We start from the raw sequence: 121,896 nt of genomic DNA, 5'->3' as shown, positions 1-121,896 counted from the left end.
TTTTTATAGGAGCAATGAGCTACATTTAAAAACATTAACATTGCCCATCTTGATGTAAAGATAAGGGCAACAGCAACAGATCTACTGGCTGGAAGGTGAAAGCAACCCTGCCTCAGTGGGCTCCTTGAGATTCAACACAGTGGTGGGGTTAGTAATGTTTTAAGTGTCTAGCTTTGTACTGTATTACATCTAATAATTTATTAAAAAAAAGAAACAGTTGGAAAGAAACAAGAAGTCACAATGCCCAACTACCTATTTAGGTGCTTATATACCTCCCTTACTATAGTATTCACTGTCTGAGGCGTGGGTGAAGGGCAGCAATGCTGGCAAGGTAACTTTTTAGTAGCTGGGATCCAAGAATGTAGGATTTGAAACCTATTTTTTGCTAGCAAAGCCAAGAAATCACAATGTAAGGACCACTAAGCTCACACTCTTTAAATATATAAACATAAAATTATGAGAATAAAGGATGAACTGTCGGCTGCTACTGGTGAATTTTGTGATTTATTATTCTATGTCAAAAGTACATTATTAAATGTACTGCTGCTAGTAAGGACAAACAGGATCTTCTAAAATTTGGAGTTGCCAATTTGTAGGCAGTGTTGAAATGCAGTCATGCATCATCCTTTGTGATCTTTTCTCTATAAGAAAACATCTTTATTTTAATTTTAAATAGAACTTAAACTTCTATGTTCCTTGGAACATACTGCCCTTTGTATGTACATCCTGGAACCGATGTCTTATTGGGAGGGGAAAGTAAAGCCCTATTAAGTTATGTGGCCTTGGGGTTTGCTGAGAAAAGCAATATTAAATGTGTTGTTAATTTAAAAATGTAATTATCTCAAGGTCATGTACTGGCATACAATATAAAATATATATTCTGCAAAAACAGAAGCAACTTAAGTCAATGTTCACATCTCCTGGCAATGTATATTGGCCAAAAGGGAAGATGGTGAAGTTACAGCAGCAATCACTTTGGTCCTCACTCCTCCCAGGCTGCTTTTACTACTGAGCAACAACTGGTTGTCAGGAACAACAGAATGTCTGCCTGTGTTGGAAGAACTGTCTTTTAATTTATCCCATAGATTTTGTGTGCATGAGGAAAGGACATTAAATAATGCTTTTGTATGTTCTAAATCAAGAGCTGGCGCAGACTAACAAGACTGCAAAGAGTCTGTTATGCTGATGTTGACTGTTCTGTGTATGTCAGGTGGGTGGGTGGAGTAGTTCAATGGCCTTGTTGCTGCTTACAGCTGTCAGTCAGCAATAGCAAGTAGTCTGGATCTCCATGTGGTCAGGGAGAAATCCAAAGCCAGGATAGACAGTGGTAGCTACAGAAGCTATCTGTGTGCATCAGATCAGATGTTGCATAGTCCAACACTGCTGGTGGGAATTCTCTTTCTGAGGGGGTTGGATGCTGGCTCTTACCAACCCTAAAACCAATTGTCCATTAAGGAGCTCTCGGGGAAAGCTTTCCCTTTCAAAATAAAGTCAGACAACAGAGTCCCTCACATGTTAAGAGAAAGTAGGAGCTACCATAGCAGACTGATGATTTTGATAGAAAATAAATGCCACTGATAGAGAATGTGCGTGCTTGTATTTGCATGTCTTTCTCTATCTACCTTAGGTACTTGTATAGCTCCCATTACCATAGTCTTTGAATACCTCACAATGCTTACAGAGACAAGGTGGGTATTTTTTATTAGACCAATTTCTGTTGATAGCTGTTTTGTGTTTCCTACATGATTTCTAGGTAAATTTCCTGCTTTTTTTCTTCCAGTGGCCAGGTGCATGTGATGATTTCTTGTCTGAGACGGCCCATTCTGGAGTACCTAAGGTGCAGTAAATGGTTCTTCAGTTTTTCACTCGCCTTGTCTCTCTAATATCCTGGGACTAACACAGCTCCCCACCACGGCATATCACAGTCCTTAATGTATTACTGTAATCCTCACAACACACCTCTGAGGCAGGGAAGCACTGCTATATCCATTTTACACAGAGGAAAGCAGGGGTGCTTGAACAATTTGTATAGAGGGGGTGTAACAACCACTGAACCAAACTGTAAACCCTGTATATGATGGAAACTCCGTCAAGCCAGGGGGTGCAGCACATATGGGGGGAACCCAGACACAGCCAGATAAGTGACTTGCAGCAGCTCTAGGTTTGTGACAGGGCAGGGTATCAAATCCAGGTCTGGCGAGTCCCTAACCTAGACCATCCTTCCTGTCATTTAGTTTTATTACCTGAGTGATAGTGAGTAACACCCAGAGAACCGATTGCACGCAATAAATTGAATGCCTTGCAGTGATAATTGCCAAATGACTACAGGGCAGCAGTCCAAGGAAAGCCCGCCTAGGAATCAGTGCAATGTGCATGCACACAGAGCTGAAAACAAACTCCTGCAGCCAGGCGAGTCCCGTTGCCGCAAAACCCTGGAGCAAACTCCAAAGCTGCTTCTCTGCTCATTTTGTAGTAAACAAAACCTGCTGCCTGCTCCGGCTGGAGGCACCGCACCACCGAGCCAGGCTCACGCGAACACTCTCCCCTCAGTGACTTACCAGCAGCCACACACACGAAACCCCTCATGGAAAATTGGCCTCTGCATAATGCGACGGGCAAATCGTTTCCTGAGCGGCGTGGGGCGCCCATTGGCTCGGGCGGGCCTGTCAATCACAAGGCGCAGGACGGGGGAGGAGGCGGGCCCCGCCGCGGCTGCGGGGCGGGCGGGAGTTCCAGTAAGTCAGCGCCGGGCCGCCGCTGAGTCGCTGCTGTCACGGCCGCGTCCCGAACACTCAACAGGCAGCTGCGCGACCACGGGGAGCGAGCCAGGCTGCAGCCGCCCTGAGCCCTGCGGACCCCACGGGCGCGCTGGCGGGTGCTCCGGCCGGGCAGCGCCGTCCCTCCCTGGGAGCCTTGATGAAGTGGCGGAGCTAAGTGTCCTTCTCCCTCCCCCGTCTCCGGGCTCCTGCCCCGGGGCTCCCGCCCCCCCCTCCGCTCTCCCCGGGAGCGCTGCGCTCCCTCCAGCCCCGCTCCGCTCCTTCCTGCGGGCTCTCTGCCGGCAGCCTCCCCGGCTGCCCAGCGGGCTCCCCTGACTTCCCCCGAGCCGGCCCTTCCCCGGAGCCCGTCCCCTCCCCGCCACCACCATGGCTGAAGCGCCCCAGCTCGTGGACATCGACCCCGATTTCGAGCCGCTGCCCCGGCCCCGCTCCTGCACCTGGCCCCTGCCCAGACCGGAGTTCAACCCGTCCAGCTCGGCCACCTCCAGCCCAGCGCCGTCCTGCGGGGGGCAGCCCGACGGGGCCGCCTCTGCCTCGGCGGTCAGCGTCGATTTCATCGGCAACCTGAGCCTGCTGGAGGAGAGCGAGGACTTCGAGCCGCCGCCGCTGCCCCCGGCCGCCGCGGGTGCAGCAGAAGGGGCCGCTCCCGGGGGCGGCTGCCTCTGCGGGGACTTCCAGTGCCAGGAGGCCGGCTGCCTCCACCAGCAGCAACAGCCCGGGCCGCCGCTCCAGCCGCAGCAGCAGCACCCGCCGGTGTCTGCCCTGTCCGCGGGTCCCATCCCCGGCCAGCCCCGCAAGAGCAGCTCGGCTCGCCGCAACGCCTGGGGCAACCTGTCCTACGCCGACCTGATCACCAAGGCCATCGAGAGCGCCCCGGAGAAGCGGCTCACCTTGTCCCAGATCTACGAGTGGATGGTCAAGAGCGTCCCCTACTTCAAGGATAAGGGCGACAGCAACAGCTCGGCCGGCTGGAAGGTGAGGCGGTGGGGCGTGGGGAGAGCTGGCCGGCCCGGGACCCCGGCAGGAGCGGGGAGACTTGCCTCTTCCCACCTCGCTTCTTTCAGGGGAGGCAGGAAGCTCCTTCCAGGGCGCACACCCGGCCCCTCGCTAGCGGGCTGCGCCCCGGGCTTAGGATGCACCGGGAACTGCGGACTCAGCATTGCAACCCCCTAGTGATCGGGGAGCTGGAGGGGAAGCAGGGCGGTTGCAGAGCGCTGCAAATTCTGCTCCCTCGCCCCCGTAAGTGAAGTGCACGAAGTTAGAGGCTGACGTAGTGATTTGCAGGCTGCCCCCTGCCCTCGCTGGCTGTTCACTGACGCTGGGGTGGCCGGAGCTTACGCAGGTTGGCTTGGTTTGCAGTGTGGCTGAATACTTCTAAAAAGTGTGTCCTCCTCTCTCCCCCGAGAGAGTTAAGGTTAGAGGCCGGAGGACGTGGCTTAAGGGGGAGATGCAAGGTTTACACTGTAACAGGTTGCATGTGCATGCGGCTGTCCCCGGGGGCGAGGGGGTTCCTCGCACTTTCCCCGGTGCCTAAAAGGGCAGCCGAAGTTGCTTGTGCCGGGTTTGTAACTTAGCAGCCAGCCGGCTGTGGAGACTCGCTGTGTCATTTCCCTTTGCAGAGTTGGGACGAACTTAAAGTGACAGAGATTCAAGGGCTAGCCGAGAGCTAGAGAAGTGCAGTGTTAGGGTGCAACGTGCTGGGGGCGACAGGGCAGCAGACGCTAGCTCATTTTGCCTGTACTGTGCCCGGTGTGGAGCTAAAGTTCAAGCCTGTCAATGTGTGCAATGCATTTAAAGGGCCGGTGCCTCCTGCTTCAGATCTAATCCGAAGACACATGGCAGCGCCTTTAACCCGCTGTGTGAGACCTTCCCCTGTCAGTAAGTAGGGCAGTACAGAGTCCTTTCCAACACAGACTTTAATTGCAGTTAATCTTATTGAGGGAATTTGCCATTTTTTTTTAAAGGTAGTTTAGCTAGAGCTAGTAGTGTGCGAGTGCCATTTCAGGTCTAAGATGTAAAATCACCTTTTCATCCCATTGTTCATTATGTGCTCAGGCATTAGATATATGCTTCACAGAAGCAAATAGACCAGTCCTTGCCCCAAGGAATTTACAATCTAAATTCAGACATGACCCAGTGAATGGGGGAGGGGGTCATAAACTAAAATGGGGGAAGAAGCATAGGCATGACAAGGGTTATAGTAACACTGCATGTTTACCCAGTGAGCTGTGTGTTCATTGTAATGGCTTTGTTAATTAAAAAAACCTGTAAACTAAATTTAACCGGACTCTGTTTCCCTCAGAATGAAGTCTGCCTGTCTAGAAGTAGCAGACAGCTAGGTGACCTGTTGATCATAGGATTTGCTACTCTGCTTTTGTACAAACTGGAATGGGGTAGCAAGCACACACTAGCCCTGCATCAAGCCCTGATTCCAGCTTCAGGGTGGGGGTGACAATAATAAATAGGCAAGAGTTCTGGTCTTTGAGACTTCTAAGGCTGTTCAACAGTGGACATGTTATCTTTAGCAAGTGGCTTGACCTCTCTAATGTAGCAGGTTGTCTAGCCATCATTAGAGCTAATGGCTGACTTTTAATCAGTTACTACTTTTCTAAAACTGGCTATTTGAATTGGATTACAAAGTGCCACTTGTTTGAATACACTGATTATTAATGCACTGCCTTTTCCTATAGTCTTTATTGGGGACAATATTTAAACAGTTAACATCTTTGAGGTAAATGAACCTTTGGTTTGATGCTGTATAAAGTATGCTTTGTGTACTTATTTTCATAACAGAGGTATATAGGGTTTTGTCACTACCTACCAGATTATTTTGAGAAGAGGTCTTCTGTTTTTTTACATCTGTAAAGGGAGAAAAATCCTCCACACAGTCAATTACATCATAGTAATTAATTTGATACCTCCACAGTATTTTACAAGTTTTAGTGTTTTCTACTGACAGGTTCATAATATAGTTTCAGTCAATATTAGTTAAACTTTGCAAAGTTTTATCAGTTTTTCCAAATACATTTTACTTGGGTTTCTAGATTAGATAATAATTAAGGCTTTTTAAATATTGGGGTAGTTGTCCATCCAAACAGTGTCTTTTAATTTTTTTCCCCTCTACCTCGGGATATGGTATTACGAAAGGTACATTTTTGTTTTGTTTTGTTTTGTTTTGATAGGTGGATAACATCCTACAGTGTTCTTCTAGTATAAAGTTACAAAAACAAAAGGACAACACTTAGCTAAATTTACTGGTAGAAGCTAAGAAACCTAAAGGATGATGTATGTGAAGAAATTTGAATGATAACCATTTCACTTCTGTTAAACTTCAATATTAGATCTGGCAAAGCTGTAAATGAGAGAGACCAGCATTTAAAAATGAGATCTTTCAGGTGGCTGTGTTGTCTGTTGGTACAGATTGAGATTGTCAAGTGCATTTTCAGTTTGAGTAAAGGAGTATTTCAAAAACTAGGAAGTCTAAGAAGAATGTCACTGACTAATTACTTTGTATTCTATTACTTATCTTTTGGTGGTGCATTGTTTTAACAAGCCAAACATAGTTTCAGCTCTCAGATTCAAGACTTTCCTATTCCCAACATTTGTTTATAGACCAAAAAATTGCTACTGTTACTTTCGTTGGATGTGGAATGTTTGGGTGTTTTTTGGGCTGTCATAGTACCCTAATTTATCAACTTCAATTTTTCATAAAATTTATCGTTTAACACAGTTAACTCTTTAAGTATGGCTTTTTAAATGTTTATTGTACTGTCTCCTGGGGCATAAGTCACCATGATTCTTTTTTTCTCCTCTTTGTGCATATTTTTGACAGGGTGGTAGGAAAGTTGTTAAACACCTATACACCCAGTCATTCCTAATTTCTTGCTTTGGTAGTAGGTGGAAGTTTTTTTTTGTTTTGTTTTTTTTTTTACATCCCCCACTCCACTTCAGGGTTAGTTATCTACCTCCCCTTGAAATGAAAACCCTGATGCAATCTTAACCATTGTCTTCCTACTGCTCCACCATAATATGTTCTAAGAAATTCTGCTTTTAACCAGTTTTATGGCTGAGTTGACTGAGGCACAAGGAGTTCAAGTCACTTGCCTCATTTAACATGATGAATCAATGGCTCAGCTTGAATAAGGGTCTGTTTGGCTCAGGATCTGTTGTTTTAGTACTGTATTGTAATCAGTGGACTTCTTTAGGTGTAATTAAAACATTCTAAATTTCAGTCAGTTATGGGCCCTGAAAAAGGAGTGTTACTTGGAAGGTTGAATGTAGATTAGAGAGGGTAAACTTTTACTAACAGAATTTGTAATGGGTCTTGGGTCAATTTCTTTATGGCCTGCAATACACAGTGGTATAGCTGTCTCTTTCTCACTTGGATTGCATGTCTTATTTGGGTAAAATGTCTCGGAAAAAACTTTCCATATTGTTGTAATTAGAGTTTAGGTTTATAATTGTAAAAGCACCTAATTTAGTGAGCTGTCAAATTACACACCTTGTTTTGAGAAGAAATTCAGAATGAAATGTTTAAACAAGATCTAATTTCCAGTGCCTTCAACCTTAGTTATGATATTCTGCATTGGTAACAGATTATTTAGGTGACTGAATATGTCTCCTCAGTTTCAAGTGTTTGTGATTCTATAACTACCAAATTGTAATTTCAATTGTTAAACTGCATTTTTCACTAAAAGAATTTATCTACGTCAACTTTCAGGTATATTTCTTGATTGTTAAAACTTCATCTCCATACTGTGAATAAAAGGAATGTGAAAGTCAAAGACCATATAATTTTACATTACACAGAAATTGTCCTTAAGTACATTCTTAAGTAATGTTTACTAAAGTAGGTAAAATTGATCTCCGTTATACATGTGCGTAGTCTGCTCTAGAGTTCCTGAGAATTTCTAGTCTGAAATGTAAACTCTGCCAACCCCCCTCAAAAAACCAATGCCCACATGCTCATCAACTCTTCTGAATGAATCATGCAACAAAGGGAGATCCTAAACATTCTTTACCAAACCCTTTTGTACTATTGAATGCTAACAAGCACTGTTGATAACCATATTTGCTTAAAAAGAATTGCAGAAAGACCAAGATCTGTTGTAGTGATAACAAGAAAGTTACTGAGTGTGTTGTACCATAAATCTTCGTACTTCTTCACTATTCCAGTCAAAACAATCTCTTACTCAAGTTATGCGGATAAGGGTAGAATGTGGTTAAAAAAATGGAGTCTGTTGTGGTGGCAGTAGACTTACCTCTGAGGGAAATAACTGTGGGTAACTTTTTTCTTTTTTCCTTTGTTTTACTTCAGAAAAGTTGTGAGATTAATTATAAAGAACATCTATCACATCCCCTCTTTCAGCACTTGCTGCTCTTTGTCTTTTATTCAGTCTTTGAAAATGGAATAAAGCCAAAAGTTGACCCTACCAACATTCTGATATCCTCAGAGTAATTCTTTAGACAGAATGCTCTGTTGAAACAGAAAATACTACTAACTTTTTTTGGCTTTCGCTGTAAATTGGGTATATTCTTTAAGTCTTGTGGAGATTAAGATTGCATCACTGGTTACACCTTCTTGACTTCTGGCTTAGTGAAGGCTTGATCACCTAGATTTACCTGTTGTCCTGGCTATAGGAATGAGACTGGATGTTAGCAAGTTGCAGAAGTATGAGTGGAAGTATGCCTGATAGGGTGAGCCCAAAGCATATGCTGAGTTGAATGTCTTTGTCCATAAGAATTGTTGTAGTGGTCATGACTAACTCATAATTGAATAAGGGTCTGTACAAAGATGATTCTAGGGTGTGATATTCAAAAGCCACATAACATGATCTTAAATAATTCAGAAGCCTTTTGCAAATAGAATACAGAGCACTTTACAAAAATTTGAAAAACCTTACTTTGGTATCTGAATACCTGAAATAACAAAAATACATTCCATGCTGAAGTATTTAAAATAAGTTTTATCGAACAGGTAGGGTTTTTTTTTAATATGGAAGGTGATAGGATACTAGTTGATGGACACTGAATTTACTCTGCAGAATTGCTATATGCTCAATCAGTCATGATACAAGAAGTGTAGGTATCTACCTTTGTGCCTTTGCAATAGAAGTTGATACTTTCCTAACTGATTCATGGACTGATAACATCATACATTGCGCTATATCTTTAACTTTCAGTTAGAGGGACTCTGCCAACTTAAAACACATTTGTTCTGATGTCAGAATAAATCTTTCAGAGCCATAAATGTCTGTCCACTGCCACCTCATTTCATACAAGCCACTAAATAGCTCTCAGTAGTAACTTTCAGTTGCTATCTTTAATAGGCAAGATTCAAACTAATGACTCCAGTGAGAGGCTCTGTATAGAAGAGTGCCTGCATTCTTATTTATGTTCTGAGATACTATGATCAGGTAAATAAAGCCAGTTTTGGGAATCAGTACTTGTGGCAAATAGCATACTTGTTTTAAAGGGCTGTGTATGTATCTCAGATGCACAGGTTAGTTTAATGTAATATTAAAATGATTCTGGCAACTTGAAAGCTAGCTAGTTTGGTTTTAAAAAAAAATTGACTTCACGTCTGGGGTCTCCTTGCCAACTTCTGTGGCTTTATAAACTCATTTTCCTATTCTGTTTCAGACAACAGAAGACAACGGTATTTTTAAAGGCCCACACAAATGGGCACGAAACTATGTTGGGGCAACAGTGAAATTAATGGACAGAAAATGCTGTCAAATGCACATAAAAGATCTTTTCCATCTTTTAGTTACACCTGTTGTAACAGTAGTAGATTTAAAAAACCCTCACTTCTGTATGATTTAAAAAAAAAAATTATCGGGCCCCTGTAGGTTGCACAATTAAAGTAGCAGGAAGTCAGGAAATGTGAAAATTAAAAATTAAGACAGTAACGTTAATTTGATCATACTACAAATTCTATATATTTAAATTATACCCTTATGCCATAAATAAGAATGTTTTTTGATCAATCATATACCTTAATATTACAAACCAAGACTGGAACATAGTATTTATGTCCAAGATAGCATGAGTTAATGTTTCCAATTAAATCTTGAATGAGAACCTAAAATGTGCAGAATACACTGTATGCAATTTTGTTGCATTCCACAGTAAGATTACAATTTCTCTTCTTGATAAAGCAGGTGGTTTTTGGTGTGGATTTTCCAGTGTGTTTTTCATTAATGCTTATAATCTTCCTTATACAAACTGTTAATGCAGCAGCAGCCCATGTTTCTGTGCAAGTCCCCTCCTAAGGCTGGGAAGTTTGAACATGCATTTCATATCCTAAAGAGGAACATTTCATTAGAATCTATTAAAATTCAGAGATGCATATTGAGCATGCTCTTAAGTGATTTTTTTTTTTAAAAAAGTGCTTTGACATTTTTATTTATTTCCTAATTTACTACTTGTCTCCTCCCCATCCCCAAGCCCAAGTACTCTGTGGTAAGATGGACCTAGGTTTTGTGGTAAAAGCCCTGGTTTCTGTCACCCTCTCATGGTGAAATAAAATTAGGCAATCTTTGTGTTAGCTATTGTGGTGGTTGCTGTTATAGTACATTCAGTTTGGTTATGTCGTTTTCTGATATATTTTTTTTATGTGCTCCAGATTTTTGTATTAACTGCATTGTAGAAGTTGTCAGTGGAGCTGGAGATTTTGGTAGCCGTAGCTTTTGGCACACGGGATGGTGTAAGAGGCAATCTGAGACACTGGGATAAAGCTTCTATTTGGATGTTTCTGAAAAAATAATCCACAGTAAAATAATTGGCAGTGTTTTCTAGATTTGAGTCAACACTATTGAGATAAATTGGGCAGTTCACGCCTCTATGAACTATTGTTTCAGGCTGCTGCAGATTCAAGATGACACCACGAATGCTAGACACCCTTTTTAAAATGAATGCTTTGAGAGCATAATTGCTGACAAATTCCATGGCAATGGAATTGCAGAATACACAGAACACTGGTTATGACCATGCTGAGCTTCAGTCTTCAGCCACCTTTTTGTTTTGGAAAAAATGTGAAAACAGGGAGTTCTAATGGAAGTGATTTTGTAACTCTGAGTATAGCAGGTACTGACCCTGCCAGCTAACTCATGCAAAGACATACCAAATATTTCTGGTAAATACACTTTTCAGTTTTTTAAAAAGAAATTATATATAATAGAGACTCTGAGCTGATGATAGGCATCTGTTTGAAGTCAGGAGGAAACCTCAGGTTAAGTTATACATGCAGCAGTTAACTGTGACTTTCTTAGCATTTGCTAGTTTACAATAGAGTATTGATGAGTTGTGTAGAATTTTTATTTGTGAATTAAAATGCAAGGCAGTTGAATTTGATGTGGTATTGTAAGAATTCAGCCCTTTACCACACTAGCTCCAACTTATTAAATCTAAAATGCACAAGGGAACAATCATGTATGTATTGGAGAACTGCATTTGTGCTTCTGCATATAGAATTTCACTAGCTTGGACTGTATTTAAATATTGTTTACTGCACTTTACCTACTGCAGAGAATATATTTGCTGAGTTTATTCATGTGTTTTCATCCAGCAGAGTTGCTGTGTAGCTGTCTTTCAGCCTTGTAATGTGCAACTATCATATGTTAGCTCTGGGGCAGTGTAACATGACTGCTGTAGCACTAGCTTTCAATTAGGTCACAAATAAGGATATAGTGAATGAAATCAAATGTTATGATTGCACTGGAGACTGCCTCAGATTTTTGATTTCACTAGTCTTGGTGTCCTATTTTAGTTCTGTATATGAATATTGAAGAAACTACATGTCATGAAGTTGCTTAAGTTCAGAGAGATGCTTAAGGGATGGGTTTATTTGCTCCATTTGAAACACTGTTGCAATAGTTGCTAAAGATTTTGAGGTACTTTACCATTTGTAGATACATCAGGTGACGAGGCTCAGTTTGAAAAGTGTTTGCTGAAAATCTACTGGAACTGTGTGCATCGCTGGGTGGAGTGGAGTAGTCCTAGAATTTTGATGTGCAGAGGAAAACAACTAAGGTTTATTGCTGAATAATGTAGGATGAAAAACTGAGATTAAACAGAGGTAATGAGAAGACCTGGCTATGTTTCAATACTCCTTAAACTTGTGCTGGTTCTGGACTTGCAGTTTACAAAGAGAATAGCTAAGTGGTGGTTGGGGTGTCCTATCTGTGCTGCTTCCTATTGAGAAGGTCTCCTTATTCTAAGCCCAAGGCTGGTCATATTTAGGGCTGAAACGTCTCTGAAATAGTTGTTCTTGGCCTAGAAATTAATTTTTGGGCAAGCTAGAAAATCCATTCAACTGTTTGGTTTGCAACAGCACAGAGTAATGTTCTCAGTGCTTATTGTGGCTGTCTTGTTCTCACATAATTCAAGCAGTTTAAGCTCCAGATTTCACATGCATGTACTGAATATAGTATATTGTGCACGTGCAGTACATTCTCCTTACAAGAGTACTTATCCAGACTTATATTTTGAGCACCCCAAAATCTGCCTTATGAGCTAAAGTTGGCCCCTTTCCTGCAGAGTATTGAAACTACATTATATCCGTGCACTTTAATACATAGAAGCATTTGCTTAAGTGATTAGATATTGAAATACATGAAGACTGTATATTATTCAGAAGTCCTCCCGTATTAGACCTTCCCAATCCTGGCACTGAAATGTAAAAGGACTGTGTAAATCCCACTGTCACTTCCCTTTTTTTTTCTCTTTTGAAAGGTATTAAAAGGTAAAAAGAACTCTGTTAATGCAGTGCAAAAAACTGAGATTTTAATTGCCCACCAAAAAAAAAAAAAGGGGGGGGGGATTGAAAGCTGTTGTTCCCACAACAACCAGAGCTCTGTCATAATGGATGAAGAAAGCATTGGGGAAATCAGATATACAGTAATGAAATATTTATATGTGCAAGCAGCCATTTTATTCTCCATGGAAACTATAACTTTGCACAAAGTTAGAACTTTTATTTAAGGGGGCCAGATGGCGCAGTGCAGCTACTTTGCTTCACATAGCCTAAAGTAACTGGTGTGGGGAGGATCACTCCAATGTAAAGCTGATCCTCTGCTGACATAGGCAATGTTCGGCTCTGATGGCACTCCCTCTCCCTGTTGCCCCATTGTGTCTAATATAGAAGCATGTATGGGGGAAGCTGGTATGCCTGAAAAGCAGTTATACCCTGTTTTTTCCCAGCCGTGTTTTCTGCCCCATGCAGCTGGTCTAAATTTGATCAGTTCTTCAGTCCTTATGTTGCACTAACCCAGCACAGAGGCTCTTTTAGAGAGCGGCAGCTGGATCAGGGAAGAGCGACATAATCTTTAAGCAACCTTTTCATCCTTCCCACCTTGTACTCTACTGATCAGCTGGACTGCTGGATCTGGCCTAGTCTCTGTTTTAACATCACATTCATATAGATTTTATAAACTACATAGAATTTGTCTTTTTTTTCTTTTCACTTTATAATTAATTCAGCAGGATTTTATTATTTAGCCTGCCTTACTGCTAGACCACTTGTGACAGTCCTTATTTAACATCTTGTAAAGTAACTTTTCCCGTGGTCGTACATGCTGGGTTTTGTGAGTGTCTTAGGAGTGCTGAGGTGCAAGCATTGGTTATTTAAAGGAGTAGTTAAAATACAGATTACATCGACTTTTCAAATAAGTAATAGAACTACATAGGTCCAATCAGATTTTGGGGATTACCACTGACAGTGCTAATTTGTGATTCGGTATTACAACAAAAGTTAGGAAATTCTTTAATTCTTTCAGGTTTGACTCCAGAAATTATCACGTGGGTGGAGTTTCACTTACCTATCACCATTTAAACTAGGCAGTTAGATAAGACTGAAGCAACTTGTTCTAAATGTGGTGACTTGTTAGACTGCATTTATTGTGCAAATGAGCTTACATCCTGCAAGATCAGCAGAAACGTTTAAGGTTTACTTAAAGGGAAGTGGATTAAATTAGGTGACTTTAATTACTATGAGTTGCATACCTATCAGTAATGAGATTAAGGTATTGGATTTGTTACCCACTACGCTATAGAAGGCTCTCTTTCTATGCTCATAAAGTGAATAAGATAACTGCAAGTGGTGATTGAGCTAAAGCCACCCCAAATTTCATTTGCAAGTTGGCAAAGTGTTGCTGCTCCTGGAGTATGTTTAGCATGGCTTTTGAGCTGTGCTCCAGCTCTGCTCCAGCTCCAGGCAAAAAACTGCAGCTCCGCGCTCCACCTCCAGGCTCTGCTCCAAAGCCCTGATCTTTCGAATCAGACATCACTTCTCTGCTAGTCCAGAAGGCAAATTTTGGCCTATTTTAAACAGCTGAAGGGAGAAAGAGAACACTTACGATCTGAAAACATACTATCAAGGGACCTGATTCAGCTATGATTTGCACCAGTGTTACTCCATTGATTTGAATGGTGCTACTTCAGAGTAAAACTGGAGTAAAGCAGTAATGAATCAGGGCTGAAGAGTCCTAGTTTGTCTACAGTGGGTGCAATTTGTATATGCCAGATTAAATCAATCCCTTAAATAAAGTGTGTTCTTTGCAAACTCAATTAATGAATATATTAAAATTTCTCTTGTGCTTGGGACCCAGTTTCACTACTCTTAGAGGGGTTGCTTTAGGATCATTGTGTTATGGAATTACTGTAGTTCTAGGTCTCTATTAAATTAGTGCTTTTAATTTCCAGTCAAGGTATCTGATTTTTGGGTTAAGAGGAACTTTTAATTCTTTTTTTAAAATCAATAGCTGCAAGAAGGAACTTTTTCTTTCTTCTCTGAAGTATCAACAGAGCTTGACTGCTACAGGTCTAACATTACTCACTCTGATTTGTTGAGTGTAGTCCGGAGCAACCATCAATAATTCCCCCTTGAATCATTGTCAAATTCAAACCTTGGAAGAAGGAAAAACAGCTGGTAGATGCTTGTGGCAGGGTGAACCTAAATCTTTTCACTCTAAGGAGACTTGAGATTGGCCATCAAAATATTAGTTAATTGAATAGCAACAGGCCAGTTCACCAATTCCTTTTCATTAAGAGTTTGAATTTTATGAGCTAATAGCCCTTCTACGTCAGGATTTCACGCTGGCTGGAGTCTTCTTAAAGACTTACTTTTAGTTCTTAGACTAGCTTGCAAATTTTTCGTACTCTGGCAGTTCGTGTATCTGGCACTGATATACCGTAGGTAACAGGAAGGAATAAGACTTCCTGTTATGTATTACAGGGAGTATGTTAATCATCTAGTGATAAATATACACCAGTTAAGAGTAATTAAAGTAGAATATTTATGGTGGCTAGTCTTAAAAATATTGTGCTTTTGGTTGATCCCTGTTTGTTCTTCCAGTAAAGCATTTTGGCTTTTTCTGATTGAACCAGCAAGGAAAGTAAATAGTTGCAGTAAAATGGAAGAGTCATGATAAAGAAGCAATTCAGAAAGAGAATTCTTGGTTAGGTTCCTTAAGGTGAAATCTCTAGTTGGTTGGCAGTCCTGATAACAGAATTCTTTTTTTAAAAATAAATAAATCTGGCTTGGTGTTGGTGCATGCATTTTATGCTAATGAACATGAAGGATTAATCTGCTAGAGACAGGTATGGTACAGGTACTGGGTTCTCTGCACAGCTCAGTCTCCAACTATTTCAAATTGCCTCATCTCTGTTAATCTAGACCTGGGCCTTTTGAACCAAGATTGCCTTGTGCCAAAATGGAGGCTTTAGCTAGACCAGGGGTGGGCAAACTTTTTGGCCTGAGGGCCACATTGGGGTTCTGAAACTGTATGGAGGGCCAGGTAGGGAAGGTTGTGCCTCCCCAAAGAGCCTGGCACCTCCCCCCCCATCTGCCCCCTTCTATGTCCTGTCATCTGACTGCCCCCCTCAGAACTCCCCTGTTCCTTGTCCCCTGACCACCACCTCCCGGGACCCCCTGCCCCTAACCGCCCCCCGGGACTCCACCCCCATCCAACTCTCTGACAGGCCCCCTGGGACTCCCATGCCTATCCAACCCCCCCGTTCCCCATCCCCTGACCGCCCCCCTAGAACCTTTGCCCCATCCAACTGCTCCCTGTCCCCTGACTGCCCCCCAGAACCCCCTGCCCCTTATCTAACCCTCCCCATTCCCCGCCTCCTTACCATGCCGCTCAGAGCAGCAGGACTGGCAGTCGCGCTGCCCGGCTGGAGCCAGCCACACCACCGCGCTGCCCAACAGGAGCGCGCAGCCCTGCTGCCCAGAACGCTGGCGGCATGGCGAGCTGAGGCTGCGGGGGAGGAGGGACGGCGGGGAGAGGCTGGGGGGCAGCCTCCCCGCATGGTACCGTGGGCCATAGTTTGCCCACCTCTGGGCTAGACCAATGTCCAGGAAAGTTTAGGGTGAGAGCACAAATTAGTTTTAACCTAATCAAATTGAACTTGATCTTTTGATTCAAACTTGATTTGAACCTAGATCTTAGGAGTTCACAGGGAAGGGGGAAACCCCCCCTCTTTTTCTGAAAGGGGATGGGGGACCCAAAATGTAATTAGATGCCTAATTAGAGGCCACTTTGCTTTCTTTTGATCCATTAGGATGGCTTTGTGAAGCCATCCTAATCAAGGTCATAGATGTATAAATGTTATTTCAGAGGACATGGCTATGGCTGCACCGCTGTAAGCTCTCTAGTGTAGCTGCTCTAAACAGATGGGAGCGAGCTGTCCCCTCGGCTTAAATACTCCAGCCCCTGCAAGCAGCAGTAGCTATGTCGTTGGGAGAAGCACTGTCCACACCAACACTTAAGTTGGCAAAAGTTATGTCACTCAGGGGGTGGCTAATTCACACCCTTGAGGACATAACTTATGTTGACTTAAGTTGTTGCGTAGCCAAAGCCAGCGTTATAATAAATTACTACTTTTCAAATAAACATCATCTGACTCTGCAAAAACTGTGTGTCCTCCTTTATCACTTGCATGCTAAAATGAACAGCTTTTGAGCCCTAGTTTGAAATTAAAAACCTAAACATTCACCCACCTCCTCCCCCCATCCCCACCACTCCTTTTTCCTTGAACACGTATATCCACATTTAACACTACAATAGACTTGTCCTCAAATTTCTACCACCAGGGAATCTGTGCTACAAGAACTGAACAGTTCTCTTCCAAAATTAAGGGTATTCATAAACTGACCCTCTGGGAGGAGTTTTTTAGTCTGAGGCAAAGTGTCTTGGCAGTTTAGTCATTTGTCGAAAGAAAATGTCCTGAGGTGTGGCAATTACTACTATGAGAATAAAACAAAGAAAAAAGTATTGCATATAGATATCGTTTCAGTTGAACGCACTGTGCGTTAGCCCATCAGATCAGTATGTGAATGTTCAACATTCCACTCAACTTGTAACTTAATTTGTAACTTCCTACATTGTATTGTATTTCTCTGGAAGACATCCCACAGCCACTGACTCTTCCCCTTTGTGGTCAGGAAAACACAACTTTATTGCTGCTTTCATTCGGGCAAGTAAGTAGGTTTGATGGGGAAGGTGTTTATTAAAGTTACACAATGCAGACAGTCAACTTTTTCACTTCTTCTAATTTTGAAACTTCACTTTAACGTACCAGCTGTCAAGGTTCCTTCCCCACTCTGAACTCTAGGGTACAGATGAGGGGACCTGCATGAAAACCCCCCAAGCTTATTTTTACCAGCTTAGGTTAAAACTTTCCCAAGGTACAAACTATTTTACTTTTTGTCCCTGGATTTTATTGCTGCCACCACCAAGCGTCAAACAAATATAATAGGGAAAGAGCCCACTTGGAAACGTCTTTTCCCCCCCACAAAATCCCCCCAAGCCCTACACCCCCTTTCCTGGGGAAGGCTTGATTAAAAATCCTCACCAATTTGCATAGGTGAACACAGACCCAAACCCTTGGATCTTAAGAACAATGAAAAAGCAATCAGGTTCTTAAAAGAAGAATTTTAATTGAAGAAAAAGTAAAAGAATCACCTCTGTAAAATCAGGATGGTAAATACCTTACAGGGTAATCAGATTCAAAACATAGAGAATCCCTCTAGGCAAAACCTTAAGTTGCAAAAAGACACAGAAACAGGAATGTACATTCCATTCAGCACAACTTATTTTATCAGCCATTTAAACAAAACAGAATCTAACACATATCTAACTAGATTGCTTACTGACTTTTTACAGGAGTTCTGACCTGCATTCCTGCTCTGGTCCCGGCAAAAGCAACACACAGACAGAGAGAACCCTTTGTGTGTCCCCCCCAGCTTTGAAAGTATCTTGTCTCCTCATTGGTCATTTTGGTCTGGTGCCAGCGAGGTTATCTTTAGCTTCTTAACCCTTTACAGGTGAAAGGGTTTTTCCTCTGACCAGGAGGGATTTAAAGGTGGTTAGCCTTCCCTTTATATTTATGACACCAGCAATGGAGATATTGCTGGTTGGAAATATTGTATCTCCATATTATCTTGTCAGAATATCGATATTTTATTGTCAAGCAATGGAGAATACTACTTGGGTATCTGAATAGAAATCTGTTAAGGATGTTCAAGCTAGATCTTTTTCTGTGGGTAACTGGTCCATGGTCAATCCTGAGGATTTAAGAGAATAAAATCCCTAACTGAATTCTGACTTGTAAATACTAGCATCAGTGCCACTAATAGTGAGCTGGGACATGCCTTCCATCCCTTTCATGCCTCATGGTGAATTATAGAATAGGAATAATAGCTAAGGGTATGTGGGGGTGGCTCATGTATCCCTTAGTAAAACAGCGGCAAGGCAACTTCTTAATCTTCTCTTGCAGTTTAGAGATGACCTGTATAATGTAGCTGTACAGTATCTCAAATACTTTTTTTCATGTTTTTACTTTTGGAGGTTTATAGTTAGCAACTGAGGCTGTAAAAAGACTGAAGGCTGTTCTTGCCCATGCACCACAGAGTCATTAGAAACTGAGGCTTAGCTGTAACCATCCAAAATTGGCTGGGTCTTAGTTGGTGTCGCACTTTGACTTTTTGCCTAACTTATAGTATTTACTAATTTTTGGTGCAACACTGTGCAATATTTTGGTTGTCCCTGTTCTTTGCTCCTGTCAATATTAATCCTGGCAATAGGAGTAAATGAAAGCTGGTGTCTTCATATTTGCTGGGTGTTTGAGATTAAAAGAACAACTGAACTGCTTTTCAGAAGGCAGCACATATGAAAACATCTTCTACAGTGCAAAATATTGTTTCCCGGCCACATTATGGCTGAATGTGACCAGCAGACTGCACTGTGATCATCTTTTTAACAGGATCTCCAAAATGGCATGCTCCCAACTTCAAGGCCCTTCATATTAAAGTGCCTAAAGAAGTAAATTAACTTACATTTTGTGGGTCTGGTCTGGTCCTTGGCTACATCTATCCAACCCCATTAAAACTAGTGGGGTTACAAAAGTATAACTGAGTGCAGAATTTAGCCTAGTAGTCTTCAAACCAGTGGTCTCCAACCTTTTTATGCACAAGATCACTTTTTGAATTTAAGTGCAACCCAGGATCTGCCCCGCTTCTTCCCCGAGGCCCTGCCCCGCTCACTCCATTCCCACTCCCTCTTTCGTTCACTCCTCACTCACTTTCACTGGGTTGGGGTTTGGGAGGGGGTGTGGGCTCTAGGCTGAGGCCAAGGGGTTTGGAGTGTGGAAGGGGGATCCTGGCTGAGCCTAGGGCAGGGGGTTGGGTGCAGGAGGTGGTGCCAGCTCTGGGAGAGAGTTTGGGTGCAGGAGGGGGCTCTGCGCTGGGGCAGAGTGTTGGGATACAGGAGTGGGTATGGGGTGCTGGCTCCACAAGGGGGTTCAGGGCTGGGGCAGGGGGTTCAGGGAGCAGGAGGAGCCTCGCGGTACTGGCTCTGGGAGGGGGTTCAGGGCAGGGGGTTTAAGGTGCAGGAGGGAGTACCGAGTGCTGGCTCCAGGAGGGCGCTGGAGGTCTGGGCGCTGGAGGCAAGAAGGGTGCGGGCTCCCACTGGGTGGCTCCCGGTCGGCGGCGCAGCAGGGCTAAGGCAGGCTCCCTGCCTGCTCCGTCCCCACACCACTCTCAGAAGCAGCCATCACACCTCTATGGCCCCTGGCAGGGGACACACACATGTGGCTCTGTGCACTGCCCCTGTCTGCGGGCACCGCCCCCACGGTTCCCATTGGCCACAGTTCCCCATCCCTGGCCAATGGGAGCTGCGGGGTTGGTGCTTGCAGGCAGGAGCAGTGCACAGAGACCCCTGCCTCTCCTCCCTTGGGCATGCTGGCCACTTCCGGGAGGGGCATGGGGCCAGGGCAGGCAGGGAGTCTGCCTTAGCCTTACTGCGCCGCCAGACTTTTAGCAGTGCAGGGGTGAATGCCCATCATAACATACCCATATAGTAGAGTGTTTAAAGCCGTGGTCACCAACCAGGAGATCACGATCGAAAGGCAGAGGCTCCGGGATCAACCAGTCGATCGCGATCTGCCAGGTGGTGACTACTGCTTTTAAACACTTTGCTATATGAGTAAGTTATGGTGAGAATTCACCCTGGAGTCCCCTGGTGTAGAAACACAATTGGGTCTGTGCCTCAGTTTCCCCTAGTTGGCTTTCAGAAAGCTCAGTGAGGCTTGTATACAGTGAACAATACCCCTTCATGGGGTCTAGTTTATTTAATCAACTGCCAAACATATGTAAACAAGCCTTCTCCTTCTGCTGTAAGTCCCCAGGCTTCTCAGCTGCCTGGATCTTTGCTGTCTCTCTCATGCTGACTCCTGGTGTTTCCCAGGCCTCCCTTCCTGGGGAGTTGTGTAGACTGTCTCCTCTTGAGCTTTCTCTCTCTGTGTTCTGAGGCTATTCCTCTCTCTGGAAGCCTCTGCTCTCTAGGTAGATGTCCCTGGGTGTAGTTTTCTACCCAGTTTGCCTGAGAAGCTCTCTCCCTGGGAGCTTCCTCTGTGTTCTGGGGTCCTGCCTGAGTCCTCAGAACCCTTTAGGGCCCTGGGTGTTCCTTAACTAACTGCTGCTCAGCCATGTAGCCAGTTAACTGTGCACAGGTGGATCTGGATTGGCTGGTTCTCCTTAGAAGAGACTTAGCTGGGGGCCAGCCCTAGTGACAGAGTACTAATCAGTGACTGCTACAGAAGAAGGTAATGCCATCTGGGTAGTATTTCTCATAGGCAATGAGTAATGACTGCATTGTAGTTTATGAAAGTTCTGGGTAACACATTACATTTTTTGACTATAGTTACTCTTGTGCATCCATCCCAATTTTTGCTTAATTTTCTTCTGGATACTACGAATACCCAGAGCTGTACTGAAAATTATGTGAAGTAAAGCTAAGACTTCAATCAATCAAATAAAGCCCTTCAAAAAAACCTCAGTTTTTAAAATATTTCTGTCTTGGAGAAACATTCTCCATTTAGAGTTTTAACAGAATGTTAGATATTGGGGTAATTTTAAGGGTTAATTGCTTTTTTGATGATAAATTTAAGACTGAGATTGTTCTATTGAGATTCACATGTAATTGGGCCTACGTTATCTCTTCTGCTAGCACGTTAAAATGAAACATAGCTTATATTTTAAAACAAGTATTTTTCAGTGTTGATTCTTCTGGACTGGGATTTTAAATTTCCTTAACCCTTTTGGTGGTTGCATTCAGTTTAGTATGCCAAAAGGATAAACAGAAGTCTGTGTAGGTTTGTTCTAACTTAGAACTTTTTTTAACCTGTTTGGGAAAACCACCTCTGAAGTGAGTTCTGTATATTTATTCTAATATGCTAATACATGCAGTTGTTTAAATATTGATTATCATTTTATCTGCCGTACCTTTCCCCAAAGCCAGTAAATTGCACATTTTCTTCAGAATGCCTCTCTCTTATGCAAAGTACTTACGACTTTTCAATTTTAATTGCCAGTTCATTCTTTCTCACAGCTACACATCGTATCATGACATGTTACCTCATACCTTTTATGCTGTTTGGAGGAGGTAGATATCCAGGCACAGAATGTTTTAATGAACAGCCAGTCTAGCAGTGCTGCAGATGCTATTCATGGCTGGAAGAGCTAAGTTTGACACAGTCTGTGGAACCAAAATTGCAAGTTGAAGTTAGTGAATGTCTTGGAAAGTATGGATTCATAACCTGGAGGAGTCGGAAGGGATTTTCCTTCTCTCTGGATGTTCTAGTAATTGTTCTTTGTGACAACACTAGCAGTTTTCTCAGCGAAAACTGCATATAATATCAGTCCTTTAAATACTTTTTAAAATTACTGGCTAAGCGAATTTTTATGTAATATTTTAAACTTTTCCCCCTCACTTTCATGTTCTCAAAGCTCTAATTTCCTTATAAATAGACTTAACTGAATGTTTTTCTTTATACATATGTGAAAATACTAATAAAGGTCACTTAATGTTTTATTGACATTTTGAACTTTTAATAGAGATTTAGCTACACACTGTTTGTTGTACCTCAAAACCATATTTAAAAACTATCATTTAATACCTCACTCTAAACACCAGCGCATACTAGTGGAGTGTACAGCCATATACAGAGTGCATACTTGGGCTGGAAAAACCCAAAAAATTAATTCTGTCAAAGCTTATAAAACTCTGCCAGCTGTGTTTTCTTCTCCCAATCAAACAGGACTATTTTAATTACCAAGAATGAAAAGCTAAGATTTTGTCCATTTGTAAAAGTTGTGCTACAGATAAAACTGACACATGGGGAAAGTTCTACTTCCTGTAGCTGATGATGAATTTATGCCCTGAAGCAAATGGATTATTAACACTTGTAATTTTATTTTAACTAGTGTAACAGCAGATGCTGCTATTCATAAAAATATCAAATTGCTCTTTAATTACAAACAATTTGCCTCAAATTATCCTGCAGCCCTGGGTTCCACAGGTTAATTTCATATTCTGTAAAACATTACATTTTTTGTTTTGTATTCGTGATATTTTAGTTTTGAGTGCCTTGCATGCTGGTTTTAGGTAAATGGGAGCAAATGACTTGCTGTTCTGTTCAAAGGGCTGAAACAGAGGAGTCAGACAACTCAAATTTAATTAGACCATTAAAATTAATTTGTGCTCCTTCAAGAAAATGACTGTAGGGATACGGGATTTATCATGGAAGTGAAATTAAGCATATTTTGTGAAACTGTTCCTTTTTTTTTTTTTTTTCAAAATTTGTTATGAATAAATCTTGAAACTGAAAAAATTTCACGGTCTTAGCAGCAATGTGGTGGTGGTGTAACGACCTGTAAGTGAAACAACCTGTGAATGACTTTTGAAACCTTCTCAGTGAAATGCATGTTTTTTAAAAATAAAGACAGAGTGAAAGTTCTTTAAATTTTCATTTGTAATCTAAACTGAAATATAGGTAAGGAATTTTAGAAAAATATATTTAAATAATTTGTGGGGCTTGGCATTTTTTGTTTAATGTTAAATTTATCCCAAATTATGGACAGAGAACTACATTCTTCATATTAGTGTCCACAGATCTGTTACAATGGGTACTTCAGCCTGTTTGTAGCTGGGGGCAGAAGCAGACCTGTTTTGTCCCACCAGCTGAAGGTCCTTCCATATTTTTTCCGCCCCCTTATCCCCGCAGTAGTAGGCAACTTAGCCAGACCTCCTTGCTCAGAGTAGTTTTGAGGGAAATTCCAAACTTCACTTCACATTTTTAGATTAAGAGTTTCGTTCAATAATATGATTGATTCCCAGCCAGGGACATCATCTCCTCAGCTCCACTTCTTCTTCTGAGGCATTTCTAGGGGCTGGTGCCCCTGCATTCTTCTGGGAGTGAGCAAGCTAGGCTGAGAAAGGCCAGAGGCAAAAAGAAGGGTCTGTGTATTTTGCTCTCCACCCCATGACTCATTTTTTGGGGTGGGGGGTAGGGAGGCTCAGCTGGCAGGTTGCAGTTTCCCCCTCATAGTAGATTTGAGTTATCCTGGCTGTGGAAGTTCTCAGCTGGATGGAACTTCAGGATGTGGGGCATTCCACTGCTGCTGGTGCCTGACCGATCTGATTCTGCTTTCATCCTGCAAACAGGCTGTAGTACCCATGGTGAATTTTATTACTCAAATAATGGAACTTTATTACTCAAAGAATGGAAGTTTTCACATAAATAGGAATACATTTTCCTAATGTTCAATGATTGGGAACTCCTTTTCCAACACGTACAAAGTTTGCATTAGTGTTGTTCAACTAGGATAGTAGTGCTAAGGGAAGTAGACAACTTCTTGGCCACTTAAGATTCCCCCTTGTATTATTAGCCCAGTTAAAGAGCATCACTGTAAAGCTGATGGAATTCATTTGTGCATGAGTACAGCTAGATTTTGAAAATCTTCTTTCTGACCTTAGAAAGCCACAAAAGGAGGAAAACAGGCAGCCTTGTTTGTCACTGTACAGTGAGCTAGTGTTTGAGCCACTGTCCTCTTCCACACAGAATGTGTAAGACCTGCTATAATGTTTTTCTTCTGCTGATTCAACTAACAGAGCAGTTTCTTTTACTTCACTAACTTTCGTATTTGAAAATCATTCAACCTGTTCAGCATGCCTCTTGCTGTGGTGAGAGAGGCTCTTGGTTAAGAGGGGATGGGAATGAAAATAGACATGAAGTCCTGGGTGTTTTATAAATTAAACTTACAGCCATTCAGGAAATAGTGAAGAACAATCAAACTTCTGTACAAAATAACAGTGCCACTTTCAGGTCTGTAGTCCAGAGCTTGCAGGACTAACAGTTATGTCTATACAACTCCTGGAGGACTGTCTGCACAATCTGATAACTTTTAGATTAAGCAATTCATACTTTAAAATGATCATAACCTCAAAACTGATACAATTCTCAGATTAATTTCGTATCTCCATTACCAGACTAATGGAGCAAAAAACCCAAACCACTAAAATTTATGCTCTGTCACAGAATTGCAAAATGCTTATGTCGTCACATGTGCATGCTTTGTATGGACATTAACCACCAGGCATTTGTCTGAATCCAGAGATTGTCATGACAGCTGTCAGTTGCAACTTTTCCTGCTCTCAGAACAGATGTGAGGAATGTACTTAACTGTAAATTATTTGGTGCTAGTTAGGAAGCCTAAAGGCTGAATATTTTAAGTATTAGAACAAAAGAACTAAGAGTGCAGTCTTCTGGTAATCTGAAAATATTTTACTGGCGAAAATCCCTCCCCCCCTCACTTGGAGGTGTGGCTTTTAAAAATGAAAGCTAACATTTTTTTTTTTCTTGGCAAATGAAGTGGAGGAACTGAGAAATGATTTTGAAATCTGTTGAGCTAAACAGTGACTGGCATGTTGTAGCATATATAGACAAGCAGAACATAAGGTATATGATGTTGGGGGCTTTTTGGTTACTTTTGGCTAAGTAAAACCCTACGCTGTGTCATTGTAAGCAAGAAAGTAACATTTTCTTGTAAAGAAGAACAGTGTGTCAGGAGGAACATTTTGAAAACATCTAATTTGTTACATAATGGAAGATAGTTTTGGAAAAGAAACTGTTAGAGTACAGCCTATAGGATTTCCCACTATTTTTTTAAACAAGACAGCCTTTACTGACAACCATAAAAGCTTCAATAGTATGTTTTAAATGCATTTGAGATTGAAAGAACCAAGTGTCAAACAGTGTGAGTATTAAACTTCCAAATTAAAAAGTAATCTAATATTATACAATTTTTGTTAAGCACATGTCTGTGCTGTAAGTATTCCAGTACTAATTATTTTAAAATAAATATACATACTACCATTTTGTATTCCGTCTGGGCCAGGGGTGAAAGTAACTTAACAGATTTACCGGTACGCAGGGGAGTCAGGGTCCTGGGCAAGGTGTATGTGTTGTGCGGGGAAGGGGGCGGCTCTGGGCCCCTAGAAGGGGCAGGCCCTTGGGCAGAAGGGGTGCGGCTGGGGCCAGACTTCCCCAGCTAGCCCTTCAGCGCAGTCTGGCCTACCCCGCCCGGGTCTCTGCTGGTGATTTAAAGAGCTTGGGGCTCCAGCCACCCCTGCAGCTACCATGGCAGCAGCTGGAGCCCAGGCCCTTTAAATTGCTGCCGGAGCCCTGGGGTAGCAGCAACGGCCAGGGGCTCCAGTGGCAATTTAAAGGGCCAAGGGCTCCAGCCGCTGCCAGGATCCCCGGGCCCTTTTAAATCGCTGGGTTCCAAGGCAGCTGCCCCTTTTGCCCCCCCCCACACACAATCGGTTGGTCAGCTGTGTACCAGCAGCCACTTCCTTACTTTCGCCTCTCATCTGGGGCAGAAATAGATTTAGAACTCAAAACCAACTGGAGAGCAGCAAGCTTTTGTTTTAAAAGTTAAATAAGACTTGCCATCTGTAGTGTTGCAATATGTCTGCTTATATTTGTGCCAGCCAGCATTAAAAATCTGTAAAATGGGGGACAGACTAAAACATAAATACACGTCTTGACTCTGAAATATAGTGTAGTACGGGAGATTTGAAGGATGGAGCAGAAAATGCTAAATGTTTGGCTAAAAAATGAATTGGCATGTATCTGTACTGGGCTTGCAAATTCTCATACTCAAAATTTCTCTCCATTATGAACACTGGCTATTTTTCCTTCACTTTCTGTTGATCTTTCTTTGATTTTGACTCCTTTAAAGTGTGGTTCTAGTGTGACAGGTGTTTTTAAAGTGGCGCTGGAATTCCTTGATTACAGTCTACGCCTTCCACATAAAATTTTACTCATTTTAGAAATAAAATAATCTCTTCATGAACCAGAAGCCAGAAATGAATGCAGCTCACTTTCCTATAGCAAAGTAGTAATGCTATAGCTTACAGGAGTAAGAAGTAGTGAGAACTTGTTTGTTTTGTTGGAGCAGTACATTTCTATGATGAAGAATAAACAAAAGGAGCAGATCTGAGTGAGGTACCATTTTTACATAGTCATTCTAATGTTCTACAGAATTTGTGTATTGATTCTCATTTCAACAGAATGAGAATTTTTTGTATTTGGATAGCTTTTCTATATCCGTGTCATGCTTTAATATTGTCACTTATTTTGGCTTGTATGTAGTGTATGAATAGTGACTTAGTGTATGAATAGGTGATACTTTGGATGTCTCAAACGACCTCTGTGTGCTTTACAAAAATTAGTTTATCCTGAACACCCCTCTGAGTTAGAAGTACTCCTATCCCCATTTTACAGATAGGGGAACTGAGGCATGGAGGTTAAGTAAGTCTCCCAAGGTCATAAGGAGTTTGTGGTAGAGCCAGGACTAGAACTCAAAAAAAATCCTGTCTTTACTACAAGATCATTTTTCCTTCTGAATGGATGCTTTAGAGTTAATAGGTTGCCATGGTTTAACAGGGGTAGATAGAGAACACAAGAACTGTTCATTTTTTTTTCAGCTAAAAGACAGCAGGTGATAGAAACCAAAACATAGTGATTTGCCAACAAGCTGTGGCACAGGTAGGTGGGTGGGTGGATTGGTTTTGTATGTGAGAGAGAGAGAAAAAAGCAGCCCTACAGCAATTGTGGCTCTCTGTCTTGATCACTGTGACCCAAAAGATCTTGTGGTTTCGACAGTCATGATAAATTTGAGCTCTTATTAAACAATGCTTAAAGAACTGAAGAAACTTTATTCAAGTAATTGAAAATAATGCCTTTTTGCAGCTTTATAAATGTCAGTTTAGAAGCTGCTGTTTGCCAAGAGGAGCTGCAGAACTTCAAAAGAAAAGCAGGAGAATATATCTTACACTTGCATCTATATTTTGAATACAGTATTGTACATTGTTCTTAAATACCTTATTTAATGGTTATGGAGTGAGTACATGCCTCTCTCCTGCATGCAAAGTTGATCGTAGTCTGAATGGAAGGCTTGTTCTATACTACCGACTTTTGCTGATGTAGCTTTGTTGGCTAGAGGTGTGAAAAAAGTCACATCCCTAACTGATGTAGGTGAGTGTTGTGTAATGTTACAAACTGCTGACTGTCAGAATTTTCACTTTGCTGATACTGAGCATGCTCAGTAACATCTGTTGAAGCTGCTGCCCTGATTCGGTTCTTCATGGGGATAGCAATATGCTCCCTGCTGCTCACAGGAGTTGCAGGGGTCAAACTGAATGCACAGGAGGCTCAAAGAGTGGAGACAGGGGAAAGAGGAGGAAGGGGCCAAATCAGGGATGGGTGGGGTAGGAGCTGGGATTGAGAATGGGGTTGAAGCTCTGCCAGATAGCAGCAGAGGGGAAATCCCTGGGATGGGGAGGAGCAGAGGGGGTAACAGTTACCCCAGATGGGATGCACCATCTTTAGTCCCTGCAAAAATGGGGTGTTGGGGGGCAGAGAGACTTTTCCCCCCTTGAGGGATGGTTCATCTCATCATGTGCTTCCCAGGGCTGCGATCTTAAAGGCACAATTCATCCCAATATTTGGACAAGTCAACAAACCATTATTAGTTTGTGTCTGTATAAAGCCTCATTGCACTTCACAGATTTGTCTTATCTGCTGTTCTGATTTCCTGAAGGGTACTTTTTCTTGCGAGCCACTGTAAATGGAGTGTCACTCCATTTAATTATTTACTTTTTAAAATGTTATTTTTAATACTCTTAGCACTTCATTTATCTTCGTTAACAATGTGGAGGTTGATGTCATTATGCTATTGATATTTTTTATAGCAATAATCACTGAAAATATTCGTGGTCGCTGGTAGCATCAGCAATCACATTTCAGCCTTTCTAGTGTACTGACATTGGTATTTAATTTTAAATTTTTGCTTTTTCATTTTTCTTTTAATGCACAAGTTTATTCTTTGGGATCATATGACATCAAGACTGACTGACTTTCCTGGGTTGATGGCGAAAATACCTCAGTTTCTTATAATCCACCAGCGGGGATTGCCTCTGTCAACTGTTGTTTTGCCTCTCTATCTGGCACCCTCATCCTTTTTCACGTCACCACTTGTGTGTAGAACTTGGCTCCCAAATAGTCACTACAGGCCAGATTTTTAAAGGTTGAAAGCATCAAGATGATTTTGAAAAATCCCCCCAGTCACCTACATTCCTTTTAAAAATCTGGCCCTTAGGGTACTATAGTATCTTGTATAAAATCTTTCTCAAAGGTAAAGATTGACAACCACAAATATTCAAAGATTGTGAGCTATGAACCTAAAAGTAATGAAATTAAAACAAATAAATAAATACAGTTCTTTTAATTTGCCATTTTGTTTTTGAGTCTTTAGGGCACACTAACTTCATACTTTTTGTTACCTCTCCCAAAGAATCCATATACTTGAAACGGTTGTACATTCCTTTACCATTCAGTTCTATTCTGGACTTCTAGTAACATTATTTCCCCATACCTTTGTAATTGAAAATATATTAACCATCCTTATTTCTACAAGTAATTCTCCATCCTACAAATACTGAAGTGCAGAGTTTATTCTTCTGTTGCTTCAGATGTTGCATACATAAATGTTTTTTCCTACGGAGTTGTTTATATTTCTATTTGAATATTTTAATTTAATAGCCTTTTATATATGTTATGTATTTTGTTAATGACAGTTTTCAGTCATGTTCTTCATTCTGACAAGCTTACTGTTCTGTACTACCAAAATCAAGGTTCTTTTTTTTTTTTAAAGAAGAATTATCCTGTTACTCCTTTGCATTAGTTGCCTTTTGGAGACGCTAAAGTGCCTTGTCTCCTTTGTGTTTTTACAGGGCTAATGCATATAAAGTGATGGCACTTTTGTCCCATTAGAATTAATCAATTGAGCCATGTTTTTGATGCTTAAACTGTAAAGATACTTCTTTGATCACAGCATCTACCTGTTTGCTAACCACATTTGATATAAACCTTATCTTGTACTAAGTATGTGCTCCCCGGAAAAATTTAACTTATAAACACAGCATTTGTTGTGTGTGTTCCTTTCTTACATTATGAGGGTAATATTAATGAGTCTATTATTGCAATATCCATAAAGGTGTGATGACACAGTATGATAGGCTGCAACAAAAAATATTTTCAACTTGAAACATTGTGTTGTTGTGTCTCAGACACCTCACCTGACCCAGAAACATCCATAAATATGGTGTGTTAGTTACTAGACATGATCGGTCTTTGTTTCTGAAGCTGCATAGGATATTTCCACTGTAGGCCAGCACTTCGCAGGTCGCTCTGTTTCCTCACCTAATCAAAGCTCAAGAGGGGGAAATGGTATAAATATATCTGCTGTAGACAGCCCTGTGACATCAGTGGCTGATCATCACAAGAACATGCACAATGGCTGGAAGGCACTTTGAGAAGTCATCAAGTCCAGTCCCCTGGGCTGAGGCGGGACCAACTAACCCCCTAGACTATCTCTGACATGTATTTATTTAACCTGTTCTTAAAAACCTCCAATGATGGGGATTCCACAACCTCCGTTGGAAGCATATTCCAAAGACTAACTACCCTTATAGTTAGTTTTTTTTCCCCTAATCTCTAACCTAAATATTCCTTACTGCAGATTAAGCCCATTACTTCTTGTCCTACCTTCTGTGAAAATGGAGAACAACTGATCACTGTCCTCTTCATAACAGCCCTTAACATGTTGGAAGATAGCTCAGGGGAGACCTGTTAACCATCTTTTCTCAAGACTAAACAGCCAGTTTTTTTAATCTTTCCTCATAGGTCAAGTTTTCTAAACTGTTAATCATTTTTGTTGCTATCCTCTGGACTCCTGTTAATGCACCGCAGAGTGGTATTAGCTTTTTTCACAGTTGGATCATGTTGTTAATTCTTATTCCAAGCTGTGATCCACTATAACCCCCAGATCTACTTCATTACTACTGCCTAAACAATTATTCCCATTTTGTAGTTATGCAGAGGAAAGGAAATCCTTTGCACTTGTCTCTATTGAATTTCATCTCGTTGAATTCAGACCAATCCTCCAATTTGTCAAGGTCATTTGAATTCTAGTCGTGCCCTCCAAAGTGCTTGTAATCCCTCCCAGCTTGGTGTGGTCTGCAGATTTTTATAAGCGCACACTCTATTCTGTTATACAAGTCATTAATGAAAATATTGACTAGTAGTGGACCCAGGACTGAGCTGTGCAGGACCCCACTAGAAATACCCTCCCAGTTTGTCAGTGAACCAGGTTTTACTATAGGTGGTGTTCAGGACATTCTGGTAGTAAATGGTGATGGGAGTACCCCCCGAACCACCAGAACTTATTACCACCTGCATCACGAGGTGGGGAAAGGTGAGAGCTATCAAATTGTGACAGGCATACCCCTGTTAATCACAATTTGCTACTCCTGGACCAGAGGGGATTGGGAAAGGCAGAGGCAGCTAATTATGACAGAGCAGCAAAAACACCTAGATGTTAGGTTTCAGATGTTAGTAATTACTACTGGTAGAAAATTGTAATGGTAGCAGTTTGTAATGTTACACTTGCTGCATCTCCAGTAGGGTGCTTTGCTGACAGTTACACTAGCAAAGACTCGGTAGCGTAGACAAGCCCTTAGCGATTTCTCAGTGAGGATTATAAATGTAATGTCATGTGATGTGACATTTATACAAGTCAAAGATATTAGAGATGGCAGTTCAGTGCTGGATTGTTGGCTATTGTACACTTACGTTTAGGACAGTGTATTTAAAGTATGCAGAGTTATGGAGTTTACATTCAGCCTGGAGTTTACTTTCCTTTGACCTTTCATATTATTGCTGGTATTTATGCAGTACCTCTTTTCACTATGCTAAATATTTTCACTCCCTCCTTGGTATATGCGCACTTCATATACATTTCAACTTAAAATGTTTGGTATGCACCGTAGAAGTGCATTAAGTCTGACAAATAAAAGATGTCCCCACCTCAAGCAAGGAACTTACATTCAGATTTTGAGACCGGGTACATGAGTGATGTATGGACAGACATGTAGGGGAATTGAGGGCTGTAGAAATAAGATGAGGTTGTTGAAAATATTGATGCTTTCATATAAACTGCGGGACTGTTCTTTGTAGACACTGGCCCCAACCCTGAGCTGTCACTTCAGCGAGTTGTGTTTTACTTACTCTCTATTTAATCTTTATTCATATCAGTCCCTTCAGCCCCTTGCTTGCTTGCTTGTTTTTCTCTGAACTTCCTCAAACTTGTCTTGGTGAGAAAGTGTCCAGGACTAAATTTGGTATTCCAGCTGCAGTCACACTAGGGCAGCGTGAAGTGGGATGAATACCTCTAGGATGTGATGCCCCAAAATATGTAGCCTAAAATTCCATTGGCCCTTCTTTTATAGGGCCACATCCTATTGCAAACTGATATATTTGCTTATCACATCGCACTTGTCATTGTTGCTCTCTGTTTCCCTCTCCACCTTCCCCACCTCAAACAGATTTTTTTTTCCCCCGCTCATTTTTCCCCAAAGATGAATGTCTCTTCATTTTCTGCCCACATTTCTAATCTCTGTCTCGTGGTGGTGGTATATCTGACATTCTCAGAACTTCTCCCAGTTAAGCATCCTCTGTATGTTTCATTAGTGGGCTATTTATTCTGTCACTAATGGAAACCGGACTTAACAGATGCTTACTGTACACTACTAAATGCCTCTGCCTCTCCTTTTGAGAACTTCCAGTTTACCAACCAACTTGCAAAATTCTGTCCACTCAATAGAGACAAGCCTCTTTTAGGATTCTCCTATTGCCTTCCATACTAGTGAATTGTAATCCATCCTCCAGGGTGGAAACATTTAAATAATGATTTAAATAATCAAGTGGAAAGTCTCAAATTTTAAATAATTGATTTAGTCACCTTTTCGATTTGCACTTTGGTAATTTTCTACAGAAAGCTGCATTTTCATTAACTGTTATAACCATTAAAACACATTGATTTACAACTAAATGGAGCCTTTACACTAGATTTGGTGTATTTTTGCTGGCTAGGAGGATACACTACAACTATATATTTTCATTGAAGCAAGTATGTGGCTTAATATTTTCAGATTTTTAAGTGTACATTTTTACTATGTTAAAAATGGTGAATGACATATTGCTTATATAATATATTTAATTTTTTGCTCAGGATTTGTCAAGCTGCATTTAATTTAATTAAACATACAAAACAGCATATACATTTTTTGTTTATTAAATAAAACAAACCCCTAATACATATGTGACCTATTGTGCCACATTTATAAAGCTTGATCTGAAAAGTTAGTATGTGGGGGAAAACCTCTTTCATTATACAGAAAAGCAGACTTTAACTTGGTTTTTGATAGCTCATGGATTCAGCGTAATTATTTCTTGTTTAAATGTTTTAAGAGATTATAATAGTTTAGGCCACAAAATATTTTGTATTAAATTCAGATTTCATTTTAAGCAGGTTTATTTTTAAAAAGAGAAAAAATAAAATAAAATAAAATCCAGTTTAAACAAAAAAAATCTTATTTCCTCAAAAAAAAAATCCCCTCATCAGACTTCATTGACTAGATTTTAAAAACTCATCATTATTTAATTTCTCTAAAGCTAATACTTTTTATGTGCAATGTGCGATTTATGTTCAATGATTGGGGTTGGGAAAGCTGAGGAGAAGCAACTGTCTATTCTATTAGCTATTGAAATAAAATATTACATGATCCTTTTTATTTAGCTCCACACACAGATTATTCTCCAGAAAAATTTTAAATACAGTCTGAGATAAAGCCAACACATAGTTGTATCTTCTCATGAATGCTGTATTTTCACAATGGAATAAAAGCAACTTTAGTATGTGTATTGTAGGTGAAAAAACAAAACAAAAACAGTTTTAGATTGGAAGTAGTTGTACCATAGGAAAAGTATAGATTGTCTATTTAAAAAAATTCGTGATATGGAGGGGAGGGTGGTTAAGAACCTAAGAACAACCATACTGGATCAGACCAATGGTCCATTTAGCTCAGTATCTTGTCTCTCACAGTGACTTGTACCAGAGCGTCAGTGGGAGTGTACAAAACAGGGCAGTTGGAATGATATACCCCATTCTTCCCCTTCCAGCCTCTGGCAATCAGAGGTTTAGGGTTGCCCTGAACATAGGGTTGCATCCCTACCCATCTTTGGCTAATAGCTATTGGTGGACCTGTCCTCCATGAACATATCTATTTCTTTTTAGAATTCAGTTATGCTTTTGGGCATCACAACATCCCATGGCAATGAGTTTCATAAGTTAACTTTGTGTTGAGTGAAAAAGTACTTCCTCATGTTTGTATTAAACATGCTGTCTGTCAATTTCGTCAGGTAACCCCTGGTGGTTGTATTGTGCGAAAGGGTAAATAACTCTTCTATTCACTGTTTCCGCACTATTCATGATTTTATAGAACTCTGCGTATCATCCCTTAGTTGTCTCTTTTCTAAGCTAAACAGCTCTAATCTTTTTAGTTTCTCCTCATATGGGAAGCTGTTCCATACCCTTGGTCATCATTGTTGTCCTCCTCTGAATCTTGTCCAGTTCCCCTATATTGTTTTTGAGATGGGGTGACCAGCACTGGACACAGTATTCAATGTTTGGGTACAAAATAGTTATATAGTGACATTATATTTTTCATCTTATTTTCTATCCCTTTCCTAACATTCTGTTAGCCTTTTTGACTGCTGCTATGCATTGAACTGAAGTTTATAGAGAAATGTCCACAGTGACTCCAAGATCTATCTTGAGTGGTAACTAATTGAGTGGTAGCTAATTTAGAACCCCTCGTTATATATGTGTAGTTGGGATTATTTTTTCCAATGTATATTGCTTTGCACTTTTCAAAGTTGAATTTCATCTGCCATTTTGTTTCCCAGTCACCCAGTTTTGTTAGATTCCCCCTGTAGCTCTTCGTGGTCAGCTTTGGACATCAGTATCTTGAATAATTTTGTCATCTGTAAACTTTGCCACTTCACTGCTTACTTCCTTTTCCAGACAAATAGGTTGAACAGCACAAGTCTCCATACAGATCTTTCGGTGACCCAACTGTTTACCACTCTCCATTGTAAAAACTGGCCATTTATTTCTACTCTTCAGTTTCCTATCTTTTAACCAGTTATTGATCAATGAATTACTGATCTTATCCCATGACTGCTTACTTTGCTTAAGACCTTTTGGTGTCAAAAGCTTTCTGAAAATCTAAGTACACTGTATCAGCTGGATCACCCTTATTCACAGGCTTGTTTACCCCCTCAAATAATTATAATAGATTGGTGAGGCATGACTTCCCTTTACAAAAGCCATGTTGGCTCTTCCCCAACAAATCATGTTTATGTATGTATCTGATAATTTTGTTGTTTACTATAATTTCTAGCAGTTTGCCTGGTACTGATGTTAGGCTCACTGGCCTGTAATTGCCTGGATTGCTTCTGGAGCCCTTTTTAAAATTTGGTATTACATTACGTACAGTCCTGTCATCTGGTACAGAGGCTTGTTGCAGTGATAGGTTAAATACTACAGTTAAGTAGTTCTACAGTTTCATATTTGAGTTCCTTCAGAACTCTGGGGTGAATCCCATCTGGTCCTGGTGACTTATTACTCTTAAATTTTATCAATTTGTTCTAAAAAAACCAACAACCGTCTTCTTGCTTTTGTCATTAAAGCATAGGATAGAACCTCAGAAATCTGAATTCAGCTCACGGCTAAGTCGCTGATTTCCTATGTGACCTTAGGCAAATGAACTAATCTCTGTGCCTTAGTTCCTTGCCTGTAAAATGATGATGCTTACTTTCTCCTGTCCTTTGTCTGTCTTGTCTATTTAGACTGTAAACTCTTTGGGGCAGGAACTGTTGGGTCTCTATGCAGATCCTTGCACAATCCTTTCTATTTTAATTGGAGTGTATAGGTACAATTGTACTACTACCGCTAATATATATGTTAGCTATATATGCTTCTGTAGTAAATTGGAGACCAACTTTTGGTGCCTGGTCCAGTTTCCCTTCTATATGTGAGAAACTCTATAAATTTCTCTGGGAATTCCTGCACAAGGAGTTGTTACTGAACATTTACATTGCAGGTAGCACCCAAAGGTTCCAGTCAGGAGTAGAGTTACTTTATGCTGTACACTGCATGAACACCTAGCAACAGGCATTCCTTGCCCTGAGGAACTCGCAGTCATGGACCCTGATTCTGCAAACATTTAATTGAGTAACTTTTTAGCATGTATTTATCCCATCAAGGCCTAGGAAAGAAAAAAAGAGAGCAACTCCTTGGAGTAAGGGGTTGCAGGATCAGATCTTATGTTTTCACTTCAAATGAAGTAGTCAGTTGTTTACATTGGTTGAGTAGTTCAGTCATTTTGGCAGAAGAGGGTGTTTATCACAGACTTAATATTCTTGACTGTTTATGCTATTTGCTCTTCTACAGTTTTTCTTGGGTATGTTTTTGTGCACCATATTGAAAACGTGCTTTTTCTATTCTAATTTGATTGTAGTAAGGGCTTTGTTAATCAAAAATAAGAGCAGTAAGACAGAATGACTTAGTTATTTTTACATTTTCCTGTAAAAAAAACAGGCTCTGTAAGTGAGCCACAATGAGCCGTGATGTATTTCCTCCATCAGGATGGAAAATAAGCCACTTATTATTTCAGCTCTGACTCACAGTGAACCTGCTGACACTGAGACATTTTAAAATCATAATCATAAGGAACAGGTTAGGTACAGGAACAGGTTAGGGCAGCAACTTGGACGCCAGGCTAGGATTACCTACTTATTACGGCTTTTTACAACCTGGATGCTTTAGATTTTCTGCCAGAATGTCCTAAACACCACCTTCTTGTTGTATAATTACTGCTTGCAGGTTTTACTGTAGATAGAAAGTTGCCTTCGTTACAGTTCTTTTTTTATTATATGGAAAGATTTCATCCTTTTAATCCAAACATATTTTACTGTTCTTGAAAGTGACCCTAGTAGGTGTACTTCCAGCTATACTGTCTTTTGCTGTGTTCTTAAACTAATCTGGGTTGGGCCTGATCAGTATGTAAATGGGAGATCTCCAAGGAAAACCCAGATTCTACAGAAAGAGGTACTGATGACTCAGTAGATGGCACCAAGTAGTCACTGCAAGATCCCTTGGCACATTTTGTAAGAACAGCAGTGTTAACCCCGGTATCCTGGCCTAATTCCAATTACACAATTACATTCTTCTTGCCTTGAATTCCCCCTGTAGCTTCAACAGGAGAAATTAAGCTTCATTTCCATTCTTATAAACGGTTATGTAGTATTAGGTTTCAGAGTAGCAGCTGTGTTAGTCTGTATTCGCAAAAAGAAAAGGAGTACTTGTGGCACCTTAGAGACTAACCAATTTATTTGAGCATAAGCTTTCATGAGCTACAGCTGCATTGTGAGTTGCATCCGATGAAGTGAGCTGTAGCTCATGAAAGCTTATGCTCAAATAAATTGGTTAGTCTCTAAGGTGCCACAAGTCCTCCTTTTCTTTATGTAGTATTAGTGCAGAATGACTACTACCTTAGATCTCGGAGAGAGCTGTATTTCAGTGGTGGGCAAGTAATTGGATCCCTTTTTAAATATAGTCTGTAAAGAACTTTGGGAACTTTCTGGATAATAGGTGCTCTGTTTATTTCTTCAGATTTAAGTGTCTGTCCTGTTGGTTTAGGTATTTATACAAGTACGTTTAAAATATACATACTGAGGATAAAAATGCCTAGAACATGAGTACTTGACAGGCCAAACCACTTCCCTCCCCCTCCCCCCCAATGGACTGATAAATGTAAAAGGTGCATCAGTGTGCAATCTCTCGCCTAATTACTCCATATATTCTTCTTCCACCTTCTTAATAACCATCTGAGGCTACTGATGACTTTCAGGCCATCTGCAAGGTTCAGCAAACGTAGGTTCTGTTGGAAACAGGGTGTGGGAAGTGAGAAAGGGACTGAGTTCCACATTGGAGGATGTCACAGAACACTCTTCCCAGGTTGCTGTTGGCTAAAACACCACTGCTGATCTACTATTTTGGTATCTTCTAGAGATGGAGATATATTACTCAGAGCCCCCAGCATGCTCGAGTCTATGCCTCCTAATGGACTCCAACACGTTGAACAGGAGAAGTAGCTAGACAGAACTTGGTAGTGTCCCGAATGAGAGAGCCTTCAAGGCGACTGAGTGTGGCTCTGGGCACGCTCGGAAAGAAATGTAGTTGCTTTCTCTGTTGGGGGGCCCTTCGTGTGTAATTAAATAAAAGCCGTGATCATACTGACTACATCCAAATGCAGTGCATAAAGATATGGTACCAGCTTTCGCAGGTAGAGCAGATCTGCCAGTATTTCCTTATTCCTTCCTGCAACAACAGTGCAATTCCAATTCTCGCATTTTTCTGAGAGGATGTGGCTAACTAGTCCAGAAATTGCTTGGTCCAGGTGATCTCTTTTAACTTGCCACCCACTCTGATTTGTCCCCAGGCTTCCACAGCTGAAAGGCTGTTGTGTTGAGTAGATTTTTTTTTTCCTTTACGTGATTTTGTTAATGGATGACAAATGGAGTTTGATTCATATGTAGCTGTGTACTTTTAAAACAAAAGATTAAAGTTACTTACAGGAAACAGACTGAAGATGGAAGAATTGATTGACACTTCTGAAGACTGTAGACCAGGGGTGGCCAACCTGACCCCTGAGAAGTAGCCAGAATTTACCAATGTACATTGCCAAAGAGCCACAGTAATACGTCAGGAGCCCCCATTAGCTCCCCCGGCCTCCCACCCACCAGCAGCCCCGCCAATGAGCGCCTTCCCTTCCCTCCCCACCAGCTGTTTCGTGTCATGCAAGAGGCTCTCGGGTGGGAGAGGGGAAGTAGCCAGGGCATGGCAGGCTCAAGGGAGGGGGCGGGAAGGGGTGGAGTGGGGGCAGGGCCTGTGTCAGAGCCAGGGGTTGAGCAGTGAGCACCCCCCGGGACATTGGAAAGTTGGCACCTGTAGCTCTAGCCCCGGAGTTGGTGCCTATACAAGGAGCCACATATTAACTTCTGAAGAGCCGCATGTGGCTCCGGAGCCACAGGTCGGCCACCCCTGCTATAGACGCTTTAATTTCATGATAGAGTTTGTATTTGCAAGATCCAGGAGTGTCTGTGTGAGGAAGATTGCACAGGGGCAGGTTCTCACTTTCATGAGAATTAAATTTGTTCTCAGATTTGTGCAAGGGAAAAACCCAAATACAGTTCTTTCTCTGAATATTGAATAGTATAAACTAGATCTCCTGGTGACCTTGCCAGTTGTCATTCTGGTCTTAAATGGAAAATATTAGATTTAAATTCAGTAAAACTTTCTGTGCATATAATAGCTATTTCCTTGCCATCCACCTTCTTCATGGCCAGTGCACGACGACTGTCTACTTCATTAGAGGACTAAGCAGATTTTTTTTTTGTGTGCGCTTGTGTAACACTATTCTTTAATTAGCTATAGAGTCCACTATTAGTCTGTGTAATATTTCTTCTCTTTCTCTACTCCTGCCTAGGTGAGTTGAGATCACTGCTGTTACAGCATTCCTACAGCCTGCCAACATTGGTTTAACAGTGGTTGATATCAGACTGCAAATGTGAAAAGAGCAATCTTCTGCATAAATTGTATAGAAATGTGGGTTCTGTTACTTCAGGTAATTGATCTTGCTAGGTTTTATGGCTTTGAGACTTTGGCCTGTATCACATATGTCAACAGGAAGGTGGTACCAAACCAGAACTTCTGAAAGAGGGATTTGTTTTGCTAGGATGGATTGAAAACCACCCTCCCTGTCACTGGTTGGAGTAACCCACTGAGTCAGCCATGAAACATCGAAAAGTAACTATCAAAATGTATGAGAACATACTCTTCTAGAGCCATGATATTACACTCAGAGAAGGGGGTGGGGGGAAAGAGGGCAGTGACTGAAATACTGTAGAGAAACTTATGAGAGTGCAACTTGTATTTGATTATTCTAGTTTGTGTAGGTACTTAAACGAATTTTAAACTCCATCATCATCAGAGGGATCAGTTTTAGTGGAGTTTTTTTTACTGATTTTTTTTCCATTAGCATATTCAGAAGTTATAAATACACACAGAATGTGAAGTTACAAACACAGAAAACAGAGTAGGCAGATGAATGCTGTATATTTGTGAATATCTAGTTCCTTCCCCACCCAACCAGTACTATACCATGTTACCTTTCACTCCTCCAAAAAAATGAGGAGAGAGAAAGGAAAAGTTGCCTCTGTATAGTCTGCAAGAACTCTAAACCAGAATTTTCTAAAAGTATACCACTGAATGGTCTGATTCATCTAAACCAACCCTTTTTCAAAAGATCGTGTTTACTGCACTCATTACTGAACAATTTCAGCTGTATAACTGAGAGTAGCTGTAAGTCATAGCTAATGTCTCGTAGAGCCATGGGCCAAATTTGTTCTGCCTCTATGAGCAGCAGGTTTCAGATTTGGTGAAACTGATGCAGGGGTGCAACCTCTGCTGCATCATCCTTCCCTTTCCACATGCCAGTCCCTCCCAGGAATCTAACGAGGCAGAGCTACTCTGACACAACCTCTCCCAGATAAACCTGCAGGAAATACAAGATTGTGATGCTAGGGTCAGTATTAGTTTACTCCTTTTCCTCACTACCATCTGGGTGTTCTAAAACAACCTCAAGAAGGGGCGCTGGAGCAATTTGTATAGTAGGGGGGTGCTGAGATCCATTGAACCACACTGTAAACCTTGTATATAATGGAAACCACTTCAAGCCAGGAGGTGCAGTAGCATCCCCCGCACCTCTAGTTCCAGCACCTATTATCTCAAGGGAAGATTTGGTGACAGCAGTCACAGTGAAGAGGCCAGTGACAGCTTGGCTATGGAGTTGTTGCCATAGAGATACTGGGATAGATGTTGGGACAGGATGCAGTATTGAGACACCGCCCTGGCCCCCCAGTGGATGTGTCAAAAATCCCTGAGTTTCATGGGTGGAAGGGGAGGGAGAAATCCCCTATCCCCTAGAGGGAACTGACAGGAACTCCATGAGTGGGAGAAAGGGGCAAAAAATATGTAGGGGATGATCTGGACTGATGCTCTGTTTGTGAAGCTTCAAAACAGAAGAATGATGAAAGAGGTGCTCTTGTGCACATTCTGCAGGGTGTACTGAAGCACAGTACATTTGGTGATGAGGATTTGTGGCATCTTAGATGACTTGCATTTCTGAGCAAGTTAAAGTGATGTAACAATGATCTTTTTGAATACATTATCTCAAATCCTAAAATCAAAAAAGTGTAAGAAGACTGGCTGGCTTGTGCAAATATATAATACACACACACCACAAACAGGACAAAGTTCACAAGTAATCAGCAAACTGGCTTTTGAGCACAAATTGTAAAATGCATAGGATTACTGTATACTTAAAGCTTCATGTTTAGGTTATGGCAGGCGTGACATGCAAAAAGCAGCTTAAAACATATATTTAAGGACTCTATTTTTAATTTTGTTTTAATTTGAATTAATTAGTTTGAATAATTTAGATTGATGAAAGTCACTTGACTGGATTTCACCATCCTCACCTCCTCCTTTACCCTCTTTAAAAAACAAACAAACAAAAATCCCAACCCCAATTAGAGATTACTAGCTGCTGTATGAGTAAGTTTCTTAAGGCCTTGCAAAGTGTGATCTGAAACCATGCTAAAATGAAGTCCTTGGAGAAATATAAAAGTAGCCACTCATTATTATGCCGAGAAGTTAGTTTGCTGTAGAATCTTGATGTTACTGCAAAGGAAGAAATGTTAACCATGTGTAGTGCTTTTAAGGCATTTAACATCTTCAGAGTGTTATGCAACTCCTAGTAACACTCCTTTTTCATAGATTCATTCAGAGGCTCTCAGAAGGGTCCACTCTGATCATCTTGTCTTACCTCCTGTATACACAGGCCATTTTTGTGTGTGCAGAAGTTGAATTAAAACATGTCTTTTAAAAATATATCTAATTTCTTCTCTTAAAAATACATATTTAAAGACTACCTCCCCTGGTTAGTTGTTCCAATATTTAATTACCTTTACCGCTAGGCAACTGCAGTAAGGTTACCGAATTCAAGGTTGAATTCGTCTAACTTCAACTTCCAGCCATTGGATCTTGTTATGCCTTTTGTCAACAAGGTTGAAAAGTCCCCCCCCCCACTATCAGATATTTTTTCTATGTATAAGTAATTATACACAGTGATCAAGTCACATCTCAATCTTCATTTTGATAAGATGAATAGATTGAACTCCTTAAGCCTCACATCATCAGACTTGTTTTCTAGCCCTGGATAATTTTTGTAGCCCTACTTTGAACTCTCTCCGACATTCCCCCATCCTCCTTGAAGTGTGCAGACCAGAACTGGACACAGTATTCTAGTAGTCTTACCAGTGCTGTGTACAGAGGCAATGCCCCTTCCCTATGTTTACTTGTTTACTTTTGTATATGTCCAGGGATAGCATTAGCCCTGTAAATGCGCCAGCATTCCATTGAGAATTCATGTGGAGGCAATTATCTACAATGACCTCTAGGTCCTTTTCTTAGTCACTGCTTTCCAAGACAGTCTTACATCTTGTTGGTATAGTCTGCATTCTTTGTTTCCAGATGTATTAACTTGCGTTTGGCTGTATCAAAGTGCATTTTGTTGGACTATGACCATTTACACAGGCAATTCAGATCACTCTAATAGTAACTCAGTCCTCATTATTTACTACCCCACCAACCTTTGTCATCTGCAAACTTATCTAGATCATCGATAAAAAATATCGAACAGTATTGTACCAAGAATCGATCCCTGCGGGACTCCTGTAACAGCTCCACCCATTGATAGCTTAACTACATTTAGAGATATGTCAGTGAGGCAGTTTTTAACCCATCTAGTATGTTCCCAGTTAATTTCATATAATGGAAGTTTTTTAGTCAAGATGTCATATGATACTAAGTCAAACACCTTGGAGAAATCCAAGTCTAGCATATCAGTACAGTTTCTTTATCAACTGCCCATAATCTTGTTTTTTGAAAAAAGATAACAAGTTTGCTTGGCAGTACCTATATTCCATGAAACCATGCTGACTGGTATTAATTATATTTTTAGCTTCTTAATTTTTTGTTGATAGAGTGAATTAACTGTTGGCTTATTTTGCCCAGGATTGACATCAGGCTAACCAGTACATAGTTCTGGGTCATCCCTTTACCCCTTTCAAAATACTGAAATTAGGTTGGCAGTCGTAATATCCTTTAGAGTTACCTCAGTTTTCCAAGATTTGGTAAAAATTAACATTAGTGGTTCAGAGAGCTCCTCCGTTGCTTCCTTTAAGATTTTTAGGTGTAATTGATCTGGGCCTGTTGATTTGAAAATGTTCAGACCTGAGGAATTTCAACCTAGGGGACACTTGCTGGATATCAGCATGTGGCCATGTGATATCTCATGTGGCCAATAGCAAAACTTCCTTAGAATTTCTAAAAATAATTGATTTTTCTTAACACAAAGTCTTATACACAACACAGGGTAACTCAATATTGGATCTAATTCTGATGGACAACGAGTTAATCACTGAACTAAAAATTAGCAGTTGCTTAAGTACCTGTGGTTCTGGTCTTATTACACTTTCTTTGTCCAAACAGAATATGGCACCTGCTAGTAACATGTGTACTTAAAACTTTAAAAGGGCCAATTTCCCCAAGCTTAAATCAATTTTTGGCATAACTAACTGGGAACAAACTTAAAGTGAAACATATTAAAAAAATCTGGGGCTTGTTTAAGGACATTCATGTTTGTGGAATCGTGGCTTTTGGAGAAAGTTACACTGGTCAAAAAACCATCCTGGCTACAAGATGACGTGAAAGCAGAAATAAAACGTAAAAAAAAAATCACTGTATAAAGAATGGAAAAAAGAAGTTAATGGCAATGAATGTGTTACAATTTATAAAAAAAAGTAAGTGTCTGATGAGGAAGCTAAAGGAATCAATGAAATATCAGTAGCAAATAAGGTTAAAGATAATGAAAAGGCATTTTAAAAACATTAAGAACAAAAAGAACCCTAAGTCAGGCAGAGATCCATTGTTTGATGCATATGGTAACATCAAATAGTGATGCAGAAAAGGTGGGAATGTTCAATAGATATTTGTTCTGTATTTAGAATGAAGCAGGAGGATATATCCATCCCATATGATGAGGTGAATGGAACAGAAGGCTCTGAATAAAGAAGGATGTGAGGCAGCATCTGCTAAAATTAAACACCACTTTGAGGTAGCTAAGCAATTAGTCCTATTTTACAGATGGATACTCTGAGGCAAAGGGGTTCTCTAATTTTCCCTAGACTAGATAGTAAATCAGGTAGGTCCCAGGCCAGGTGGGCCACTATCTGAGAGACCACCCTTCCTTTTCCATTATACTACACCTGAGATCTGCAGAGGTTCTTTCATGCTGTATGACTAGAGACTGTTGGATTAGTTTTCTCTGCTAGTTTCCTCTTCCCTGTCTGAAATAGCCCAGGTCAGCCTCTCTGTAGGCCAACCTTGTCAAGGCCAGCCATTGTAGGAGAGTTTTCAGGGTGGGAAATGCTGTTTGATGGATGATAAAAAAAAATCATCCCATTCTCATCTAAGCATCTGCAGTGTACGTTTTATGTTCTTGTATTATAATTTGTGGGGTTGCTGCTTGCTCTTTTATTAATTGTACTTTAATTGTAAACGGTCCTACGATGTAAAATGGCACCCATGTGGTTTAAAAAAGTTGAAATAGGTCATGGAGCACTTCACTCCTAATCTTGTGCTCAGTCCTATAGCCATTTCTGCTACATTAAATTCTAGTGCTTGTATTCACTTTTCACTCCACATTTAAGGGTACCCGGGGTATTCTGGGAACAAAATGGTTTGTATAAGGCCAAAAAAAAAAATCTCATTGGGTGCTTCACCCTAAATAATGTTCAGCTGTAAGCTTCCATGCAAAACAGTCTGAAATATTATGAATGGTAGTTTAAAATTCAACTGCATGGCATGCATGTGAAAATGGCTTGCTGTGCTTTTGAAGAGTTTTTGCAGGAAACAGAACTGATATGGGTACTGTAGCTAATAATCTCCTTTAGCTGCTTATTCCCAAAAGGCCAATTTCCACTGGCAAAATTCTTGCCATCAGAGTATAACTTTCTATACCTGCGTGTCTTTATGCGTGAAATTATGACATACAGAAGATAAACTGGTGAACTCTTTCCATAAACATAATTGTGTTCTCTTAGGCAGCACAGAAAGGTGGTGTGGAAATCCTTTCTCAAGACTCACTTCTGATGTAATCTCTTATAAGAAATCTCTCTCTGTTTAATGGCTGGGCTAAGGAGCAGTTGGGGGAAAACTTCGTTTGTTAACGTATACATATATGAAAACTGTATATTTCATAGAATCCACCCATTCTTCATGCATTGCTTGTCTCATTAGAGTTGTGGGTTTTTTGTTTCACCAGTGACCCTATGTATTTCAGTGCCTCTTAAATACCTGGTATAACAAGGCCCCCTTTTGATCAGTGCCTATGGGTGCTACTGCAATATAAATATTTTATAGTAAAAAAATCATAACCATCTTATCAGGACGTTGTTTAATTGTTAGTTCAGCCACATGCCAAGTATTTTAGATTAACAAATGTTCAGACTGGCTGTTACACAAAATGTAAAGACTTCTATGAAAGAACCAGGTGGTCATGTTTACCATCTAGTAGTACGTAGGTACTGCCTGGCTTTTCTTATGAACAAAATGTACATGAAGTGATTTTATTTAACAGCAGTTTGAAAATTTGTGGACTTGATAAGCTTGAGACAGCAGGAATTTGATTATTTTATATCTAAGATGTAAAACATAGATTTGCAGGAGATTTAGAATTAACTATGCATTTGTGTTGTCTACAGGAAAGCAACTGTTAAACATTATTTTAAAAATCACTTTTGACAATGAAGGAATTAATTGAGGTTTAATACACATTTTCTTTCAGAGGAATTAAAAGAAAAGCCTTCCACTATACTTGACCTTTTTTTTAATCTCGATTACTTTTTATTGTTTGCCACTTCTTCTTGGTAAATGTCTAGGAAAATCCAGGTGTTCTTCCAGCCAAACTTTTTTACTCCTTACTCCACCTTTTCCAGCCCAGTTTGTTTATTGTTCCATATTAATTCTTGGTCTATATGAGCACTAATACCATCCATTACCAAGCAATGAAAACTTGTAATGAAAGGCAGTGGATTGAGTTTCTAGCAACCTCTAAAGTTATACACAGGAGGTATACAAAAGGATACTACTTAACTCCTTGCACTCTTCCATATAAAAAATAAAATCAAATCAGAGACAAGGTAGGTGAGGTAATATTTATTATTGGACCACCTTCTGTTGGTGAGAGAGAGAAAAGCTTTTGTGTTTACACAGAGCTGCTCTTACCTATTTCCACTAATGACACTTGAATAATCCACAGTTTGAGTGGAATATTATCAGTCATATAATTAACTAAAATGTCTATTGAATACATTTATTTTCTCTATTTTTTTTGTAATCACAGATTGTATTCTAGTGTCTATGCATAATAATTTGAAGTGAAAGCATAATAAGTATGGGGAAAGGCTACGAAGTGTCAGCAGTTCTAAAAACTGATACAATTTTCTCTCTCAAATGTAAAGTAGTAGTTTCTACACTTACATTCCTCAAAGATGAAGAAATGAAGCTAATCAAAATGGTACAACTTGTTTCTAAACTTTAGTGGGTACAGTTGATTATTGTGTGCTCAAGTGAAAATATAGTGAGAGTTGTTGCTGTTTTCAGTGTTGAATGGATTTTCTTCCTCAAAGGTCTCCTTGCTAGAAAATGAGTTCATGGAAGATGCTTTTATAATTGCTACTTGCCTTTTCTTCATTGTGGGCTATATTCTGTCCTCAAAGACCATTCTAGCTAGTGAGAATTGCTCCATATTTTTCTAAGGGTAGAATTTGTCCCAAAGTATTTTTTAATGATGAACTCAAGAAGGGGATGGAAGTACTACTTCCTCTGTCTAGCAGCATCAGCAAATAAATGTGAACACATCAAGGAAAAAAAAGAGAGAAAAATAGACCTTTCTTATTACCTTTTAGTATCAAATATTGAATTATTCTTTGTTTGGCAGAGACTTCATTAGAATGGATTATGCTATTTTAAGAATTTGCATCAGATTGTCATGTCTGTCTTTAGCCAGTGGTGGTCATTTCTGTTATGCTTTTACTTTCTGTCAGAATACTTTGGCAATATTTTTATCAGTTTTCATATAGCTTTTTAGTTTGCAAGAATAACTGTCTTGTGAACAATGTTGATATTTGCATCCTTCCTGTACAGTTTTATAGCACCTTCTCTCATATCTGAAAAATCAATAGATTTGTCTATTACTTCAATATTTTTCTGTCATATAAATGTTTTTCTGTTGCAGTCTTGTGTGTTTTTGTGTATGTTTTGTTTTAGTTTTTTTTGCCAAAGAGTAAGAACCTGGGACCATAAAGTTATCCTGCAGCCACAGGTTAATAGGAATAGTATTACTCAGCAGGCAGTCTCTTCTTAGCACATTCCTTTCAGGTTGGAGACTGAAGTACTAGATGTTCTGATTATTAACATACCTCTAATCTCTTTCAAACGACTTTCAGATGGTGGAAGTTTCTGTGGGCACTGAGAGAGAGAGGATCTCAGATACATGTTCATAGCTGTTTGGGTCTTCTAAGGTAACTTAAGTCTTATCCATACAATAGTTGAAATACTGGAAACTGTACTAGAACAGTACTAGCAACAACTATCTGTTGTTTGCTCAGTTTCAAACCTTGCATACATAAGAACCTAAATTACTTTGCCTGAGCCTTTCAAGGCCATTGTGAATCAATATTTGAGGAATTGTTCAGAGGCCATATCTTGGAGCCTGGTCCTATTTCTGTTGTAGTAATTGGAAGCCTTGTTTCAAGTGATTAGGAAATCCAGTTTCTACAGTATCCTGTCCCAGGACCATTCTAGCAGGGGTACAGAGGATGCTCAGATCAGGTTGTCATTTAAGATAGGGATATAAGTGTATTCCTTCCTGATGAACTCTGGCTATCAGAATTATCAGGATCTTCATGGAGACCAAGGGGCAGACGACAAACTGAAGGAGAGAAGACAAATTGGTAATGCCGATCATCTAAGGGGAAGAAGGGAAAGTGCCAGTGGATGGGGACATGAAGGTAGATGTCCCATAGTTCAGTTAAGAAATGAAAATCACTCTGAGAAAAGGACATGAGACTAGACTTAGAGGTGTTTCCATTTGAAATTTGCATTAGCAAAAATCAGAGGACACAAGACCCCATGCGTTTTCATCCTTCTCTCTAGCCTTGATAAGTGCAACCTTGCCCCTCTCATATTGATGCAGAATGTTGTTGTTGCCAAAATCATTTCGCTAGCCTTTCGCTTTGACCCTATCACCCCTCTCTTTGCCTTTCTCCACTGGCTCTCCCTCTCTGTCACCTCAAACATAAGCTACTTCTCTTCACTTCCAGAGCTCTTTAATTCCTGCCCCCATTCTACCTAACAGCTCTCATTCACTATTGAGATACTGACTCCCATCTCAGATCAGCCCATGATGCCAGCCGCCATCACCCACTTACTAATTTTTCAACCAAGTACGTTTGTGCTTTCTCCCGTGGTGCTCCTCATGCTTGAGTGGAGCTCTCTGTAAACTTCTGCAGAACCTTCCTTAAAACTCTCCTCTTCCATGATGCCTACAAAAAAAATGGATAACAGGTAAGCTGTTAGTGTGCTGAGACCACTGTCTATCATGCTGACCAGTCTTGTCTCATGGTTTCCTTGTATTCCTCATTTGTTCTGTGATACAGGAGGGCCAGGGAGCAGTGCGAGAGTGGTAGAGGGGAAATATATAAGCCCTAGGCTAATTAAGGCATGGTTCCCTGTAGACTAGGGAGGGTGGCTACAGGTTAAGTGGAGCATCTGTTGTCAATTAAAGCCCTGTCGGGAACCTAATAAAAACCCCTGCTTCAGGCAGTCAAAGAGGAGAAAGGAGAGAGGACTGGAGCTTGGAGGTGTGTTTTGAAAAACCAGAGAACCAGAAAAACCAGGGAGACCCTGCCCCAGCAGGGGAGGGAGACTCCCTTTCCCAGCGTCTAAGGACCGAAGGTACCCCACCCAAGGGGTAAGAGGGTAAGAACCCTCAGGGGTTGAGAGGGGCTAGGGCTCAGAGTGGGGAGCAAACCCAGACCCCTCTCCCACTTCACTCCTCTACCACCTTCCCGGGCCACTGGTGGGGCCCCAAGAGCAGGGGCAAGGAGTGGCATCTTAGCCCCCCGCCAAGAAAAGCATAGGACCCACCATACTAACATCAGCCATCTTGTTACAGTTTGTATCCATCTCTTGCCTTAGTTTGCAATCTGAGAATCTGTGGGTGAGGCAAAGATGGTCTGTTGGTTCTGTGTTTGTACAGCACCAAGTACTAGGGCTCTGGTCTATGGCTAGGGCTAGTAGGCACTATAGTAGTACAGATAATAATAATTAATAGTAAATCCTTGAGCCCTCTCACCTGGGGGGTGGGAAACTGAGCAAATGGCTCCCTTGTCCAGAGGTCCTGAATTTCAGAGTGCAAATGCTCATGTTAAAGGGCCTGGAGGAACTTGGTCTAGAAAACCCTCTTTAGCAATCTTTCTCACCCAGAGGATGTGGTCAAAATCCCTGCAAACTGCTACAACTGGGGTCTGATTTGAGAAGGGAACAGTGTCTAGGGTGGCCTGATTTCAATACGGCTGATCAAATTATTATTTTTGTGTGCAGCATTCAATTGGGGCATCAAACAATATTGAGGCCAACAGGAGAGAAAACAGTATGATTATTTGTGATATATATTGGAATAATTCTGTTGTGTATTCAGGCCTTCTGTTAATCTGATTATGTTTATAAAATGAAAACAAAGCTCCTAGCTGCTGCCAGTCTAACACTAGATCTAGCAGTAGTAAAGGTTATAGTAGCTTTTTTCCTCTGTATTAACTTCAGCATGTGCAACATCACTCTCTCCGGATCGACAAACGTGTGTATATGATAAAGTGATTATTCTCTATAATTACAAGCCAAACTGAAAATACTAACAGATGATGTTCTTATACTGCACCCATCACCTTGTTAGCTTCCTGTCACGAGCTTAAAGCAGAAATGCACAAAATTTCTAATGTTCTTGTGAGGATTGAAGTGTCCAAAAGATTAATGGTGGTGGCAAACAAATATATATTTTTAATTGTTTTTGAAAGCACGTTTTGCATTTGAAAACAAAGAGTCACCATTACCACCGCACGTAGGACTTTCATTAGTGATAACCCAAATTCCATGTTACTTTAGTGATCAGATAGGCACCATTTTCCTTTAATATTTTAAATATTGCTTTTGAACGTGAGTTATTTCTGACTAACCGTTTTCCACCATGTTGTTATAATACAGTTCTGATTTATCTGTGTCATTGGCCTCCTAGATTACTAATGGCTCTTCATCATCATGGCTACTGGTACACTGAAGGCTCAGAAATGCCTGTTTTAATGTTCTTAAGTATTCTTAATAGGTTGAGAATTACAAAGAAAAATTTAGTTGTGATATTTTTCTAAGTGTACTTTACAAGGGCAAAATTGAGATTAAATAAATAGAAGTGACCTTGTACTCTGTTTATTTTACAGAACAAAGTTTAAACAGTTAAGAATGGCCCAAGATTGCCCCAGCAGCAGCCGGTGCTCCTGGGCCAGCCACACTAGTCACTGCAGAAGTCAAGGAGGTCCCAGAAAGTCATGGAATCAGTGATTTCCGTGACCTCCATGACAAACTTGCAGCCTTAATCATAATTGACTTCATGGTCACCAGGTATTTTCCTGCTCTCTAACCAGAGTGTATGTAAGCATGCTTTTGTACTCCTTTCAACCACCCAGAATGCTCATAGTACAGTTAACATAAAAATGAATTCTTCTTAAATGAGAAATGCTAGCTTATTAGCTTGTTTTATTGAAGTACTGGCAAAGAAAAATAGTGACTCAATGCCGCAGCTCTTGTCACATACATATGATTAACACAGCACTACTAAACATATATGTCCTCAACATACATTTAGAACGTAAGAATGGCCATACTGTGCCAGACCAATGGTCCATCTAACCCACTATCCTGTCTTCTGACAGTGGCTAATTCCAGGTGCTTCAGAGGGAATGAACAGAACAGGCAATCAAGTGAACCATCCCCTTTCGTCCACTCCCAGCTTCTGGCAGTCAAAGGCTAGGGACGCTCAAAGCATAGGGTTGTATCCTTGACCATCTTGGCTAATAGCCTTTGTTGGATCTATCTTCCATGAACTTACTAGTTCTTTTTTGAACACTGCTATAGTTTTGGCCTTCACAACGTCACCTGGCAACGAGTTCCACAGGTGCAGCGTTCAAATTTGGAGAATCCTTGGTGTTTTGGGTTGTTGCATCTGTGGTAGGAATGGATATCAGTAATTTTTTATAAACCTAAGACTTAATTTTGACAAATTTTAAGTCCCCAAGTAAGGGTAAAATATATAAAGTGTTACACCCGTAGATGTATTACAGGTTTGGTTTTTGTTCTTGTTATTTCTTTCCCTTGGGCTCTGTTGAATGCAACCAAATCTTTAGCCTGTAAGCATACTGCCTGTGGTCATCTCATAGGCTAAATAAAGTTTGACCAGGTCAATATCGAGACAAAACCTACAAGGAAAAAATGGCACATAGTTAACATCTGTGCCTCAGACTGTAATGCTCTTCCTATCAAGAAATCTCATTCTGCAGTTCTTGTTTCACTTCTCCTTCCATCTTATCCATATTTCTTTTTAAAAAGTCTGTATGCAAAATGTAACATAAGTTATTTAGACGTGAATATGAAAATTTTGGTTTAAGTGCCAAGCTTGAAATTTTTTTTGGTTATAGCTTTTTCATAGAATCCTAGAATGGAAAAACTCCTGTAAGTTACGTTGATCAATCCATGTCTGTTTCCTACAGTATATTTTCTAGTGTTGTGTTTCTATTTTTTGCAAATAATAATATATACAAAAGTTGGCTGCTGTCAAGCACAGCTATTACTGGCATAAGATGTACTTAAGGTAAGAATTCATATATATCGAGTGTCTGTATTTTAAAACAAAAACATATTAAATACATACCAATCTTCTGCTCTCTTGCTAATTGTTTCAGTATATCTTGGAATCCCGTTGGTTCAGTAGCTTTGCAAACAAAAATTGGGATTAGGTATGGTTGGCTTATTGCATATGTAAAATTTAGTCATTTAAAAAAAACAAACTACCAAAACAAAACAGATCCAATCTATGAGCCAAGTAGCAAAATTCTAGATGAATTATACAAAGACTTTCCACTATAATTGCTAAATAAGACTTTAAAAGCTTCTCTGTATAATTCTGCTAGCCTTGGTCCCCTGAAAACAGTATACAAGAACTTGCTTAAACATCTGTGTTTAGTCTTCAGTCATGCTCTGGTGACCAGCCCTAGAACTGTGACAGTTTTCATGCCTCAGCTCATATAATGCACTGTTGATGCAAAACTGTTCATTAACGGAACTTAAAGATTATACATATGAACATGCAGGATTGAGGAAACTGGGAAAGTTAAGACTTTTATGGTTATGAAAATTTAGACTTTTTGGCTGCTTGTCTGCAGAGTAGTTGTGAGCTAGCACAGAACATCGCATGCATGGACATCCTGAAGTGAGAGGTGCAATGGGTACAAGCACAAACTGTCACTTTCTGTTGCTCAGCCTATCCACCCACATGCTCAGGAGACATCCTGTGTGGTGCCTGTCGTGGCCAATTTTTGTCACCTTTCTTCAGTTTGAATGTGAAATCACTCTGAGAATTCATTTGGTGGCATAGTCCTTGTGAAGGTGGTCCCTGGTCCCACTGAATGAAACGTCAAGATCAGGAATGATTGGGGGGCTCTCATGGTGTCTAGTTTGGGGGGCTCTCATGGTGTCTGACAGATTACAGTGGGGATAAAATAGCTACCTGATATTTAGTGTTGACTTTCTTTTTGTTCTTTTGTTTTGTGATTTTGTTTCTGGTGGGTGGCTGGATTAGATTGCTTTCCTGTGTGTCTTGAATTTAGTTTTAATTAAGAGCTCAGAGGCTTGTGGTTAGCAAGAGCACTGTGTGTGTGCAGGGGGAATTCGAGGGGAGATTGTAGCACCAAGTTAAATGAACATTCAGTTTGGATTAAATATTTATATTTGGAACTGAGAGTGGGTTATTCTTGGATGCTTATTTTTCAGAAATCCATCTGTATGATATGTTGCCAGAATTTCTGATACAAATATTTTGTCATATGCTCTTGAGACAATCTGGAATTTCAGTCCTGGGTGAAGTTTTCTGAAATGCTGCTTGAGATGTCATAGAAATATCTTTAGTTAAAATCACTAAGTAGTATTTCTAGTAAAAAACTAAGTACACTGTCTTTAACCTTCGCGGTAAACAATCTAAGCAATTTATTTCTGTAGTACCCACTGTGCTGCACCAATTTGAATACTTAGGTATAGGCTGTTCTATCTGTTTTTTCTAGGGAGTAATCCAGGACTCAAACATTTGGTGTTCAGTTACTCCACCCTTTCTTGTTGCTTTCTGTTCTTGTTAGCATTGTGATCAGAAAGCCTTTTTCCATCGGCAGACTTTATTCTCCTTCATCCTCTCAAAGAATGGACAAAAGTGACAAAAGTCTAGCATCTATCAGGCAATGATGTTGTAATATATAGCTTGATATAGTTGCCTTGTGTATAACCCTTTGCATTTAAAGAAGCATATTGAGTCTTAACTCATGGGTTGTAAACCTAGTTCTGGAACTGACTTGTGTGATATTGAACAAGTCTTTGCTTCAGTTTCCCTATATAAAATAGAGACAATACATATGTCCAGTTGGTGGTTTTACAGCTTAACTGTAAATTGCTTTGAGAACATTGGGTGAATTGCTCCAGGGGTTCTCAAACTGGGGGTCAAACTGTTTTGAGGAGTCATTTCTTTCTTGAAAGTTTTTGGTTCTGCCAAAGCCTCTTAGTGTAACCCAGGCATCCCACCCTAGTTTATGGTGAAGTAGAAATACTTTATTTTAAAAACAAAGTTTATATTTATGCATATTTTGATGGATTGAAAGTGCATCTCCATCATTTGAGATGTTTTTACAATTAGATATATAAAATATAAAAATCCAAAGTGCAAGCATAAAAATAAACTAAGTTTTTGTGTGTGTCCAACTGAACAGCGTGAAATAGGATAGCCCTCTAACAGAAGTGATGACAGGAAAACTGTTTGCTATTGGTGAAAATAAACAAACTCCTTGGTTAGTATAGGAGTTTACCTGTTCTTTTGGTTCTTCTATTTAACTGACAGGGTCTGAAAAATTCACTCCCAAGTTAGAGGGCAGAGGGAGGGTGAAGCCGTCAATATGTGCAGAATTTAAGCTTTCAGATAAGTGAAACATTCATAACCCTGCAAGGTAATGTTCCAACTGTTAGCTTATGCAGTGACATCTCCCTGAATCTGCAGACAGCTCCAATATCTGTCACTGCTTACAGCTTTCTCCAGCAGCAGCCTGAAATTAAGAAGCCTTTGGTCGGTTTAACATGTCGGAAAAAGCTATGAACAGCAGCAGTAGAAAGCCACTGAAATTATTAATGGAGAAGAGAGAACTGGAAAAAAACCTATGGAACCTGAGTAAAATATCATCAACACTTAAGAACAAAGGGATGTATAGAGAGCCCCTTCCAGAAGCCAGAGGGTGTTCAGGTGTGGCAGGGAGGACTTCAGATGTTCTATTCACATTTATTATCCAGAAATTAATATGAAATATGGAGCCCTTGTGTAAGTTCTATTGAGAGAACCTCTATAGGAACCCCTTCCCCTCCTCTTTTCCGGCAGCTGAGCTTCTCACCAGGTATTGCCCATGGTCCTAACCGGTGCCCCTCCAGTCAGTCTCTTGGTTTTGGTCTCTGGATATCATGTCTGGCAAATTGTCAAGCCCTGTTTAACTCCAATGCCAGGAGAGTTCTGAAGGATTTACAATGCATAGTTTTGCTAGTCTTAACTTTCACTGATCTATCTTTATTTTTTTTAAAATTGACATGTTGAAGGGGAGAAGCAGGGGAGGAAAAATGCTAGGAGATTAAAAAATGAAGCTACTTCCTCCTCAACTAATATTTTTGTGTGTTGTTTCTTCTCTTCAAACAGTGGGGTGAGTTTGATCCCCATAGCTATTAGACTTACTATTGTTTTATTCATATATCCTTTGCTTGCATTTGGTATACGTTTCTGTCAGTAACAAATACGCTTTATATGCCTAGATTGTGAGCATTCTTGGGCAGGGTCTGTCTGTCTTAGTGTAGTGCCCGCTAAAATAATGCGCTAATCCTTGTTTGAGGTCCTCAGGTGCTGCTTCATTAATACTTATTAATCATGTGGTATAATAACTATAAACATATATTAATGCCTGTTAGTAAAAATTAAAGCTCCATAATTTTGGTTTTGTCCCTTTTAGTTTAAAAAATTGTACAGTGTTTAATACTTAAGAACATGGAAGTCCAGTGTCTAGAACGTAACTTCTTACAATTAATCAATTTAATCTTATTTTTACAAAGTGTAAGGGGGGCTGTTTATGTTTTGCTGAACAGGAGAAAGTTAGATTTGTAGTATAAAACAGGAAGCAGATGGGTACTAATTAAAGTCCTGTTGCTGATGAAAGGGTGACTGAGCTTGAAACAGCTGCTTTCCTAATTTAAACCTATTTTTGTGCATTTTCTATAAGGGCAGACCTCCCTACATTTCATTGTTTTCTTAAAGCTGGAGGAAGTTGCTTACAAATCCTGAAACAACCCCCCCATCCCCCGATAACTGAAAAAGGTGCATTTTTAGTGTTTGACAAAGATGCCAGACTATTTGTCTTTCTCCCTACGTCACAGAGCAGGTACAGTTCAGACCGCTGTGCTTAGCAGTGAGCGGTAGATGAGATCAAGCTTCTCTATGCTACCCTCCAACATTTCTTAATGCAGTGATATGGGAGAGATGCTTCTAGCAGTTAGATGCAAGCTCCCTTTCTCTGATTCTTTCGTCGCTATGCAGAATTTGCCAAACTTGCCAGCTAAGTGTCCACTCTCCTCTATGCATGATGCATCATAATTAAGGCTAAGTTTTATTCACAGGTATTTTTAGTAAAAGTCATGGACAGGTCACAGGCAGTAAACAAAAATTCACGACCTGTGACCTGTCCATGACCTGTATGGCTAAATCTTGGGAGGGGCGGCCCGTGGGTGCTCAGAGGGTGGGGGTGGGGCTGGCAGACTCCCTACCTGGCTCCTCTCGGCTCCCCAGAAGCAGCGGCATGTCCCACTCTCTCAGCTCCTAGCTCTGTGCACTGCCCCCAGCCCAGGCGCTGGTTCCGCAGCTCCCATTGGCCGGGCACTGCATCCAGTGGGAGTTGGGGGGCGGTGCCTGTGGGCGGAGGCAGGGTGTGGAGGTAGGAGCTGAGAGGGAGGGACATGTCGCCTCTTCCGGGGAGCCTCCCAAGGTACGCACCGCCCACAGCCCTCACCGCCTCCCGCATCACAGCCCTCACCGCCTCCCGCATCACAGCCCTCACCGCCTCCCGCATCACAGCCCTAAGCTCCCCTCCCACATGCACCCAAATGCCTGTTGCTGCTGAGGGGGTTGAGGAGAGTGGTGGCTCGAGACTTCCCCAGCAGCAGCCAGTGTGGCTGGCCCAGGGGCTGCCCGAGCTCCTCAGGCGGCCCCCGGGTCAGCTGCACCAGCTGCTGCAGAAGTCATGGAGGTCCCGATAAGTCACAGAATCCGTGACCTCCGTGACAGACTCACAGCCTTAATCATAAATGACTTCATGGTCACCAGGTATTTTCTTGCTCTCTAACCTGAGTGTATGTAAGCATGGTTTTGTACTCCTTTCGATCACCCAGAATGCTCATAGTACAGTTAACATAAAGATGAATTCTTCTTAAATGAGAAATGCTAGCTTATTAGCTTGTTTTATTGAGGTACTGGCAAAGAAAAATAGTCACTCAATGCCTTAGCCCTTACCATGTACATATAATATGTTTAGTAGTGTTAATCCTGTGTCCTAAACATAGAGAACATAAGAATGGCGATACTGTATCAGACCAGTGGTCCATCTAGCTCAGTATGCTGTCTGCCAACAGTAACCGGCACCAAATGCTTCAGATGGAATGAACAGAACTGAGCATTTACCAAGTGATCCATCCCCTGTTGTTCAATCCCAGCTGCTAGCAGTCAGAAGTTTAGGGATACCCAGAATGTGGGGTTCTGTTCCTGACCATCTTGGCTGATAACCATCGATCCTCCAGCAACTTGCCTAATTCTTTTTTTAACCCATATATACTTTTGGCCTTGACAACATCCCTTGGCCAGCCAGTTCCACAGGTTGACTGTGTGTTGTGTGAAGCGCTTCCTTATGTTTGTTTTAAACCTGCTGTCTATTAATTTCATTGGGTGACCTCTGGTTATTATGTTATATGAAGTGGTAAGTAACACTTCGTTCTTCACTTTCTCCAAACCATTCATGCTTTTATCGACCTCTGTCATATCTCCCCTTCGTCGTCTTTCTATACTGAACGGTCCCAGTCTTTTTAATCTCTACTCACATGGAAACTATTCCATACTTCTAATAATTTTTGTTGCCCTTCCCGGAACTTTTCCCAGTTTGAATATACCTTTTTTGAAATGGGTTGACCAAAACTGCATGCAGTGTTCCAGGTTTGAATTTATATAATGGCATTATGAGATTTTTCTGTTTTTTATCTATCCCTATCCTAGTGGATCCTAACATTTTAGGTTTTTTTACTACTGCTGCACCTTGAACAGATGTTTTCAGAGAACTATCCATGATGATGCCAAGATCTTTCTTGAGTAGTAACTGCTAATTAAGACCTCCTGATTTTTGTATGTATAGTTGGGATTGTTTTCCAATGTGTATTACATTGCATTTATCAACCCTGAACATCGTCTGCCATTGTGTTGCCCAGCCAGCCAGATTAGTGAGATCTCTTTGTAATCTCTTTGCAGTCAGGTTTGGATTTAATTATATTGAGTAATGTATTATCTTCTGTAAACTGTCACCTCACTGTTTATCCTCTTTTCCTGATAATTTATGAATATGTAGAACAGCACTGCTCTCAGTACAGATCCTTGGGGGACCCTGTTATTTAGAATAATAGAATCATAGAATATCAGGGTTGGAAGGGACCTCAGGAGGTCATCTAGTCCAACCCCCTGCTCAAAGCAGGACCAATCCCCAGTTTTTGCCCCAGATCCCTAAATGGCCCCCTCAAGGATTGAACTCACAACCCTGGGTTTTATTTACCTCTCTCTCTCTCTCTCTCTCTCTCCATTGTGGAAAACCAACCATTTATTCCTAACTTTCGTTGCCTATCTTTTAACCAGTTACCAATCCATGAGAGGACCTTCCCTCTTATCCCCATGACTGCATATTTTGCTTTGGTGAGGGACCTTGTCAGAGGCTTTCTGAAAGTCCAAGTACACTCTATTGATTGGATCACCTTGTTCACATATTTGTTGACACCCTCAAAGAATTCTAATAGAATGGTCAGGCATGACTGCCCCTTACAAAAGCTGGGTTGGGACGGGGCTCAGGACTGGGGCTTGGAGTGCAGGAGGGGGTTCAGGGTGCTGGCTCTGAGAGGGGGCTCAGGGCTGGCGGTTGGGGTGCAGTCTCCCACTGGGCAGCACTTACCTCCAGTGGCTCCTGGTTGGCTGTGCAGCATGGCTGCCACTAAGGCAGACTTCCTGCCTACCCCAGTCCCCACATCTCTCCTGGAAGGGGCCAACGTGCCACTGCGGCCCCTGGGGGTGGTGGGCGGCATGTGGCTGTGCTTGCTGCCCCTCTCTGCAAGCATTGGTCACAGCTCCCTCCTGGCCAACGGGAGCTGCGAGGGTGGTGCTTGCAGGCAGGAGCAGCAGCATGCAGAGGGAGACCCCTCTCCCCCAACCCCCAGGACCACACTGGCTGATTCCGGGAGCGGTGTGGGACTGGAGCAGGCAGGGAGCCTGTCTTAGCAGCAGCCCTGCTGTGCCAGTGGAGATAGCGATTGACTGGAAGATCCTCTAGGATTGACCAGTCGATTGTGATCGACCAGTTGGTGACCACTGCTTTAGCACCTTGATTGTCTAGTGCAGTGGTTCTCAAAGCCGGTCCGCTTCTTATTCAAGGAAAGCCCCTGGCAGGCTGGACTGGTTTGTTTACCTGCCGCGTCCGCAGGTTCGGCTGATCGTGGCTCCCACTGGCCGCGGTTCGCCGCTCCAGGCCAATGCGGGCTGCGGGAAGGGTGGCCAGCACGCCCCTTGGCCCGCGCCGCTTCCTGCAGCCCCCATTGGCCTGGAGCGGCGAACTGCGGCCAGTGGGAGTGGCTATCGGCCGAACCTGCGGACGCAGCAGGTAAACAAACTGGTCCGGCCCGCCAGGGGCTTTCCCTGAACAAGCAGCAGACCGGCTTTGAGAACCACTGGTCTAGTGGACCCACAGACTGTTTGTTTCGTGGGCTTCCTGCTTCTGATGTACTTAACATTTTTCTGTTAGTTCGTGTCTTTTACTAGTTGCTCTTCAAATTTTTTTGGCCTTCCTAATTATACTTGTGCGTTTGACTTGTCAGAGTCTTTATGTTCCTTTTCAATTTTCCTTAGTAGGATTTGACTTCCAATTTTTAAAGGATGTCTTTGTCTCTAACCACCTCTTTTACTCTGTTTAGACATGGTAGCATTTTTTGCGGGGTCCTCTGACTGTTCCTTTTTAATTCAGGTATACATATAGTTTGAACAATGGTAGTATTTTGGTATTTTTTAAACGTTTCCATGCAGCAGGTATTTCATTCTTGTGACTGTTTTTTAATTTCAATTTAGTTAGCCTCCTTCTTTTTAGTTAGCCTCTTCAGTTCCTACCTGTACTTATTGTCTATCTTCTACTCTATATCCTATGAAAGAGGAACCCCTTTAATAAATCCCCCCATAGGATATGTCTGTCTGTACCATGTGCTCCTCTGCACCTGTCAGCTTTCCCCCAGCCTCTAGTTTAAAAACTCCTCTACAACCTTTTTAATTTTACGTGCTAGCAACCTGGTTCTGTTTTGGTTTAGGTGGAGCCAATCCTTCCTTTATTGGCTGCTCCTTTCCCAAAAGGTTCCCCAATTCATAATAAACCTAAATCCCTCCGCCCTACACCATTGTCTCATACGTGCATTGAGACCTCGTAGATAAGCAAGTAAATGATAAAACTCCCATGGACTTCAATGTGACCAATATTTTGCCCAGAATCTAGTATAAAATTATATAAGCATTATTTTGTCATCTGCTGTCACTAGCCAAGCAGCCTGTGTGAGCTTTCATTTATGCTGCTGCTTACCCTGGAAAGTGTTTGTTTTTCAGTGTTGATGTAGAATCGACAGTCATTACAGTAACATTTAAGTAAACTTGGCAAATATGTAAATTGGGATAACATTTCATCAGACATTGGTTTGAGACGTTATAAAAGGGGAATGAGCTAGAAAACTTAATTGGTTAGTTGCAACTGCAGGTGTAGGGAAAGTATGTTTTCCTACAGAGAGATGATAATATGGACAAAAACTTGAATTTCTGTGCCCTGTACTGATTGACTATTTGCTCCAACTTTCTCCCTTCAGTCTTTTCACCTGTAATTCCATACCTGCTCCCTTTACCCTCTTTTCCCCTGCCTTGTCACTTCACCCTCTTTCCCTTTTCTTTTCTTTCCATTTAACTTATCCCCTCCTACCAAAATCCACCCCTCCAAAAAAAAAATAATCATAGAACATTGTTTACTCTGCTTGTGTTATATCCCTTCCCCGACCCCGTGCCTGTCTTTTCAGTTTAGATTGTAAGATCTTCTGGCCAGAGACTCTCTGCTACTCCGTGTTCGTACAGTGCATAGCCCAATTCTTTGGTGGCCCTTAGACTCTACTGCAGTAAACATAATAACTAAAAATATTCCAGTCTTAATTTCCAAATCAGTGAAGTTCCTAATAGAGAGAAACCCAAACGTCTTTTGTCAAGAAGAAATTGCCCTTCAGTGTCAAAGTCACTAAAGTGGGTGTAAATTCCTAGTTTACTGCTCTTTTGTAGAACAAGTTTGTTTGTTTTAAGAACAATGGTCTGGCTTCTTACTGCCTCACAAGTTAAGCAGCATTATTGCCCGGTCAATAACTGAATGGTAAGTCAAGGAAAAGCTTCACATGTCCTAGGAAGTGGTATTTGATTGAGAAGACAGCACTCTTTCCCTTCAATCATTATGGAACTAATGCCACAGTAAGGCGTAAGTGTGCAATGTGCTTCTGATACGATTTAACGGTCTAGAACAGTGTTTCTCAACCTTTTTGATATCAGGGACCAGCGCCGGTCCATGGACTGGTTGTTGAGAAACACTGGTCTAGAAAACATCTGTTCCAATTCTGTGAGACTACTTGAAAGAATAGAAGTGTTAACTCTGGTCTTGGCCAAATTTGAAGGTGGGTTATTATAATTCAGCCTACCTGGAACACTCTCTGTAGATTTAATTGGATATGCTAATCGTCGCTTCCTGTCCTAAATTGTTAAGCACTGCTTTGTGCAGTTAAATTTTGTGATGATGCATTTTTAATGGTTGGAAAGTACTTTTATTCAATAGCGTCTTTCAAACTACAGTATACAGTAAGTTGTTGATATATGTTTTGAATAGTTTTGAGTTAATGCTATCTGTGGTTGAAAGGATTTGTTCAGCATGTTTTTCCATTCCTCATTTTTACTTCTTTTTAAATTTTATCACTGTTTTTCTATATTTTATTGGTAATACCTTTTTTATTAAAAACACCACACAAATAGGAAAGCATTGTGTGACTGAAGCCATAATACCACTTCTGTAACACTGTATAGAGTATTGTGCAGCATACTCTAGTTGCGTTACTACCTGCATTATCTGAATAATTTTAAACTGTCAGCATATGAAAGGTTCTTTAGTGTATAGTGCTGTTAGAATACATTTTGAATTTTAGTTAGATATAAATATTATAGGATTATATACTTTAGACTGTTCTGGCTGGAATTACTTACACTAAGTTTGCCAGCATGTTAAAAGGTCAAATTTACCTTTGGACAATGTAGTCTTTGACAGTGAAGGCCTTGTATATGAAAATACCTATATTTGTTCAGGAGCAAGGTCAAAGGTATTGACAATTGGACATGTAATTAAAGCTATATATTTTTTCCCTTAGATAAAAGGTGCCTTTTTTAAGGGCATATTGACGTATTTAATGGGGCAACATTAAATTTCATAAATATTAATGTTAATGCATATGTGAACCAAACAATGATTTATAAGATGCTAGAAATATTTCAGTACGGAGCTGAAAAATAGATTTACCCACATTTGTTAAGTTGCTGGGCTTTATGTTGAAAAATTCCTGGACTCAAAAGATAACTACTTGGTCAAAAATTCAACATATATCAATAGTCAAAAATTATTTAAAACTACGGCTGTAGCAAAAGTGAATTTTAAGATTGCTTCAAAGGAGGAACACTGAAGTCAGTTATACACACTGTAGCACTGAGTGGCATGTTCTCAGATGTTAATACAAATTAAAAGGCCGCCTTCTTGTTGTTGTTTTGTTACATTGCTTTTATATCAAGCACCTCCTTCACAGTTGCCTGTCTTTTCCATGGAGCAGGTTGTAGCGGAAATGAGCTTTTCCTCTTTACGAGGGAGCGAGGCATCGGAATGGCTATCACATGCATCTTTCCCTTATAAATAATTGGAATGTTTGGTAGTGTGAGACATTAAAATTTGTCAGGAATATTTCCTAATTTAGAATCTTCCTTTGTCTGCTGTGACACTTTACAGCAGCGGTCTCCAACCTTTTCTACGCCCAAGATCACTTTTTCAATGTAAGGGCAACCCAGGATCTACCCCGTCCCTTCCCAAAAGCCCTGCTCCACTCACTCCATTCCCCCCTCCCTCCATTGCTCATTCTCCCCGACCCTCACTCACTTTCACTGGCTGGGGCAGGGGGTTGGGGGTTCGGGAGGGGATGCGGGCTCTGGGCTGGGGCTGAGGGGTTCACAGTGTGGGAGGGGGCTCTGGGCTGAGCCTGGGGCAGAGTGTTGGGGTGCAGGAGGGCGGTCAGGGCTGGGGTTAGAGGTTGGGATGCAGGAGGGGTTTTGGGGTACTGGCTCCAGGAGGGGGCTCAGGGCTGGGTGTTGGGGGTGTGGCCTCCCATGAGGCAGCACTTACCTCCGACGGCTCCCGGTTGGTGGTGCAGCATGACTGCCGCTAAGGCAGGCTCCCTGCCTACCCCGGCTCCACGCCTCTCCTGGAAGGGCCAATGCACCCCTGCGGCCCCTGGGGGGCAGGTGGCATGTGGCTCTGCGTGCTGCCCCTCTCTGTAAGCACCGCCCCGGCAGCTCCCATTTGCCACAGCTCCCCGTTCCTGGCCAGTGGGAGCTGCAGTGGTGGTATTTGCAGGTAGGAGCAGCGTGTGGAGGGAGACCCCTGCCCCCCATACCCTGGGGCTGTGCTGGCTGCTTCTGGGAGCAGCATGGGGCTAGGGCAGGCAGGGAGCCTCTTAGTGGCAGCCACACTACGCCTCCGAAGATTGCGATTGACTGGGAGGTGACCACTGCTTTACAAAAAGAAAAGGAGTACTTGTGGCACCTTAGAGACTAACAAATTTATTTGAGCATAAGCTTTCGTGAGCTACAGCTCACTTCATTGGATGCATTTGTTAGTCTCTAAGGTGCCACAAGTACTCCTTTTCTTTTTGCGAATACAGACTAACACAGCTGCTACTCTGAAACCACTGCTTTATAGTATCTCAGACTTTAAAGTCTATCAAGCGTCTCTACAGAAACAGCTCTAGTCATAGATTTGCCTGCCCTGAGTGGGAATGAAGCCTATCAGAAGTGAGAAGAGGGAGAGGCGTTTAGGAGAATGGGTCTGTGCCCTTTATGTGCCTTGACCCTGCAAAAGCAGTATTGTTTGCTAGTTGTTACTATGTTCTCTAAGCTGTCCCTTTCTAAATTTAAATTCTCAATTTTTGAATGGTTTCATCCTTTTGAGGCAGCTGTAACAAGGACCCTGTCCTGCAGACTAGATCACAGAGAACAGCACTAGGAAGAGAGGAACAAGAAACTACAAGAATTTGGGAGAAAGGGAACAGGTCTTTGCTCTCTTCTGATCTAAGAAAATAATGTTTTTATATGAGGAGAGTTGGGTTCCTTTTCTCTTAAGCCAAGTCTGCGGGTCGCAGCCAGTACTCCATTTCCCACCTATCTCCAGAACTCTTGTCCATTCCTCAGCAAGCTCAGTCACTGCATCTCCCACACTTTCCTCTGTGTTTGTGCAGTAAACAGACAAAAATTCAGAAGCTGGAAAGTTTGTGTTCAAATTTTTAGTAAAACTATTCTGTTTTTCATTGCAAACGGTCCCTTTCACATTTTTTTGTGAAACTCCTGACAAACGTACAGCTTTTACTGAAAGTCAAAAGTCCTCAAAAGCACAGTTCTCAAATGCACATTTGCACGCTTCTGGTGCACCTTTTGTAGTGCTAGACTCTTAACTTCTTTGCTTTATTTTTTGACATACTCCGTAACAGTTTTCAAGTATCTATTGATAGGCAACTCACCACTACATTGACATCTTAACGCAGCAATGCTCACTAAAATAAATCTGGTTTAAGCTTGTTTTCCCACACTGACCCTTTAGCAAAGTTTGGAAACAGTGTTCAAACATAGTGTAAACATGGTTCTTACTGTACTGGCTTCTAGTGTAAAGAAGAAAAAATGTGGATGAAGTCAAATGGTTAAAACCATTCTGTAGCCTGTAAGCTAGAGAGATGCTAAAGGGATGTCTGTACTGATTTAAAAACCATTGTCGGGGGCCTAATTAAAATGTGATAGTTCACGTGCATGTTTAAAATCCTTTTTTCATAGTACCTAATGATATCCCCAAATTGTCTCAAACCTAGGCAGTAACACAGGTTGAGGGGCCATTTAAAAATTAGGTCTCAGCTGCATTACAAGGTTGAATTATACCTTTAATCATGCTAGGAGACGGGCATATTGTAACTGGGTCTCTGAGAAGTTTGTTTATAAGGTGAAAGGAATCTAAATATGGTTTAAACATGGCTTCGCATTGTCCACATTAGTCAGCCAAACCATACAGAAATTGATTTAACTGGAACAATATTGAAACTGAGATTAAACGTTTCTCCAAAACTCTCCCAAAGGCTGAATGTGTAGCCTTAAAAGTTTTTTTTAATCATGTGCTTTCTTTTAAATGCTCCTTGAAGGATTCTCCAATTCAAAGAAGTTAGCAAAAGTGACTAAAATGGGTGAGAGATGCTGATGTTTCTAGCTTTTAGTTTAAAATATGTTTCTGAAATAAGATATCTTCCACTGTTTGCAGCGTTGTTGTAGCCATGCGTGTCCCAGGATATGAGAGAGACAAGGTGGGTGAAGTAATGTCTCTTATTGGACCAGCTGCTCCTAGTGAAAGAGACATGCTTTTGAGTTTCAGACCTGAAGAAGAGACCTGAGTGAAGCTCACCATTGGAAGCTGGTCCAATAAAAGATATTACCTTATGTCTTTTCAAAATAAGCCCTAGGGATTGCTACTGATAGATCAGCCTTCTGTAGTCTTAGTCAGCAGAGTAAATGTAGGGATGCTAAAATTCTTCTTAGAAAATCATTCAGATGTCCTTCTGGAACAAGGTTTTTAAGAAACTTTGACCCTGATATCTCAAGACCTCCTTATATGATGTACTGGCATTAAGTTTAATGCTGCCTTTCCCCTCCCTCAAACCAGCTATACAGGGGCCTTTCATGCCCTCCTCTCACTGTCGTCTGCCTTCCTGGGGAAGCCCTAAGCAATGTTGCCAGCTTCCATGATGTTAGTGTGAGCCTAACAATGTTTTGTTAGGTGTTTTTCCTAAAGCCCCAGCTCCTGAAATCATTTGACTACATGAGAATCTTGCTTCCATTGTAATAAAGTAAATTTCTAGACCTGGTGGTTGCAGAGAAAAGTTAGTGTGAACAATTCATAAAAGCTCAAAAAACAGAATGCAAGTACCCCCCCATTCTATTTTTTAAAATATGATTTTTTGAATGCTTGGGATTGGCAATATGGGATACGTGGGATTCTGGATTTGATGGTACAGGAGCAATAATTGGAGAGAAGCGTGCCGGGGAGCTAAGCTCCTCCATTCTAAGTGCCTCATTTGAGGCAGAGGATGGGGAGGCTGGCAAAGAAGAAGGCAAGACAGAGGTGTAAATTTAGTCTCCCCCACCCTGAAGGTATCTGTGCACAGTGAATCTACTGTGTAAAAATGTAAGCCAAACACAAGAAACAATGTAAGCCAAGTGCAACAATAAACTTAGAGTTAGATTTGAATGCTGCTGTATCCTTTGGCACAACACTCAAGTGTTGTATGTAATGCTGAAAGATCCAAGTCATCGGTGGGCAGGATCGAACCTGGAACCTCTGGAGCTTAGTGCATGAGCCTCTACCGCATGAGCTAAAAGCCAGCTGGCTCATAGCTAAGGCTGTAGAGGAAACTCATTAATCTCTCTATGTGGTCTCTGTGCCACTAGATGGGACAGAACACCACACCCAGGAGGTGTGTGGGTTACATTATCATTTGGCATTTTTACACTATTAAAAGGCAGCATGGCTTCTTTTGTGGTAACTTGTAGTACAGAAGGGCTAAGGCTTTGGCTAGCAGATTCCACGTCATTCTCATTTAAATCAGCCTTCTCACAGCCTTTTGAAAAAGACTGAATCTTTAAAAATAGCTCTTCTACAGGACCCATCTCACAAGATTGTTATTCTCATAGTTTTTCCTTGATTTAAGTATTTTTTTTAAACGGGATATAAAGTTTCATGCTTCAGAGCATAAGACAACTACTAACTAATGAAAATTAGGAATAATACTACTTCTGTGGACAAAAGATTACTCCATAGAGTATCCACCATGGTGTTTTTAGTACCCTTTTAAAGCATCTGGTACTGGCCGTGTCAGACACAGGATACTTGATCTAGTTGGACATTGGTATGATCTGGCGTGTTAATTGCTATGTTCCAAAGATTCTTCTAATGTTGCTCTCTCCAGTTTAATATGCCTAGAAAATTGGGGTGGAGCGGAGGCAAAGATGGATGTTAGAACTACCCTATGTAGCCCCAAAAACCCTCATGAATAGATGCAGGTGACAATATCCATAGGAAAACTTATTCCCCTGTTGCTAATAATTTGACCCAGTCAAATCTCTGATCACTAGTTATTAGAGGTTATGTAACATCATAAAATTTAGAGATGGAAAAGATTTATTATATCGTCTTATTAATCTGCATGCAAGGGCTTGCTCCCTCACAAAGGTTTTCCATTGTTTTATCTAGCTAACTTCTTGCATGCTTTATAACAAGCTTTTATGCTCTCTGCTGTGCCAAAAGTATTAGGCAGATGAATTGAGCAAGCTAGTTGAATGTGTTCCAGTTCCAAAAGAAGGGTATTTTTGGATATCCATACTCTGCTGTGATTTAATCAGTAGATTTCCAGAAAAAGTTCATTTTGGTAGGCTATAGAGTCCTTCAATTTGGGGAGTCAAATGGTTGTCAAATGAAATAGCAGAAAAACCTGTTTCTTCCCAGCAAGTGTGTTTTTTGAGGCTCAAATTGAGATGATCCAAACATAAGGTTTGTTTGTTTGGTTTTGTTTGGTTTTTAAATCAGGATCTTCACCTCCTGTTCTCTTAACCAACAAAAGCAGGTTTGTGTACCTTAGATGAAACTAGTGTCTTGCCTTCTTGCTGTGTGGCCTCTTAAGTGATATGTATTTTTTATTATTATTTTGGAACTGATTTCTGAGAGTTTTGGAGAAATCTTGCTTCCCTCAAAACTGACTAAAGCAAAGCATTTAATGAAGTTGGAGGGGTCTTCCCCATTATTTTGTATTCTGGTGACTGGAAGGTTATCCCTCTCTTTATAGGTGATTTGCCAATCTTTATGTTCCTCTTGTTTCATAATCAAACGACAGAAAAAGCTGGAAAACTCTGTCTCCTTCCTTTAAACAACCCGATTTGAGTGTTTATCCTTGAAAATAGTAACTAAATTGGGAACGCTCTTTACTCTGCAAATCCACATGAAACCCATATGCAATTGATATTTTTTCCCTAAAACTGACCTACAGATTTTCTGTGGTATGAACAAGAATTTAGCAGCACTGGGTGTGAACACTGTAACTTTAGGGGTAGAATACCGGTAGGCATACCTATCAGTTCCAACTTGACCCATAAGAAGACATTTATTTCCAGTGATACCAAAGCACAGTTTACTCTACTCAGCTATATCCAGTTGCTTTTTTGTACTTTGATTTTTTTTTAAAATAGATCTAGAGTACATAATTATTTTGTTCTCCAGTGTTAATAAAAAGTGCCTGTTGTTATAATACCATCTTTGGGAGCCAAGTAATGAAAAATAAATGGCTTTAAACGGTGTTTAGTTGTTGCAAAAGAAGGTAGTGGGAAGTGTAGTGGAGACGTGTCTGCAAAGCAGCATTGCATTAAGACAGTGATTTCACCAGCTTGAACATTGTTAAAGGTACATGTGCAGTACGTGTAGGTGCATGCATACATATATTCTGTGTGTACTATGTATTCAAATATTTCTTAGAACTCTGCTTTCTTAGTGTTACAAACTGACACTTTCTAGTTAATATTACTATCTTCACCCTTGTTCCTATTGAATAGGCAGGCATTGTATTGCTGCTTAACCACTAGGTTATATCCCACTGTAAAAACATTCAGATACCGCTTATTTCCTTTTTTGCTGTTCACAACAACCTGAGAGATGTATGACCAGGCCTAAACAATAACCTAAAGGAACAAAAATAAACATTTTAAAACAGAAGAGGTATGGCCTGCCAAATACTGCAAATAATTTATGAATGTATGAATGATCAACCAACAAAATGTCTGAAAACACTCTGCATTCCTGGGGGGAACTTCTTATTTTTTATTTTTAAAGCAAGACAAATTTGGAAACGTTCCCCAAATCTTTTAAATTAAAAATAATAAAATAAGCAAATCATGGACCTTAATCTATGGCCCTTTTTCTTCCAGCTGTTCAATGAATGCTTGGTTATGAACTTGTTCGTAAACATTGTGCACGGGTAAACTAATGATACAGTAGTGGAAAATTGCTACAGTAACTCTATAAACAGTAGTTTACCTTTAGATGTGATTGTATAAGTAATATTAAAAACTAAAGCTACAGAAAACTTGCATTCCTTTTTTTCTTTCAAGTTTATTTTTAAGAGATTCAACTAGGCCTTAAAATATCCTCCAGCATCTTGGAAGCTGTTGCAAATGGCAGTTCTTATAGATAACATTCTGATAATCTAAGGTTCTAAATTTTAAAAGCGAGTGTATCGCATTCCAAACAAATCAATGTATGAATTATCTCTTTGAAGAGATCTTGTATCACCATTTGGCTATCTTTTAAACTCTTTATTAAATATCTAGTTTAAATATACAAAAGAGAAAAACAAAATTGGAATCCTTAAAAGAAATAGCTACCAGAAGGGGATGAAGTTGTAAGGCCTTGACACGTGTGCCTTTATATTTAAAAAACAAAACAAAAAACAACTAGTCTTTTGGGTTGTTAAGATGCCTTTTAACTGTTTGTTAGTATTTTCATTAAAACTGTTTCAGAAATGTATAATATGCTGGCTTAAATGGTAAGGGGAAAAATATTTTGCTCAAGGCTCAAACATGGCAGTTGGAATATGAATCTTACAGCAAAGCTCACAATTTGCTTTAAAAGTTAGACTGTTGTCATGTATAATTTTTTAAATAAGTAAACAGAAAAAGGCATAGATTTAACAGCTGGGTACTTTGGTCTTAAAGAATGTCCATGGTTTGTATCCATACCACCTTGAGATTAGGCCCAGTCAATAACTTTATGGGAGACCTTCAGGAGAAATACACAAAACTGCAGGTTGCAGTGTTGGTGTTTTGGGTAAGGTGGTTGTCTTTGCTTTGAATCGCTGCTCCAGTTGGGTGTTGGATTCTGCAGTGTTGGAGGTGCTTTCTTTTATATGAAGCTGAAGACTGATATCCTGACTACCTCCGGATATTAAACATGCTATAGTGGTTTTTGCAAGAATAGGGTGTTGGCCCGTGTCCTGGTTATATACCTGTTTCTGTTCAGTCTGTTTCCTCTTGCAGATTCAGTTGCATAAAGCAGTGTTCTCTTCCTGACTTAGAGTGAGGAGGTGGTGGTGGTCGTGGTCAATAGTGCCTAGGATACCCAGTCTTAGACCAGGGCCCCACTGTGCTAGGCACTGTACAAATGCCACATAAACACAGTGCCTGCACTGAGGAGATGACAGTCTAAGTACAAGATAAAAGACAATAGATGGATACAATAACTGGACAAGGGGAGCACAAGGAAATAACGAGACAATACTGGTCAGCATGAAAAGCAGTGGTCACAGCACACGATTGTCAAGATGTTTTTGGTAGGCCTAGTGTTGCTATCGGCTGTTCAACAGCTGCTGTAGTTGCATTTCATTCCGGAGGTGGGTGAAGTGATATCTGTGTGTGTGGCATGTGCATGTGTACACTGTTCTCCTGTACTTGTGTGCACACATTCAAGAAGTGCACAAGGAAAGGAACCCAGGCCACATTAGCTTTGTCCAGCTTGAGCGCACATAGTATTTTATGTTACCGTTTGCAATTATTAATACTTTTATCAGTTAAGTTGCATTTTAATTAACTTCGTGAGATCCTTGAGCGTCCTGACATTTTGTGTTTAAATTCTCATAGTAATAATTTTTTAAACTAAAAGGTGGGGTTTTTGTTTGTTTTTGTTTTGTTTTTGTGAAGGGTTGTGGGGGAAGGAGGGAAAGTAAAAGCAAAAACTAAAGTTAAGTGATCTTTGCTTGCAGAGGCACTTCTGTGTTAATGTGGAATTTGAATTAAACCAGTAAATTTGTTTCCCGTTTACTGGGTGCTGTATAACCTACATTAATGGAGTCATGAGATTCCACCTTCTCCAAAATAGGGAGAAGAAACATTATCTTCTAGTTTTTCTGCCCTCTGCTTGCTTGCCAAGGCTAGCTTTGACCAATAATATTCTGCCTCCTCTGAATAATGTCCATTGAACCCTTATAAACGTTCCTTAGAGTAACATTGTTTAGAGTCAGTGATATAAACACTTTTTTCCACAAGCCTTACAGAGCATCACAATGTTATACAAACAGATGTCATAAAAACAAGCAGTGACGGATATTAATGTTTCTCACACAGAAGAACTGCAAGCTAAACACATCTCAAAGGCAGTCTCAAAGATGATGGCAGTAATATTAAGATGCATAGCTATCAACCATCAGTTCTGTGTCCACTTAAAACAAGTATCCGACTCTGAGAATCCAAACTACAATTGCATCAGCATACCTTATTGTTGCCCAGAATACTGGTAGTGTAATCTGGCTTCTCACCTGTATGTATGCTTAGCTAACTTCCTCAAGGGAAAAAATCTAGCTCTTATTGCACTTCGCCAGTAATACAGTGGATATTTGTGCTTCTGCGATTCTGGCCAAGGCACAGTGAACATAGTCCCTTTCAACAAGGGAGTTCACAGATAACAGCGGAACGTGGCTGACTTGGTGTAGGGAAGACAGTGCTCTGAAGATGGACAAAGGATTGAAGGACCTTGTGAAGCCAACAGAGATGGCATGGTCAGCCAGCCACTGCTGTAGACTGCAGGTCTGCCAGATCCTAGCATCAGTCCCACCCTAACAAAGCTGTGATGAGACCAGGAGGCACCCAACACATGTACCCTGGTTTGGCCCATCTGTGTTTTTTTTTCCCCTGGACGTTTCATCTTTCGGACTTCAGCTTTCCCACCAATCAGGCAATTTTCTAAATATGGAGTCTAATCCTTTTAGGGACTGCTGCTTCCATATGTCTGACCACAGGGGAGACGGCCCATTCTCTCCCAGGACCAGGTACTGTCCAGAGAGACTGTGCTGAAAGAAGCCCCAGAAAGGAAGAAATGGCCAAGTCTGAGACATGGAGGGATCCCCTCACAGATGATTGGGTGCATCTTAGATCTGTTCCCTTCTCCTCTTCAACAGGTCCACAGTGGGCCCAAAGTGTGGGGGAGGGATAGCTCAGTGGTTTGAGCATTGGCCTGCTAAACCCAGGGTTGTGAGTTCAATCCTTGAGGGGGCCATTTAGGGATCTGGGGCAAAAATTGGGGATTCGTCCTGCTTTGAGCAGCGGTTTGGACTAGATGACCTCCTGAGGTCCCTTCGAGCCCAGAGAGTCTATGATCCTATGAAAGTAAAGTGCCATGTTCTATGGGGAAAAACGCATAAGCCTCCAAAGAAGATTTGTAGGCCACCCCAATCTGGGCTCAATAGAAAAAAACCCAATGAATCCATTTTCCTAATGTGCAAATTCCACCAATTCCAAGCACTGAAGTCCCCACATATAACACCCTCCCCCCCAAAGCCTCTTAACTGAAAGACTGTGTGGGAAGAGGGCTAATTGTCTGACTCGGTTTATCCTGCACATCTTGTCTTGTGCCTCTGGTTCTCTTCTACCCCAGGTCACTTGGAGACCTGGCTCTGGAGAGAAGGCAGGCACAAAATGAGGAAATGCTTTATCAAACTAGGACTTTTATTGTCCTGTCCACTTGGCTCTGGAGGATGTCATCTGATCACAGTGGGAACTAGTAACCTGAATGCTGCAGTAGACATGCTACAAAAGGATCTGCAGTGTTCACCAATGTAATTCACATGTGGTCACCCTACCTAAGGAACCTTATCCTTAGTAAAGGAAACAACAATTCCTAATGAAGGAGATTTCCTTCCGAAGGACTCCACAGGCAGGATAGGGGGGACTTATTCCTGAGAGGAAACTGAGTCCACGTTAGCGTCCCCAAGAGCATCATCGACATCCACGTAGTTGGCAGAGATGGGTGCTACTGGATGGATTGTTTCTATGAGCTAAGACCACCCACCAACTGAGACCCACTCAGGCAATTATTTGGTGTCTCATACATCAGATGCATACATAGAGACTCCTTTCTTTTTGTCTAGAGTGGTAGGGTACCACATGGTATCTTGTAGGTGTATATGGCTCCATAAATGGAACTATGACATGCAGGAAAATACACATGCAGGAAAACAAGAAAGTTGCTTGGTGAGTCAATGGACAAGATAATGACCGAGTCCTCCAATAAGAATAAAAAGACACTCCAACCCTCTAGGCAGCACAAGAGGGAGCACCAGCTGCTTTATAAGATCGAAGAGTCTTTTCATAGCTCTTTCTCCACAAGGTACAGCAGAAGTGATAACCAGTTCCACAGAGGCAGATGGTACAAGGCTCAGGAGTGCCAGATTCTTCAATAAAGGAGAATTTTCAGGTCAGTCTTCATTGACCTCAAAACAAAATGTTTGACTTCCAGCCAAAGCAGCCTAAGGAAGACCCCCAACTGGGGACAGGCTTTATCTCTACAGAGAGAGAGATGACAAGCTACTACATCAGTCTTTATCCTGGGTAGTTACCTTTCACCTAATATGGGTGCCCAAACAAAGACTTGTATTTTTCTAGCAGTTTATTCCCAAAGCCCTAATGTGATGGACTATTTTTTAATCTCTATGATTTTCCTTCCCTGAAAGCCCTCCCAGTGTTAACTTAGCCTAACATAATAAAGACAAGGTAATTACATTTTATTTTCAGATGTCAATATATTTCTCATTTTATGGGCATACATTAAGACTAGACTCCCACTCTCTTGCATCTTCTGGGTGGGAGGGTGTTTATAGTATTTTAAGAGTCCTCTGTTGTCAAATAGAATTGATATATTTAGTTCACATGAGAACTTCTGCATGTTAATTAGAGCTAAAACACTTCAGTTAAGCTACCTTTAAAAAAAAAATTTCTGTAAACAGTGCCACACTGTCTATTTGTGATGACTTGGGTGTAACTGGAGAGTGTGGCAAAGGTGAAATAGACTGTCTGTTAAACAGGAAATTAGTATTAACATTTTTGTCTGAGTGATTGTAATCATTCCTGCTGTCTGGAAAAACAAAACAAAAAAGCCACACCCCTTATAGTTGTGGAATAATATTTTTAAATGATTTCTAGGGATTCTGGCACTGGATCATTATTCTGTTACTTTATTAATATATAGTGTCATCCTTCACAGCTAGTCTGCAAATCTCAGAATCTTTTGTAGTCTGTTTTTATTTATATCCTAGTTCAGTATTTTGACTCTCAATTCTCAGCAAAGTCTATTGTTTATATAAAGTATCCAGTTCAGATCCTGCATCCAATCAAAGATTAATTTTCTTTAACTGAATCTTCAACAGTTACCACACTGTAGTATTTGTTGGTATTTTCCCCACGTAGTTGTGTTGATGGTAGCTGCACAAAATTTAATTTTAAATCTTAATGTAGGCTGAATTTTTTAATGGAGGGACTGCCTTTCTATATCTCACAAATGTCTCTGGTGATCGTTACTGTGCTTTTCACTGCAAATAATTCTGATTGTCCTATGTTACATTTCCTCCAGCACAAACTTATTCCCATTAAAAGTAAAATGATATATTAGCAAGTATTATGTACATAGTGCACAATATATTCTTATTACACTCAAGCATGAAGCTGGGAATCCTTTTTATACAAAGAATAGTTATAAAGGTTTAATTTGCACTTATTTAGATGATCTACATACATTGCGAGTGGCTTTGTCCCTATTAGAAATAGAAATACGTAAGTGTGACGCGATAGCAGGGTTATATCAGCATGAGTTTGGAATGGGTGCATTACTATTCCTTTCTCTGTATTTGCATGTGTGTACATTCTATATCATTACTGTAATACTTAACGCTTATATAACGTTTTACAGTTCTAGAGTGTTTGCTTTGATCCTTTCCTCACCCCCTGTGAGGCAAATAGGAAAATGTTATCAACCCAGTTTTACAAATCGGAAAACAGAGATAAAGAGGTTTCTATGTTACCTGCCCAATGCCCCCCAGTGAGTTAGTGGCAGATGTGGAAATAGACATCTGAAGCTCTTTGTAGAGTGTCAGTGTGGATCCCGCTGTAGGTGTATGTGCGTGCGAGATCAGTCTTTTGAAGAGCAATGCCTATTGGGGGTTCATGCGCTCTCTGCCTCCTTTTGCTTCTGTAGGAGGGCCTAAAGGGAAGGGCAGCTGTGACCCTCAGTTCCTTCGTACTACCCACGGCAGCGACACATAGGCCAGCAAGTGTGCAACTTGCTAGTCTGTAGCCTCAACTACATCTTCCCAAACTCCTTCAAAACTCTTTCGTTTCATCTGTGAAGAACTGCTGCGAATGAATTTGATCTGTCTGGACTAAAAATTAGGTTGTCAGGCTCCCCCACGCTTCCATAAGACTTTCTGTGTAAGACACCTCAACCTAGCAAATCGTAAGCATGTGGGCTCCAAGCCCTGCCTTCCTGTGACAGATTAATCCCAGTGCAAAATGAGCTCAGCAGATGCCTTTTTTTGTCTAGGAGAGTCCCATATAATGAGTAGATGCTCAGTATGCCTGGTGTTCACAGTGAGAACGTGTAAGTCGCAAGATGTGAGGTTGATACAAGGTTGCTGAAACTAGGGGTGATGGCGGCAGCACCCCCTGACTTGACGTGGTTTCCATCATATGCAGGGTTTACAATTTGGTTCAATGGCTCTCAGCACAATCACTATAAAAATTGTTCCAATGCCACCAAAAGCTTCATCTCCTGGAACAATTTGTGGGGTTTCTTCACATGGAGAAGAGAGAGTCACCAGAGGCCTGGTACTGGACAAACCAGCTTTGTCCAGCTTCCAACCTGGCAGACATGACACCGAAGACCAGCATTAGCAATGACACCAGCACCAAAGCAGATGCTGACCGCTCCACTACTGAAGTCCAGCACCAAGAGAGAAGACTGTGAACACAGAGGCAAAGAATCCAGGTGTCGCTCAGTGCCTTCACGCATGGTCAATCTTCTTAAGGCCTCACGAGAGAGAACCACTAAGCCCCAGGTGGCATGGAGAGCTGCTGATACATAGTGGTCTGCAGGACAGGAAAAATGCCTCCAACACCAACCCCAGTACCAGTGATCCAAGGATGCAGCATCCACACTTACACCTGAACCACAGCTACTTGGTGTGCCCCTACAAGAACCAGGATTGTGTTTTGATACAGAGGCACTTACTGGTACCAGTGAAGATCCTGGTACTGAGAGCACCATATACCTTAGTGCCACCTCAAGAGGAAATCTACTCTTTCCCTCCATCACCAGGGTATATGTACTCACATCCTTTTGAGCAAAGAATCCTCTCATCTGAGATCCATAGGAGACACCACTGAAAGGCCAGCGGGCTCTCCCTCAGGGGCCTGCTGCTGCTGCCCAATCAGGAATGGCATTGACTATCTAATATCTAACAAGTCTGCCACATCCTTATGGCATGTTGCTGGGGCCCTACAGGATGTATTGGGGTTTGCCCTTCACATTCTTCTAGCAGCCGATCTCCAGTACACTCTAGCAACAGGAAGAGAACACTCTCCCCAGCGACATTCTTGGCCAGGCCAGGCCACTGACAGTTGTGAGGGAACTGAGGAAGGATTGTGGCTGCCCTACCAGTTATGGACTTGTAAGATATCACGAGGAGGCAGAGGGTGCATGCACAGCTCTAACGGGCAGTGCTATTCAAAACACTTCGATCTGATGCACGAGGTGCATGCGTGGCTATAGTGGGGTGCACATTGACAACATCTTGAAGAACCATAGTTATTGTAGGGTAAGTTACCTCTCTTTCCTACTTCTCAGTCCCATGTTTGCATCATCTTTCGGTATGAAGAAAATAAAACCAACCTAATTGTACATATTTCTCTTGTCCATATTTATTAATCTGGATATACTGCAGTGGAGATGTTTTCTCAAATGTCCCTTGCTCCACACAGTTAACCAAAAATATGACTTCAGAGAACAATTTACTTTGTAAACAGTGTGAAATCTACCCCCCCCCCCCCCAAAAAAAAAGGATATTCTCCCTTTAGAGAAGTCTGGAAAATGAAGAAAGCTATAGTTTTCAGACATCTGCCAATTAATTTTGGATTGCTTGTTTTTTTAATACATTTATATCCTTGCCTTAAATTCAGTATATTAGCAGCTGAAGTCACTGTGTCACAGGGAAAAGGGGTGGTGGGGATTGAGAGATTTTTACCTCATTTTAAAATTAGTTGAAGTAAATTTATAGCTGAAAAATTTGTGCATTGACAGAAACAAATAGCTTCCACGGGTCCTCCTAAAATTGATTATATATTATTTGCTAATTACAAAGTCAGTACTGTATTTGTTAATTACAGTGGTACATTCTGACTCTCAGATAAGTAAATAATAGCAAGCAGTCATAAACCATAGTCTATACTGAAATACAGCAGAGCCAGTTTTTTTTTCAAAGGTCAAATAGAACTGGAGACTTCATTAACTTTCTTTTAGGATCAAAGATATAGAATCAATCCCAAGGACCACCCCACAGGTGGCAGCAGTCCTACCATATTCATAATTAGCTTTTGATAAAATTCCAGCTTGCATGCTTTGAAATTTAACTGACATGCTTTGCTTGTGTGCATTAAAATCAGTTTAAATACAATTTGCATTTCATGGCTTTCAAATCCAGTTTAAAGGGTTGACTTCAAATTAAATTTTAAAGAACAGTTTTTAAGTGATCCGCAGCAAAAAAAGCTACACGTTGGCGCTTGGCTGGTGGTTCGGAAACGAATGCCTCTGAATCTTGCAACCACACTTGCTCATCATGCTGCCAAGTTCCATTGCTGAAACTACACTTTTTATCACTCATGTTTGTGTCTGGCAAAGGTCTGTAGACACAACATCACTTTAACAGCCATGCATATTTTCACAAGATTTACCTCTTCAACACTTTTTCCAAGTTAGTAAATCATAGCTTCTTTAATGTCCTGCTGGCTGTGTGAAAAACAGGAATTTATGTAACAAGCTCTGTGCTGCAAACTTTTTCCTGTTAGGAAAATTTTTTTTTATTGTTGGCAAAGTTAGGAGACAGCTTTGTTACTCAAAGAGTGACCTCAAATGTCCTCAGTACACTAATACCCGTTTATGACACTTTTGATGACTAAGGAATTGCAGTAATTTCTTAAATATTTAACACATTTGTATGGCCTAATGTTTTGTGTGTTTGATACTTTTTTTTTTAATAGTAAACACTAAATCTGTGCCAAGGTGGAGTATGTTTACAAAATACAATAAAAATGAACTAGTGCAGGAGGCTTTTAATCAACAGCCTTGCAGAATAATTTTCTTTTAACATTGAGTTGTTGCCACTCAAGAGTGCTTCAGATGGAGTGAGTTCAGCCTGTAGAAGGGGCAACAGTGAACTTCATGGTTGACCAAAGAGTGACATTTGGTCCTCCACAGGAGTTGTGTTTTGGCCCTCATTGGCTTGTAGCCAATAGCTAAGATGCCAGGTGTGGTGAAGAGAAGGGCATTCGATCTGGGTACAGCAAGGTACTGAGAGCCCTAAACTCCCAGCAAATATGATGGTGGTTAAGAGGTACACAGCATCAACAGGCAGTATTATCACCTAACAGGGTCAGGCCCTTATATGAGAATAAAAAATGGTGATCCCCACTGTTCTAACTAGAGTACGTATCCTCGGATCAGAGATGAAAGATGTAGTATGCCAAAGAAGGGCATATCCCCATTCTAACTATTTCATATTAGAGAGCCTGTTTCAAACAAACAAAAACATCCCCTTCACAATGGAGGGTGGAAATTCTGGCCTTAATATTGATATGTATTTTTTTAATTGTATTACTTTTTACCTTTTAAAAAGACAATTTTAAACTTTTTTTGTTTCTAAAATTCTTCTAGATTCCCTGCAGCAGTGAGGCAGCTCACATTTGCAGCAGAGCCTTTGGCAGATACTCTTAGCTTTGTTTTTGAAGTCTTGAAGATCTTCAGTGTACCTGACCCTGAAAGCATCTTCAGTAGCTAGCGTGGGAGAGGAGCCTGCCACTGCTGACTTGCTGGCTGCATTTTGTATCTCCATCTGGGTATAGATCTGCCTCTGCCACCATTGCATGGAAAAAGAGGGACAATGTGCCCCTTGAGATGCCCCAAGTTGCTAGAGCCATTGTCAGGAAGGTATTGCTACCCTTTCTCCTTTAGACAGAACAGAAGAACAGGCCACCCTCCTTAAACTGTTTTCTGTGGCCCCAGGAGGTGGACTAAAAAGAGATTGGTGTCGCAGAGCTGGGACATCAATATCTGCTCATCTCCACATGTGGCAGAGCCCCTCCTCACAAAGAGAATCCTCTGACAGGTCCCATAGCAGCTAGAGACTTCAGATGGTTGAGAGACAATACTCTAGTTGCCTTCTCTGGTCTCAACCAAGTCAGCAAGCTAACTTCTTCCATCTGGGTGTTGGTACAGGCAGTGAGATGTACTCATTAGTTGAGTGATGGTAGCTTTGAGGAAAGGGTGGTTGTATTAATTTCAGAGGAACAAGTGGGCCCAAAGAGGTGAAGGTGTTAACATGGCCCTGTCCGTGTATAACACTAAGCACTTTTAAATGTCTCAGGGTTTTGAGTGCAGAGACATCAGCCTGGTTAGTCCTGTGGCAAACACATTAGAAATGTCACACCAGGATATAGAACTATATTGATTAGAATACATGAGAGAGACAGAGAATCAAAAATGAAACATAAAGCATTTTGGAAATGAAGTTGTTTGGCATAACTCAGTGAGATTCATTGTGATTAAAAGTTCCTTTTTCAGAGAGAAGATACTGGTTAGTCTCTTATTTTGTGAAATAATCCTTTGTGGGGAAGAAAGGGTTAGTTCTGCTGTAAAATGCTGAGTTGACCCTGTGACTGGTGGTTACTTTTCCTGTGTTTGACAAACCAGAAACAAGGGGGAAAGAAGAGATAGTAATGGTGGAGGACTGTGGCTTTTTGTTGATGTTCTTATGACTTGAGGTGGCTGGTCAGTCACAGGTAGATGCTTTGAGCTGTCAGGCCACTCATGACCGCTCTTGCTCTAGACCCTGGCTTGCTTGCTTGCTTGCTTCCCTGCTGGCTGCCCCGGTCAGGTTCCTCTTTCACCAGTCCTCCTCAGACTGGTAAGGACTGGATGGGCCATCTTATTCCATTATGCTGGTGCAGTTGAAAAGCTGAGGGAGAGAGAGGATAGGAGGACAGAAAGGAACACACAAGGGAAGGAAGGACAGAGCAGAATCTCATATATATCAATCCATAGTTCTCGCTGGTCCAGCAGTGGTGGTCAGGTGTTCCAACTCGTGTCCTGAGGTCTGAGTGTCAAAATGACCCTTGCGGCTCACCAGAGACGGGCACAGTCTCTTGAGTGAAGCAGAGGCCTGCCAGCCTTTCCTGAGGAATCCACAAGGAGTCCATTTTGCCATTTTAATCCCTAAGTACCTCAAAAGGGGGTGATGGGTGGAATAAGCCATCTTCTCAGATCTTATTTTGCCCACCAATTAGGCCTAATTTCCAGCACACTAATTTTGATCCATCATTTTCCAGTTCCATTCTCCTGTTTGAAAGTCATGACAGTTCTTGGGTCTGATTGATAGGCCCACTAATTTGCACTAATCCAGTTTTCCTGCATCTCTTCATACCCTTTCTGTCAATACTCACTGTTGTAGGTAGTATAACATTTTGAGCTTTCACCCAGTTTCTGACCATTGAACTCACAACTGGGGGTAAACCACAATTGTAACAACAGAGCTGTGGCCCTGCAGCAGCATATGGAGGGGGAAAAAGCTCCCTGGGTTGGTCAGAACTGGAGAGAGTGCATCTGGAGACTTGTCTGTCCTCCACCGACCAGTGTCCAGTTGTCAGATGGCCTTAGCATGAGGACGGTCTTTTGGGGATGCTGTCCCCTATTCCTCATGTGGGATCCTCAGTTATTGGGTTCCTGCCTGATGGTTCGGTCCCCTTTGATCTTGGCTCATGTACTTGAGGAATAATACCAGGAACGTTTAGGCAGACATGCTGCCCCTTTCTTGCCTTCAGCAGGAATGGGGGCCTTGGGCTAGGCTATGCAAAATTGCTTATCAATGGCATGAGATTTCAGAGTGTTCTCTGGCTGGCTGTGGATCTCCTGGGGTCAGTGGCTTTTCTGAAGCCATTCATGTCTCAGAAGGTGGCTAGAAGCTCCAGTGGCTCTGGTGAAGATATGAGCAGTGTCTTCTCTTTGCAGAGGTACAGTCATCCTTTAACTCTTGTGCCTTTGGGTATTAGAATGGTTAATTTCACATACTAAAATGTTCAAGGAGAAAAAGATGGTTTTAAGGATGAAGTTTAACTCTCCATGAGTCATATTTCCTCTCTGCTGTTTGTCTTCGCTCTTTCCTCATTGTTTAGCAATTGCAATTTTTATCTGTTTAACTTGGGACCTGATCCTGAAATTACTTATGCATGTGAATAGGCTCAGAGAGTTCAACGGGGACTACTTGTGTGTGTTTGCAGGTTGGGGCTTACGTGATTGTATTCTTGAGGCTGGGTCATGCTTTAGCTTTAAAGTGCTATCAACAACATTAATATTAATAAACTCTGGATTTTCTTGTAGTTGCTGTATTACAGCAATCCCATGTTTTAGCATAATTTTTGAGTTTTATTTAAAATAAAAAAGAAATATTACAGAAAAATAGGTTTTTACAACTTGATTATAATGAATCCAGTCTCGTATGAGGCCTGCATTTAGGAGTTTTTATAAAGGGTAAGTTTTTGAAGTGGTGAATAAACCGTTTGTCGTGTTAATAAATATTTTGTCACAAAAGTATAATTATTCAAATCTTCTTTGTTTAGAAGTAACCCTCCTGAAGCTGTGATATTACTGCAGGGTAGCATGTGTGATGAGAGAGAGAGAGAGAGAGAGAGAGATAGAAATGGAACAGTTCCTCATGTACTGGGTTAAAAAATCCATTTGTTTAATAAAATTGCCTAAATGCAGGCTACACTTTAGCAGGGACTCATACAATCAAGTTGAGAACCAGTTCTTCAGTGAATTTTTCTGGTTTTGGTGTCCTCTTATCATGTTTCAAATTGATGCCTCTGGCACATGCCAATTTCTTCTTTCTATCATGTCAAATGCAATTAAACCATATGATAAATTATATGACAAAGCATGGCTAACTTGTTCAAGCCAGTTTTGAACCAATACATATCTTTCTAAATTAGCACCCTTCCAAGCTTTACCGTTACACTTAAGTTTTCAAACTAAATGAAAAATTGAAGGGATTTTTCGTTTCTCCAGTGAAGGAGTTAAAATCATGTAAATAAGGATTTCTAGCAGAACCTGCTAGTAGTGCCCCTGGTTGTGTTTATCAGATGAGGTTTGATGCGCAATTTGAAAGATAGGTTACATTAATGGTATTAAGCAAAATATTCCTTTTCCAAAAAAGATACTGGGTACAGCAGTTAAGTTTTTGGTGTTTTGTACAGTAATTCAGTCATAGTTATTTTTATAGCATCTTTCACACAAGTAGCATCAGAATGGCTTGCTCATTTAAATGTTACATGTTGAGATAAAGAGAACTGGCCCTTTTCTTATCCCATATTTTATCTTTCAGAATTCAATTCGTCATAACCTGTCGCTGCACAGCAAGTTTATCAGGGTGCAGAATGAGGGAACAGGAAAAAGTTCTTGGTGGATGCTCAACCCTGAAGGAGGAAAGAGTGGAAAGTCACCTAGGAGAAGAGCAGCATCCATGGACAACAACAGCAAGTTTGCGAAAAGCAGAGGAAGAGCTGCCAAGAAAAAGGCAGCCCTTCAGTCAGGCCAAGAAGGAAATGGAGACAGCCCAGGATCACAGTTTTCAAAGTGGCCTGCAAGCCCCAACTCTCACAGTAATGATGACTTTGATAACTGGAGTACCTTTAGACCTAGAACTAGCTCTAATGCTAGTACAATTAGTGGAAGACTTTCTCCAATCTTGCCAGAACAAGATGACCTTGGAGATGGGGATGTGCACTCTATGGTATATCCTTCATCAGCAACCAAAATGGCTTCTACTCTACCCAGCCTTTCAGAGATGAGCAATTCTGAAAATATGGAGAATCTTTTGGATAATCTCAACCTGTTGTCACCTAGTACATCACTGACCGTATCGACCCAGTCTTCTCCAGCGACAATGATGCAGCAAACACCAGGTTATTCATTTGCATCACCAACCACAAGTATAGGTTCACCAAATCCAGACTACCGAAAATTTACATATGCTCAAGCTGGCATGAACTCTTTGCCCCAGATGCCTATGCAAACTCTTCAAGACAGTAAATCAAGCTATGGAACGATCAGCCAATATAACTGTCCTGCAGGACTCCTGAAGGAGTTACTAACTTCTGATTCTCCTCCGCACAATGATATCTTGGCATCAGTAGATACTGGTGTTTCTCAACCTAGTGGTAGAGTATTGGGCCAAAATGTGCTGATGGTCTCAGATTCAGTGATGTCAACATATGGTAATCAACCATCCCACAACAAGATGATGACTCCCAATGCCCACCCACACCAAGGACGTAATCAGCCAACAGTTGCAGTTAATGGTCGTGCCTTGTCACACACAGTGAATGCCATGTCACATACTTCAGGTTTAAATCGTTTGTCCACGGTGAAAACTTCATTACAAGTGCCTATGAGTCACCCAATGCATATGAATACAATGAACCCTTATGCTGCTGTTAACAGTTGCAATGGCTATGGAAGAGTGGGAATTGTTTCTCTCCATCAGGAGAAGCTTCCCAGTGACTTAGATGACATGTTAATTGAACGGTTGGACTGTGACATGGAGTCAATTATTCGTAATGACCTTATGGATGGAGAAACATTAGATTTTAACTTTGACAGTGTGTTGCCTAACCAAAGTTTTCCACACAGTGTGAAGACCACCACACATAGCTGGGTGTCGGGCTAGGAGTTAGTGCAAGGTAAATTCTCATACTATTTTAAAAAAAAAAATCTGAAAATGAGTTTAAAGGAAAAGTACAGGCTTTAACAGATTTGGAATTGCTTAAAGCTTTAATGGTTTGCAGTGTCATGTGCCTGCATCTACCATCTAACTGTTGTCTAACTTGCTAGCTTTTTTAATGGGTTGTAAATTACTTTACACTTACGCATATGCAATGAGGATACCTAATACAGACTTCTAGCATTTATTTGGACAGGTAGAGTAGTAGTTTTGGACATCTAGCCAGTAGTATTAAAATATATATATATAAAAATAACAATAAAGTGGAAGTTTTCATTCTTGTCTGACTTAGAGCTATTTGGAGCACGTATTCTATCTCTTTTGCTTTTTTGTGAACATTAATTTTGTATTTTGTTTCACTGTGTTTTTTCTGTTTTTTTCCCCTAGGCTACAGTTTAAAGCTCTTCAGACTTGTCTGACAACAGGAACCGAGAAAAGTAGTCCAAAGATGTCCTTCGCCCCTCTTTTAGTTTTCTTGATAAAACTGTTCTCATTTTTTCCTTTTGTCAAAATTGGCAGCAAACAGACTTTTCCTGTACAGGATGTTTGCCCAGTGTTTGCAGGTTATGTGCTGCTGTAGATAAGAACTGTGCCATTGGAAATTTCATTATTCTGAAGTGCCAAATTCACTACACCATATAATCACAGAAAATACTTTTGCATCATGTTGTGCTTTCAGTTTTTGTACAGTATGAGCTGTAAATGGAGAATTATTTTTTAAAAAAATATCTGTTTGGTCCAAAAAAAACCTATAAACTTCTTGTAATACTGTGGTGGTCTCATGCCCTGAGTAAGTTTAACTTTTATTGAAGTTACCCGTGTTCTGTTGAACTGATGAATTGAGACAACTGTGGACATTGTTTTGCAGCTGTATGAACTGCCTTGTGTTTGTTAAAATTGATACACATTCCATATGAGAAAACAGAGGCCTGGTAAATAAGTTCCAGATAAGGTCATTGAATAGTCAATGTTCAAAACAAACAATAGATTATATACCAATTGGTATGTTACCGATCTTTTTATTATGTAAATTTATGCAAAAATATTTGTGGGTCTGATTTCCAGATTAATGAATGGTATTGTTGGACTTGAGAGAATATTTGGAATAGTTATAAAGCTATTTTGTTCTTATAATTAAAGTTTACTTTGTTATATAGCCTACCTAAAAAAAATTTACAGAATCTAAAATCTGGCAGCATTCATAACCTTCATTTATACAGTATTTTAACTGGATGAAGTGAACATTTTTATATATTTGCTTAGCACCTTAGAGTGCTACTAAAGAAAGAAAAAAGCTTACTGAGTACCTTGCATTCAGAACATTTCTGTCCCATATTTTTTGGCAGAAGAGTGATGTGTATAGACAGACACTTTCCGTTTCATGTTTAGGAAATATTTAATCGGTTTTATATATGCATTTTTAGAAACTTCATCAGCTTCTATTACCATTTTAACTCTGACTACCACAAAGTGTTAAGTATTCATTGTTAGATGCTTGTACAATGCTTCATGTTGTATTTATTTCATGGAGGTCTCATAATGTTTGTGGACTCAAAAGCAGGATCTTTGTTTTAAGAATGTTCATATTTTAATAAAGTTAATGACAGAATTTCCATTTGTATTTAGCATTAGTTTTAGGGTCTGTCAGCATTTTTATTATCGCACTCTATTTTAGGGGGTTTGAAAGTGCTACTATAAAACTACATGGGGGATAAAACTTGCATTATATAACATTTCAGGGCAAGGACATATTTGTTCTCCATTTCTGGGGGTGGGGAAGATTAGTGAAATAGCAAAGTTACATAAACACAAGAGTTTTAGGGAGAAGGGATAGCTTTAGTTACTAAGGCTTTGGTCCTGCAAACCTTTACTTTTAGGCGATTGGGCCCATAGCAGGGTTTACAGGATTGGGCCTTTACTTGGTAAATATTTGCTGTATTTACATAGTTAAATTGTGTTTTGAGGGATGAAAGGGGAGGTAAACCTGCCTGCCTGCCACTGATTACTGCACATTGTTTATTAAAAAAACAAAAACCAACCAAAAAACTGAGGATTTTTATTCTGCACTTACAATATTTGCAATTTTTACAATAGGCCCAGGGATGGAAATGAATTTTTCTGCTGTACTATTTTCAAGTGATCCATAACTGGAAAGTGATTATAATCCCAATTTAGCTCCCATCTTCTCCATCGTCATTCTCCAGATCATTTGTGGGATGTGCCAGGAGATTGAAGATTAACAAACACAACATAAAAAAGTTCTTGATATTAATTACAGTGTGTGCTCAGTGCTGGCATATCACTAAAACAGCCTGCATTTGTCTAATAACTTCCCTATTAATGATATCTGAAATGTGATCACAGCTCTTGGCCATGGCACGAGCAGAAGACTCTGGGACCAGTTTCCAAAGAGCCTCCTTTTTGGTGCATGTGCAAAATTTTTGCTTTCCAATGGCAATTGACTAGAGTAAGTGAAGTACTGAGTCATATAATTATTTGACCTCTATGTGCCAAAAGAGAGACCCTTTGAAATTTGACCCTCTGGTGCAGGAGCTGAAAATTCTACATTTAACAGTTTACCTCTTATAATTTTATTGCTACTGTATAACTTACAAATATATTCTTTCTTTTATAGCTATGATGAGCTTGAATGCAACAGTTCATTAATTAAAATAGGCTGCAGGAAGTCTTGTTTGATCATTATCAGAATAGATACTTATAGATGGTGGGAATTTTGGTTCTGCATTTTCTTTTTATTTCGTTTGTGTGTCAAAGTTCTAATATTTTTGCTTGTAACTGTGGGATACTGTGAAATCTAATGAAGGGTAGGTTGTCTGTCATGAAAGCAAACATTATGTGACCTCTAGTAATAAATTCTTTTCAGTAAAAGTACCGAACTGTTGGAGTAAATTAGTTTGTCAGAATTATTGTAAATGATTGCTTTGTGAATTGTGCAGATGATCTTACCTATGCAGCTTTGGTTTTGACTTTTCTCTGGTTTGTACTGTTATTAAAAGTATATTGTATTATAGAGCTGTTCAGATATTTTAAATATAAAGATGTATTGTTTCCATAATATAGCTATATGATATATGTTTAGATAGTAGATGCATTAATTGGAAAGCTCTGCTTTGATAAACTGACAAATTGCCTACATGTATAAGCAAAAGTTGTACTGCTTATTATTGGCTTAAGTCAACAGAGCATCCCTAAGAAGAGGAGAGAACTTAAAATTGGACCAATTATAAAATAGTATAAAATTTGCACTTGTTAAACCACTGGATGTATGTTAGTACTTTTTTATTTTTTTACTGATTTGAAGTTCATATTTTCATTATGAAATTGCTAGGATTCTTAATTTATAACTGATTTTAGATAAGATGTCATGTTTTTTGTAATCATTACGTAAAAATGCAGTGTGGTTTATGCAAACAAACAAAAAACCTTGGCATTAAAACTTGCCTCCTTTTTGAGGGTTGTTCCACAAACCAGCAATATCACCAGAGAATGGCTTGTAAATATGGCTAATTTTACTCATGGGTGGTGTAACAACACTTCTGTGTTCCACTGCTCTTATTCAGTAACATCGCAGAATTAAAGTTCATATTTGGATATTTTCAGAGAAGTGCCTGATGTACCTACAGACACAAGAACAATCCTTTACTGTTGTATAAAGCCATAAATGTATATAAATTATGTTAAAAAGGTTTTGTGTCCTTTCTTGTATACTGGAAATGAGATTTGTACCAGGATTCTACTTGTGATTAGCAGTTGTCATATTCAATCACTGTAGTAATTACATTCCTTACTGCCTAATATTTTTAATAATGATGATCCCATTTGGACAATCTTGTTGGCATTAGCAATTTTATGTGGAAAAATACCTCATGGTACCAAGTCTTGGATTTCAGCAAGATGATACCATATTAATAAGCAAACACTAACTGCAAAATAGCTAACAGATTTTCCAGTACTTCATGTAAGGGGAATTATCTCTTGGAATTTCTTCTGGAATTGGAATGGTATCAGGTACAGTAACTTATAGGGCTGTGTTAAGTATTTTATCACAACATATTGTGATAAAACTAACTTGTTTATAACTCTTTGGGACTAAACACAAGAAGAATCCATGCCTGAGTTGACAAGATATATTGTGTAGATATACTTTATTGCTGGAAGCTGCTCTACACAGCTCAAGCATTGTTGCCATTGGTTCAACAAGCCTGGTTCAGAGAAAATTGCAAAAATTCCTGAAATCCCTTCAGAATGCATATTTGTAAGTATAAGCTTTTAATAAAATTGCTATGACATGAGATGGTGATTAATGTATTAGAACTTTATGTAATACATTTAGAAAATGTGAAACAAAAACTTAAATAAAACCACAGGAAGGAATTACTCTTAAATTAGCACACGTTACAGATTAGATCCTAAAATCATTAGATGTGGGAAGGGGAACAGGTTTTGGAGGGGGTGCGAGTGGGGTGTCAGCAGAACCTTTTTAAAAAAATGATGGAGCACATTATTATAATCTGAGGGTGCTTAATCCAGAAATAACCCGGGTGGTTGAATAAATTCTGAGGAGGAAGAGGAGGTATTTGTAGCAATTTTCTGAAGCCAAAGATCTCAAGTTTATTAGCCCGGGACATGATAGTTCCAGGTAAACAGCTTCAAGTCTCTGATATGCTTCAATGTTTAATTATTCAAATTTCCATGCTGAAGAATTTAAAGATCTATTGACCCTGTTTTTCCCTACTCTTTTCTCTCCCTCCTCTTCCTCTTCCTCTTCATTTCCATCTTTTCATTTCTCCCCCCCCCCCCAGGACAGCAATGCTTTTTCTCCCATAACAGCTGCAATTCACAGGCCAGATTGTATGGTTGACTTATTATGCAAATAGTCTTGTTATAATCAATAGGGGGCAACTCCCATGAATAGAGAGCCAGATTTGACCCTACTTCTTGTTTAGGTTATGTTTCCAAACAAAACTGAGAGGGGCTAACTCCCAGTTTTATTAGATAACTAATAACTGCCTCTTTCCCCCTACAAACCAAGTAACAAGTTTCTCAGAGCCCTGCAAAGGGAGGGGGAGAGAAAGGGATTACAGAAGGCTAAATCCAGCTTCCATTCAAGTCACTGGCAAAAATACCCATTGACCTTAAAGTGAGCAGGACTGTACCTGAAGAAGAGAAAGAGAGACTAGTTTTTCCTTTCCTACATTTTGCAGTCCCATATTTCTGGGCCTTCCCTGTGTCCCTCCTGCACTTTTCAAGTAAATGTTGGGGTCCCCCCCCAGTTTTAGCTAGATAAAAAAGATGTTTAAGTATCTCATTTTAACAGTTTGGAAATGCTGAGTTCTGGAGCAGAAGGATTATAGTAACCAATGAGTCAAGTGATTTGCATATTCATAATAGTGCTGGAAAGAATTGTGAAGTTTATGCGAATTCTTGACTAGTAATGGCTGTCAGCCAGTTGCAGAGGACAGGTAGTTACAAACTATGTCACTGAGAAATAACCCCACAGTGCTTATGCAGATGTGACAGCAAGGCCAATCAGAATACAGGGACTAGACTGACCAGGGAAGGAAAACTAATGTATAGCTGAGAAGCTGTGCAGCATCCCTGTACTCTAACTGTCTAAGGCCTAGTCTACACTATGGGGTTAGGTCGAATTTAGCTGCGTTAGGTCAACTTAAAAATGACTGCATCCACACAACCAACCCCATTCTGTTGACCTAAAGGGCTCTTAAAATCGACTTCTGTACTCCTGACGAGGGAAGTAGCGCTAAAATCGACCTTGCTGGGTCGAATTTGGGGTAGTGCTGACACAAATTGATGGTATTGGCCTCCAGGAGCTATCCCAGAGTGCTCCATTGTGACTGCTCTGGACAGCACTTTGAACTCCGATGCACTAGCCAGGTACACAGGAAAAGCCCTAAGAACTTTTGAATTTCAATTCCTGTTTGGTCAGCGTGGCGTACTCAGCAGCACAGGTGACCATGCAGTCCCCCCAGAATCGTAGAGCGTAGAATGTTTCTACGCTCCTCCTATCATCTCCATCCCTGAGATTATTGCAGATTAGAAGGCGAAAAAAATGCACTTGTGATGACATGTTTTCCAAGCTCATGCAGTCGGGAGGACTGATAGGGCACAGCTTAATGCATGGAGGCATTCAGTGGCAGAGGCCAGGAAAGAATTAAGTGAGTGCGAAGAGTGGAGGCAGGACACGATGCTGAGGCTAATGCGGAAGCAAACAGACATCTAGAAGCATCTGTTGAGGGAGCAAACGGACATGATGAAGCATCTGTTGCAGCTGCAGGAAAGCCAACAAGAGCACAGACCCCAGATGCATCCACTGTATAACCACCTACCCTCCTCCCCATGTTCCATAGCCACCTCACCCAGACACCCAAGAATGCGGAGGGGTGGGGGGAGGCTCCAGCCACCTAGCCACTCCAGAGGATGGTCCAAGCAACAGAAGGCGGTCATTCAAACTGTTTGATTTTTTAGTGTGGTTACAGTAAGCAATGTGGCCTTGTCCTTCCCTCCTCCCCCACCCCACCTGGGCTACCCTGTCCGTTATTTTTTTTAATAAAGAATGAATGCATGGTTTCAAAATAATAGTTTATTTCAAAGGGGGGGGGGTGGTTGGCTTACAGGGAATTAAAATCAACAAAGGGGGTGGGTTTGCATCAAGGAGAAACCCACAAAACTGTCACACCAAAGCCTGGCCAGTCATGAAACTGGTTTTTAAAGCCTCTCTGATGCGCAGCGCGCCTTGCTGTGCTCTTCTAATTGCCCTGGTGTCTGGCTGCTCAAAACTGGACACCAGGCAATTTGCCTCAACCTCCCACCCCACCATAAACGTCTTCCCCCTTACTCTCACAGATACTGTGGAGCAAGCAGCAATAGCAATGGGAATGCTGGTTGTGCTGAGGTCTGACCTAGTCAGCAGACAGCACCAGCGAGCTTTTAAACATCCAAAGGCACATTCTACCACCATTCTGCACTTGCTCAGCCTATAGTTGAACTGCGCCTTGCTACTGTCCAGGCTTCATGAGCCATGGGAGCAAGGGGCAGGCTGGGGTAGGTGCGACCATGTGGTGCTGCTGGCTGGGAGAGCAGCCTGAGGCAGAAGCTTCCAGCTTGCATGATATTCTAGGCAGGACTGAATCTCCATGAGACGAAACTTAAAGAAGAGAATGACCTGGAGCGTCTGGCTCCCATTCGGTGTTCTAAGAGGAGAATAGCCATGGCTGTCCATGTCTGCCCCGATTGACCTCACCAAGGTCTGCCAGGAGCACCCAGGAGACGTATGATGGCTATCAGTCCTACTGCACCATCTGCCGCGAAGGCAAGGAGCTGCTGCTGTGTAGTAATGCAGCACCGCATCTGCCAGCAGCATCCAGGAGGCGTATGGTGACGGTGAGCTGAGCGGGCTCCACGCTTGCCGTGGTATGGCGTCTGCACGGGTAACCCAGGAAAAAAGGCGCAAAACGATTGCTGTTGTTTTCACGGAGGGAGGGGGGCCTGATGACATGTACCCAAAACCACCTGCGACAATGTTTTTGACCCATCAGGCATTGGGAGCTTAACTCAGAATCGCAATGGGCAGCGGAGGCTGTGGGAACTGTGGGATATCTACCCACAGTGCACCGCTCTGTAAGTCGATGCTAGCCACGGTAGTGAGGATGCACTCTGCCGACTTAATGCACTTAGTGTGGACATATGCAACTGAATGTATAAAATCGGTTTCTAAAAATCAACTTCTATAAAATTGACCTAATTTCATAGTGTAGACATACCCTAAGGCAGTTTTATTTCAGTACGATACATTTTGCAGAAATGCCAGCTAGATCCTTAGATTAAAATATTCTAATTGCAAGTACAAATAAAGGCAAATTCATTTACAGCTGGTGGTGAAATAATCCATGTTTTGAAATAACTCCTGAAGGAAAATTAATTTGCAGTGAAAATTGCCTTTATGCATCCCTCCTTTTCGAGTCATGTGTCACTCCCTGACCATTAAAAACAGTGTTACCTTATCTGGGGTCATGCTCTCAGACCCATATGCCAAAGTGACACCTAAAAAAAGTAGGCCCAGAGGAACCTCCTTCCCCCTTCATTACAGTTGTTTCACCTATTTTTGGACCCTGGGGTCCTTCCATGTTTTAACGTTAAATTTCTTGTTACTAGTTTTTGGTTTGAGTGCTTGTCAGTGACTTTGGCAGTGAGTTAGAGACAAGAATGGTTATGAACAAAACACATTTTCTAGTGCCTCAAACTTAATTCTAGCAAGTTACAATCTTTGCCAAAGAAGTTTCCTTACTGACACCAAGTTATCAGCATCCTTAATCCTCCAGACCTGAGGACCCAACTTTCATAAGGCTTGCAGTGTGCTATGCCCTATTGTCCCCTTAGGGACGGATAATAAAATGGCTTTTTGCTTCTGTTTGTATCTTCCTAAAGTTCACTGACCCTGTTTGAAGAGGCAGAAAGGCTTCCTGGGGGGTGCAGTCTCCAGCACTGGTCAAAATTGTTAACTCGCTGCCATCCCCCAGTTGCTTGCCTGCTGGCTTTGTTTACCTTCCATGTAAATGTACTTTTCCTTGGCTTTGGTCTCACCTTGTCTAATTTACACTGGAGACAGTCAAGCCTGCAAACCAGTGTTGCTTTGTGTAGGACAGACTGGGCTTAGGCACACATCGATAATTCTTTGTACACCTCCCATATGTGCACCACACAATAATGTTAATGACCAGTGTGTTACCAGTTTGCATATGACACCTGACATGACACCTTTTAGGTACAGATGATGACAACAGTGAGTTGGGGCTGTGAATGTGTCAGGGCTGATGGGAATTATGAGATGGTGTGCCCTCTGCCAGTTGGCATTGCTGGGTTCTCTGGGTCTTTTACACACACACACGCTCTCTCTCTCTCTCTCTCTCTGTGGTTTTGTTTCCCTGACTGGGGGGTTCAGTATCTGTCTGCCTCTTCGATCGCACCTCACGTCCCTTTTAGGCTTATTCCTGTGTCTTTCCCTACTGAGTGGTCAAGGAGATTCTAGCTCTGTTTCCGGAGCGGCCTGGACACTCTCCAACCTCTGTCTGCCTGAGGAATTCCATCTGCGTGAGGAAGAAATTAGTTTTCCTTCCTTTGTGAAGAAATATCTAGTGTGGTTCCAGCCCCAACTCCTGACCTCAGTTCTTACAAAGAGCTCATTCATAAATCGGCTGTTCCGAAGTTCCTTTCTCCATGGTCATCTATGCAGTGTTTCTCAACAACCGCTCTGTGGACTGGTGCCGGTCCCCGAGATCTCCCGGACACAGTTTAGGAAAGCAGCAAGCCGGTCCCTGGCATCAAAAAGGTTGACAAACACTGATCTATAATACCCTCTTCAGCCCAAGAACAAGGTGTCCCCTCCAAACAGTCATGTCTACTGTGCTGAAGAGTAAACAAGTTATGTGACAGGGCATGCACTGTCTACCCAAAGCATCTGGATGAGTTTCACTGAACTCTGATGCCACTAAGGCGTTGCATGGCAATGTATACATTGCTTATGAAATCATTCCACAAGCTTCAGTTGTACTGAAAGCTTAGGAGGGTACAGCAAAATGAAAATATATTCCAAAACGATGTCTTTGCACAGTAACAAGGTTATCACCATTTTAGGACTAAACATGCTGTGGGAGGTCTGTGGCTGGCTGGGTAATCAAGGCAAGCAACAGCTTGAGGGTCAAAAATGGCTTTAGCTCTTTTGGGGGAGACGGAACTGAGCTGGAGCAGAACTTCCCTTCTGTTAGATTTTTAAAGTTGCATGTGGCAGTTGCCTTCTGCTATGGCATAATGTCCTAAGCTGTGCAGGGGCTGTTCGTTGTTTCGGTGGCCTGCCAGCAGAAGATGGTTACCAGGAGGAGATACTAGACCCTGCAGGAGTTGAATTCTCAGCTTAAGAGCCTAAATAAATTACCACCTCCTGCTGCCCTGTTCCAGACACAGTGCTTCAGATGCCTTTTCAGAGTTGGCCTGGGTTGGACAAGTTAGTGTACTTGGTAAGTTGAATCACAAAATGGCCTGTCAGGTTGCCTTCTGTGCCCTTTTAAGGGTAGGAATTGATAACCCACCTAACTTCTTGTGGAACACGGGAAAACAGACATGAAGAAGGAAGCCCAGATGCTGAGCAGATAAGATGGCAGGAAAATTGCCATTTTTGTAGAGCAAGGTGACACATTGGAGGGGCTTTGGACAAAAGATAAATATTTGGAGCAGCTACATGCCTCCTTAATTACATTTATACACAGGATTCTGCTTCCTAATAATGAAAGTCCGATCTGAGAAAAGAAGAATCTAGACAGAGCTGCAACAGCAGCTGGTTAAAAGCATGCCAGGTTCTTTTAAGACCTTAAATGGGTCTGTCAAAATTAAAGGTTATTTTCTCCGTTGAGTGAGCTGCTAATTCATTAGAGGTATAAGCCTGAAATCCCTCAGTCATTCCATTCCAATGCTGATTCCAAGTGAATCTCTTTGAGGTGGAAAGGGCTATTGATCCATGATCCTTTCTGTATGGGTTGCTATCAAGTAGTCCTCATTTGAGAACCTATGCAAAAACATGCTTACAACCCAACAACTCATGCTAAAGCCAGGTGTAACACTGACAGATCCTGGTCATCAGCGTGCAGGATTAAACCTGGGAACCTCTGGAGCTAAATGCATGAGTTTCTACTGCATGAGCTAAAAGCCACATGCCTCTTAGCTAAGCTGTAGCAGACTCATTAATCGCTAAGTGGTCTCTGTACCACTAGAGGGGACAGAACACCCCACCCAGGGTTCCACAGTCAGACAGCTGGTTTAGTAACTGAAGGCATTAGACCTCTCTCAAACACTCCTTTCCTTATCCCTCTCTCTCTCGCTCTCAAAAAAAAAATCACCCCTATTAATCTTGCAGTCTTGCATTGAAGGAACTTCCACACTAATGTATTAAGAAGGTGTTTGTTTAATGCAGCCACCTCCCTCCATTATGCAGTGATGGTAAAAATGCATCCAATGTGGATTAATTGTTTCCAGGGTGGACACAGTAAGAGCTACAGCTCTATAATCTTTCGAATCCTCAAGTATCTGCCTGTCTTTCTTTTAGTGATTCTAGAGCGTGGATACAGTCGGTCAAATTGGCAGCACGACTTTAGTTCATTTGTTATAGGGTGGGGAATGGGCATAGCCAAAGCCGTTTGCCACAAATCATTTGAGACAAGATGATAGACCCTCAAGTCTTCTCTCCAGTTTACAGGCTGTGGTGATGAACTCCTTTCTTCTTGTATTTCACTTGCTGCTAGAGGTACCACTTGAGATCAGAATCCCATTGTGGTAGAAGGCACTTTGAAAAAACACCCAGGAAAAGCCAGTTCCTGCCCCCCGAAAACTTACATCTAAACAGCCAAGACAAACAAAGGGTAGGAGAAAGGAAGTATTTGTTTTATCAACTAGCTGGACCCAGGATACAATGGGTATAGTGAGGCGAGGGAGTTCCACATTTTACATATCGAAAAAGCTGGTGAAGAGCATACGGGCTCCGACACCTTGCAGGATGTTAAAGTCCCTGTCTCAGACGTATTGGGGCCTTGGTGAGAATGTGATCCAAGCTCCTGCCCAGGTAGCTGGTGAGAGAAGTTCTGGAGTTAATTGTATGTCTGTGGTGGCAGCTCCCTGAGCACTACCCAGTCCTTAGCCCGTCATGAAATTTAAAGTGTGAGGAACTCCTGAAGAAAGATCAGACCTGACTCTTGGACTTGAACGGTTATCAATGCTGCTGGGGCTAAACCTGCACGGTCGCTCACCAGGCCTATGCACAGGAAACCACAAAACCTCACTTGGGGTGAAAATACAGTGCTAATGAACTCCCGCATACGTGACAAACTTGGCTTTCTTTGCTCAGAGCTCTGTCCAGTGCTGCTTCCTCTGTGAGGCATTTCCACTGCTCTGAGATGTGATATCTGATCAATGCTGGCTCTTGCTTAAAAATGCAGAAAGGATTTTCATATATTTCTAAATTTCATCAGTCCATGCTCTATCACGCCGACAGCAATATGCTTGTGAAAGGTACTTTCCTTAGATGGATCTTTCTTTACTACCATAGGTGGAAAGTTAGAGTTTCGGCAGCTGGAAACATGGTGTGCAAGTTTTAGAACCTCAAATATTTTATTTATTATTATTAGTTTCTAGGAGTGTCTTCATTGTGCTAGGCACTTCCAAACATAATAGAAAATATTTTCCTAAAAGGGTTTACAGTCTACAATGTTTGTGTATCCCTTTTGATGTTTGGGGGTATGGTATATCTGTTTCCTCCCAGTTTTCCAGAGCTTGCATGTGTACCACCTTTCAGATGCATCAGGCATCTGAATATACTTTTGCTCTAGGCAAATATTGAGCTGGAAACCAGGAGCGGATATGCAACATCTTTCATTTGCTGCTATTTCTATTTCTGTGTGTTTCCTAGTTCTTATTGAGCAAAACCTCCTATACCCTCACTTTAGCAGCAGTTGAGTATCAACCCTCTTCAACCTTTTACAGGTAAGTTAACTGAGAGGCTGTACAAAGTCATCGCTGGCAGAAATGGGAATAGAACCACTGGCTCTCATGGCCCATCACATGGCCTTTCAGAATGGCTCCATGTCTAGTTGGCAGCTGGTGTCAAGTGGAGTGCCCCAGGGGTCGGTCCTGGGGCCGGTTTTGTTCAATATCTTCATAAATGATCTGGAGGATGGTGTAGATTGCACTCTCAGCAAATTTGCGGATGATACTAAACTGGGAGGAGTGGTAGATATGCTGGAGGGCAGGGATAGGATACAGAAGGACCTAGACAAATTGGAGGATTGGGCCAAAAGAAACCTGATGAGGTTCAGTAAGGATAAGTGCAGGGTCCTGCACTTAGGACGGAAGAATCCAATGCACCGCTACAGACTAGGGGCCGAATGGCTAGGCAGCAGTTCTGCGGAAAAGGACTAAGGGGTGACAGTGGATGAGAAGCTGAATATGAGTCAGCAGTGTGCCCTTGTTGCCAAGAAGGCCAATGGCATTTTGGGATGTACAAGTAGGGGCATAGCGAGCAGATCGAGGGACGTGATCGTCCCCCTCTATTCGACATTGGTGAGGCCTCATATGGAGTACTGTGTCCAGTTTTGGGCCCCACACTACAAAAAGGATGTGGATAAATTGGAGAGAGTCCAGCGAAGGGCAACAAAAATGATTAGAGGTCTAGAACACATGACTTATGAGGAGAGGCTGAGGGAGCTGGGATTGTTTAGTCTGCAGAAGAGAAGAATGAGGGGGGATTGTTCTCCATGGTAGCAGGTGACAGAATGAGGAGTAATGGTCTCAAGTTGCAGTGGGGGAGGTTTAGATTGGATATTAGGAAAAACTTTTTCACTATGAGGGTGGTGAAACACTGGAATGCGTTACCTAGGGAGGTGGTAGAATCTCCTTCGTTAGAGGTTTTTAAGGTCAGGCTTGACAAAGCCCTGGCTGGGATGATTTAACTGGGAATTGGTCCTGCTTCGAGCAGGGGGTTGGACTAGATGACCTTCTGGGGTCCCTTCCAACCCTGATATTCTATGATTCTATGAATGAATGTACCATATTGACAGGCTTGGCACTGCTAACTGTAACAAGAAGAACATAACTCCCACCCACAGTAAGGGGCAACAGTTACTCTGGTCTAACAAATAATGATATAACCCGCTAGCAAAGTATGTGCCACATCAACCTCTAAAGGCTGCACAAAAAAGAGGCTAATAGTTACTCCTTCTTTCAATTGGTAGCAGTCTGTGGTCAGACCTCCTGATGTTGCATGTGTGTGGTTGCATGTGATGAAATTTCTGATTTTTTCTAGTTTTCTTTATAAAATAATTATTTATTTGACTTTCCCAGAGGGAAAATACCCTTTAAAACAAGTGTTACAGTTTTAAAACATTATAATCGGTCAGTTATGAGTGACACACAACAAGATAGACGGTTTACATTTCAGTCACATCACACATTGTGACTGGTTGTTACTCATAAGCAGGTTTGAAGGTTGAGAGGTCTGATGGGAATGGCTAGATTCACAAAAGGATTTAGACATCTAATTGCCTCTTAGGTGCCTACGTCCAACATTTAGATGCCACTGACATTCCAAAAACCACTGTTCAGCTGCTGCCTAATCCTGTAGGCTCCTAAATCCCCCGAGGTGCCTACGTTTCTGCTGGAAGATATGGGGAAAACTGATCAAATCTTGATGCTACCTCACCGTTGTTAAGCTGCTCTGAGCCCTCCTTCATGCTTAAGCCCCAGCGGGATTCTCAAACTCTGTGTCTCCCCACCCCACCCCCATCTCACCTGTGGTACCTGCTGCCGTAGGTATGGTCAAAATGTGACTGGGGTGAGTAGATCCAGATTGGGAATGTATGAGTCACAGTCTAGTAGTTAGGCTGCTCATCCAAGAGGTTGAAGACTCTGGTTCAAATCCTCGTCTTCCTGATTTGGAACAGGGATTTGAACTCAGCTGTCCCATATCCCTGGGGAGTATCCTAGCTGATGGGCTATATCATCACTCTTTCTTTGGTCTAAGGAGATCATATATAAAAAAAAAAACAGGTTTTCCACATCCCAGGTGATTATACCCAAAAGCCAAGTGGGAAAGCAATGAGGCAGCAACTCTCTTTCTGTGATTTTTGATGAGAGAGGGACAATCTGGCTTAGGTGCCTAACTCTAAGAGGTTTCAGAGTAACAGCCGTGTTAGTCTGTATTCGCAAAAAGAAAAGGAGTACTTGTGGCACCTTAGAGACTAACCAATTTATTTGAGCATGAGCTTTCGTGAGCTACAATACCCCCCCCCCCAGATGTTCTGGTTTAACTTGGATTTAAACTTGGAGAGTGGTCAGTTTGGATGAGCTATTAGCAGCAGGAGAGTGAGTTTGTGTGTGTATGGGGGTGGAGGGAATGTGAGAAAACCTGGATTTGTGCAGGAAATAGCCAGACTTGATTATCATGCACATTGTGTAAAGAGTTGTCACTTTGGATGGGCTATCACCAGCAGGAGAGTGAATTTGTGGTGGGGGGTGGAGGGTGAGAAAACCTGGATTTGTGCTGGAAATGGCCCACCTGATGATCACTTTAGATAAGCTATTACCAGCAGGACAGTGTGGTGGGAGGAGGTATTGTTTCATATTCTCTGTGTATATATAAAGTCTGCTGTAGTTTCCACGGTATGCATCCGATGAAGTGAGCTGTAGCTCACGAAAGCTCATGCTCAAATAAATTGGTTAGTCTCTAAGGTGCCACAAGTACTCCTTTTCTTTTAACTCTAAGAGAAGGTTCATGGCTGAGAATCATGAGTGGAGATCAATGGGAATTCAACTACTAACTACTAGGGCTGTCAAATGATTAAAAAAATTAATCGTGATTAATCTCACTGTTAAACAATAATAGAATACCATTTATTTAAATATTTTTGGATGTTTTCTACATTTTCAAATATACTGATTTCAATTACAACACAGAATGCAAAGTGCACAGTGCTCACTTTATATTTATGTTTTGATTACAAGTATTTGCCGTGTAAAAAACAAAATAAATAGTATTTTTAAATTCACCTAATACAAGTACTGTAATGCAGTCTCTTTATCATGAAAATTGAACTTACAAATGCAGAATTATGCCTGCATTCAAAAATAAAACAATGTAAAATTTTAGAGCCTGAAAGTCCACTCAGTCCTACTACTTGTTCAGCCAATCACTCAAATAAGTTTGTTTACATTTGCAGGAGATAAATCTGCCTGCTTCTTGTCTGTGGCACTGTTGTAGCCGGCATCGTAAGATATTTATGTGCCAGGTGCATTAAAGATTCACATGTCCCTTCATGCTTCAACCACTATTCCAGAAGACATGCGTCCATGCTGATGACAGGTTCTGCTCTGGCCCACGTGCTCAGAGTTTAGCTGATCACCATATCTGGGGTCAGGAAGGAATTTTCCTCCAGGGCAGATTGGCAAAGGCCCTGGGGGGTTTTCGCCTTCCTCTGCAGCATGGGGCACAGGTCACTTGCTGGAGGATTCTCTGCACCTTGAAGTCTTTAAACCATGATTTGAGGACTTCAAGAGCTCAGACATCGTTCTGGGGTTTGTTACAGGAGTGGGTGGGTGAGATTCTGTGGCCTGCATTGTGCAGGAGGTCAGACTAGATGATCATAATGGTCCCTTCTGACCTTTAAAGTCTATGATTCTATGATAACAATCCAAAGCAGTGCGGACCGATCCATGTTCATTTTCATTATCTGAGTCAGATGCCACCAGCAGAAGGTTGATTTTCTTTTTTGATGGTTCGGGTTCTGTAGTTTACCCATCAGTGTGTTGCTCTTTTAAGACTTCTGAAAGCAAGCTCCACAGTTGTCCCTCTCAGATTTTGGAAGGCACTTCAGATTCTTAAACCTTGGGTTGAATGCTGTAGCTATCTTTAGAAATCTCACATAGGTACTGTCTTTGCATTTTGTCAAATCTGCAGTGAAAGTATTCTCAAAATGAACAACATGTCATCATCTGAGACTGCTACAACAGGAAATATATGGCAGGATGCGCAGGTAAAACAGACCAAGGGACATACAATTCTGCCTCAAGAAGTTCAGTCAGAAATTTAATTAATGCTTATTTTTTTAATGAGCGTCATCAGCATCGAAGCATGTCCTCTGGAGTGGGTGGCTGAAGCATGAAGAGTTTAGTATATCTGGCACGTAAATACCTTGCAATGCCGGCTACTAAAGTGCCATGCAAATGCCTGTTCTCACATTCTGGTGACACTGTGAATAAGAAGAGTGCAGCATTATCTCCCTTAAATGTAAACAAACTTGTTTGACTTCGCGATTGGCTGAACAAGAAGTAGGACTGAATGGACTTGTAGGCTCTGAAATTTTACATTGGTTTGTTTTTGAGTGCAGTTGTGTAACAAAAAAAAATCTATGTAAGTTGCACTTTCATAACAAAGATTGCACTACAATACTTGTATGAGGTGAATTGAAAAATACTATTTCTTTTGTTTATCATTTTTACAGTGCAAATATTTGTAATAAAAAACAATATACACCTTGATATCAATTACAACACAGAATACAATATATATGAAATTGTAGAAAAACATCCAAAACATTTAATAAATTTCAATTGGTATTCTATTATTTAACAGTGCAATTAAAACTGCGATTAATCAACAGCCCTACTAACTACCTTTGTGGATCTGGGCCCTAAGCCTCACCTCTTTCCTCTGCATTTCTGTCTTGGCTCACTTAAGTGGCTCCCCATTCATCATACTGACTTCTAAGAATCCTTTTCTTAGGTGTCTAACTCTCCCCATCCAATGCATGGGAAGCCAGGATGCCTAACTCAGGACTGCGAATTCCACTGGGTGGCAGGGCATCCAGGCATTGGGTGTTGCAACACCTAAGTTCTCTTTGTGAATCTAGCCCTTAGTGAAACAGTGGTCATCTTCCTTGAGGGTAATTGGTGGCATTAGTGTCATTTGAACCAATGGGAGATGGCAGCCATCTTTACTGGGGGCAGGCTTCCTTTTTATAAAACTAGTGAAATGGCAGCCAGCTTCCTTAAGAGAAACCTAATTTCTGTAGAAATGGTGTTTGAGGTTCTCAGAAGCATGGCTTTAGGACCAAGGTTTATATATCATGTGTCAAAATGCTTAGTTAATGCTCCAGTTAGAATTCATGCCAGTATCTCTACAGTAACTGAGCTAAAATGAGAAATGAAGTAAGGTTTTTGCTTCTGGCTGTTTGATGTGGCTGCATCAGGAACTCTTTAATGAGCTGCAAATCAAAAAGGAAGCTTACAAAAAGTGGAAATGTGGACAAACTGTTAAGGATAAGTTCAAAAGAATGACCCAAGCATGAAAGGACAAAATCAGAAAGGTGAAGGCACAAAATTAGTTGCACCTAGCAAGAGTATAAAAGGCAATAAGAATAGGAATATATTAAAGCAACAGATACTTTATCAAAATATATGAAGGGCAACAGAAAAACGAAGGAAAGTATAAATTCACCATTTGGGGGGAAGGAGAGCTAATAATAGACAACACCAAGAAAGCAGAAGTGCTTAATGGCTACTTTACCTCAGTCTTCACTTAAAAAGTTAACGGTGGATGGATGCTTAATACGATTGGTATTAACAGCAAAGAGGAAGGAACACAGGCAAGAACAGATTAACGGATATTGTCATATGTTAGATGCATTTAAGACAAATTTCACCCTTGGTTACTCAAAAAAGTAGCTGAAGCAATCTTAGAACCCTTAGCGATTATCTTTGAGAGCTCACGCAGGAAGAGTGAAGCCCCAAAAAACTGCAGAAGGGGAAATATAGGATTTATCTTTAAAAAGGGAGAACAAAGGAGACCTGGATGATAACAGACCAGTCAATTTAACTTCAATTCCTGGAAAGATGCTGGGACACATTATTAAACAACCAAATTGTAAGCACCTAAAGGAAAATAGGGTGATAAGGAATAGCCAACATGGATTTGTCAAGAACAAATCATACCAAGCCAATCTAATTTCCTTCTTTGATTGGGTTACTGGAGTGGGGGAGAGGGGAAGCAGTAGACGTGATATATCTTGATTTTTAGTAAGTCTGTAGACAGTGTCCCATTTAATATGCTCATAAGCTAATTAGGGAAATGTGGTAAAGATGAAATTACGAGAAGGTGGGTGCAAAACTGGTTGTAAAACCATACTCAAAGAGTAGTTAGCACTGTTTCACTATCAAACTGAGAGGACATGTCCAGGGGGATCTCGCAGTGGGTCCAGTACTGTTCAATATTTTCACTAAAGCCTTCAATAATGGCATGGAGAGTATGCTTATAAAATTCACAGATGACACCAAGCTGGGTGAGGTTGCAAGCCTTTTGGAGGACAGGATCAGAAGTCAAATGACCTTGATAAATTGGAAAATTGGTCTGAAATCAATAAGATGACATTCAGTGAAGACAAGTGCAAAGTACTACACATAGGAAAGAAAAATCAAATGCACAAATACAAAATGAGAAATAACTGGCTAGGCAGTAGTACTGCAGAAAAGGATCTGGAGATTATAGTGGGCCACAAATTGAATCTGAGCCAACACTGTGATGCAGTTGCAAAAAAGGCTAATATTAGTTTGGGCTGTATTAACAAGAATGTTGTCTGTAAGACACAGGAGGAAATTGTCCAGCTCTACTCTGCATTGGTGAGGTGTCAGATGGAATATTGTGTCTGGCTTTGAGTGCCTCTTTTTAAGGATATGGACAAAGTGGAAAGAGTCCAGAGGAGAGCAGTAAAAATGATATAAGGAAAACCTGACCTATAAGGAAAGGTTAAAACAACTAGACATGTTTAGTTTTGAGGAAAAAAGACTGAGGGGGAACTGATAATTTTCAAACATGAGAAGGGCTGTTATAAAGAGGATCAATTGTTATCCATGCCCAACAACGGTAGGACAAGATGCAGATTTTAAAAAAAATTGCTTTAGTCACAGACTTCAACAAGCGGATGTTTCGAAAATGCAGCAGAATTTGGGCAGTGTTCTGGCTATTAGATTAATGAAGAGTAATTGTTATGTTGGCAGTTTGACCCCGTGATACATAGAGAAGTATTTTGAAAAATGGATCAGAACAAATATAACCCCTATCTGTGTGAGGTATAGAGAGAGAGCGCATTAGAAATTTTGGAGAATTATGTGAAGTGTGATAACTGTATTAGAAGTACTAAAGAACTGATGATTATAAGTGAGAGTTCTTGGTTATTTATATTGTTCCTGGGTAGAGCTGCTGGGCCCCAACACTAATCTATTTAATATCTTACAAAACTGCAAGTGCCTTTTGTGTTCAGTACATGCCTAGAGTGTTTGGTGTATCTACACTTGATCAATAAAACTATGAACTATATACCTATGTGATCCTTGGTGAATAAATGCATTTGGAGATTGGTTAAGAATAACTAAGTGGCCTCTTGAAAAATACTCTCCAAGATAAAGTGGGCCTGGAAAGAACCTGGTGGTAAAATTAGTAAGGTAAGGGTCCCTGGATTCAATACAAAGAGATTTCCTAATGAAATTCCAGTCAGATACTGGTGATAACGCTTATCCAATTGGCAAATCTTATTTGGTAGATTTCAGCTTTCACATCTAACTGGCACCTCAGAAAATTCATATCGTGCTTATGTAACCCACACACCTCCTGGGTGTGGTGCTCTGTCCCATCTAGTGCCACCAAGACCACTCAGAGAGAAAAATTAATGAGACAGCTCTACAGAGTCAGCCAACAGCCATGCAGTAGAGGCACGTGCATTTAGCTCCAGAGATCCCAGATTTGGTCCCGCCTGCAACAAGCAAGGTCTGTCGGCGTTACACTTACATAATTCAGTAGCAATAACAGAGTCCCTGCTGGACTTTTTGGAGTCTCTGGCACGTCTCTCTTTTCCCGATAAAAACTCGGCTTCCAGGAGAGTGAGAGTTTTTGATTTTTTTTTAGACCATCTTAATTTCCTTTGACAACCCTCGTCCCTAACGAACCTCTAACAGTGTTGTCACTCGGACTATGCTTGCTGTGCAGTAGGTCTCATTTTCAGAGAATACCAGCCTTCAGCATAACAGTCAAGTGGTATGTGGCCAGGTGCAGCAAGTTATAGCTTCTCATCTAATGACCAGTTCAAACATAGTTTTGTGGTAAGGCGTGATCATGCCTGCAACACGTGATACCTGGAATAGATCACTGTTGGGATATTTTTCTCTGTTTTATTAAACTGTCCTCAATTTGAACTGGCTGGTTAGAGCAATAAAACTCAGCACCTGTGAGAAATATGTCAGATGCTGAGGGGACCTTTGTACTTAGGTTAAGCCTGATATCTTGGATCTGGGAGCTACAGCCTTGGAGAGTTTAAGCTATAATACTGCATTTGTTGGAAAAATTCAAGCTGCTAAATCCATTAACGCTCCAGTTCTAAGGTATCAAATTCAGCATTTATTTAGTTTCTAGCTAATTCATTTCCAACAGAAATATGTTTTTAAAGAATCCGTGGCGTTTTCCTACAGAGACTGTGGCTATAATACCTACTTCACAGAAGGGTTTGGAAGCTTAATTAATTTGTTTTAGACATTTGTAAGGAGCTTTGAGATTTTTGGATGAAAAGCACAATGCATGTGCAAATTATTATTACAAAGGCCCTCTTATTTAAAATGCCAACGTGTTTTCTCTCATCTCTGTGAAGACAATGGAGAGTAGGTCTGTTTGGTACAAGTTTTTTAGACAGGAGAATTGAAGGAGCCAATCAGCCAACTGATGAGATTTTTTTTTTTCAGAAGTTAAATTGACAAAGGTAATGCATGTTTGCCACTCAGGAATTTTGGGTTCAGCCTGCCCTATGCCTATGAGCAGTGAAAGAAAAAAACTGGTTGAAAACATCATGTATTGACTTAGCTCAGCTGATCACAAGCTACAATTTTCTGTCACCAGGAGGTACAGAAAGCAGCCAGAAGTCTTCTGTTCCTAGCAACTTATCTTAGTAACAGTGTCCTATGCCTGTGACAGCTCAACCACTTGTTAGTGGATTGGATTCTTGGCTGGCGGCTGCTCTTATATGGTCTAATGGTGAAACAAGTTCTTTGAGTTATGTGGTATATTGCACATATATATTTCATGTGGTAGTTTGAAAATAATCATGTCATCTCTTTAGGGTATTTCTGTTTTTTCATTCTTTTAAAACTACATCTTCATTCCTTGGGACTCTTACTGGCTCGCTATCCTATTCCTAAAGTGTTTTGGAGACAGGTTAAACTTACATTTGTCTTTAGTCAGCCATGGAACTTTCATAGCCTTTAGACTAGTTTTAGAATGCTGAGGTGCATCTCTGTGGCATTTCGACCCAGACGAAACAATCAGATTGTTCTCCCTAATTTGCAATAGTGACAGTGAGTGTTTCCTTCCATAGAGTCACAATAAGACAAGTAAAATAGCCTATCTAACTTCTCTTTCTCGTTCTCCTTCAGGTTCTTACTGAGATGGAATCTTGAGAGCTGAGAAGTAAGTAACCTGAGTGAATGTTGTTTGTATAGAGAAAAAACCCCTTCCTGGTAGGTATGCTCTTTAAAATCTCAGTTTTACCAGGAGCATGGGCAAACTTCTCAGAACCACTGGTAAGATCTTATACCCGTCTGGTTGTGCTGTTTCTTGCTAGTGAGTGTAAAACATCAATGCTTCTGAAGCTTTTTGAATAGCTTCCCAAAGGTACTTCTTGGAATCGGCCTGTGCAGCTCATAAAACTCCATTGTGAGGCAGAGTGTTGTCATGTCACAGGTAAGACAGTGTAAATAAACAGTAAATTCCCTAGTCCAGCGGTTCTCAAATTTTAGCAACCCAAGGACCCCCATTTTGATTTAAATTTTTTCGTGGACCCCCAAGCTCCCTGCTCAGCCCCCGCCTCCACTCCACCCCTTCCCCTAAGGCCCCATCCCCGCCTCTTCCTGCCCCTGCTCCACCCCTGCCCCTCCTCTTCCCTACATCTTTCCACCCCCTCCCCCGAGCGCACCATGTCCCTGCTCTTCCCCCTCCCTCCCAGCGCCTCCGGCACACCGCTGAACAGCTGTTCCCTTGTGTGCAGGAGGTGCTGGAAAGGAGGGGGAGGAGTTAAGGGGAGGGGCCCACAGACACCCTGGAGTACCCTCACAGATTCCCAGGGGTCCGCGGACACCAGTTTGAGAAACATTGCCCTAGTGTAAATAAAATCTATCCCTTCGTCTTTAACTGTAAGTCAAGAAACTCAAAAGTATTTGCAGTTGCAGGTCTATTGCTGGAATATTGTTAGGCTGAAGTGAGTGCTGCTAGCTTATCAAGCAAGCCAAGAGCTTGTTTCCAATGTACCAGGTTGGGGCATTCTCACATTGCTGCTCAAGACCCAGCAGATGCAAGGAAGAATTTGAAAGGTTGCTTTACTTCTGTTTCTACCCTATAAGGCATTGCCTTCTCTGTATAATAGCAAATGCACAAAGATCCACGATGTCCAGTATAAATAAATGTATTATCAGTATGTGCAGAATTAAAGATACATTACCAAAAACCTGGCCAAGTGTATTGGGGCAGTTCTGTTTTTAATATCTCTAAGAACTATCTTTTCAGAATTAGTGAAGGTCATACATGAAGGCACAGTTAAAGGGGAAAAGAGAATGTGGGGGATCCAGCCCTATTAACTGTGAAAAGCAATAATGTTCTGACTGTAGCTACTCTGTATATGGCAGACTAGGGTTCCTGTAAATGTAAGCATTTGTGAATCTGTTAGAACATCTTAGTCTAAATCTGTGTCCCTTCCCGTATCTCACAGAATTGCCTCTTTGAATGTAGAAAATGTAGCCTTTAGCCATAAACGCTTGACCCGCAAATCCACTGGAAAGGACCTTACTCCTCTGAGAACTGGAACTCGAATGTTGACAAAATGTTGTTCACCTGGATGGCTATGAGGATAAATAAGTTTGGCAAAAACTTAACATTTACGTGGCTTTTTTTAAACTCATAAACTCATTAACTTATGGAACTAAAATTTGTTGAGAATGTTTGCTTTTGACAGCCCTGGGACTTAGACTGTGAACTCTGAAGAGGAAGGAGTAAAGTACCATTAGCTCCCTGCAGCAGGTGGACATTGCACAGATCAAGCCCACTTATCTGAGACTAGCCATGAGAGGCACCGGGCAGGGCAAAGGTTTTGAAGAGTGCTGCTGTCTGTTGTAAGAAATGAGGCAGACTAAAACATGTTGCTAGATGTTTAGAGAAGTAAGGAAGATGGCATTTAAAATTTCAGTGATCCGTTTCAGCTAGGCACAACCATTGCCATAAGCCAGACAGTCGGGGCAGAGGGCCTGATCAGTATTAGTGAATTAATGCAGTTGATAGGCTGTCTTACAGTCAAAGCCTTTGCAAAGGGGGTTAATGCTGTTATGAATATTGGATGACCACTTGAATGTCTTCATGATTAGAGTGAACCAGGACACAGTACTTTCAGAGACAAAGGAGGAAGGCTAAGGACCTATCTGACGGTCTGATTGTGAAGGCAGAATAGCTACTTACATGAAAATATCCTTCTAAGGATATTTCATGCTGGAAGTAGAGTTCTTGTGGGGGAGGAAATAGATATTATCCGGTGGAAGCTATTGCCAAGATTCTTCCATTATTCACAGGATCAACATACTCTGAGCAATGGGGAGAGGCACTTCAGTAAACAGGGGTTGTAGTCCAGGAGTTCTTTCACTATCAGCCTCTGGCATAATGGGTCATTCAGAAGAGTTTAGGAGCCTGTGAATGGAATATTCACTGCCCAGTATTGTGTTGTAAACTACTGGGGCACTCTACAAGAGAAGTTTGATGTTTGTGAGAATAGAAGCCAGGACTAAGGCCTAGAACATCCTCCCACCTGCAACAGGTTGCTTTGTAAATTGGGGGCTTGAAGCCTGGGCCATTGAGGATGTAGCCGTTGAAAGTGGTTATCAATCCCATGCATGAACTTAGTACCATAACAGCCCTGTTTAGTGCCTCGTGAAGAGAAGCAGTTCAGAAATTTCAAGAGAGAGCAAACCACGAACAAGGGAACTCCTTGCTGTACTCTCATGATGACTTTAACAATGGAGACCCCCCACCCTCCGCCGCATCTATCTATGTGCAGTTTAGCATCTCTCCTCAGCTCTCCAACTCAGGAAACTCCTAGGCAGGAGAACTTTAGAAAGTGGCTAAAAATGGGAGACAACTGACCAAAATAGAATGTGTGATAGGTCTGAGTAGATTTAGTGGACCAAAGAATTTGGTTCATAAACCGTGTCAACATTTGACAGCTAGCAATAGGGGCCTCTGGACAAAAAAATAAGGATGTCTTTAAGACTTATTATTTTTAAAAAAGAGGTTGGGAACTGATGCAATTTTTGGAGAGAGAAAGTGAAGAGAGTCACTTTTTTTGCACTAAAAATCCAGGCTAGCTGGAGGGTATGAGGCAATGTTGTGAATTTCTGTGTGTGTGTTGTGTGCCTACAGAGTAGAAGTAACAGGAAGCAAGGCTTTTAGAGCTTCTGCCAGAAAACCTCAAAGCTTTTGATGGTATTTTAAATGTCAAGTATATTTTAAAAATGAGGAAAGTAGCAGACTTTGTTCCGGAGAAGACAATAGAGACTTGATGGTATTACAGGAAGTCATATGTGAAAATTACATAGAAGTTCGTGGTATAATACCCTGTAAAAAGCGAGTTCCTACCCATTTAACTCACACCTCCTTAGGCGCATATTCCAAGGCACACAATAAAGAGTGTGTCATTCTGGTTAAATTGTAGAGTTTAGCATTGCTGTTTAAAAAGCACCAAAATAGAGTCCTGCTCTGAAAGCCTACGGCAGGATCTTCCACATGGCAAAGTTTAAAAAAAAAGGGGCGGGGGGAGCAGCAGAACTTGTGCTTACTTGTGTGCACTTCAAACCTAACAAAATCAAGAAAGCTGGTGGGACAAGACCATCATATCTAGCCTGGAAGATTCTCTTATCACTGGAGAACTAGTGAATGTGGGATAGCTATGGGTCCTATGCAGCAGGTGTACCAACAGTTTCTCATCTGTGCATCTTTTGTGGCCTTAGATGTACTTCAAAATAAGCAAGCAAATAAGAATTCCTACAGTGACTGCTATATCCTGGCAGTATTCTTAGAGTGGTAAAAGCTTAGATTACATGCTTAGATTGGACACACTGTAGGAAGCTTAGAATCCAAAATGACCCTGAGAATTCTACTTCAGCAAGCTGCCACTCCTTAACTGTTGGCCTTCTACCAAACAACGATGATTTTATCTTGGCTGCATTCAAGCAGAACTTCTTATAATCTACTCAAGATTAAATTGCATTCAGATAATTGGACAGCAGAGACACTGAATTAAAAAGTACAACTGTATCCCTGCTAGAGTATTAAAAATGTATCTAGGGGTCTTGAACTAGTGCCCCTACACACTTCATTCTGCAGCTTTTTAAATATATTTTTTTTGTCTTTGCATAAAGGGTTGAGGAGAGAGTTTGAAGTAATAATGGACCTGCTCTTAAGTCCTGTATTTAATTTTTTTTCTTTAAAAATGTTGTTCTTTTTCATAAGCATTGGAACACATTTTCATGCCCCGTAGTATTCTGAGGTTGAACAAGGAATACAAAGCTGATTGCATGTAATTTTCAAATATGCTATTGTCTATCTAAACTAAAAGAGAGAATAACAAGCTATCTTCAGTAAAAAGCCCACTGGGAATGGAGTCTTTGTTTTGTTGCTGGGAAGTATCTATCCTGTTTAAGATTTATGAATCAGTAAATGGAGAAGACATCCTGTGAACTTGATGCATGTCTTGCCCTCCTGAAAGTGTCCCATTATATGAGTTGCAGAGAGAGGAAGGGAACACTGAAATCACCTTTTTTAAAGTGCTCTCTTTTCCTCATTGAGCAGGCTGGAACATGCCAAGTCTCGGGAGTCACCAAACATTGAGAACTTTATGCACAAGGAAGATGAAATTCCCTTCTGTACAGAGGGCAAGTACGAGGCTGAGATGTCACTTCCCCTTCCGCACAGCAGGACATTTCACCCAGAGAGCTGGCTCATATGGAGCGCTGAGCATCTTTAACCCACCCATTAGCTTTATCAGGAAATGAAGGGCTTTGGTAACTCTCAGGATGAGGCTCTGAGCTTTTCCTGACAACTTTCTCCAAACTGGCTTAGCTCTTTAAAAAAATTATTTGAGGGCTTGATTCGTACATTCCAAGGCCAGGAAGGACCATTATGATCATCCAGTCTGATCTCCTGTATGACACAGGCCAGAGAACTTCCCACAATAATTTTAGAAAACATCTAATATTGATTTAAAAATTCAGTGTTGGAGAATCCACCACAACCCTTGATCAATTGTTTCATGGATTAATTATCCTCACTGTCAAAAATGTATGCCATATTTCAAAGTTCACTGAAGTCAACAGGAAGATCCCATTGACAACACTGGCCTAAGGTCCTGATCCTGAAAACGCTTACATACACGCTTAGCTTCTTGGACGTGAGAAGTCCAATGATCTGTTGAGAAAGTCTGTTGAAGTCAATGGGACAATTCCCAGACCTAAAGTTAAGCAAATACATAAGAGCTTGCAGGACTGGGTCTTTGGTACCTAACATAAGATGTGAATGGAAATGTCGGAGGGAGCTTCTTGTGGGACAGGAAGGAGAGAGAAGGACTCTTCAACCCACTAAGGGGGTGATTCAAGAGGAGACACTCTGGCCCCAGTTCAGGAAAGCTCTTAATCACATGCTTACAGTTAAGCATGTGCTTAAGTGCTTTCCCGAATTGGGGCCTTTGTGTTGGCAGAGGACTGAGAGGAGCAGGAGAGAACGAGGGGTGGGGAGAAGAATTTTTAAAAGCATTTTAGGGGTAGTATTAAAAAAAAGAGAGGCTCCTCTTGACTTAATGAGGCTACAATTCCATGGAGAAGTTATGGTGACCTACATATTAAAGTTTCAACACGTAAACCACTTTATAACTGTTAAGAGTTATCTTATTTATTGGGCCAAATCTTGATATCTTTACTCCTTTTTTACTTGCCTTACTCAGGCAGAATTCCTAATGACTGAAATGGGAATGGGTCTGAGTAAAATAGGAGTCAGGATTTCAAGTTTTAGCCCATTTTTATCATTATTCGTTCTGTTTTACTTCTAGAGTTTTGAAGATTATAAGAACCACCTGATCACAGGTATTTGGATGCTGATATTATTTTTCCACATGCTGGAAAAAAGCTTAGGGTATTTTTGTCCCAGGGCAAAAAACTTTTCAGAAAGTACACTTCCCTTTCTCAAAATAAAGTTTGCTAATGATCTGGGTTTTACAAACCATTTTCAGGTTGCTCATTATGGGATGGATTCTCAGCTAGTGTAAATCAGCATAGCTCCCGTGCTTGCACTGTCTTTGATCATGCTAAATTGAGTCTTGAAACGCAGCCATTTTCATGAGTTAAATGGACACAAACGTTGTCTTGCAGACATGGCACTTTCAAAGAAGACTTGAATTGGTCTACTTTCGTAGTGCCAAAACAGGCTCACTGAACCAGCTCACAAGCAAAACAGAAGCACCAAAAAGACAATATACCTTCCTTCCTCAGGGAGATATTTCAGGGGTTGGGGAAACACAGTTTCCTGTGTTCTCACACGGATTTCGATAAACTCTTGGGCTGTTTCTGAGAGAATAGAACCCTAAATAACTGTTGAGAATAATGCTGTGTTATTGCATAATGTGCAGTAGTACGAAACTACCAGCTGTAGTGGAAACTACTGAGTACGTGTCCTACAAAACAAACATACAGCATCCAGTCTGCCTTCAGTCTTTTAATAATACGATTGAACCAGAGAGGGAAAAGGCTGGGGAAGAGAGTAGCAGAAAGAAAGAGATGTGGAGCAAGAATTATTATGAATGGGCTTGAAAGGTTTAGGCTATTGCCATTTTAAAAAAAATTATTATTATTATTGGCAGGGCCAATAGCTGAGCCGATTATTAAGGTTCCCTCACACTCCCCACGGTAAGACCCTGTTTTCAGTTGCTCATAATTTTTGCCAAATTTTAACCATATGAGCTGAAATTTTTCCATGCTAAGAGTCTGCCTCAGGCTGAATCTTTTCTGGAAAACATTAACTAAAACAGCTGTGTCATACCCATGAAGGAGGCTGGGGAAAAATACGTTTTGCCCACCTTAACAACTTCTGGTGACTTTTTCTTTGAAATGCTCTAGTGTCCGTGATACTCTGAGCAAGGACTTGAACTTTGGCAGGGGTTATGGGCTTTGTGTCAGGGATGTGCCTTTTGCTAGCCCCGTGAAAATCCGCCTATATTTGGCCACGTCTTTGAAAGCAGTTTGCACAAGCTCAGCAAAGACTTGCTAGAGCTTAATAGCTAAAATCTCCAAAGATTCCCTCCTCAATGAGCATGCTCAACCCTCTCTCGCTCCTAGTGCTAACCAGGCTGTGCATGGACCATCCCCACAAAGCGTCTGAGCATGTTTCACATCAGGACTATGATGGCTCAGAAGGACTTTCCTGGTATTTGCTGCTCCAGGCCAGGCTGGGGCTGGGCACTGGAAGGAAAGCAGGGCACCTTTCTCTCCTGTGCTCTTGATGACAAGCTCTCCCCCCTGCTCCCCCAGCCCCTCACTGGTTCCCTGGCACTGTGAAGGAGGAAGGAAGCCACCTGAATCAAATGTAGACGGGAGGAAAAGAAGTGGATTGGGAAAAGGATCCTCATCAAATCGGGCCTGGAAGTGGGGAGAGAAATTGGGGCTGAGAGTTGGAGTGGGGAGAGTGGGATTGGTTGGGTGAGGAGACTGAAACAGCAAGATGGGTGGGGAGGCTGGGCCTGGTTGGTCAAGGAGACTAGAACTGGGGACCTGGTGAGGGAAATGGACTGGCTGTGGGGAAAAAGAGGGAAGAGAGACAGATTTGACAAGGAGCTGGGGTATGGAGGTAGAACTGGGACTGGCTGGACAGAGAGATTGGGTCAAGGAGCCGAGAGAAGGCAGGGGCTGACTGAGATTGGATGGGGAGCCTTGTGAGTGGGAGCCGGTGGGGTGAGGGGGGAGAGACAGATCAGATGAGCCAGGAAAGAGGAATTGAGCCTGGCTGGGTAAGGTAACTGAAGCCAAGGAGTGAGGGCAGAAGGGAGAGATGAGAACTGGCTGGGCAAGGAGGCTTTAACTGGTTTGAGAAGCCTGAGGAGTGGAGACTGGGACTGGATATAAAACTAGAATGGGATGTGGAACAAGAAGCCAGGTCTGGAAAAGGGACAGGCTTGGGACAGGAACAGGTTTGAGGGAGAGAGGCAAAAAGGGTCAAGCTTTTGGAAAATGGGCAGAGGAGTCTTTGCCCACTACAGCACACTCCCCTCCAGTGCCTGGAATGAAACCCAAGATTCCTGCTGTCATCGGACTGTTTCGATTCCACCAGATTAGCATTTTCTGTACCATCGCTCAACACGCTAGAGGTTTGAATTCCGTTTGGCTCTGGCCAAATATGAGTGTCTGACTCTCTGCTTTATGCTTGTTTGTTTTATTTCCCTTGTTGACCTAGAAATAGAGCAATCGTTACTTTCAAAGTATGGTTTTGATCCTGCAAACGCTACCTTGCTCCTGGGGTCCGACCGAGGAGTTTGTTAATCCGGTATTTAGTGCTGTATCTTTCCTGGAGCAGCCATATTCATGTGAAAAACTGACTTCTTGTATGAATAGAGGCTTGCAGCATTGACTCTTAGAATCTTTGTTGTTTTCCCAGCGCCTATAGTTTGGAATAATAATAATGATTGTTGCTGAAGACGACGGATACATTTTAAAAGAAAAATGGTGATTCTTGCTAAATTTAGTCTCATCCGACAGTCTAAGCCGCTTCACATTAGAACACGGAGGGGATTGTGAAAGGTGACGTGAAAAGCATAGGAATCACAGGAGAGCTAAGTTTATATTTGATGTAACCAGTCTGTTCCCACTGCCCTCATGCTGATGGGGGCTGAATACCTACATATCACATTGTGTGCAAAGGGAGATATAGGGGCTTGTTGCCTCTCAATATCAGGCCCAATGTAACTTTGGGTAAGTAACATGTTTAAGGCACAAGGACATCACCAACTCACCTGTCAAGTTGGGTAAAAACAGGATCTCACTGAAAATCAGTTCTTGCATTTGAGTTAAGGTAGCTCTGGTACACACAGGAAACTTAAAAATAATTATGTTTGGGAGGCTTGTTAAAAGAGTCAAAAAAGTTCATTGAAAAAGGAAACTAGTTTATGGCCCCAACCCTGCACCAGGATTCACTAGCATGCACCTGTGTGCGTGTGTGTTGGTGTCCCTCTGACTTTCGTAGGGTTCCCCTTGAATGCTGATCCTGATGCACAATCGGGTCCTTTGTTTGGATTTTTTCCCCCCTTCCTCTTTCTCATTTAAACAGAATTAGAACTCATGTGGAAAGTGCTCATATTACCAGGAACAACAGTAGGAAACCCTTTGTTAACCTTGATTTCCCATCTAATATTTCTCTGCAGCGTAAGTCAGTCTCCAGGGAGATAGGGTTGTTGACAATAATCCCAAATTGCTATATAAGTGTCATATTGTGCTGTTGATTAAGAGCAAATTGCTAAATCATCTGCCTGAGTTTCCCCAGATTCGCTGCTCCTGCTCATTTGTTTTTCCTCCTATAGATACCATAATAACTCAGAACCTCTCATGTACGTTTATTAAATTACAGACCTGTGTCCCTGAGTTTTCTATATATGAAACAGTGAATTTAGATTTCTTTCAAGGGCTCAATCCTGCATCCTCTTGATCTCCTCCTCTGTGGTTCTCAGAATCTTTCCTTTCCTACGAAGCCAATAGGAGGTGAGGGAACTCAACGTCACGCCAAACATGCTCAGCATCTTGCAGGATCAGGAATTATATTTTCTCTAAATCTAGACTGTAGCACTTGGGACTAAATCAAGAAAAATGCTGAGCCCATGAGACTCAGTGAAATCAACACTCTCAGGATTTCATCTGTAGAGTGGATTGGTTTGTGTAATCGTGGTATCTTAGCTGCTATTAGCTATTAAAGGGTAGCTTCAAGTAGCTTGGAAAGACATTAAAGGGGGTGGTATATCAACATAGTCTTGAAGTTGGAAAATGAAATATTCCATCAACCTTAGGCCTGGTCTACACTGGGGGGGGGGGAGGAGATCGATCCAAGATATGCAACTTCAGCTATGAGAATAGCGTAGCTGAAGTCGACGTATCTTAGATCGACTTAGAAACACTTACTTTGCGTCCTTGCCGCGCGGGATCAACGGCCGCCGCTCCCCTGTCGACTCTGCTTCCCCCTCTCGCTGTGGTGGAGTTCCGGAGTTGATGGCTCGATCATGGATCGCTACACTAGATGTGATAAATCGATCCCCGATAGATCGATCACTACCCGCCGATCCGGCAGGTAGTGTAGACATGGCCCAAAAGAAAGAAAGCAGAGTTAGTGTATTCCTCTCATGGCAGAATAAGTGTAATGCAATTCAAAGCTGTACTGACTTACAGCAATAGTAACTAGTGAAAGAAATAATTAGTTTATTATAAGATTTTTCCAGTGTGTTCTGGTGTTTGGTAAAGTATATTGTTCTTACAAATGTTGAGCGGACATTTATCACATCCTCTGTCATAATTATTAGTGACAAGGCGTCTGAATGAAAACAAATGAAAGAACTAAGTGTTTACTTCAATGTGAATTCTTTCTGATAATGCCTCTTGAGATTCTTTCCATCTGATGTTTGCGGGAACTGAAAGAGGATTTTGGCTGTGGACATATTGGACGTATTACAACTGACATCACTGGGAGTGGGAGTGGGAGCGGTCCCTTTAATACATTTACGCCTAGACAGACGAGGCTGGATTTATCCCAAGTGGGTGTTAGGTACCATGGACTTCATTGCACCTCTTCAGCCAGTCACATTAAGCCCGGCTGAAGGTTCTCTTCCAAGTTCTTCATGGTTAGTCCCTTTGCACGCTACATTTTAAAAGTGATGAAGTGCCACCGAGTATAGGTTATTTTGTTTGGCTTCGTTGAACGACTCCAGGGATGAATTTAATAGACTTTCCCTACTCTTAAGGAGCTTTCTGCAACCACTGTGCTTTCATTATATTTTCTACTAGTCAGATGTAAAACCCTGTGCTTACGAGTTGCTTTATCAGTAGCTAGGAACTGCAATATGTCCTAGTGGAGGAAAGAAACAAGCCTGGCAGTCCAGAAATGGACATGTGCCCTTGATGCTTGTTTGCTATTGGCTGTTTATAGAATAAAGGATAAAATAGAATAGAATAAAATTCCAAGAATTTTGAGAAAATTAGATTCCAAGTCCAGAAGGGACCAGTGTTGTTATCTAGTCTGACCTCCTGTATAACACAGGCCACAGAACTTCCCAGGAAAAAATTTCTAGAGCTTTTCTGTTAGAAAAACATCCAGTCTTGATTTAAAAATTGTTCCATGACTCCATGTTGCTTGCTAAGTATTGATTAGAAAGGGGCAATGTTAGCTTTTAAAAATGTTAGGTCAAATTCTTTTGGGGGGTGGGGGGGCTTCTAGTGTGTTTTATGATGTGTCTTTGTTCTTGGTGATCTATGTGATTTTAGATCTTCTAAAATGGTATGGGCAGAACTCACTCTTAGCACTGATTTTTTTAAAAAATTGATGGTGTGCAGCTGCATACGTTTTCTGTCCCTGGTAATGAAGGAGTTAACATTTTCATGCCATTTTCTTTCATATTTATATTTTAAAAAAATTCTGAGCTTTTCATGCTGTGACCGTGGGCTTAGTCAAGACACGCTGGGGGGTGTCTACGCAGCAATATGTGTTTCCACTGTGTTGTGGAGACAATAGGAAAGATGCCCTACATTTTTGTCTAACTGTAAACCAAAGACTGTGTAGGCTAGTAGGAAAAAAAGATTCCTTTTAAACTGTAAATGCAGTGAATACCAATCCTGGTGGTGGTGTATTTTTCTTCGTTCTTAGTCGTGCTCAGACTCTGAGGGCTAACTCTTCAAAATTGGCTGTCTAAATTACATCTTCAAAATTTGCACATCTGCTTTAGGGAGACCTCAGATGGCAGGTTAAGATGGAGGATCAGTATCTGTCCGATAAAGTCTAATTTTCAGGAAGCTTTGCCTGCTACTGTATATAGATCTTGGTATGAACTAGGGAATGTATTTTGGTTGTTTATAGTCTACACTTCATGAAATAGTTGAAAAGAAAGTGTTTTAGTAGGACACTAGTTATAGCACCAGATTCATTAGTATGAGTCATTAATGTTGTTAATTTGGTCATGTAGAATTACATTTGTATTGCTTAGTTTCCCCTCTGACACACACTGTTCAAAACATCCTATATGTCATGTGTGGGGTGCCACAATAACAGGTGTTTCTAGCTTGAAGGGAAATTCCCCAACACTTATGGCTCAGACTCTGCATCAGTGGCTATTAAGAGCTTTGGCTAGATATGCTTAATTTCTTTGCACCATTCAGACAGTTGAACTCATGCAAGGGGAGTCAACAGTGCATATCTGCAGCTGTGAATGACACAGTTTTGAATCACAGAGCTAATGGGATCTACTGACTGCCAGATTATGTTACAATGGGTACTCAGTCATTAAGAAAACTGTTACTGTAAGAAAATGACACTTATCAGAAATGTGATTGTTCCCTCCCCGCTCTCTGTTGCAAACAATGGATGTTGTGAAATTTGGCTTGGGATCATTCAGTCCAGCTACAGAGCCTATTTTGATTCTGGAAGTACAAGACCTGGATATTAAAACAAAAGCTAAAAAGGAAATAGTGACTTGAGGTTAATGAAGCAAGATAAAGTATTGGAAGGAAAACACAGGGAAACTGGTGCTCAAAGCCCACTGGGAACACAGTGAAGCTGGGGCCACACATCTAGGAATGAGTCTGCTCACTAGTTGAGAAAAAATAGCGGGGCGGTGGGCCCGGTGATTAAAGAGGATCCCTTTGGCTCTGGTGTGGGAAGCCCTTATTTATCCCTGTGACTTCCTTTGTAGCTGGTGCTGGCTAATGGGGCCAGCGTGGTATATGAGAAGTAGGGTTGCCAGGAGACAACGGAAGGTTTAAATGGTACCTGGATCTCTGGGACATGCCCTTCTCACGGAGATAGGTGCCTATGTCTGAGCTGCAGGGAGGCCCCTGTCTCTCTTAGCAATCCACAAACTGGGGGAAGATGGACATTCAGCCACCTAACTCACGTGCAGGGCCTGATCCTGTGGGCATGTTTAGGGGCCACCTAACTCCACACAAAGCAGCTGGAGGAGCCAGCAGTCCCTTATCACCTTTAGCCCAGTAGTTAGGGTACTCACTTGGGATGTGGGAAACGCCTAGTTCAAGTCCTCCATCTGCCTGATGAGGAGAAGGAATTTGAACAGGGATCTGTCACCTCTCCGTGATTAGATATGCCCTAATCACTGGCCATAGAGTGAGTATCACTTTTTCTCTGACCCACATCACATTTAATCATTCAATTATTTAACTAAAGTGGAACAATATCAACAGGTGAGAGTGAGGCAGATCCCCATCAGACTGTCCCATAGTTGAGTGGTGGGAAATCAGTGTTCCCTCTAATTTTCCCCACACGTGTGGAATGAATTTTATTGCGTGCACCAATATGGAGGCGATGTGTGACACATTGCTTCCATATTGGCGCACATAATAAAATTCATGTGGCAAGGTGGGGCCGAGGGGTTCGGAGTGTGGGAGGGGGCTCAGGGCTGGGGATGAGGGATTTGGGGTGTAGTGGGGCTCCCCAGGGCTACAGTTGGGAGACAGGACTCCCCCCTCACATCTCTCTCTCACCACAGCAGCACCTGGACTTTGTCTGTTTCACCAGCCAGAGTTGGTCCGATAAAAAGTATTTCCTCACAAACTGTCTCTCTCTGATTCCCTTGTTGACAGTCTCAGAAGGATGCCTTTTTGCCTCTAACAACCTCTGTTACTCTGCTGTTTAGGGGCGGTGCCATTCTTTTGGTCCTCTTGTTGTCTTTTCTGATTTGGGGTATACCTTTAGTCTGAGCCTTCAATTTTCTTCCAAACACCTTATTGGAAATATGATGTTACCGCTTCAGGTTTCAATTAAAGATCTGACAACAGTGAACATGCCTAAATATTTTGTTCTCCCATCTCTCTACACGAAGTAATTGGCACTGAACTCAGTACCATATGGTAATTATACACACAGTGGATTTTGTTAGATATTCCTAACTATTTTTGCAATATATGGGGCCCAATCCAATGGAAGCTGAAATCAGTGGGACTTCTTCTGTTGACTTCAGTGGACAGTGGCTCCATCCCTATGTGGGCAAGATGGCTCTGAGCTACAAAATGTTTAACCAAGTCACTAGTCTGAATCCATCCCACATTGGTAGTGACAAGTCTGAAGCTATCTGAAGGCTGATTGATGGCCTATGTAAAATGAGTTAGCAGTTTGTCCCATGAACCAGTGTCTATATAACAAGACCCTTCCTGGCAATGTGGTAGGGAAGATTTTTACTGCTTCTGCCCATGGTATAGCTTTTCTGTGGATAAAAGGCTTCTCTGTCCAGGGATGACCATCAGGTATCTTTAATGCATCTTATTGATATATTAGAATCAATAAGTAATATCTAATTAGCCCATGCTCTAAGCAGTTGCAAACCCTTGCCTTACGAAAAGGTAGTTTTAAAAATAACATCTGATATTATGTTAGCTACACAAGTATTTTTAATAATTAGTTACTAGGAAAAACAAAGAAATACATTGTTGGTTACCTCTTCTGATTTTTCTATATTCCTGTCAAACAGCCCCTTTCCTCCAAATGGGTGATTTGAATTGGTGCCTTGGTTGCATTATTTTGCATGGTTGTACATGTCGCTTATTTTCCTTGTGGAAAATTCAGCTTTGCCTTTTAGATTTAGAGATTTCCCCCTTGATTAGAATGTAGTGGTTACACACATTCTCTCCGAGGGCTGTGGGCATGTCAGTGTGGTAAAAGAGGAGGGTTTGCAATCTTTAAGATAGAGTTTCTGAATATTTATAAACATACTGAGAATTCCTTTCATAGTTTTATACGTTTCCCATGAGAACGAGAGGGTCCCAAGGATGTTCTGTAGTTCTCAGAAGTGCACTGAAGTTGTATCAATGCATACAATAATATATTGGCTTGCCAACATTCTGGCATGTACACTCCCAGCATTTCAATTAATCCGTACGGGATTTTAAGGAAGATGAAACTGAAGACTCAGAGAGCTATTGTCTGAATTCCTTGGTGGCCATGGAGCCTGTGCTTACATATCTCAATAAATACTAAGTCTAGGATAAAACCACTTTGGTCATCCAGTCTATCTGCACTTTTACAGGATTGCTTACTCCCACGCTCCTGTTATCTAACCTATTCTTGAATACCTGGGGTGATGGAAACTCAGCCATCTATTCCCCTGCTCAATTGCCCTGAAAAACATTTTCCTAATATCTAGCTGTTTCCTAAATGTCTCCTTCACCAGCTTCAAGTCATTGCTCCTGGTCTTCATATTGCATTGGCCTGTGAATAAGCTTGGGTGTAGGCACACAGGATTAAGCAGTACATATGCATACTCCTTCCAGCTCAGAGTGGGGGCACGGAATGGTCAGAGCCAGCAGGAAATTGTTACCCTGCAAGCAAGGAGGGAATTGTGCCTCAGAGGACACACTTCCTCTTGCTTCAGGCTGTTCCTAAAGGCACAGCTTTAAGGATTTACTGCATATGCTACGCAGGTACCTTTCAAATGTAACCCTTTGTCTGCAAATGCCTTCTGCCTGTCTGTGTTGAGCTGTCACGCAGCCATGCAGGTGACCATCTGCACAGAGGCAGTTGCAGAACCAGGGCATAAGGGTTCGACTTTTAATGGCACTCAGAATTGGCCTAAATCTGCTCCTATTGAAATCAGCAGTAGCCCTCCTGCTCTTTAGGAGCTCCCACTGACTACCACAGGAGCAGAGTAAGGCCAGTGCTGAGTGCTGTTGAAAATCCCACTCTGCAGTTTTTCCTGAAAATGCTAAAAGTACCTGCCCACTGCAAGAGGAAGCCGTCAGCAAAATGTTTGTTTTCTTTTGTCTGGAGCTGTCAAGGAAGTCTGGAAAGGCAAATTAGGTCCAAATTACAGTGTTTACTTCTCTCTCATTTAGAAAATAACACAATGGATTCAATAATGTTCCGTTAAAACTTGCTTCAGTTGCTTCTGAACTGCATATACGTACACAAAGTTAATTGATGGGCTGTGGTTGAAGAAAAATCCTGAAGGCTTTGAAATCCTGTTGTCAGATTTGTGTGCAATGCAAGGAAAATTATAGAGACCCTGCTGTATTCCTGCATGTTAAGAGACATTTTTGAAGAGATCACACTCCCCATCAAAGGTAAGAAGTAATGAAGTACTTACTATTAAAATGAACATGAATGGTGTTCTTGTGAAAGATGTCCGCCCCGCAGAATGTAGTCCTCTTTGGGCCAGATTTTCAAAAGCATGTAGGCAT

General features: G+C 41.2%; 1 protein-coding gene across 1 annotated transcript; it reads left to right on the top strand.

Moving 5' to 3' along the window:
• The first annotated feature begins 2,672 nt into the window (after positions 1 to 2,672).
• FOXO1 (forkhead box O1) lies at positions 2,673 to 88,099 on the top strand. Its single transcript, XM_073342645.1, has 3 exons — positions 2,673 to 3,752; positions 82,381 to 83,737; positions 84,166 to 88,099. Exons 1-2 carry the CDS (start codon positions 3,144 to 3,146, stop codon positions 83,722 to 83,724), a joined length of 1,953 nt encoding a protein of 650 aa, XP_073198746.1. The 5' UTR covers positions 2,673 to 3,143; the 3' UTR covers positions 83,725 to 83,737; positions 84,166 to 88,099.
• The last annotated feature ends 33,797 nt before the right edge of the window (positions 88,100 to 121,896 follow it).

The sequence above is a fragment of the Lepidochelys kempii genome, chromosome 1, assembly GCF_965140265.1.
Source record: "Lepidochelys kempii isolate rLepKem1 chromosome 1, rLepKem1.hap2, whole genome shotgun sequence".
Classification (NCBI taxonomy): Eukaryota; Metazoa; Chordata; order Testudines; family Cheloniidae; genus Lepidochelys; species Lepidochelys kempii.
This window is presented reverse-complemented; position numbering and strand designations above follow the sequence as displayed.

Coding starts and splice junctions, on each gene's coding strand:
- FOXO1 (XM_073342645.1), top strand. CDS start 3,144: ATGGCTGAAGCGCCCCAGCTCGTGGACATCGACCCCGATTTCGAGCCG. Junction 3,753..82,380: donor ACAGCTCGGCCGGCTGGAAG/GTGAGGCGGTGG, acceptor TTTATCTTTCAG/AATTCAATTCGTCATAACCT.